This window comes from Biomphalaria glabrata, chromosome 1 (assembly GCF_947242115.1).
Source record: "Biomphalaria glabrata chromosome 1, xgBioGlab47.1, whole genome shotgun sequence".
NCBI classification, from domain to species: domain Eukaryota; kingdom Metazoa; phylum Mollusca; class Gastropoda; family Planorbidae; genus Biomphalaria; species Biomphalaria glabrata.
Genome location: NC_074711.1, coordinates 59954809 through 60089808, shown reverse-complemented (window position 1 = coordinate 60089808; position 135000 = coordinate 59954809). Strand labels below are relative to the sequence as shown.

At 37.4% G+C, this 135000-nt stretch overlaps 1 protein-coding gene and 1 long non-coding RNA gene across 3 annotated transcripts; both read left to right on the top strand.

Moving 5' to 3' along the window:
- Positions 1-39539: 39539 nt before the first annotated feature.
- On the top strand, positions 39540-45954 carry LOC129926919 (uncharacterized). Its single transcript, XR_008778625.1, has 3 exons — positions 39540-39692; positions 42027-42112; positions 43866-45954. It is a non-coding gene; the product is annotated as an uncharacterized LOC129926919 (long non-coding RNA).
- Positions 45955-62655: 16701 nt separating this feature from the next.
- On the top strand, positions 62656-107917 carry LOC106052199 (SKI family transcriptional corepressor 1 homolog-B-like). 2 transcript variants are annotated; one of them, XM_013207512.2, is made up of 10 exons: positions 62656-63408; positions 97235-97647; positions 98371-98487; positions 99544-99718; positions 101146-102479; positions 103186-103297; positions 103412-103465; positions 103878-103952; positions 104896-104961; positions 105542-107917. In XM_013207512.2, the coding sequence occupies exons 2-10, from the start codon at positions 97240-97242 to the stop codon at positions 105634-105636; spliced, it is 2436 nt and encodes an 811-aa protein (XP_013062966.2). In that variant the 5' UTR covers positions 62656-63408; positions 97235-97239; the 3' UTR covers positions 105637-107917. The 2 variants fall into 2 exon arrangements, with proteins under 2 accessions (XP_013062966.2, XP_013062965.2); XM_013207511.2 differs by having other exon boundaries at positions 62657-63408; positions 97235-97662; positions 105542-107916.
- Positions 107918-135000: the final 27083 nt, after the last annotated feature.

Sequence of the window (135000 nt, the reverse complement as noted above, 5' to 3'; positions counted from 1 at the left end):
TTTATAGCTAAAAGTGTGAATTCGAAGCACGAGAAAAAGCCTTTACATAACAATGTCGTTAATTAAAAGGCATATAATCAATCACTTGTATGACTTTACTTACTAGGACGTTGGACCTCATTACAAACACTGAGATCTATACGTTTGAACAAATTGTTATTTCCGCACATTTAATTTATCGGACATTTCCATTAGGGAACTAGCGCGGAGACTAGGAAATATATATAGTTCAACCATTACAATACGATAATGACCACTGTCGTTATCCAGGGCCAGAGATTTTGGAATTGGCACTGCAGCTGGAATATTACGAAATGGACGAACTATATATATATATTTTTTTTTTCCTCTGCCAAAGTTTGCTTTCTTGTCCTCGGCGATTTTAGCGCCAGTTTTCACAGCGAAGCGCCATGATGATCTATCGTCTCCCAAGTAGCAGGGTCCATATTGAAGGTTCTCAGGGACGCTTTGAGGTTGTCTCTGAAACGTTTTCTTTGTCCATCTGGATCAAACTTTCCTTCTGTGGCCATAAAAAATCCTCTAAGGGATGCTTGTCTATTGCAATCGAGACCGCATCAGGATTGTGTGGATCCTTTGCAGTTCCACTCTAAAATAGATTCTTCTTTATAATTGCCCTAAGATTTGAGTCTAAGACTCTTTGAGCTCTAGCCCTATGGAAGCCTCCATCTGCCAGTCGGAACAAACTTTTGTCTGGGGAAGATCCAAACAGATTCCAATTATTACATCTTTATAACCGATGGCTCGTATCCCAGGACACTCCGATTAGTAGCGAGGTCAAGTCCGCACACCGTTACTCAAGGGGCTTTTTTTAAAAAAGCTGGACACCTGTATTAGTTATTTAAATAACTAAGAGAGTATTGTCATTAATTTTAAAACTTTGTATGCTGAAAAGATAGACCTAGATCCAGTAGAAAATACCAACACATGAAAATTGGAGGAATAAGGTAACATCGAGGTCTGTATGGTTAGATTTGTTTGGTCTTTGATAGAGCGCTGAGCTACTACAAATATTTTAGAGATCTAACTTCTCATCAAAATACAGAAATTAGACCTCGCAAAATCTATCTATCTATCTATCTATCTATCTATCTATCTATCTATCTATCTATCTATCTATCTATCTATCTATCTATCTATCTATCTATCTATCTATCTATCTAATCTATCTATCTATCTATCTATCTATCTATCTATCTATCTATCTATCTATCTATCTATCTATCTATCTATCTATCTATTTATCTATATATCCCAAAGTGTGGCAATTTCTCGAAATGGACGTTTCATGTGGACAATGCCCGATGTACTTGAAATGTGTTTATCCTACTTTGGCCGGCCACTTCGCGAAGTGCCGGGAAATCCCCGGTCATTTTCCATGTGCTGATTCAAGACTGTCCGGTATGTAGCGCAGCTTTACATTCCTGTACATAGGCGGCATCGTTGTGACGATAACTTTCAGTTAGTCTGCTGCTTTTATTTTTTTTTTTTTTAGATACGTTCCTACCTTCGACCTGCCTCTGTGACCTCTTTTTATTATTTTGACATCGGTTTCTGTGTGAGTATTAATCATCGTGAGTTCGCTTTTAGCCTAAAATAAAAAAATTGCGATTTTTTATTTAAAAAATCTAAATACAAAATAGTTCCATATTTCTGGGATTTTGTATAAGGGTGATTGAAAAAAAGACGCCATAAATGCATAAACATTTTTGTATTAACTTTCTAAAAAGACGAATTTTTTTTGTTTTCATGTATTGTATTTTTTCCCCCCTGTATACAGATTTTAAAAAAAATTGAAGCTATACAAGCAAATATTTGTCATTTTCACATATAGATTTATTTTTTTCAGAGACAGTTAACTCATTGTCAATGTTCTTGAAATAGCCAAGCTGTTTTAGAGTTTGAATGAGTTTGAATCGGTTTGTTTCCGAGCATTAGAGTTTCTGAAAAGAGAGCTGAGAGTTTAAATAACCAGAATCCAAGAGGGACGCTTGCCTTTCCTTCCATCCTATCATCAAACACAGAGCCTGGCTACTTTATCGAGTCCCGGACGAAATCAAAGGGGCGGGCAACTCCCAAGGATGACGGTGAGTAAAGCAGGGGGATTACAGTTCTTAAAACATTGATTTCCGCCCAATTTCCTGCAAGTTTGCCTCCCCTTAATGTCACTCTTCATTTACTGAGCCCTGAGAAGAAATGTGTTCCGGATTACAGAGCAGCGTCCAGCGGAACACGCGTATTTGTTTAATCTGGGAGTTTTATCCTCCGCCTTCCTGCTGCCAGAGAGAAAGTCAGCCTTTCGCGAGTCAATTAATAATGAGAAACGAGATGATCGCCGAGGGTTCAGCTCCGACGACAAACCGCCACTTCCTGCAGACGACACAATAGGCATTGAAAACTACGTCTAGGGCTGAATCTGGATTGTTCTTTCTTCTAGCATTTTGTCTTGATTGTTGTGAATAATTTTAAACCGCCTAACTCCGATTTACATTTTTTTTTATAAAAGTAACAACACAAATCTTTGTAAACAAACATTAAATTATTAGAAAAAAAAAAGCTGTATGTAATTCAGAGAGATTGATTTTGATTAACTAATGGCGGAGAGAAACAAAACTTATTGACACACACACACAAAAAAAAAAACAAGGAAGAGGGGGAAAAGGGTGGGGGGGGGGATAGGACGGTTAGTGCGAATAAAGAGTAAAAAATATAAAGAAAGAGACAGAATAGGATGAGATACAGAAAAATACAACAGAAAGCTAGAAATGTTAGATTCTAACGTGAAGAGTGAGACAGACAGACGGATGGGCTGACGGAAAGACGGACGGACGGACGGACAGACAGACAGACAGATAGATAGATAGATAGATATTATATGTATATATAAAACATTATTTTGTCTAAAAAGGGAACACAAAAAATTAGGCATAAATTTTTAAAAAATTTGCAAGATAATCACTTCCCTCATAATATAACTTTTTTTTTTTTTTTTCATTATTGGCTAGTTCTAAAATGGTGTAATTTTATTTAAAAAAACAAAAAAAAAAAACAAACAGATTAAATAAAGTAAAACGGTTTACTTTCGAAAGATAAAAAGTAGCAGTTGCGACAAAAGTTTAAATACACTTTTCTAGTTTTTGAGATTTAAACGTGACAGACGGACGGACAAACTACACAAAACTAAAATCGGCTATTCCCCTTTCGAGGACGTTTAAAAAAAGACTGTTCACAAGTGAAACAAGCAAAAGAAAAAAAAACTTTTTAAAACAAAGCTTATCTAAAGGAAAGAACCGCTGATTACTGCCATTTATATGAAAATGGCAGGGTTAAGCTTTCGTTCTGCCATAAAAAACAAAATTAATTAATTAGTACTAATCGATAAACTGATTGGTTAATTTTTGGATTGATTCGTGTAATGTCATCGACTATGAATAATTACGCAAATTTTCAACTTGATCCGAGAATGGGAAGTGGGAGAAGAAAGTTTACAAAACGTAATAAGTGGATTAAATCCATATATACATCCACATCTCTCATTAAGTAACATTTATTCCCTATATTTCGATATCAAAGAAATTAATTGCCAATAATTAATTAACTAATTGGTTAAGTTTTTGATTGTGTCTTGTCTTGTCAGGTACAATGAAGAATTGTGAATAGTTTCAATTTGATTCGAGAATGAGAAATGGGTGAAAAACATGATCCAACTTTTTACCAGACAGACAGACAGAGTTGATATCAGCTTTGTTAAAAAAAATTGAAAAATTATTCCAAGTAAAGGAATTTGTTTGTAGGGCCTATACCGTATCTCGCTCTTTTTTCTCTCTCTCATTTTCTCTCTCTTTCTTTCTCTCTCTCTTTCTCTTAGTAATTTGAACTATGAAACATTTCTTTCTTTCTGACTTTATATTACAAACTCTTTCCTTCTCCCTGTAAATCTTTTTTCTTTGCTTCTCTTCCGTTTCGATTAATGGATTTTTAAAAATGTTCTACATTCTTGTTTTTTCTCTTTCTCTCTCTTTCTCTTTTTCTCTCTTTATTTATCTCTCTTTCTCTCTCTCTTTATCTCTCATTCTCTTTCTCTCTTTTTCTTTCTCTCCCCTCTTTTTCTCTTAAGACTTTCTTGAATAAATACTCGCAAAAGAAAACAGAATATTAAAGAGAGATAATCAGGATTATTTTTTTCGGAGCAGACGTTTGAATAGCCGGGGACTACGTGGAAAGACACATTTGAAGCTTTGGTAATGTAGCGGCTTTTTCAATAGTTTTAATTTGTCAGTAACAGAAAATGGTAATAGGCTTTCAAAAATTACATACAACGAAAAATAAAATAAAATGAAAAAAAAAATTTCATCGTCACATAGAATCATAATAAAATAAATTTCCTAAACATCTAGGAACAAAATCGTCCATTAACTAAATATATAAAAGACAACCGTAACTTCTCTATCTTCCTCTCTCTCTCTCTCTCTCAGTCATTTTAGAACCATCATAGACGGCATTTTGTTTTGGGTACAATCCTATATTATATGAACTCACCCACATCAATGAAAATGGAATCTTGTATAAGTTATCTCTCCCACCTCCCATTCTCTGGTGAAGTTGAAGCTTTGCACAAATATTCATTGTCGATGACAACACATGAATCCATGGAACAATACTAGCAATTAGTTCATTCAATAGATCGTATTTACTTCATTTTGTTTTATATCAAGACAGTGGAACAATCCGTACCAAGGAGAAATAAACCATGTGTAGAGAATAAGGTCATGTTCTAAAATTTTAAAACTAAAAATATACAATAAAACCTTCTACTTTTATAAGAACTTGGCTAGCTCAGTGGCCAACTCGTCGACCTTCCATCGTGGAGGCTTGAGTTCTAAGTCACACTTCAGTAACCTTTTTCTTTTAAAGCAGCACGGAAACCTTCTTCCAGATACGCCCTCTATCCCAACCAGTCCACAAAAGTGATCGGACTTAAACACACCGAGCAATGCTATAAACACGGAAGTTGTGTTAAATAAAAAAAAAAAATAAATAATAAAAATATTTCCAATCGCACAACTTTATTACTGTGAGTCAAGATCTACTAAAAATTATTACGTGATTGATCAGTGATTATTGATTAAATAATACAATTTTCACTCAATATATGTTTTATTTTACTTGGTTTTAATGCGCAGATGTCTTTGACAGATTGACCCCATCAGACATCATCTGTACCATTGCAACCGCAGTCTTTAGTATACATTCTACCATTTAAGATTTCCGAGATTGTCTATTGTTTTCAGGAGTAGATACTACCCGACAGCTCAATGATTCAAGTCCAAATATTGCAGATGTATTCAACTGAAGTGAGAAAGATGGTGACTAAGGTGCAAGTGGAATGGAAAGAAACCCTATCTTTCCAAGTCTCCTTTCTCTATATCGTCACAATCATTGGGCGTCGTCACACCATTGCAGCTAGTGGAGAACTTTTTGTCTAGGAGTATTCATTACCAAATGAGTGCCCAGCAATTACGGTCTGCGCCTATGAACGTATGTCTCAGAAATCTAGAACCGCTAAAGCAAATTATTTCCACAAAGAAGTTCATCAAGTCATGGGTGAAATGAATGTGACATTTTCTGGCGATTTGAATATCTCTTACAACCTCGAGAGCATATGACTCCGTTCCAAAAGTACATCTAATTATACTAAAAGGCTCTTTTTATACAAAACTGTAAAAAAAAAAATATCATTGTCTAAATTCTTAGCCATATTGTCAAGTAGAGTATTCAGCTCTTAATAAAAACAAGATTCTTCTGTATGCAACGCTTTGAAAGCATCATGGTCGGGTCCGCTCCACCCTCTCACATTAGACTCAGTCAACCGTAACTTTACATACAATGTTTGCAATATCTTAATGTCTTTTAATTGACACTTTTCCTAAATAAAATATTCTGAGAGTAACCCCCCCCCTCTCCAGTAAATTTTATTTTTGTTTCTACACCTCCCCCCCCCCCCCCCCACTCTTTTTTATTTCCAGAATCAGTGACTGCCTAAGTCTAGAGCAGATGGACAGCGACCTGCCGAGATAGCGAGCCTCACGTGACAGTGCGAGCCTGGCCACACGTTCAGCACACTTGTCGCTCGTGCGGGCCACGTCTGCAGACTAGAAGTGAGTAGCGATGTTTAACTCGATGTGCCATATGCGTCCCCCCTCCTGTGTATTTGTCCCCTCGCTCTGTGACACGCGCGAAAAGTGGCGCGGTGAACTGTGATTAGTGAAATATAAACTATCTAGCATTTAAATATTTTTTTCAGGATTCGGGGTCAAGTTGAGGAACAGGGGAGTTTAAAAAAGGGGGGGGGGATATCTGGAACTAATTTTTTTCCGTCCTCAAGTTTGTTTATTTATGGATAAGAGTTTTGTTGTTGTTTTTTTTACAAATGCATATCAAAAACATATACTCTCAGAATATTTTATTTAGGAAAAGTGTCAATTAAAATTTCTTGATTCTATATAGAGTTACTCTACTTGATAATAATAGGAACAGAGAAGGCGGTAAGTTGTTGTGGTTAACTCCTTGACGGCCCCAACTTCTTTTTTCGCTTAATCATTAAAATAATAAAAAAAAAGGGCTTTTGGAAGAACTAAATGGCTGTGACAGGTGGAATCACCTCCCTCAGGTAGACGGGGGATGGAAGCGGGCAGCGAACCCGGGACCATGGAGACTACTGACCGACAGTCCAGCGAGCATACAGCACGACCAGGAAGCCATCGGGTGGATGTGCCCATTAGACAAAGAACTTACTGTGTACTTAATGTGCACTTACTGTGTAGGTAATGTGTACTTAATGTGCACTTACTGTGTACGTAATGTGTACTTAATGTGCACTTACTGACAGGGCCGGTCCTACAGGTTGCGGGGCCCTATGTGAAACGGATTGCGCGGGGCCTAATTTGGCTTGTGATAAGGATAACAAGTGAAAATTAAGATTTTGTATTAGAAAATAAATTCGTCTTTGCATTTTATTCATACTTTACTAAGTACAAAATCACTGTCAAATTAACCTTACTAGCCATCTTCAGTAAATAGTAGTTTTCCAACAACAACAAAAAAAGCCGATAAACATTCAGATCTGCCTTTTAGATTTACTATCGACTAGCGAAATATCGCTTTTGTTGTTGTTTTTTTCTAAGAGGTGGAGATAGATTTAGATCTATATTTGTATGCCAGTGACTATTAACGTAAATTTAGTATTTGAACTTCTTGTTATGGTTAAAATTCGCCTTATTATTACATTTTTATTAAATGAAAGATGACAATGCCGTTTTTTTTTATCACGAGAAGGATTGGCGTTTTCCATATTGAATGACATCCCGAAATGACAATTTTGTATGTTATAAGTCAGTTTTCAGAAGTTTTTAAGTATTTCAGGAGATTTTCATGACTTTTTCGTATATTTTATAATTTCAGGAGAATTCAAGGAACCTTTAATAATAAGTTAAAATGGTTTAATTTAATAATTTACACCTAGAATTCGCATCGCGCTGGGCCTATGAAAGTGCGGGGCCCACTGCGGCCGCATAGGTTGCAGTGGCTTAAGACCGGCCCTGCTTACTTATTGTATACTTACTCTGTACTTACTATGTAATTAATGTGGGCTTGCTTTGCACTTAATGTGTACATATTGTGCACTTACTGTATATTTACTATGTACTTGATGTGTACCTATTGTGCATTTAATGTGCACTTAGCCACTTACTGTGTACTACTGTGTTCTTAATATGCACTTACTATGTACTTAATGTATACTTACTGTATGTATTACTCAATACTTACTATGTACTTAATGTGTACTTGCTATGTACTTATTATGCACCTACTGTGCAATGGCTGTGCACATACTATACACATGAACATTACACCATCTCGAACAAACCCCACCGCCAGGAGCACAGTGGCCAAAACAAAGAAAATCTAAATAATCTTCACCGGAAGCAAGGAAACAAAGGGGCACACTACTGGTGCAAGCAAACACCTATTAGGTAATTATCGCGCTGGGTAATCTCCCGTGGATGTTGATTAAACAAGGAAAGCGGTTGATTTATCTCGGTAATCGCGTTGATCAGCTCCACGGCATTTTGTGGGATTCGGTGTTTACTGTGACAGTTCATCATATTTACTGAAGTGAGACACTGGAACGCTTGACAAGTGCCAAAACCTTATTAATTCTTTTCTTTTCTTCTGAGAGCGATCGGGATTCGTTATTTTTTTTTTTAATGTAATTGAATTTGTGTAATAAAATATTTTATACAAAAGTCTAAACTATTCACAACGAACAACATTGTTAACATAAATTTGAAGCCAAAGACAACACCACTATATGGTCGTCAAGGACGACATTAAAATACAATATCCAGGGATGGACTTATTCTACACATCAGTCCAGTCTACTTAATGATTTCTGAATGTTGACCATTCATTCGTACTTATCCTAGTAAAGTTCCCACTTCAGACATTGTGATCTAAAGGGCAGATGATGTAAAGGTCATCCGCTTATGCGACGTACGGTTAACGAGGGTGTCAAGTGGCCAGAACAACGACCAACCGCTATTTCTTTTCCCCAACTTATCCCAGGTACCCATTAGAGCTTGGTAGACTCAGAGGCGCCCAAAAAATTGCCGAAATTAAAAATCGCAGTCTTCACTAGGATTTGAACCCGGGACCCCGGTTCAGAAGCCAAGCTTTACCTCTCAGCCACCGCGCCTCCCCCTAGTTACCAATGAAACGGCCATTTCTTTTAAAGGATGTCTGCTTTATATACGTCTGCCAACACAGAAACAGTATGACAGACAGTATGACAGTCAGTATGACAGACAATATGACAGACAGTATGACAGACAGTATGACAGATAGTAGGACAGACAGTATGACAGACAATATGACAGACAGTATGACAGACAGTATGACAGACAGTATGACATTCAGTATGACAGACAATATGACAGACAGTATGACAGACAGTATGACAGATAACAACAAAAACATCTACTTTGGATATCCTCGTTATTACTTTTCTCAAAATTTGACTTTTTTTCCTGCCTCCCAATGGGGATCACAGCAGATACTGACTCGTTGGAATGTCAGCTGGAAAGCATTACATGTGTTTTATCAACATTGCATTGAGGACACTTTTCCTTTGTATGTAGAGACGCACTTTAGGCGACTGCTAATGACTCACTGTTATGACGACATTAATCCAAAGCGAGACAATAGCTTAGATTCAGATTAACAGACAGTTGGGGCCAGGCTTTCATGGGAGTAGCAACTTCAACGTACTAGTGACTTCTGAATGAAACATTGGTATTTGATCTACGCCTTTTGACTTATTCTATTGAGTGTTACTTTAATCTTGTGTATTTCTTTATATGTACGTCTGTCAACAAGCACTCCTCTATAGTACTACACGCGCACAGAAACACTGAAGTAACGTTTTGATCAACACAAACTATACAGACCCAGAATAGACACACTACAATTTTTGACCACTATACTAGTATATGTGTTTATCACACACCCCCCCCCTTTTTCCATCTATTTTCTTCAATCGTTGTCATTGGTCTCTTGTTGATTGTGTTTAAATTAAGCATTATAAGATTCTAATTGAGATTTTTGAATGATTTGTGCGCGGAAAAATCCGAGATCATGTGGCGAACCGACCAATTATGTTAATCTATTGTTGTATGACTAATTTATCTTTATATATATAGGCCTATATCTTGCTTCTATTTAGAAAAATCTTTCAAAGACTCCGATACATATTACATCATTCTAACATCAAAAATAAAAAAATAAAAACTGACTAGTTCCATGGATTGATCATCATTAAGGCCCGATCCAGACCAGACAAGTATTGGGTACTTCTTTCTACTCCTCTCACTGCGCCCATTGGGCCCACCTGTGTCTCAGTGCTCATTAACTCTCCACTAACTAGGGAGCCATTGTGTCATTTCGTTAGCCGTGACGAAAACAGACTATCAATAAATCTTAGGATTGTTTTTTTTTTAAAAGGCTAATTGATCTTTGAACAGTAAACAAAGTTATGCAAATAACCTGAGCTCACAAGAAATTAAAATTAGAACCCTTCCCCACCCCCTCAAGTGCAAATGGGCGATTAATTAGAAGATACACTAAGTCTACACGTTGGTTCCTAGGAGCTCTCTACATCCAGAAGAGGAGGGGGCGGGTGGGTAACAGGGAGACGGGACGATGCAATGAAAGAAAAGTGTTTACCATCGTAGGACGTGCCTCACAGGTTGATAGAAGAATAACAGAGAGGGAGAAAGAGAGGACAAGGACTCACTCAAACATAAAAAAAAACCTTGAAGAGGTTCGTTTTCACTTTGAAAGAATTAATCGTCTCATAATGAGATAATTGAGCAGAGCGCCCGCCAGCGGTACCTGACAATATTTAAACTATGTCACGTATGTGTAATTAAATCCCTTGGCTGGGAGCAAATTTTGTTTTTTGGCCCTCCAATCATGGGCTCCTGTTGGAGAAGCATGTGGTCCATGTGGTCCATTGACCATTGAATCAACAGACTAGAAAGCAGGTACCGAAGACAGAGGGTAAAGGGCCGATAATGGAGAAGGGGGGGGGGAGGAGGTGCAGTGACGTAAACTATAAAAGACAATCGCCAGTGCTACACAGCGAAACAAAAAAGGGGCGGGGTCTTTAGTCAAGATAACAGATTGGGGCATCAGCAGGGCCAAACTTTGAGACGCGCCTTGATTAGGTTCGACAACAAAGACCATCCGCTGAAGTTTTTTGTTTTTTTGTATAGGTCGAAGATCGATCGTCGCGCTTTGATGTGAGTCTTGTAGAGAGGCACCGTATGCTGGGCTCCACTCAAGATGTGTGCGTACTTTTACTTGGAGTGATGTTCCATTCAATTGAAAGAAACACACAAATACAGGGGAAATGTTTATTTACAATGAAATCCTGGACAGTTTTTCTGTTGAAATGAAACATGAGTTGATTTCTTCTTTTGTATGTGTATACTGTTATATATATATATATAATTTTTTGAGCAGTTTCTTTTTCCAGTTTGTTTCTTACTCTGCAATGCTGTATCTATTTCTTACTGTCACTTTCACTCCATTTCTTTATCTCTTTTTTTCATAATCTCTTTCTTCCTTCTTTCTCTCCCCTACTCTTTCCTCCAATCTCTCCCTCTTTTTCTCTTAACAACTCTTTGCTATCGTTCCTGCTGCCTGTCTGTCTGCCTGTCTGTCTTTCTTTCTGGCTCTTGATTGTTTCCGCTAAAATTGCCTGGAATTAGTTCATTTTCTTTCTTTCTATACAAAGCTCTATATCAACTGACTTCTGTCTTGTAAAAAAGTTTGTACACTTTATTCTCTGACATACAATTTCGGATCAAGCTTAAATTTCGCACAATTATTTCTTGTACCTGATAACACAATAATCAATAAAAAAAAACAACATCAAATCAATTAGATAATTAACTATAGGTAATTAATTATTTTACTTGAACAAGAAAAAGAAATAGTACTTGAATGAAGTGGTTGTATAAGCTAAATTAGTCCCCTTTGTAACTCTAAAGTAAGTTTGAAACAAACATTAGATAACTATACAATATTCTTATTTCATAACCATCTCATTAGCAGAGTGGTTGATATGTCGGCTTTTAAAAAGCGATTACGTTAAAATTCACCCAGAAATCTCTTCTTCCCCCCTCCCTTCCCATAGTCCCAACTGGTCCAGATAGGATCATAGCGTAGTGAGAAAGCTAAAAGCATAAAATAGAGTTAAGCAAAAAAAAAAAGTAAACTATTGGTAAAAATATTTCTAATTGCATAGATTTATTGTTTTTGGTCTAAATCTGATACAGACTTAATTACATCCAAACTAATTGATACAATTGCACGTTGTACAAGCTTTTAAAAAAAAAAAGTATTTAAAAAAATGTTTTTCTTGTTTTAATTTGAAAGATCAGATCAAAACATTTTCAAAAGCAATGTTCCATCTGTGATCCGCACGTTTTCTGATTTTTAACTTCATTAGTATGAATCTTTCGGCTTCTTGAAATGTTTTTAGATCTAGTTTCTCATCATTTTAAAATCCGATTTCTTCCATGTAGTAAACGAGAAGCGATTCCTCAAGGTATTCATTAACTAAACGTCAAGCGATTCAGCCTAACCAAGGACCATTAGTGTGAACTATTGAATCGAAATAAAACATGCTATGATTAATGAACTCTAAGGCAAACAGGGGCGGGCTTGGGACATTCTGAATGACTGACTTCAAACTTCAAGACATCTTTTATTCTTGTGTCCCCCATGCCATCTATCTCCCCCCGTATGTAGCCTCCCTCTTTAATTAGTCTCTTGTTCATTTCAATTGTTATTACTTTTAGAAGTTAATTTACGCTTTAATCAAATTATAACGTCTCGGAAAATTCTCTCCCCTTATCTAAGACACAGGAGACACTCGAAAGGCAAAAAAAAAAAATGTCTCATTACAATTGCAAAGTTTTGTGTCTGCTTACTTCTTTCATTGTCGATCTCGATTAATAACTTTTTCATCTTCCCTTTTGAAGCCTAATACACGTATTTATACAAGAAGGTGGGGGGGGGGGGGAGTGGGCAAGGGTGTTACAATGAAGGGGAAATCGAAAGAGAGATGGGTAGGGGATGGGGACGAGAGAGAGAGAGAAAGAGAGAGAGAGAGTGCAGAGAGGGGCTGGGATCGGGGTGAATGAAATGAAGAGAGTAAACTGTTAAAGCTCTGGTGTGTTGATTTTCTGATTGAGTTTATCTATCAGCTTCGATATGTTCTTAGATTGCTGCTCCGTATCCCGACGTTCTCATTCAGAGCCTCGCTTTCACGAGAGATACGCCGGGCAAATAGTCTCCGATACTTAGCACAGCTGAGTCCTTCTATTGCCCCCCCCCCCTCCCCAAACACCAACAGTTTTTTTTCCCATCGTCACAAAACCGATACGGAATAATATATTGATTTATTTTCTTTTATCGCCCCTGCTACTCACCCCCCCCCCTGAAGGTTATAATAAACTGCTCAGCTCTTCCCCCACAATACTCAACAGTAAGGCACCCGCCCCCAATTATCCTCCAGGCCCCCCCTCCCCCTTTCCCTTATATTTTCCCTCCCTACCGTTTGCTTGCCTTGAGCAATATTAAGACAAGGAACGATAACAAACCTGGCGTCGCAGGGGAGGAGGGGGGGGGGGTAAGGGGTGGAATCATTCAAACGGTGCAGGGAGGAGCAGGGCGTATACAGCATTCAATTAATCACTTAACGACCGTTTTTATTGTGTCTATGTGTGTGTGAGAGATTCTTTAATCTGTTAACAGTTACATATTTTTTTTTTTCTAAAGTGAACTGCCACAGAATAAAATACCAAAACGAGTTAACAAGGGCGATAAGAGACAACAAAATTTGTTAATAAGAAACAAGCAAAATAGAAAAAAAAGTATTTTAGAGGAAAAAAAGCTTTTATAAGTGAAAGAACTGCACATTTTCAGCCATATATCACAATATAGTAAGATTTATTTAACTTTTCTATGTCAAAAAAAAAGTTAATTACCACTAATTAATTAATTCATTGTTAACTTTTTTTTTTTGGTTGATTCATGTTTTGTTTGGGACAATCCATGATAGTTCAAAGGCTACAAACTATGCGATCACGAAAGTGAGAGAAAGTGTCCAAACTTTGTACCAGACAGACAGAGTGAGCTAATACTAGCTTTGCAACAAAATGATGTAAGAAATGTTAAAAATGAGCTAAGACAGTAACTCACTACAAAGCTAAGAATGAACACAAAGCAATCAGGAGAGGGGAGGATACTAGCAATGGAATTGAGATGACTGCTAACTACTGCCAAAAATCACAACCTTAAACTTATCTTCTTATCTTATATAATACAGACGTTACTTAAAAAAAGAAGATGATTACGTCCTACGCGTCATGCATTTAGTCATGCATATTAACCAATGACTTAAATTCTGCCAAGTCAATGGTTTTCCTGGCTATCTCAGGCAACCCATTCCATGCTCTAATAGCACTAGGGAAGAAGGAGTATTTGTACAAATTTGTCCTAGCATGTGGGACGAGGAATGTGCCTTTATCTTTGTGTCTTTCAGAGTATTTTATTAAATTTTGTTTTTGTATTTGAAGATTCAGGTTCAGTGTTTTATGTATGATTGCTACTTTACTTTTGAGCCTATTGTCCTGAAGGCTTTCTAAATTTAGTGATTTTACTAAAGGTGTTACTCTAGTCAAATGTGAATATTCGTTTGTTATGAATCTCACTGCTCTATTTTGTGTCTGTTCCAGTTTCTTAATGTTTTCTTGAGTTGAGGGGTCCCAAACGGAGGATGCATATTCTATTATTGGCCTAACCAAGGTTAAATAACATTTTAGTTTTATGTTCTTATTTGATTTATATAAATTTCTTTTAATAAACCCTAATGCTTTGTTTGATTTTTTTGTAGTTTCATCAATATGTGGATTCCATGATAGTTTTTCATTTATTATAACACCTAGGTATTTTGCGTTTTTAGTCTGTGTTACTGGTTTGCATGAATAAGATAAGTGGAATTAATTTGTTTTAGTTTTTTTGTTACTCTTAACAACTGACATTTTTCTGGGTGGAAAGACATGCTCCAATTTGATTCCCATTTCTGTAATTCATCTAATTCTCTTTGTAAAATATCTGTGTCTTGTGTTGTTTTTATTGTTCTATAAATTATGTAATCGTCTGCAAATAATCTGACTTTTGTTCCTGAACTAATGCAATTTGGTAAATCATTTATGTAAATTAAAAATAGTTGTGGACCCAAGACTGTTCCTTGAGGTACACCTGAGTTTACTGTTATCGGTGTTGATTTAGAGCCATTTATTATTGCAGTTTGTTCTCTCCCTATCAGAAAATCTTTAATCCACTGATGCAATGGACCATTAATGCCGAAATATTTTAATTTTTTAAGCAAACTATGGTGGTGACCTTTGTCAAAAGCCTTGGAAAAATCTAGTAAGATAGCATCTATTTGTTAACTATTATCTAAACCTTTTGAAAAATCATCAATTAGTACTATTAGTTGTGTTTCACATGATCTATATTTCCTAAAGCCATGTTGGTATGGTGTCATCACGGTCATCACACTGTTTCAGAGCTCGTAAAGACCTTCCTTCACGGAACAGTACCAGGAAAAAGAAGAAGAGACAGGCAGAGAAAACGATGGGAAGACAACATAAGAGAATGGACAGGCCTGTCATTGAAAGAAATTCTATCCATGGCAAAAGACAGAGAGGAATGGAGAAAGACGGTAAATAGATCTTGTGTGATGCCCAAACGTTTCAACAGACTATAGGATAGGTGAATGTGAATCAAAAGACATCATTTCAAACTCATTAATTATACAAGAAAAATAGAAAAACTTTAAAAAATACTTTTAAATACAAACAACACAAGACCACTTTTAAATACAAATAACACAAGACTACTTTTAAATACAAACAACACAAGACCACTTTTAAATACAAAGAACACAAGACCACTTTTAAATACAACTTATACAACAACGTCTAGTAAATGTATACATTTACTTCCCTATAATAATGATAGGCCTTTAGATATAGACAACAGACAAACTCTTGAATGAATAAATGTATGCGGAAATTCCCAAAGACGTATACTCAGTTGGAGATACATATTTTCGAGTTCTTTAGCCAAATTAAAATCTGTTTCTTAATACTGTCCCAGAGATCACGTGAAATTCTCTGGTTTACATTTCCATGGTAACGTGCCCACCCATACCTCTACTCAACTCGTATCTTCGTGGCAACCGGAGCCTTATGGGTGGGTGGGAAAACCCGGACACTGATGTACACCTCAGACTCCACACCCTGTTTGATGTACACCTCAGACCCAACACCATGTTAGATGCACAGTTCCCTCACTTAAAACGGCATGCTACTGTTTAGCATAAAAGTAAGTAGTCTGCAAGAACAGTATGCTAGTTGTTCTTTGAATAGGCTTGCAACGTTTTCACCTTCCTCACAACTCCCTATAGTTCATCTACAATTATCACATAGTAGTTAGTGCTTCAGCATCCCTCCCCTCCCACATGTAAGTAAATTAACTATCAATTCACCAACGATCATTGCAGCACTAAACTTTGCATCACTTCTGGGATCCTATTCTGAGTACTTCCCAAGATTCACGTGACGGGGGTTGCTTGAATCAATTCAACGCCGCCAACACAAAGAAGGGGTTTTGTCTACGAATGTGTATTGACCTCCCCTGGATCTGGTAGCGTCCCCTGGTGTTGAATGTTTGTTCACTTATACTGCTGACTTACCACTTGATTGACTCGATATATAATTAGCAACAGGGAAGTGAGGATTGGTGAGTGAGGGGCATGTCACTGTTTAGTAAGCGGGAGGGAATCAAAACTGTGATCTATTCTGAAATGGGTAAAGCCGTTTTGTGTGTGTGTATGTGTGTGCGAAAGGGAGGCATGGTTTACCCCATCTGAAATGAAATCTCCCCCCCCCCAATGGAAATATTGTACACACTGATCTGTTTATCATCTAGTGGCTGGACTCCATTATTAAAGTAAATCCATGAGAATTCCAGCAAAAAGGCTAAAAGAAAAACAAGGTTACAAAGACAGTTTGTGTGGAAACACAAACTGAAAATCGGCCCCCGAAGTGGTCCACCCAGGCAGGTAAAAAGGCAGGTTTCAATATTTTCATAATTAAATTATATCAAAGACAAATGACTAAGAAGAATGGAGAAAAAAGGTTAACAGATCTTGTGTGGTGCCCCAGCGGTCCAGCAGACCAAAGGATAGGTGAAAGTTAATGTGAAGTTTGATGTCAACCTGGCGTAACTGATGACTTATAATGAATATCTAATTGATCTAATTGTTTTATAAAGAGTCAATCTCTTATTCCTCATGAAAAAAGAATCATTTCCGTAAAAAAATAAATAAAAAATTTTCCCTTTGGTTAAGTGGTCTTGTTTCTCTATTATAGCCATTACAGTTCACGCGATAATATGAAAAACTACTTATTAATTGTTGTTTTAAAGTATGTCCAAATTATATGCATACTAAATAGATTTTTTCTCTTGAAGAAAATACTAAACATTTTTGTGTGTGTAAATATAGTACTTAGTATAACAGAACTTACATAACTTGACAATAAAAATGTAAAAATAATATTTTTTGACAAAAATCTACAAGCGTTAGGATAAATGTGTTAAAATACGGTACATTGCTATCTTTCATAATAAAGAGCCTCCTTTGTTTGTTACTATTAATAGTGAATAGTTGTAAAAGAGTTGTATTTTTATTTAAAAAAAAACTGTTTGCATAAGTGATTTAAAAAATAGATTTTTCGCTTTCAGAAAAGAAAAAAGTAGCCGTTGCATCAGAACTTTGAATGATCTAAAATATTATGATGTCAGATTTCCACTATCTTTTCTAGTTTACGAGATGTAAACGGGACGGACGGACAGACGAACAGATAGACAGACGGACGGACAGACATTCCACACAAAACTGATAGCGTAGCGTCTTTTCCCCTTTCGGGGGTCGCTAAAAACTTAAAAAAAAAGCTTATACTAAATGTAATTGTGTCAATCAGTCACGTAATTAACAACAATAAATCTGGGCGATTAGAAATATTTTTACCCGTTGTTTTAATTAATCGCTATTTCAAGCTTTTAGCTATGATCCTATCACTTATCTGGACTAGTTGGGAAAAAGAGGGGGGGGGGAGGAAAAATAAAGGGGTATACGGGTGAATTTTTAACGTATTCGCTTTTTAAAAGCATTTATACAAAAAAAGGGGGGGGGGGGAGCGAATCGAATTCAAACTTGTGAATTAGCCTACCTCAACCCTACATCCTAACCACTCTGCTAGTGGGGCGCCTATGAAAATAGAAGATTGTATAGTTATCTATTGTTTGTATAAAGTTTCTTGGAGGCGGCAACCTATTCAGATTATACCACCACTTTAGTCAAGTATGATTTCTTTCTCTTGTTCGATGTGCCAAACAAATAAATAATTACCAATAGTTAAATAAGTAACTGATTTAAAAAAAAATTGATTCTTGTGTTATCAGGTGAAAGAAATAAGTGTGCAAAATTTCAGCTTGCAACGTTTACAAACTTTTTACCAGACAGACAGACAGACAGAGTGAGTTGATATAAGCTTTTTAATAAAAAAACAAACAAACAAACAAATAACCTAATGTAAACTATACTTAACAACATTATTAGGGGATATTTGAGACTCACGCCAAAATAAAAGACTTCAAAAAAAAAAAAAAGTTACCTAAGTCCATGAATGAAGCCAGGGAGTTTTGAGGATCACCAAAATAAAATAGTTCCCACATTGATCTGTTTTCCTACCACTCGCTGGATAGCAGATTTGATTTTTTTATCTGTACTAATTTTTTGATACTATGAGTTAGACAGCAAGTATCAAGTCACCGGTAAGTTTACAAACGATATGTTTGAATTTTATTTTTAACGATCCTTTATCAATTAACTTGATTGCATGCAATGATCATCAACGCAGTAATTAATTTTAGACATAATTATTCAAATAGAGGAAAACTAGAAGGACGTCGAATGCTAACACTTGCAAATATTGACCTAAGACATGTAGATCTTTCCCCACTGCGGTTTATATTAACAATATTAGATTGAAGTAATGGCCACTGCAATCACATTGAAACAGGGACGCATTACACGACATTTGAGCTCTAAAAAGAACCCAGAAAAACGTACAAACGCTAACTCTAACTCATCCCTCTTACGCACCGAATGAACAGGGCTGATTCTCAATGCAAGAAGAGGTAAAACAAAAAAAAAGGGTGGGGGGTGGTATAGGGAGTGGGAAATGTCTAGTTCATAGCGGCGCTAATAAGTCGACCTTTTTACCTCATCTTTTATTCATGCTTGTGAGGAGCTATCTTTTGTTGACCACCGGCTACTTGCTGTTGATTACAGGACAAAGTAAATGCTTTGGCCAGTCCAAACCAGCACGTCATAGAACCGAACACTTTCTTTCGCAGAATATTTCGCCTTGATTGACAAGTCAAACATTCTAATACTTTGTGTGTAGTACACATACATTGAACGATTTAGAACACCCATTCATCTGTTACAACCACGGTGGATCAATATAGATTTCTGAAGATCGAACAAACCGTGACACAGAGAATACAATGCATTAGAAAATTCTAAGAACAACAAGTTAGATAAACAAATTAAATCAATTTCTTTACTTAATAATAATAATAATAATAATAATAATAATAATAATAATAACATTGCATTAGAAGGTATCGAGGAATTGACCTCTTCCTCTCTTTATAAATATCTTGGAATAAACCAGAATGCCAAGATAAACCATACAAAATTAAAAGAGGATTTTTCTTAGTAAATATAAGCAAAGAGTAAATAAAATCCTCAACACCAAACTGTCTGGCAGTAACCTCATCACTGCAATAAACAGCTGTTCCTTTACACAATCGGTGTGATCAAATGGACTGACACCGACTTACATGACATTGACAGATTCATTAGAAAATTACTAACCAAATTTCGATGATTACACCCCAAGTCCTCAACCATAACGCTATACCTGCCCAGGAAGGATGGAGGTCGTGGATTGCAGAACATCTTCAAATTGTATAAGATGCAAGTTTAAAAAATACGATCAAAATTGCACGTTTCCAGCAATCAACTAGTTTCCTTCCTCTGCAAATATGACTCCGAGGCATCCCCTCTAAACTTACACAATAGCGATGTCAATATCGGTTTGGACGACGCAGGGCATGAGATTCGTCAATGGGAAGAAAAAACATTCCACTGAAAATTCCCGGCTTTATTAGATGGGGACAACATTGACAACATTCACATGGCTCAAAGCAGGTCATCTCTACCCTGAAACAGAAGGATTTGTTACAGCAATACAAGACAGAATAATTAGGACAAAAAATTACGAGACGCATATCCTAAAACTCAATATTGTTGACAAATGCCGAAAATATGGAAATATGGGTGAGTCGATTGAACACATTATGGCAGGATGTTCAACCCTATCAGAATCAGCCTACCTAGGTCGCCATAACCAAGTTGCAAAGTTAATACACCAACACTTGGCTTTGACACACAATTTGATCGGTAAAGATTCTCCTCCTTTTTATAAATACTCATCACAAGAGGTTCTCGAGTCTACTGAACATCTACTATACTGGGATAGGCCTGTTGTTAGTAAAATGTTTTACATGTTTCGGATGTTCCTTCAGAGTTGAAGATAATTACTTCCTAGTCCAAACCTCCTGCAGGACGACGGGGGATGGGAGCGGGCAGGGTTTGAACCCGGGACCATCGATAAATCTGAACGACAGTCCAGCGTGCAAACCGCACGACCAGGCAGCCTATTCTGACCGACAAAACGGTAGATTTCATTCAATCGCCCTGATCTTCTGTTCGTTGATAAAAAAAAAAGAAGAAAAAAACGCTACCATTATCGACATCGCCGTACCACTGTCTCATAGTTTAAGAAAAACTGAATAGAAAAAAAAAAATATGGGAATCTAGTCTTGGAGATTAAGCGTCTATGGAAATTATCCAAATAACAATATACCCCATTGTTATATCAACCGAGGGGATAATAACAACTAACCTTACAGATACCTTCAAGGCACTTAACATTCCTAGGAACATTCTCGTTGCCTGTCAGAGGGCGGTACTGCTGCAGACCTGCCACATCACCAGGAAATTCCTCAGTGGAAACTGATAAAGGGACTACGATGAATTTTGTTTTTCTTTACCGAAACTCGACCCTGTCACCCTGGCAGCGCCAGAGAATGAATACTCGTTCGTTTCTGACATAATAATAATGATGATAATGATAATAATAATCTTTATTATCCATAAGGAAATTTGTTTCACAATTTGTGCTTTTCAATAAACAAAACATTACGACTTTAGAAAACCAAAATATACATTCACACCAGATTCATTCAAAGTTACTTCATGAACATGAAGTTCGCCTTTTAGACAATATCAGAGGGTGACCTACTTCCGGTTTTTTTCCCCTAGAAAGTTCGACTCATAGAACTGATCCCATACTACGATCTTAAGGGTCATGTTGTCATATGTTCACTAATTGGATTCCTATTTGCTGTGTTATGTCAGCCATTGCTTCAAACTGGGAAGCAGTACGTGGTTTCTATTACATTTCCTTCTATAGGAGCATTTAGACACAACTGCTATATTCTTTAAATGGCCCAACAGAGAGAACATTCTATTTCTCACTAAAAAAAAAAAGAAAATTGTCGTCCTCCTCCAGGACCTGGTTGCTTTGCTTCCTACCACCACTTCATCCCCACCACACGCTGTACAGAGCCACGACAGATGGACGAACCGCCTTCGTCAACTCTCGTCAAATCTCACTTCACGCCGAGAATCTCTTGTTGAACTCTGACCACCGTCTCCTGTAAAGACAAGGGAATTTCTCATGTTGGTCACGTGGTCTAATTACCCTAAAACATGTCCCACTTCAAACACACATCTAGAACGGGAGGAAATGAGATATTTATTGAAATGATGCCGTTCTAGACCAAAAAAAAAGTTTTAATTGAGCGCTACATTCAATATTTTTGCTCTTTAATTATTCAATTCACCAGAACATTGCACCACAAGAGTTATATTCATTTGTAGCGTTATTTACATGGACTTTTAAACTCAGCCCAATGTTAAAATACAGTGAACTATTTCTTGGAGTGACCCGTTCTACGGAAAATTACTACAAAATTAGCTAACCGGTTAACAAATTAATTATGATAATTATTTCAATAACAAAAATATTTTTTTTAGCTTTAAATCCTACGATGAAATGTTTAACCCTATGTCTGAAACAAATTATTCTTTCAATTCGGTAAAAAAAATGTTTAAAAAATGTAAACATAGGCAATTTCCGAATTGATAAGATAATTAGTAGAAATGTAATCTAGGTTCTCAAAGACCTTAAAAAACAAACAATCACAACTTTGTTTTATTGTTATAACCCTCTAACAACCTGAAGAAAAAGAGTTTACCTTTCCATTTTTAATCATTGTGACAAAAGCACTTACCCAATAAAAAAAAAAAAGCAAGATTACAAAGGGTTTGTGTTATTACACAAGTTCAGAGGTAGCCCTAACCAGATAAAACCTACGAACAGGAATATTAATGAATCTATTAACTAAAGCAACACAATTTTCAAAGATCATTTAGCATTGTTTTTCACTTAACATAAGCTGAACATCACATCAGAAGATCGATTTTAAAGAATTTTTTGGCGTTGCTTTAACTTAAAAACAACTTATTAATGATAATGAGATTTATGATTTATTTTATATTTAATTTTTGGGCTAAAAGGAGAAATGAGCTTTTCAAAGGCTATCTAGTTTTTCGATTTAAATGTGACAGATGGACAGAGAGACAACACTAAACTACTAGCGGCTTTTCGCTGAAGAAAAAAACAATAACAAATTATTTGAAACTTATTGGTAAGCAACCAAGCCAATGGTGTGTACGGCGGCACGCCACTGCATGAACCACTAATGGTGTGTACGGTGGCACTGCATGAACCACTAATGGTGTGTACGGTGCCACTGCATGAACCACTAATGGTGTGTACGGTGGCACTGCATGAACCACTAATGGTGTGTACGGTGCCACTGCATGAACCACTAATGGTATGTACGGTGGCACTGCATGAACCACTAATGGTGTGTACGGTGGCACTGCATGAACCACTAATGGTGTGTACGGTGGCACTGCATGAACCACTAATGGTGTGTACGGTGGCACGCCACTGCATGAACCACTGTCTAATTCATTTTCGACTTTCAAAACGAATTACTTCCCTTTGACTAGATCTAGTCCCACAGAGAAATCTTTGGTTCATGCTTAGAGTAATGCTCCAATTCTTCTTCTTTTTTTTAAAGGACCAGTTTTGGAAGGTGGTATCTGGGAGAAGGATTTTCAGTAACTTTTCTAGTTTCTAAATGGGACGAATGGACGGACAGATAGACTACACAAAACTAATATCGGCTTTTCCCCTTTCGGGGCAGCGTAAATTAGATATCGTTTGGCGTACAGTGCAATAAAGAGAACGAGGCGCATGAAAATGATTTGAGTTTCAATCTATTTCTCCCTTCCCAGGGACATACGTCTCTCAAAGCAAGCCAAGCTGGACATCGTTTGTGACTGCTTGGGATGTGTTCACGCACCACGTGGCCTGCAAAGTAAATGAAATCCTACATACAGGACAATGCAACAGGACAATGCAACAGTACCGAAGATTCATAATACACTTAAAGCTCCAATTAGAACATTTAACACAGAACTATTAGTAGTAGTAGTAGTGCTAATAGTAGATGGCTGCCTGGTCGTGCGGTTTGCTCGCTGGACTGTCGTTCGGATTTATCGATGGTCGAGGGTTCAAATCCTGCCCGCTCCGATTCCCCCGTCGTCCTGCGGGAGGTTTGGACTAGGAAGTAAACTATCTTCAATTCTGAAGGAAATTCCGAAACATGTAAAACATTTTACAACAAACAAACAGTTAAAAGATTATTAATTACATCTGTTTTAAATTCATTTTTACACAATATAGCAGAACCGTTTTATAAAAAAAAAAAAAAATGTAAAATAAGCAAAATATAAAAACGAGCCGACTGGGTGGTTGGGCGATGTAGAGAATAATATTTATAGAGAAGATTACTTGTTCTTCCCCCCTCTTTTTTTTTTTTTTGACCCACGCTCTCTGTCGCCGCGAAAGTTGGTTGCAGAAACAAAAGAATTAAATTTCCATGACTTTTTCAGCGAGGGTTAGAGAGTCGGCGTGCCTGCTTCTTGTCTCGCATGGTTGGGCGACGTAGAGAATTATATATATAGATCATTTAAAAAATAAAAACAAAGCTTATCTAAAGGGAAAGAACTACGTCCTTCAAACTATATCTACCAATAATGTACAAATTATTTCTCTTATTCGATATCAACAAAATAATTAATTATCAATAATTAATTGACTAATAGCAATTGATTATTTTTGTTTATTGATTCGTGTTATGCTATTATCAAAGTATTAACTTAATCGTACAATGCGTGATGGAGAAATAATGTTAACACTTTATAAGGGAACTAAAACCAACAATGTTAGCCAGAACATTAAGTATTGAAATATTAGTCCCCCTTGTTGCTATTAAACAAAATAATGAATTACCAGTAATTAGTTGTTTAATTGCACTTCGGTTTCGAATATAAACATTTCATGAATGACCTGCACACTCATGTACCCGTGTATTCCAATGTGGTTTGAAGGAATGATGAAACAGTCCTGTTTGTTGGACCACTATTTAATCGAACCAGCTGCTTATTCGAACCGAATGCTTAAGTACCGAAACATATCCTATTATAAAAATTATCCGTGTAATATTTTTCTAATTCGTTCTTATTGATATATTGGAGGGGTTCGGACGAGTAGCCGGCAGTAGCCCTATATCTGCAATCATGGGCGTAGCCAGGTTTTTTTTTTCGGGGGGGGGGGGGGGGGGGGTTGGGGGGAATTTTGTTTCTCCCCCCCCCCCGACCCCCCCCCCCCCCCCGGGCGAAATTTTTTTTTTATTGTAATTATGTGGGTGTGTGTCTAAATAATCTTTATTGCATTCTGACCCTTCATTCTTTCGGAAGACGTTTATTGTGCCTGTGACAAGTCGGATTAAGATTTGGCCGTTTTGGGTGTCTAGGGGATTTTTATGGTTTGAGAATCCTTACTTGCACATATAAACTACAAGCACAGCGTTATAATGCAGGCAACAAATACTATATTTAGATGTAAACTTATGTACAGTTTATTATACAAAATAAGATAATGAAGGGTGAAATGCTGTACAGTTGTTAGTATGGGATCTAGCGTATTTACATATATAGGACTATCATCATCAGATATTAGAACCAAATGGTCTGAGTGTCATTAGGCTGGTTGCTTAGCTTTTGGTCCGGTGCTGCACTGGTGAGACTGGTGTGGCTGATACTGATGCTGTCTGCTGGTGGGCTGGCGTAGTGGATCCAGGCTCCGTGTGCAGTCCAACTTGTATGGTTGCAGAGCTGAGCTGCGTCTACCAATCAGTTAAGCCAGTGACGAGTCTGTGGCTAGCGTTGTTACTTGGACTCTTGAAGGATGAGTAGGTCTGATGTCTACAGATCTGGTGCCAGCAAATCTGCTATCAGCTTTAGGTTGCTAAGATTTCAGGCGGATGTAGCCTATAGATAAAAGCTGCAACGATATGATGTATGCGTCGGTTTAGCCATAATGATAACACTGGGAGGTAGATGCCTTTCCGTGAAGGACATCTTCAGACTGGTGTATAGAAACCATAAGCTAGTTTCATATTTATCAAAGGGACCTAACAAATGAATATAGTGTCCCCTCAAGGGAGATGACAATAATAATGGGGACTCCCATAAAGGGAAATAACAAACAGTAACAAGTGTTACATGATAAGTAATATAAGTGACGCTCACCAATCACGGTGAATAGCAAGTACATACATCACTAAGATAAATGAGATGAAAGGAGAAGGGGAGATCAACGTGTGATACTCGCCCGTGCTCTCACATAAGTAAACATAGAGCATAAGTAAATACATACTCAGTAATAAGACATGTTTACAGAAATGCTTTGATAACTCCCTGCCAAGGAATTAATCAATGACAATATATTAAAAGCTCGTGCCGAGCGCTAATATATCAGAGTTAAATTAATAATAGTTAAAGAGCTAAATACATCTGGTAAGAATTGTTAATAAACTCTAGTCCAGCTGGTTTGAACATTTAGCCACAAAGTCATGATATAAAATATAAGTATACAGTAATCTACTTACATTATCCATGATAAGAATGCACAAATAGGTACACAAATAATGTAGTAATAAATGCACAAATATATATATACATTACTAAGTAAAATGGTTCTCAAGCACTTTACTAAGTTACATACCACCAATCCAAAGTGAAATAAGGGAATCAAAATAGTCTAGAGCTCAAGCAAGAGTTAGATGTGCTCCCTGTGGGCTCTCCAGCGTGAATGAGATCGGACGATGAAGTTTGTCCATATACACGTGGATAGAAGGGGGGGGGGTGAGTGGCGGGAGATAGGTGCAAAGGTGGTCTAGACTATTTGACGTCTTTGACAAAGGGGGTCCACGCTTGACCGTGACGACAGTTTCCGGGAGATAGACATTGCGCGAAGGCGCGAGTTGAAAGTCCAGGAAATCAGCCCAGGTGGTCAGGTGGATTATGAAGGGGAGATTATCGGAGCTCGGCCAAAATCAAGGGAGATTATACCATGATAATGGCTAGTGCTAGACGAACAGCGTTGCCCGAGGCGTTAAGTTGAAAGGGTACTTTGAAGTGACCAGCCGCTCCCGGAAAAGGGGGGGGGGGTCAACGGATGTTTGCCACGATAGATGGAGGGAGTGTAATCTTGTCAAGAGTCTAGTGTGACACGTGTCAAAGTGGGGATAGTAAAATGTGACATCGATGCCAAAGGGGTGGGGTTGGATTGGAGGGGTGGTGGCTGTGCTTTTAGCGCTTGATTGGCTAAATTAATAAAATTGATGATTAATAGCGAGTAAATAAATTAATTAAATGCTTAGACCTGAGTGATATCTTGAGTGAGCTAAAACGGTTCGTCACAACCCTCCCTGCGTAAGATAGGTCTTTGTTAAAAGATCTATAAAGTGCTAACGTTGATATCACTCAAGTTTCGTCTACTGTCGGTCGTAGCATTTAAGAAAATTTTCCCAGTAGTTAAGAGGTTGCCAAGGTCAGGAGGGGTGTCCGTCCTAAGGGTCCGCTGTCGCCTATGTTCTGTCCGCAGACGGATTGCCACGTGGAAGGGGCAATTCTGGAAACCTGGGGAAATAGGCCGGGTGAATAGGACTGGGTACATCTCCTTCTTGGGGCAGACCAGTAAGTGGGATGGGTGTTATGGCGGAGTGCCCAATGCGCGTATGTTGGACGGGGCTTATCTCTGAAGCCATAGTAAGGCGTTTCTTCGTGAGTGCGATTAATCGGCTTACCTCTAGTTTTCCAGACACGGTCAATGTCAGGGAAGAGTGGCCTTATAGTGTGGGTGGAGCCGTGATGAGGCCCACTTTCACGAGAGTGAAAGTTCACTTTCCTCTGTGACTTCCTGGCAGGATCAGTGCCAAGGATGTGTGGTTTGATAGCTGAAGAGCGGGGTTTAAAAGAATCCTCACGAGTGTAGGTATTTCGCTTACCTCGTGACTTCCTAACAGTGCCAGTGCCAGGGTGGAAGGTTTTTATTGCTGAAGAGCAGGGGTTAAACGAACCCTCACGAGTGTAGTTATTACGCTTACCTCGTGACTTCCTGGCAGTGTCAGTGCCTGGGTGGAGCGGCTTGAGCTTGGCTGAGGAGCCAGTGAAGGGTTGGTTAGAGTGGCGACCAGGGCTTCCCACCGGCTGGTTGCTGCCACGTTTCTGCTTTGTCATTCTACCGACAGGTAGAGAGAAGTATGGTTTATTGACAACTCCTAGAGGTATGTACCTGGAGCCTAGAACAAAGTCATATACTGGCGAGTCCATGACTACTGCATCAATGGTGCCATGTACATACTTGCATTCTACGTGGACCCGAGCGATAGGATACACCTTCGGAGGAATGCCACGGTCTAGAGATTGGACCGTCACTGATCCACCAGTGAGATCCGATGGGTCGACCAGTGCTTTGCTGATGACAGAGCTCACCTCACATCCGGAATCGAATAGTGCCTGGACAGGAGATCCGTTAATCAGAATAGTCTCTACCCCAGGGGGTGATATGATGGGGTGAGGCGGTATCGGTTGGGTAAGGCCACAAGCAGTGGGTTCAGGGGCCACGGTCAGCGCTGATATGACGTAATAGTCCTCCTCTTCCTCATCAAGAGGCGATGGCTGATTATGCAAAGAGGGTTCAGGGAGCTCAGTCATGGCTGACACAGTACGTGGGGCCTGATGCTGTCGATTGGGCCTGTGATCACTCGTGCTGTTCCGGTCACGGTGATGGTTATTGGTCTGGCCATGTCGAGGCGGGTGGCTTCGTCTGTCGTAGCTAGTAGGCGTGGCTGGTCGTTGGATTGGTGCTTTTTGGTGATGAGGTTTAGTAAAAGGAGAGGGTTGGCTAGAAGGAGCGTGTTTGTTGGAAGAAGTGGGCTGGTCCTCTGGTTTGTCCGAGGCTGAGGTCTTGCTTTTGATGTCCTTAACGTCTTTGCGGGCAGTCGCGTACCGGTCTGCAGCTGAAGCTATGTCGGCTGGTGTAGCGGCTTGCTGCTCCCTTACAAAGATTTTGACATCGTTAGGCATGCACTCCAGCAACTGTTCTGCGAGTATGAGGCTCACTAGGCCGTCCAAAGTCTCTGGCAGTTCGCTAAGAGTGTGCCACCTCTTCAGGTATTTGTCCAACCTGTCGCAGAGATTACCGTAGGTCTCTCGGCGCTCTAGGCGGGATGTCCTGAATTTCTTTTGGTACGACTCGGCAGTCAGCTCGAATTGGACGAGTAGCGCCTGTTTGAGGGCTGCGTAGTCTTCTCGCTGGCCGGAGGGGAGTTTAGAGTATACTTCGTAGGCTTTGCCTCTGAGGCATTGGGATAGCCGGAAGCACCATTTCTCCTCTGGCAGACCGTAGTAGCTCGCAACTTCTTCGAAGCGGACAAGATAAACTTCGATGTTTTCTGTCTTGTCGTCGAAGTGCTCCATTGGCATGTGGGGTAGGCCGTTTGAGGAACTTTGCTGGGAGGCAGGGCTAGCCGGGCGAGATCCGGAGGAAGCTTGACTGGCGGTTCCGTTCTCTTTCTCCGCGGCTATCCTTTCTCTCTCAGTTATTTGTTTTTCTTTTTCCCTTTCTCGCTCCGTGATTTCCTTTTCTTTAGCTATAGCTATAGATACTTCAGCTTCCCTTTTCTCTCTTTCCATAGCTATTTCATGTTCCCTTTTCTTCTCCTTCTCCAATTCTGCCCTCACATATTCTTTCTGCTTTGCCTCATCGTCATATATGACGGCCGCGAGTTCTCTGAGTTCAGCTATTTTTTGTTTCATGTCAGAGTCCGCTTTAGAGCGTGTGCCACTTGCCATGGTGGTGAGGGGTGCTAGGATGGTGAGGGGTGGGTAATGAAGGGGAAAAGCGGAAGGTAGAGTAAGAGGTGGAGACGATGATGGAGATGCTGAAAGCAATTACTTAAGAGTTATAGGAAAGGTGGTATCAGCCTTTGTTTGGTGCTTAAGAACCTGTAAATGAAGTACAATCACAGCAATACAAAATTAGAAAAAATAAAATAGCTCTGAATGACACTCTATAGTCTTGTGCTCTAACAATGATGATAGTTAAAATACTGGGGAGTTGCCTGCTGTGCTTGCAGTATTAGTTGGGTAAATCCCGGACGAGGCTCGCCATTGTGACAAGTCGGATTAAGATTTGGCCGTTTTGGGTGTCTAGGGGATTTTTATGGTTTGAGAATCCTTACTTGCACATATAAACTACAAGCACAGCGTTATAATGCAGGCAACAAATACTATATTTAGATGTAAACTTATGTACAGTTTATTATACAAAATAAGATAATGAAGGGTGAAATGCTGTACAGTTGTTAGTATTGGATCTAGCGTATTTACATATATAGGACTATCATCATCAGATATTAGAACCAAATGGTCTGAGTGTCATTAGGCTGGTTGCTTAGCTTTTGGTCCGGTGCTGCACTGGTGAGACTGGTGTGGCTGATACTGATGCTGTCTGCTGGTGGGCTGGCGTAGTGGATCCAGGCTCCGTGTGCAGTCCAACTTGTATGGTTGCAGAGCTGAGCTGCGTCTACCAATCAGTTAAGCCAGTGACGAGTCTGTGGCTAGCGTTGTTACTTGGACTCTTGAAGGATGAGTAGGTCTGATGTCTACAGATCTGGTGCCAGCAAATCTGCTATCAGCTTTAGGTTGCTAAGATTTCAGGCGGATGTAGCCTATAGATAAAAGCTGCAACGATATGATGTATGCGTCGGTTTAGCCATAATGATAACACTGGGAGGTAGATGCCTTTCCGTGAAGGACATCTTCAGACTGGTGTATAGAAACCATAAGCTAGTTTCATATTTATCAAAGGGACCTAACAAATGAATATAGTGTCCCCTCAAGGGAGATGACAATAATAATGGGGACTCCCATAAAGGGAAATAACAAACAGTAACAAGTGTTACATGATAAGTAATATAAGTGACGCTCACCAATCACGGTGAATAGCAAGTACATACATCACTAAGATAAATGAGATGAAAGGAGAAGGGGAGATCAACGTGTGATACTCGCCCGTGCTCTCACATAAGTAAACATAGAGCATAAGTAAATACATACTCAGTAATAAGACATGTTTACAGAAATGCTTTGATAACTCCCTGCCAAGGAATTAATCAATGACAATATATTAAAAGCTCGTGCCGAGCGCTAATATATCAGAGTTAAATTAATAATAGTTAAAGAGCTAAATACATCTGGTAAGAATTGTTAATAAACTCTAGTCCAGCTGGTTTGAACATTTAGCCACAAAGTCATGATATAAAATATAAGTATACAGTAATCTACTTACATTATCCATGATAAGAATGCACAAATAGGTACACAAATAATGTAGTAATAAATGCACAAATATATATATACATTACTAAGTAAAATGGTTCTCAAGCACTTTACTAAGTTACATACCACCAATCCAAAGTGAAATAAGGGAATCAAAATAGTCTAGAGCTCAAGCAAGAGTTAGATGTGCTCCCTGTGGGCTCTCCAGCGTGAATGAGATCGGACGATGAAGTTTGTCCATATACACGTGGATAGAAGGGGGGGGGGTGAGTGGCGGGAGATAGGTGCAAAGGTGGTCTAGACTATTTGACGTCTTTGACAAAGGGGGTCCACGCTTGACCGTGACGACAGTTTCCGGGAGATAGACATTGCGCGAAGGCGCGAGTTGAAAGTCCAGGAAATCAGCCCAGGTGGTCAGGTGGATTATGAAGGGGAGATTATCGGAGCTCGGCCAAAATCAAGGGAGATTATACCATGATAATGGCTAGTGCTAGACGAACAGCGTTGCCCGAGGCGTTAAGTTGAAAGGGTACTTTGAAGTGACCAGCCGCTCCCGGAAAAGGGGGGGGGGGTCAACGGATGTTTGCCACGATAGATGGAGGGAGTGTAATCTTGTCAAGAGTCTAGTGTGACACGTGTCAAAGTGGGGATAGTAAAATGTGACATCGATGCCAAAGGGGTGGGGTTGGATTGGAGGGGTGGTGGCTGTGCTTTTAGCGCTTGATTGGCTAAATTAATAAAATTGATGATTAATAGCGAGTAAATAAATTAATTAAATGCTTAGACCTGAGTGATATCTTGAGTGAGCTAAAACGGTTCGTCACAGTGCCCTAGAATAGGTTTTTCCATGAGTTAGTGAAAAATTGTAGATTCCCCGCCAATACCAGCAAGGGGGTCTGGGGGTGCGCTAGGAGCTCCCCAGCGCGGGGCGAAGCCCCGCCGCCAAGCACTATTTCTGATATTGAAAGCCAGCATATTCTGAGGTATCTACAGTGCATTTTCCTGCTATTAAAAAGTTTTATTTCAAAAACCTAATGTGCTATTCTTACTGACTTAGACCCTACCGCGCCGTTTGGAGCATTTGACGTCAAGCTGTTTCCATAAAAATCTGTCACTGGTAATGTCTGAAGCCTCTTACCACCTGCCATGAGGACCTCAATGAATGAGTGGCGTCAAGTTGTACTAGGATATCATTGCAACTCTTCTTATGCGTAATTCATTTTGTCGGAGAATATGTCCCGCAAACCTCATGCATCGCTCTCTCACAATCTTACTAAAGGGTCGACTCCCAGTTCGGCATAGAATTTCCTTGATTTAAACCCGATCTCTATAACTGACTCCTAAAATCTGTCTTAGCCATCTTTGTTGAGCCACATTTAGTGTTTTTCAATTTCGGCAGATGACTATTCACTGCAGTTTATTAAGGGAGCCCTGCCACTGGTAAAAATGTGTAACCACTCTTGAATACGCTCTTGGAATTAAGTGACTGTAGTTTGCTTTAGATTTTATATCGAAAAGAGAAGTTTTATCGTCAAAATCATCTTTTGGGGGTTTTCCACCTCAAAATGCTCTGTAGGGGTATCTTAAACTCAAAACCATCTGGAGGTTGGATTGGCTACGCTCAAATAATTTTAGTGTGTATTTTGCTTTTTTTTTATATTGAAGAGGTATTTTTAGCATTAAACCCCTCTGAATGGGGGTTTAAACTCAAAACCCCTTTGGGCAACGCTCATAGCATTTTGAGTGCGTAATTTGCTTTTTTTCTTACACTGAAGATGTATTTTTTAGCCTCAAACCCCCCTGGCGGGGGGTTTAAACTCAAAACCCCTTTGGCTGCGTTCATATATTTTAGTGTGAGTAATTTGCTTTTATTTATATTGAAGAGGTACTTTTTAGCTTCAAACTCCACTGGAGGGGAGTTTAAACTCAAAACCCCTTTGACTACACTCAAAACATTTGAGTGTATAATTTGCTTTGTTTTTATTTTAAAGAGGTATTTTTTACCTTCAAACCCCGCTGAAGTGGGGTTTAAACTAAAAACTAAGTCAAAACCCATTTAGCTACGCTCATAACATTTTTAGTGCGTAATTAACTTTTTTTTATATTGAAGAGGGGGTTTATCGTAAATTTTGGAGGGGGTTTTAAAATCAAAATCTCCCTTTACTGTGCTCTTGGAATTAGGGGATTTTCGTTTGTTTTTTTGTTTTGTTTTGTTTTATAGAAGAGGGGGGGGGTTAACTGCAAAAACCCCAAGTAGGGGGTTTAAAACTCAAAACCCCTAGTAGGGGGTTTTAAACTCATAACCCCTGGTAGGGGTTTTTAAACTCGAACCCCCCTGGTAAGGGGTTTTAAACTCAAAACCCCCTGGTAAGGTGTTTTAAACTCAAAACCCCATTGGTTGTGCTGGGGCAATTGATGGTTTAGTATTAAAATCTCACCTAAAATAAACAAAATCAAAGTAAAAAATCACTCACTTAATTCCAATCCCCCCCCCACAAGGGGGGGATTTCATTTCGTTGGGTGGGGGGTGAACCCCCAACCCCCCCCCTGGCTACGCCCATGTCTGCAATGAACTGCGCAGTGGTTTCCAGATCTTGTAATTTTTGTTCTAAAGGGGCAGGGGGGTTGGGGCCTGTCGATGCAGCTATGAAGAACGTAAGAAGCGCTACTCCTAAAACGATTGCAGGCGAAAAGATTACTTATATCCGCCCTGCCTGGCAATGGCTTTGTCTTCATTAGATGTGACAAATAAATAGGTCACTGGTGTTGCAGCGTAGCGTCGTTAAATAAATACCGATTTTTTCCCTTAACTCTGGACCTGAAGAAGCCACACGGAAAGAGACTAATTAAACTTTCTATTGAGCTGCGTCTGGCAAAGTTTGTTGTCCCTATATGTCGCTTTTACAACTTGTTTTAATAGGAAAGCATCAACGAGTTAACAATTCAATGAAACAGAAAATTCTCCGGATGTTCAGCAGCTACCATTGTCTGTGAAACTTTGACTAATTGATGGGAGATAGCAAAGATAAACATGACATCCAGCATGAGTCCAAATACTCGTGAAACTATTAGCTTTTTTAAATTATCTTATTTGGGAAAGGAGAAGGCAATAAAAAGAGGACAATGGTATACGTGTGTGTGTTGGATTTATATATGTGTGTGTGTGTATCGTGTGTGTGGGGGGGGGGGAGTTAGGACAGAGTTATTTATTTTCACGTTGCCACGAAAGTTGATAAACGTGAACATGGGAGAGACAGGCGGTCGAATCCTTTTTTTTTTTGCTATTCTTTACACAACAGCTTTAAGGCAAGCAGAGGCGTATCTAATCCCCCTTCTCACCAGTTCAACCGTATTCACTCCATGCTCCACCAGACCCGCTCCCTTCCCCGGGTGTCGTCCTGGTATTAAATCACGCCTTAACGAATGACGTGCACTCCACGTCAGCCTAATTTCGGACGACACTTCATCAACTTAACATGGCTAGCAGCAGAGGTGAGCAGAGCACACAGGGCGCGGGATTTGAAAAGGCAAGTTGGGGTGGGGAGAGTCAAGGGGGGGGGGGCTCTATTATAAAGATATTGAAGGAGTGGGGGGGGGGTGAGGAAAAGCGCTGCCTTTTGATTTAGGAAGATAGAACTGGTAACAGTAATTTGTGGAAGATTGATGTGATATTTCTATATCACTTCTCACTCCCGTTTCTCAGACCATGCTTTGTCCTTTCAATTTGATTTAAATCGGCACAACATTTTGACTTCAGTCTTTCAATAGTTAGGTTTAAGACACAACGTTTTGACTTCAGTCTTTTCAATAGTTAGGTTTAAGACACAACGTTTTGACTTCAGTCTTTTCAATAGTTAGGTTTAAGACACAACGTTTTGACTTCAGTCTTTTCAATAGTTAGGTTTAAGACACAACGTTTGGGTTAAATCACAATGAAAGGGCTATTTTAATTGTTGTGATTATTTTTAAGCACTTGCCGTCACAATGGTCCCAAGTTCAAACCCTGCCCGCTTCCATCCCCAGACGAACTGAAAGAGGCTTGTTCTTGGACGTAGTAGTCATTATTCCTCAATGAAACTTTTGAAAAAAACATTTTCTCAACTACATATCCTAAAATGGATTTCTTTTAGCTTTTTTAAAAAAATAGACTATATAAATGTCATGTGCTAGTCATCAAAAAGATTTGAATTCGTTTTTGAAACCACTCGGACGATCCATTTAAGTTTAAATACATGGAACAAGGTATATTTTTACAGAGCTTATATCAACTCACTCTGTCTGGCTATCTGTCTGCCTGTCTGTCTGTCTGGTAAAATGTTTGAATTCGTTATTTCTCACTTACCCATTCTCGGATCAAAAACGTTATCTGGGCTATTTTCACAACACTTCTATTCAAGTCACAACTTCGTGGAGGTTCTCGGAACACGGTTCACAGAAACGGCTCTGACGATTTTACAAGAAATTTAAAAGTTGCTGTGTATCGCTGAGAAAGGAATTATTAGCTTTTTGGCCACAATGGGAACATTTAAGTTTGACGATTATGATTTTTCAAAAAAAAAAAAAAAAATTGGCTACGGATCTAGATCTAGATCTCGATCCAACATCGGTTATGAAAAAAAAACAACTATCGTATTCTTGAAAAAACTATCGCTTTCTTGAAAAACTATTGAGCTCAGAAGTTTTCGAATGCCTTCTAAGTCTAGATCTAAAGGTATATCATTAGAATATTGTAAAGTGTTGTAGATCTATAGGGCCTACATTCGCTAACCAGGATTCTTTCTAGGTGGGCGGGTTTAAAAAATCGTTCCCTTTGTATTTTAATTTAACATTCATTAGTTATTAATAGAAAAACAAGTTGTATAAAGAAGGTATTGTCTTTTTACACAGGACTATAAACGGAAGCACTGGCTGCCGTGCGGTATATGCACTAGACGGTCGTCTCGATAGTCCCGGGTTCATATCCTGCCCGCTGCCATTCCCCGTCGACCTGTGGGAGTTTTGGGCTAGGATGTGGGGGAATATCCAAAACGTAAAATATTTTACTTTTTTTTTCTCTCTTCTATCGCACTAGGAATTTTGTTTCTAAAATCCAGAACACTTCACAGGGCAATATGAGTTTCGTATCCGGAATTCTACTGACAACTCGAATCTTAAAGCCCAATGACCACATGTCCATCCATATACTCCGTGATGCAGAAAGGGACAACTCTTGTAAATAAGATGCTCACATTTTTATTGCCATTTGATTTATGGAACTTGGTTGAAAGGGGAGCTAATCCAACAATTGTGTAAACCAAAACTAATTAATAGTTCTTGTCAACTCTTCCTGCTATCCACATTACCTCCCTTCTTTTTTTCCCTTTCCAGTCCTAACTGATTAGCTCCCATCTCCCAGGTAGCGCCCCAACCAGACAAAGTGGCGAGCACCATAGAATTACCTGGCCAGTTCACACAATCATCAATCACATCCCAACTTGCTATCCCTTTTTATCCCGGGCCCCGGTGTGGAGTGTTTACACTTGATGTTACCATCCAGCGTCATCACTCAACCCTCTCCACCCCAAACTCACTGTATCTCGCCGAGTTATCTCATAACTCTTTTTGTAGCTGTTGTTTTCTTTTTAGAGTTAATATATTTGAGTTGAATGGAGCTGAAGCTGTATTGCTGCTAAAAGCCCAAAGGGGATCCCAGAGAAAAAAGTTCAACGAATGGAATTTTTTACAAAGCTTATATCAAGTATTGCTGCTAAAGGCCCAATTGGGGATTTTTTGGGGACACATTTTGAGGCGAATTGCAGAAAAGAAAGAAAGAGAGAGAGAGAAAGATAGAAAACGAAAGTCCATTCCCTTTTGTGGACATGTGGGGGTCGGGGGGAAGGGCGTCTAGGAGAAGGTTTCCGTGTTGTGCCTTTAGGAGCTCAGCAAACAGAACTCGGCTCGGGTTGGGGTTCGAACTCGCCCTCCCCTCCCCCGTAGGTAGCCAAGCAGTTTAAGCAGATCAACCAACACTGGGAAATACAATATGGTTGAACGTAGGTCTAGCCGCATAAAACCTTTGTAGAAACAGGCAAAGATCTATTCTAATGCTTACTAGACCTCTTGGCCCAAAGAAACATCAACTTGATAATAGACCTCTTGGCCCAAAGAAACATCAACTTGATAATAGACCTCTTGGCCCAAAGAAACATCAACTTGATATCATCTTCCCAGTGACGTAGCTAGGGATTTGGGGGCCCGGGAGGAGAGGACTTCACCTTTTTAGTTGCCCCTGCATTTAGACTTTCGACATCATGGCATGAGATAATGTACGTAATAAATATATGTCTCAATTCCCATTGGTACAGTATATAAGTAAAATTAACAAAAAAATAAAAATAATCATTAAGACTCTTTTAATGAATAATACCATTGTTTATTGGCGAGATAATGCACACGTGACAAATCTCAATCACTATTGCCTCACGTCGTGCTGTCTGTGCAACTAAGGCATCTATACCATCCTCTACAGTCTAGATTCTAGATCAATGTTGTCTTGTAGTTTTTACTTCGCCTGAATAGCCAAGACTTAATGATGAGGCGTAATATTTAATGTAAAAAGAAAAAAAAAAGGACATTCATTTGTTGTCGATTGGTTCTGAATGATGCAAGATAAGTGGCAATGTCGTTGTCGGTCTTAGGGCAGAACGTCAGACGGAAAGGTTGTGTTCTTGTAGTCAGGTCGGTCTTAGGGCAGAACGTCAGACGGAAAGGTTGTGTTCTTGTAGTCAGGTCGGTCTTAGGGCAGAACGTCAGACGGAAAGGTTGTGTTCTTGTAGTCAGGTCGGTCTTAGGGCAGAACGTCAGACGGAAAGGTTGTGTTCTTGTAGTCAGGTCGGTCTTAGGGCAGAACGTCAGACGGAAAGGTTGTGTTCTTGTAGTCAGGTCGGTCTTAGGGCAGAACGTCAGACGGAAAGGTTGTGTTCTTGTAGTCAGGTCGGTCTTAGGGCAGAACGTCAGACGGAAAGGTTGTGTTCTTGTAGTCAGGTCGGTCTTAGGGCAGAACGTCAGACGGAAAGGTTGTGTTCTTGTAGTCAGGTCGGTCTTAGGGCAGAACGTCAGACGGAAAGGTTGTGTTCTTGTAGTCAGATTTTCTTAAAAAATATTTTTGTTAAAGTCTAGTATTTTTATTTTATCTTATATCAACTTGAAAGTGTTTATATTATAATACAAATTATATTTAATATTTTTCACAAAGAAGTTATTCAAGTTATTTCAAGCTGAATTAGTTCAGATATATTACGCCTACAGCGGTTGAGTTGTCTACCAGCACTGGTCCAGCACCTTGGAGCTACAAGTCAACTACCGTCAATAACACACAAGACTCTGCCTTTGTAAACTACATTATTCTAAATTTGTTTTTAAGAATAAAATTGACCCTTTTTTAATTAATTATCTGACCAGCATCTAAATTTTACATATGTATTTGATGCACTGTTGATATAACACTTCATCGATACATTACTTAATGTCCGCCCATATCTCGGCAGAAGATTCTGTTCCACGTTACAGCCGAGGGCTAGCGTCTGTTCCACTATTACGTTTGAAGGTCACCCTCCTCCTGGCATTAACGCGGTTTGTATTTTCATCGTTAATCTTAAGAGACCAAAAGTCATAAGCCAAATTGACTGCGTGTCCAGCAGACATCTCATCGCAGGGGCACAGAACTCTTCTTTTTTTCTGTTTGGGATAAACGTATTAACAATTCTCATCAAAAATAGAGATTCATGGATACCCCTCCCATCTCCTCCCCGTGTTGTATACATGATTCTTGTAAAAGCCAGTCTATATTGAAAAGAAAAGAGAAAATAAAAAAAAAGGGGAGGGGAGGGAGGAATGACAATCTAGCGCCCCAACTACCCAGCCCCCCATCATCACTTTCACCCTCTACAGTAAACGGCGCGTGATTTCCCAACCGATGGTGGCGCCCCCTGAGCGCCTCACTGCGAAGCGCCCGGACGTGACGTCAAATACACGACAAGGACTGTCGGGGTAATTGATACAGAATCTCCAGGGGCGAACTCCTCGCCCGATGCCCATTCTGTTTAGACCGTCCTGTTGACTCGGGAAATGTAATTTCTGCTAATGTGATAGGGCCAGGTCCGTGGATAGTTTCAGTAGAGACGCAGGGGTCAGCACGAGTCAGATGTATATAAAACAGAGACGCCGGTGCTTGATGGGAGTGTTGACCATTAGCCGGCCTGATCAGTGGCTCTGAAACAATAGACACCATTGGCGGATATCAGAGACTTTGACTTAGAGGGCAATCTACTATAAATGAGCAATAAAATATTTTATGTCTTAGCTGACAACTAGGATAGACTATCGTATAGCTGTAGAGCCTAGATCTAGCTCCATTTCAATTCAACTATTAAATCATCAAAAGCCATAGGCAAAAGAGACCTTTTTAAGACACTCCAGACATTAATTCTCTAACTCAAAATAAAGATCGTCTTGAATTTTATTTATTTAAAAAAAAAAAAAAAAAGATCTGTATTTGAAATCCTCGACTATTGCTGCTTCCGATACTTTCCTATAGGTCTAGTGGCTAGTTCCATTGTAAAGCTCTCTTCCATAAAAAAAAAAAAGGGGGGGGGGAATTCTGCTTTAGGCGTCTGTTTTTAAACACTATGAGTGGCTGATTGGTAAAGCGTTTGTGTATTAATATGTTTTTATAAGTCATTTTTTGTTGTGGATGTTTTTGTGAAAAGTTATTGAAAGGATGTGACGTAATAAAATGATGGTTTTTAATGTCAACTTTTATCAACATGAATTCTTATGTTTAATTGTCTACAAACATTTATCTCTAGTAACAGGATTAGGTGTATGGGAGAGAGAGAGACAGACAGACAGACAGACAGTGACAGAGAAATTGAGCCAAATTCTGCGAATCAAGATCGTAGATTATAAGGTAATATTTCAAAGCTTTTTATGATTTTTGTTTCTTTTGTTTCAGACAATTGTACTTTCATTACATTCATGAATAAGCTCATAATTTTTTCCTTTGACTACATGAGTAGACTATATCTATATACACTCTGGTATGTCACCCTAGTGGATAAGTCTTACTAATGCAGAGCTATATCTATATACACTCTGGTATGTCACCCTAGTGGATAAGTCTTACTAATGCAGAGCTATATCTATATACACTCTGGTATGTCACCCTAGTGGATAAATCGTACTAATGCAGAGCTATATCTATGTACACTCTGGTATGTCACCCTAGTGGATAAGTCTTACTAATGCAGAGCTATATCTATATACACTCTGGTATGTCACCCTAGTGGCTACATTTAAAAAATGTTTTATAACTGGTTTATAAGTATCTTTCTGCATTCAATAAGCTATAAATTACACATTTTAAAACAAAACGTTACCTCTTCATAAAGGTACACATTGCATCTATTTCAAGCGCGATGATGGCGATACTACAATCAGACTTTTAATACCATTTTTAGTTTTCATTAATTAAACTGACAGACAGATATCCTAAAGACAGCTTTTTCCCCGTCTGTTAAAAACAGTGTAAAAATAAAATCCAGGACCTTATTACAAGATTAATTGGGCCGAAAATCACGTGACCTACAAAGCACTTAAATTTAAGACTTAATGAAACTTTCTCTTCTAATCACCGACAAAGTTAAATAATTATATGAACACAATCACACGCACACACACACACACATGCGCGCGCGCGAGGACGTCGCGTGCCGAAGCTCTAGCAAAAAAACTTTTTTGATTTCTCTGGAGGGTCCTGGAGAGGTTAAAGAAATACAGATCTTCACATATTTATAACACAATGTGCTCGCTCAAATCATAGCACAAAGAAATATTGAAAGTTGGGAAAGGGGGGAGGCCATGCTGAAAACAAAAGGAGGGAGGGGAGATAAAATTAATAACAATAATAATAATAATAATAATAATAATAATAATAATAGTAAAAAAAAAGAAATGGGGAAAACGAGTTTTAATTATTGATAACCGGTGACATTTCAATCCCTGGACTCCAGGGGCGTTTTCAAACAAAGGACTAAAGCTGGTGGACAGCCTGTTACGGGGCGCTGGTTGGGGCGGCTGTCGGGAACAGCGTCGTACAAGAAATGATTACCCTACTCATTAAGTATTGACAATGTGACCTTTACTAGGGTGTCGACGCCCCGTAATGCCCAAATAGTGCTGATCTTTTATTTCTACAGCACAACTCTTCCCAGGGTTAACTTTTATGCACCATTCATTAACAACAAACAAAAGGGGACAATTTTTTTTTTGTTTTTGTTTTCGGAGGGGTGGACAGGAGCGCCAACGCCCAGTAACTAGACGCGAGAGGGCTGTAAGAGGGTGTGGTCAGGTGATCTAAGGTCACTATCTCAAAATTGTGGTCGATCAAAAGCAACAAAAGGCGCTGTGATATTTTGGTTCATCTTTCGCTCTGGGGTTTAACTGGCTATAACAAAGAGGTTGCCATGGCATCAACAATGAATAAATAAATAACGTTTTGAAACATTTTTCTTGTTACCCTTAATCTCTAAACCTCACTCTTACACACACACACACAACGCACACACACACAACACACACACAGAGGTGCGCGCACATACTTCAAAAGCTTTGACTTAGTTTGAATTCGCTGTTAGCTGCTTGTTTAAAGAAACACGCCTGCTGCTAAACACGTCTGCTTCTATTTCACACATCGATCGCGCCAAAATTTAAATTTTGTTTTATTTCTTCTTGATTCTTGCCCTCACATCAAGTGTGAAACCTCCATTAACACGAGCGTTCAAACTCTTGTTGCTTTTCCTATGACAAACAGGTCGGAGTCAAATTGTCAGAATTTTCCAGCAACTTTTGCCAAGGAACCCGCTTAGACGCCTACTGCATAATTGCACCAATTGCGCATAAAAGTTTTTAAAAAATAACATGAACCCAAATTGTTCTTCATATTAAGATTAACATGCTTATCGCTTATTAGCAGCGTCTGGTTAATATATACTAGGAGCTAGCAAGGCTGCCTTGCAACTAAACGGGTATCGCTAAAATAGACTTTTAACAAGTTTGCACTGGGAGGCAGTCTATCCGAAACAAACAGGAATATTAAAAGAAGCCGAGGTTTTATTTTTTTGGGAAATAAATGGTTATTACAGTTCACTACATACTTGGCGTGTTCTCAAAGGTCAGAATTAATCACTAAAACACTTTAATAAAGACTCATTTAAAGCAACAAGTGATATTTGATCTTTTTAAGGTTAAGTATATTTACCAAGAAAGAAGAACTCTTCATGAGGTGAAGTTTTCTGATAAGGTAGAAAAGAGTTTTTTTTTCTGCTCCAGGTAAGACTATTTTACCTAATACTATTAAAAAAAAAGACTATTTCTGTTGTTATATTGTTGCAATATTTATTGTTGTTATTGCTATTGCTATAGTTTTCGTTAATGTTATTGTCATTGTTATTGTTATTGTCATTGTTATTGTTATTGCCATTACTATTGTTTTCGTTGTTATTATTATTATTATTGTTATTATTGTTTTTGCAATATTTGTTTCTATTGCTATTGTTTTTGCTATTGTTTTTGTTGTTGTTATTATTGTTGTTACAATTGTTATTGTTGTTGCTATTGCTATTGATGTTGTTGTTATTGTTTTGTTGTTAGTTTTTTTTCTTTGTTGTTGTTGTTTGTTTTTATTATTGTTTTTTTTTGGCTGGAGTCGTCTTGTTGTTTTTTTTCCTCATTTTGGTTAAGTCTCAAAACATGACTGGGTTAAGTAAAATATCAAAACAAAACTATGTCTGTACAAAAGAAGCTATCTTAATTATCTGTTTCCTGAAGACATCAAGAAATTCACATAGAAGTTACGACATCATAAAATGTATATACAATTTACGACATCAAGAAATGTACATACAATTTACGACATCAAGAAATGTACATACAAGGTACATCAAGAAATGTACATACAGGTTACGACATCAAGAAATGTACATACAGGTTACAACATCAAGAAATGTACATACAAGTTACGACATGACAGTTAGCTCGGTGTAGAAAACATTTGATTAAACTTGTTGCTCTTCATAACGCTAAGAAAAATACAAGGTTACTAAGACAGTTCGTGTGGAAACACAAACTTAAAATCGGCTCCCGAAATGGCCCACCCAGGCAAGCTTCAATATTTTCATCCGAATAAAATTATATCAAAGACAAATGAGAGATAAGAATTGAGAAAGAATGTTAACAGATCTTGTGTAGTGCCCCAACGGTCCCGCAGATCAAAGGATAGGTGAAAGTGAATGTAAAGTTAGATGTGAACCTGGCCTAACTAGTTCCCCTTTCAGACCTTGGGCAGATGATGTAAAGTTCATCTGTTTTTGTGGCCTACGGTTAACGAGGGTGTCATGTAGCCAGCACAACGAACAACCGCCTTTACTTTTCCCCAACTAATGTCAGGTACCCATTAGAGCTGAGTGGACTCAGAGGCGCCCAAAGATTCCAAAGTTGAAAATCCCAGTCTTCACCAGGATTCGAACCCGCTTTACCGCTCAGTCACCGCGCCTCCCCTGGCCTACCTGATGTCTTATAATTACTCTAATTGTTTTGAAAAGGCTTAATCTCTTATTCGAATCCTCAGAAGAAAAAAAATAAATTCCGCATTTAAAAAAAGTTCAGGAAAATGAACTTTACAAGATCACTATTCGTTTTAAATTAGGTTTAACTTATAATGCATACTAATTAGCTTTTTCTCTTTAAAAAAACTGTTTGCATAACTGATTTTAAAAATTAGATTTTTCGCTTTCAGAAAAAAAAAAAAAGTAGCCGTTGCATCAGAACTTTGAATGGTCTAAAATATTGTGATGTCTGATTTTCAATATCTTTTCTAGTTTACGAGATCTAAACGGGACGGACGGACGGACAGTCGGACAGACATTTCGCACAAAACTAATAGCGTCTTTCGGGGGCCGCTAAAAATGAGAAATGGATTCTCTAATATGATGATGACTGCATTTTTCTCAATGACGTATTCTTATTTTTTTTCGTGTTAGTATTGAACCAATTCACGTGTTACCTGTCTGTCCCTCCATTTCAGTAACAGCCGAGTCAACTCAAGAACAATCGTTATAGAAGGCCTGAACACCGACCTTCAACGTCACCACATGTGGGCTGCTTAGACCGATAGCTCGGTGCCACGTGACAGTGCCAATATTTTCAGGCTGATGTGATTAAATACCCCAGTGACCTATACCCTAATGTAAACAAAGTAGATATGTATATCTATTGACCAACAGTGTTCCAGAGCGTTAAAGGACTCATTAAGCATACGATGTTAATGGTAGTCCAAAAGGGAACGTGTTTGGATCGTGTTGGAATTGACCATTAAAGTACTTGGACTACTCACGGGTCAGCGAGCGTACATATTCTTTAAAAGTGAGAAATATAAACAAAGGGAGAGACAAAGAAACAGAAAGACAGAAACAAAGAGAGAACCAGAGAGTCAGTTACAGAGAAACAGAGGGATAGATCGTTGATGGAGCGGGCCAAAAACATATTCTTGATGTAGGTACTCTAAGAATTCATTGACTCCGAAAAAATTCAGGAGAAAATAGTCATGACTAACTCTGCAGATACAGAACATTATCTTATAATTAATTTCAATAGCGCAGTACAATTCCTATTGATAACTATGGAGCAGGCCTTTTTCTTGCTCATCTTTTGATTCCACTCTAGATGCTATTTATAGATTTTCGAGATAAACAGTGTGAAACTCCTTTTATCATACAGCAAGCCTTGCAACATTGAATCATACATTACGATGATTACTTGACAAACTCACTGTCAGAAAGTGTTTTATCACTTTTACCTATGAGCCATATGACTTGCAAGTGTAGCAGGGCAGGCCAAGCATTAGAAACTAAATTATGCAGGCCTAATAATTTTTTTTGTTGAGATTTTAAAAAGATTTTTATTACAGACTCGATCTGTCTGTGTGCTACACATTTTGAACACGTTATTTCTCCCACTTCCCATTCTCGGATCAAGTTGGAACTTTGCACAAAATATTCATTGTTCCTAACAAAACATGAATCAATCAAATGGTAAATTAAATAGTTGTTTATAATTAATTTTGTTTGATATTGAAAAAAGGGAAATACATCTTACAGTACTGAGAGATATGGTTTTAAATGTGCATTTTCATATTTTCTGTATTTTTTTCTTTCGTCGGCAGGTATAGAAGCATAAATAATGCCATCTTTTTAGTTAGAACTTAAATATCGGTTTCTACATTCTAGTCTTTATGAACGACCATGATTTTAGGGCAACTGAGACGCAGTTGTTTGTCGCTACAGTACTTCAAAGTTTCACCTCCTAGCAAAAAACGGATAGATAGATAGATAGATAGGACTATATCTTGTTTTATAATGATGTTTGTGTAATAATAAATTACTATAAAAAGTCACTTTTACTATAGGTAGAAACACTCATATTATATTTTTTAAAATTTTGTAACATTTCACATATCACAACAGTTCAGTGCCAAATATAAAAGGTGATTCTTTTCCTAGCATTTAAAATTGTGTTTTCCTTCGATTGCAAAATTAATTTAAAAAATGGGCCAGTATGGGATTAGGAATGCCCCGGTTATACTAGCCAACTTAGCTAAGCGGTCATATAACACACAGTGAAACATAAATATGTAGGTGGAGATCTAAATGAATTAAAAATAAAGCGGCTGATATATTTTTTTTTATTACTTCTTCTCACTTAACGTAAAAATTTAATTTTAATTAATTCAATTATTAAGGTAGTGATCTATCTGAAATTTTAGTCAAATGTCTTGTCACACCACTCGAATTTATGTGTGAAATTTCAGCTCAATAGGACAATGAAAAGTCACAATAAACGATTGAATTAGAAGTTTTTAGCAGCTCCCGAAAGGGAATAGCCGCTATTAGTTTTCAGTGGTCTTCCCGTTTAGATCTCATAAACTGTAAAGAAAAAAAAATGATAATCGGACATCAGGATATTTTAGACCTTTTAAAATTCTGATGCAATGGCTACTTTTAATTGAAAATGATTTTTTGAAATGTTATTATTGAAACGATGAAAACAAGCTTGAATATTCCTGTTCCATGGTTTAATTAAACGGAACCACCTCTGAGTTTGTATAATAACACAAACTCTCTTTGTAATATTTGTCGTTTTTTTTGTTTGACTACGGCACTAGCGTGAGCTAATATTTGGAATTGAAAAAAAGAGTCCGCTTACATTGGGCTAAGACTAGACGTCGCTTTTAATTTGAAAACTGATTTTCTATTACGCTATTAGCTTTTGAGATCAAAACGTCAACGCGGACTGAATAACAGTTATGTCATCGGTCCTGAGTAAATGATTCATGTCTATATATCGCCTGTATTTGCACAGAGCTGCATATCTATATGTAGCTACATGTCAGCCATGTCCCTTGATCCCCATTGGGAGAGCTGAAGGTCAGCGATTCACTTAAGGAAAGGTCATGGATGTTGTCTGCCTTAGTTCCATTAGCAGTTGAGAAACGTGACTGAAGTGATGTCACTGAGCACTTAAGTCACTTGACTGAATCTAACTGAGGAACTGTGAGACTTTACAAATAATCATCGAAGCCTTCCTAATCTTCTGTTTATGTCGCTTTTTAAGATAAAACTCTAAAAAAAGAGATAGCATTCAATGTTAAATTGTTTAAAATAAAAAAAGAAATAAGATAAGATAGGAAAACTTTTATTGATCCAATTCGGTTTGACTACAATTGACAACCTCAGCGTAACTACTGTACAATTACAATATAGATGCACAGTATACATGCACATACGAACGACTTTCACACATACTGTCTGGGCAGTTGTTTACAAACATGTCCCAATCTGTTTGCTCCAGACAACTTTGTAGCTGTAGAACAGCGTCGTCAGACCATGACTGGATGGACTGTACTTCGGGTTTTATTGTTCTTAAAACCGGTTTGTACGTGGGTGTAAGATGGATCATTGTGTGGTCGACTCTCCGAGGGGAAATAACGATCGAGATGTGTAGGCCATTTTTATGTTGCTATAACACATGTCCAAGGTTTTATTGTGCCGTGTGGGACAATTAACATATTGAGTATATGTTGGCAAGTGTTGAGATAACGAAAGATGATTGAAATCTCCCATAACTAGTCAGGTAGCATCAGAACTCTCTGCATGGAGTACACATTAAATGTCTAGTATATGTTCTGGCTGTATATACACAAGTATGACGTAAAATTATGTAAACTCTCTCGGCAGGTAGTATAGCCTGAGTCTCTGAAATATGGTTTGATGTTAGGTGGAATAATCTGCCCAGTGTGCAGCCGAACATTCCAGGCTCATATAGGTCTCACCAGCCACCAGCCACATGAGGAGGCACAAAACCCCAGTGCAAAGCCCTCAGCACCCTGGATGACAAAAGTTGTCATCATCGAGCCACTATGGACGAACCATATATACGTTTCAAAATGAACGTAATTACATCCAAACTCTATCTCCCTACAAAACATATAACACAGAAATAGTAAATATACCACACGACCAGACTGTCATCTTTAACATTTTCCCTCTTCAGACAAGAACATCTGTTGACAACATAAAACCCAAAGGCATGCACAGATCCTCCTGGAAAACTAGGAATAGCCATACAATAACTTGTTCGGAACGCCTTAGTTACACAGAGTTATATATGGATTTTGGTGCTTGTTAAACTCACACACACACACACACACACGCACACATACATACATACATACATACATACATACATAAAAACATACGTACATACATACATACATACATACATACATACATACATACATACATACATACATACATACGTACATACGTACATACATACATACATACATACATACATACATACATACATACATACATAAAAACATACTTACATACATACATACGTACATACATACATACATACATACATATATACAAAATACATACAAATATATATATCAATGAATAGTATTTTGATTAAGCTGCGTCCAATACATAAATTAAGCTTCATATAGAGCGCCTCCTACGTGATCGAAGATGAACACATTTCTCATTTCCTATGGACTCGAAGATGAACACATTTCTCATTTCCTATGGACTCGAAGATGAACACATTTCTCATTTCCTATGGACTCGAAGATGGCTGTAAAGTCCTATCCTCGCTTTAAACAGTCGGCCGCATACGTGGCATGGATTGATTTGGTCAGTTGCAGATAGACCTGCTTCATCTCTCAGCTTTTTGTTGGTTCGGTGCTCTTTCACCATGGCCACTCTTCTTGCTTCAAATCTCGAAACTCTGAGACTGACAGCTTCACGCCACGAGGAGCGATCGAGAGCTAGTGCTTCCCAGCCTCATATTATACAATGATTAACTGTCTAAAATATATATGTTATGACGATGCCTCCAATATTTTGATTAAGCTAGCCCATTGGACGTACGGTGGCAAGACTGCACTACAAAAAGCGATGTTTTTGCGAAAGATGGTATGGTCAGTAGTATAGAGGGACAAATACGCTGGGCAGGGCACAATCCCGTATGAGGGACGAATGTATGCAAAAAGTAGTCTTTTTTTTTGGTGAGCTGAAAGGTGGTCAACGTAACGGAAGAAACGCTTTGAAGACCATCGCCAACTTGCTTTAACTGACATAGAAGTGAGCACCTGGCTTCAGGCGGCTTCGGAACGAGACAGCTGGAGGTGACTTATAAAGGCCACGGATACACATTTGAGACCAAACGAAAATCCACTGCCGACGAAAAGTGTAGACGGCGAAATGAGAACCTAAATCGACCACCGTCGGAAAATGGTTATGTCTGCTCTGGATGTGGTAAAATATGTAGGACGCAGCTGGGGCTGCGTAGTCACGTGAAATACTACACTCCTCATTAATCTTTCTTATATAATGATGAAGCTGCATCCAGTATATCAGTTATGCCGCCTCCAGATATTAATTAGGCTCGTTTCAATTACATCAAATTAAATTCCTTCTAAATGATGATTAAGGGTTAGACAGTTCGTCCACTAACACTGCACCAGTGTCTCCTCATCGCCATTGCTAACCAACAAGATCTTGTACACTCGATTGCAATGTATTTTGCATATAAAAATTGCTGTGCCAACAGTAGTAGTTTTAATTCGGCCTCTTCTTTAATGAATGCACCTAAGGTCATTAAAAACAGATGAGACAATGACCCAGCACTAATGACTATGTTGTATAATGACACCCACTAGTATATTACTTCCTCGTACAAAAGATGGTCTGCAAATTGGTGCTAATTTTCAGTTGGCGCCGGAAACAAAGTGCTCAAAGGAGATCAGTATGCATGAGGACCTCTCGACGCCTTGGTACACTGCCCCCCTCTCGGACATCCAGTGCACATTGCTGGTAAATAATGAATAAGTAGTATCGATGGACATCCAGTGCACATTGCTGGTGAGTAGTATCGATGGTGCGGCTTAGACGAGTGCAATTATGTGCATAATTAGTGCCGGTTATAGTGAGCCTGGTACGAGGCGTAACTTAGTTTGTGACTTTAATAACACTATCCTCAAGCCAAGAGGTGGGCAAACAAAATGGTGACATTCTTTTCATTATTTTGAATATTAACGTAGTTTCTTTTTTTTTTTTAATGTTTAATGTGGTTTATTTAGATTATACTTTTACTTACACTAACACACAAGACAAACAGATAAACTCATCCACCAGACCATTTAATGCTGTTAGCAGTTAAAGTTATTGAGAAGTTGTATACAGTTCATGATCATTTACACTTTACACTGTTCATTGTAATAGACCCGCTGGAGTTCATCAATTTTAAATTCATAGTCGCAGATATAGGAGAATAAGTAAGTAGTCAAAACAACATCAGTTTTTTCAAATTCATATTGCTTGAAGTTAACAATATTGAAATGATATAGGTCATGATCCCCGATGGGACTAACTTATTCTTTTAATTATTTTTTTAATGATCGTTCAAAAAGTGGTTAACAAAAGCCTTAATATTGATGCCAGCATTTGAAATATTTTATGGGTTGTAATGTTTTAGAAAATTCTATTTCTGGGGGTTTAAGTTCTATTATACATTTTAGCGAAAGTACACATGAGCGTAATGGAAAAATGTTTATGTGATTTTGTTTTCCTCCCCAGAGATCGAACTATTGATTTCTGTGTCCATTTTCTATTAAAATCTTTGAGAAAAAGGTTGATAATTGTAAATAGAAATCCTAAATATTTCCAGAAAACAAAACAATTTTTTTAGTAACTAAACAGATACTTAGTATTTTTTTTTTTTTTTTTTTTTGTTTTCAATTGTGTGTCGTTAGTCTATAATTTGAGCATCACCGTTCCGGATTAAACAGAACTATTATGTAATAACAGTACTGCGGACAGTATAGTGTCCCTTTTTCCTGCTCCCAGAGGTAACTGTGAAATGACTGATGTCCAGCTATCCACTTAACGCTGTTAGTTAGCGAGCAGTCGCTGGCGGTCCCTCGAGGAGTCCAAACACTTATCTTCTATGTTTCCAGGGCGACTGTTCAATCGAGAGCATCAACAGTGCGCGTAAAATTAATTGGATGCAATTAGTACCCGAGGTATGGTCTGCTAGTCAAATGTGATCTTTCGGGTTGGTCAACACATCGGGTGGAAAAAGAAAAGACACCAAAGTCAAAAGTGCATTAAGAGCAGGGGAACGAAGCGCTGACCAATTGGCAACAAGAAGGAAAAAGAACAGCAGCAGCAGCAGCCTGGGAGCGGGAAAAGTCTTGCTGCCGGATACGTCTGCATAAATGTTTAGATCAATTTGTCTGAGAGTAGACACTCCGTTGATGAAGTGTTGAACCTGATGGCAGCATTAACTTTGGATAGTCAGAATGAAGAAGATACACAATCTTCTTCCCAATCGCTAACAAGTGGTCAGAGTAGTCAGATGGCTTTAAAAGAAGTGGTCAACGAATGGGCTAATAGGAATGGACAATATGAATGTTCTCTAGAACAGTCTGTGCACTTTTCGAGATCTAAGTTTCTGTATACTTCATCTCTTACTTCTCGCAATATCTCATCAGTAAGTTATATTTTAACGACGATCTCCAAAAGGATTATGGGTTAGGATTGGTCTAAAAGAGATTATGCTCAGTGCAAGTTGGACAAATGAGACACAGAAGAACTATTTGTGTTCAGAAATTGCATCTGCTTTCTCAGAAAAGGTTGTGTCAGACCCGAGATAGGGTGTCGGAGAAATAACGTGTACAAACTTTTGGCCAGAGACATAGACAGATACACAAACAGACAAACAGACAGACAGAGTGAGGTGGTATAAACTTTGTAAAGAATATTAGCGTCGAGAATATGAAGAATATATTGCAGTGTTTCTTTGATCTCTTGATAGGTATATAAAAGCTTAGAAGAAATTAGTAAAGGCAGTCAATTCAGTAATAAATTTGTTTCAATAAATACGCTTTTATTGCATTGAAACATGATAGAATCGCCTTGATTGCGTTACACATAGTATTCAAATTAACGAAAGTTACGATTTTATCGTTTATATCTCCCGTAATGTATTTCAAATATTCAACCCATTCAAACGATAAATAGACATAGACATTCCCACTTAATGCTGAATATCCTAATATGGTCCTACAAACCATGGCTCTATTCCATGTCCCACTTGATGCGCAATATCCTAATATGGTCCTACAAACCATGGCTCTATTCCATGTCCCACTTGATGCGCAATATCCTAATATGGTCCTACAAACCATGGCTCTGTTCCATGTCCCACTTGATGCTCAATATCCTAATATGGTCCTACAAACCATGTCTCTATTGAAACTCTATTCCATGTCCCACTTGATGCGCAATATCCTAATATGGTCCTACAAACCATGGCTCTATTCCATGTCCCACTTAATGCGCAATATCCTAATATGGTCCTACAAACCATGGCTCTATTCCATGACACGATTTATTTTGTAAGATCTAAACTATTGACAACTGTCCTGTAAGACAGCAATAAGCTGACAATGGCTCACTTGACGTGGACAATGGATCACTTGACGTGGACAACACTTCTGTAATAGATCCCAAACAAACGGATAAAAATGTATTCCATACACACATTTCCCGACACCCAATGATAATCTTAAGCATCAGATCTTTACATGACCCTTAACCCTTTAATTTTCATAAGCTTCAACAGCCACTCGTTCGTCTGTTCAACCTTTGGCTCTGAGCCTCTCTGCTCAACTCCCTTCTGGGATTGCGAGGGGAAAAAAATAATATAGAAGTGAAAAATGTACTGGACTGGGTGTGGGGAGTGGATGTGAAATTTGCCATTGGCTTCTCTAATATTACTTTTTTTTACCCCCCCCCCCCCCCCGCCCTCCTCTCATAGATCTATTGTTATATCACGAGTATAGAGAATGGCGAACTGGAATCATTTTGGCTACACGATTGACCAGGAATTATTGCTGGACGTGTACGCAACGTGAGACCGGGCCGAGGCTCGTCCAAAGGAGTCTGTTGGCCGAGAGATGTCTCTAAGGGCTTGTAGCTCATTCGATGAGTGCTGTCGTCAACAAGAGAGAATCGCCACCGGAATTGATTTCATGTGCACGAATAAAGGCAATTAAGCACAGCATTTTGCATTAGAAATTAATCTTCGTGATACACCGTTAAAGGCTGGCACCCTTCTAACCCTCCTCCCTTGCGCCCTCGGTACAGCAGCCCCCTTCCCCAAAGTTTTATCTCTTCTCTGAATCTCTCATGACTTGAATCATCCTCCATAATTCTTGTGAGCTCCCCCATATTTCTCTCATTTTTTCTTTGCAAAAAAAAAAAAAAAAAAAAAAAACCTAGAAGCTGGACACTGTGTTGAATATTTGGTCAAATAAGAGAAATGGAAATCGAGGAAGTGAATTTTTTTGTGTCTAGGAATATTTGTTGAAAAGTTGGATGGGCGCTAGGCTGACGGCCGTGGGGGTCTCTAAGGGCGCGATGAAATGGACCGTATTTTCATCCTCTTCGTCGTGTGTGTTTACAAAGTTCATTTCTCGGGGGCGCGAGATCACGTGTGCTCCAGATTACTCTCGAGTCCCCCGTGCGCCCTGGTGTCCTTCCCCGACGCCCTACCCGTGCCGCAATGTCCATACCGGTAGGCGGCTTCCAGTATTGTATGGTCGGTACAAAATTATCCTTCCCTTGAACTCGAGGCGCTTGCGAGTCTAGCATTTAGCAACCGGAATCAATTGATTACGACAAATGCCATTGTGATCGGAATTTATTAAGAACTCTCTGGTTTCAATGGTATGGAGCTAGGGGGGAGAGAACTCATCCACTCACAGGACGAAAAGGGGTGTGAGCAATTTTTTTCAATTTCCCCCAAGATTTGAACAATGTTGTTGTGTGAGTCTGTACCGGTACCAAGGCAATGATTCAATTCATCTGGCACTGGGTTAACGAGACTGTCCATAACGTGTCCGACTGACCACTAGGGGATTGGGCTCAGAGTAAACGGACTTGGCCCCTAACTGGCTCCTTGCTTGAATTAATACTTTTATAAAAAAAAATATTCTTTTTTTTTGTCTGAAAAAAAGTTCTTGAAATTAAAAGTAATAACGTTGTCAATGTTTAATGTCTAGATGTATAGAAATGTAGAGAAAGTATTTGTAGAATAAACTTATTGCAATGTGGGTGAAAGTTTATGCTAAAATTATTTTCTTATATCACCAAATTTTATAGAGAACATGAAATTTATTAACTATTTAAGATATTTTGTCTTGAATGTCAGTCGACTATCATCGTCTGAGAACATTGTCAATAGTTAATGTTCCGTAAATACTGCTCTTCTGTAGGGAAACAAAGGCATCACTATATATTAAGATAAGATAAGTTTTACTATTCCATTTCTCGTCGTTTTACGGAATTTTAGAGTTTTTAACAAGTGTTGGCAATGCTGGGTTTACCTATATGCAACATAAGCTATAGCGTAGAGCCTCAATTGGATGGGGTTGTGGGGAGGGCCTGAAAAATAGTTTCAGTCATTTAGTAGAAAGAGGAAAGGAAAACTTGTCTTATGTTGATTCAAGGGTCCCATATCTAAAAAGCTTAGGGCTTAAGTTGTTCCTATAATGATATTGCTAGTTTCCTGTTAATTTTCATCATTTCTTTGATTTCTCGGGTTTTTGAAGGCTGAACTTTCCTAAGGTGAGCACTTTAAATAATTAGTTAGAAGTTTCATCGTTCTAGCTATGTGCCATCATTATATTGAACAATTCAATGAGGTATAACCGCGGAGCTTCATTTGCCCAAAAATGATTTTTATACTCATTTATATAGAAACAAAATAGACAGGTTACATTATTTGGTTTTCTTTTTTTCAACGTAGCTTTCAACAACAACAATAACAATAACAACAATAACAAATCTGAACAACCCAGTAGCCAGGAATCTTAATTTAGAACTTCTGAGTCCAAAACATCACCGACTTGTTTTAGTCGATACTTCTTAGTATGCCTCAATCACCTTTTTGAGACTGATCATTGGTGGGCAGGGTGGGGGATAAAGGGCAGTGGACTTCCGCTAGGAGATTCTAGTTTGATGTGACATCAAATCGGTTAGCGTTAGGGTCACATTTTCTCGCCAAAAGGTCATTCTTTCCATATTTCTCTCCGGCTGTGACATTGTCACATGGAATAGATCTTCCCCCCCCCCCACACACTTTACTTGTCAATAAATTCCTCGCCAATCATTTCAATCTTTTCAAAATCATGGACACTTTCAAAATAATTGCACCATTTCCAGCACATCAAGTCGTAATATTTACAGAAAACAATTTGAAATATTTTAATGCTATTACTTTTTAAAAAATGTCTCCTTTAAGACCCTGTGGTCTATAGGGCAGGTGATGTAAAGGTCATCTGTTTCTGTGGCCTATGGATAAACAAGGGTGTCGTGTCGCCAGCACAAAGACCAACCGCCTTTACTTTTCCCCAACTAATGTCAGTTACCCATTAAAGATGGACGGGTGCAGAGGTGCCCAAGGATCCCGAAATTAAAATTCCTAGTCTTCACCAGGATTGGAAACAGGTATCCCTTTTGGGAAATTAAGTGCTTTACTGCTCAGCCACCGCTATTGCTTTAGCTCTCTTTCAGTTCCTTCAGACAACCCAAAGCTCTTTTAGTTCCATCAGACAACCCAAAGCTCTTTTAGTTCCATCAGACAACCCAAAGCTCTTGCAGTCCCATCAGACAACCCAAAGCTCTTTCAGTTCCTTCTGACAACTCAAAGCTCTTTCAGTTCTATCAGACAACCCAAAGCTCTTTTAGTTCCATCAGACAACCCAAAGCTCTTTCAGTTCCATCAGACAACCCAAAGCTCTTTCAGTTCCTTCTGACAACTCAAAGCTCTTTCAGTTCCATCAGACAACCCAAAGCTCTTTTACTTCCATCAGACAACCCAAAGCTCTTTCAGTTCCATCAGACAACCCAAAGCTCTTTCAGTTCCATCAGACAACCCAAAGCTCTTGCAGTTCCATCAGACAACAGAAAGCTCTTTCGGGACGGGCAGGGGATGGAAGAGGACTGAGTTCGAACTCGAAAGATTGCATTCTAAGTCCGAAGCGATATTCAGACAACTAGTCAGACCCCGTGTGGCAGACCCCGTGTGGCAGACCCCGTGTGGTTTTCACTGATCTTTAGTTTACACAGGTGGCTGAGAAAGTGAGAACGCTTCAACAAAATAGGGCTTCATGAATGGAAGTACGAGATAAGTCAATCATCATTTTACATCTGAAAGGAGCCGTCCATCTAAAAAATACACACAGAATATGCTTATTACGGCTCATAGATTTCGTATAACTAATTATGGGACCTAAACCTTAGGAAGATTATTAGAAGCTAGTTGCCGCTTTGACATTTTGTGACTTCGTAAAGGGGTTAAGGTGACTTTCCAAGGGAACGGAAGTAAGGTCGCCAAGCGGAAGTAACAGGGTTGAAAACCTGGGGACTGGAGTCAGCGCAATTCTCTTACACAAGCAACTCATTTTGTTTTGATCAACAAGAATTGTTTCCTTTATTACTCCCTCCTTCCTAATCACGCCCCCCTCTTTAAAAGAGAGTTTGATTTGTCTAGGCACACCAGAGTCCTGCACACATGTTATGGGCAACGTCACTGCGAAGATAAAAGAGATTTTTTTTTGGTTCCTTTCTCTTCAACATCAACGTCCCCGGATGTCACCGAAACCAACTAATCAGATTTGTTCTTTTTTTTTTCGTAATTTTTTTTTCTCGTAATTTTCGATCCGATATGTAAACCCATCCCCTAACAGACACACACACGCTGAACACTTGCTTCATCCTCCCTGCTGCCCACCTCTCGCCCTCCTCTGCCTCTTGTCTACGTCCTGCTCTTGTTGTTGAGGGAGATGCGAAAGAGCTTAATGAGACTCGTCGATGCGTGGGAGTTTAACACGGCCCGCGGTCTCGTTATGAAGTCGAGGCTTGTTGAGGCCCCTTCGCTAATCATATAACTAACCTTTCACTTCAAGTCTAGATATAGAGTCCATGACTGGTGGGCCTACTTATAATGCGTGTTTATGTTTGTGTGTGTGTGTTTGTAATTATCTAAGCCTAAACACTCCTTCACTGTTGTTGTTAACAGTCGTTGACTTGTAGCACCAAACTGCTGGTAGACAACTAGACAGCTGTAGGTGTATTATATCTTAACTTATCAAACTCGAAATGACTTGAATAACTTCTTTTGTGAGTAAAGCTAAATAGAACTTTAATTACAATATAAGCCAATTCAACATATGATAATTTGAAGTCAATATATTATACTTTAGTAATACTATAAAATGGTATTCTGGACAAAATCTCACGACAACAACACGTCTTTTCAGTCTGGAAATATGGAGTCTTCTCTCCTATCTAAGACCACTGATGACAATGCAGTTCATCTTGCATAATGACAACCCACATTCTACCCACACATTTCATTCTATCAAACCCCACACATTTACCAGCATTCTCTCACACACTCCCCGACATTCTTAACACCTTTTTCCAACGCACCAAAACTCACTTCTACCCAATTCTACATTCTTTTCAGACAACACCATACTCTCTCACAAACCCCCAAACTCTCTTCCACTTCCAATACCCTAGTCCCACATTTCCACACACTTCCCCCCCACACACACACATTCTAACAACATAATGATATTCTCAATCACTTTCTAGCTACACACTGTACCACTTGTCTAAAAACAAATAATACAAATATTTTTTATTACAATTATTAAGATATCGCCAAATCGCTAAATAGCCTAAGTATGTTGCACAATTAAAGTTACCTGCCACAAACACATACCTTATAGAGATCCAGGGCTGGTCCTAGCAATTGCGGGGCCCTATGCGAAACGGATTGCGCGGGGCCTATTCTGGGTAGGGATAAGGATAATAAGTGAAAATAAAGATTTTGTATTAAAAAATAAATTCGTCTTTGCATTTTATACATTCTTAAGTAAGTACAAAATCACGATCAAATTAACTTTACTTTACGAGCCTCGTGTGTAGCGAAGCCATACAGTAGATCATCAAAATTCTGTTTCCTACATAGATCACGCTTAAAAGCAAGAATTGCCATATTGTTCAATCTCTCTTCGTGAATTGTTGACCTTAAGTAATTCTTGATTAGTTTAAGACGCGAGAAACTTCTTTCACAAGATGCCACAGTTACAGTTCAAATCTCAGCTGCAAGGAGTAAATTGCAGTGTTCACAATTCTGTTGAAGCATTTTATCCTGTAGCCATCTTCAGCTTTTCGATGTGTGAAGTTTTCCACAGATTTATCATACTGCCTTTTCCTTTGACTTTTGGCTGGAAAGATTGCAACAACATCCATGTTTCCAGGCAACTTCTTTTCGCTGTCACAAGAAGAAACAACAGGAAGAAACTTAAAACGTTCATACACAACCACAAGCTCTTTCACATTAACCTTTATCTGAGAGATACGGATAACATCTGCTCGTTGTGACTTATGTCTGGAGTACAATCCCAACATCACTGCATTCTTGATGTCTCGAAGGATAGAATTCACAACAGCATCAGCTACCACAGTAATAAGTTCGTTTTGAATCTTCTTTCACAGGTAATGATCATGAATTTCTGCATTGGTAACACGTCGAAGTTGTTCCCCCATTACTGGATCAAACTTTGCGAGTAATTCTACTAGACCAGGAAATTCCCATTACTTGTCTCTTTAAGTCTTTCAATGGTCCCTCTGAAAGCTAAATTGCGCTTCGCTAGTCCAACTAGTCCAACGTTTAGTTTCAGACTAAAACATCTCCTGGTGAACTTTGTCTATGCCTGTTTTTTTTTTTACTTAGTCTTGCTCCAGCTTCACAGCAACCGGTCATGGCGTCTTTGCGAGTTTTCATGCTCTGCTTAGCCTTGTGGTACAGCTTTGCCACTGGTCAAATCCTCATTTAAAAAGGAACTTTTTTGTTTTTCCAGTAGACGACAGTAGAAACAATAGATCTTGTCTGCTGACACAGAATATATCGGCCAAGGACGCAAAACACTTTCACCATTACTCAGGTTTGGTTTGCAATGCACATAAGAGAAATGTCTATCATCCTTATTTTTCGGAACTCCAAAGTAATCTGAGGTGGACCTTTTTGTAATAAATAGTCAATACAATATCTTTCCATTTTTCTAGACACATGGCAGGATAATCCAGATTTCTCAATGAATAGAACACATTTAGCTCATTATCTATAACTACATGTTGATCAGTTATTACATTATTGCCTTCATTTCTTACAGCATGTTGATCAGTTGTTAGTGTTACATCATTTTCTTCTTCTCTTACGACATTCACCACTGCAGTTTTTGCATTCTTCATAGAATCTGTTTCAGCTGTCTCACTAGAAATGATTATGTTCTCATTTTCGGGTTTTGATCGTTTTAAAAAAGTATTTTAGTTCTATTGGAACTTTCGTTTCGGTTAAAACACGCACTATTATTATATTTTTATTTAAACATGAAAGCTGACAATGCTTTTTTTATTCGCGTAAGATTTGTGTTTTCCATATAACAATTTTGTCTAATTTTCAGGACATTTTAAAAATAATTTCCACGACTTTTTCGTATATTGTGCATCATTATGCAATTACAAATATACTTAGCGCGGGGCCTATGAAAGCGCGGGGCCCACTGCGGCCGCATAGGTTGCAGTGGCTTAAGACCGGCCCTGTAGAGATCTATATAAGGTTGAACATGTTTTAGTGATTAAAGTGTTAACAAAGAGGCCCAGTAATTTAGCAACCAACTTATGTCAGGCAACAGTTACAGCTGAGAAATACGTTTTAGAGCACTGATGCCCAATCTACGGCCTGAGGTTCATATCCAACTCCAGAGCTCCAGAGGATCGACTCCATTGCGGCTTGTAGCTCATGGATGGGAAAGTGAAATGGTCTTCAAGTCGACCAAAGGTTCGGAAACACTGTCCATAAAATACCCCCCCCCCCCAAAAAAAAAAAAAACAAAAAAAAACGGTCACCGGGAATTGAGCTTCAGACCACCCGTTTTGATAAGTATACACGTGAAAATATATTTATTCAGTATGTTTTGTAGCTTAAAAAACAATCCTACTATAAGCTAATAGTCGTGAGCACTAATGCGCTGGCAGTGGGTCTAAAGACAAAAAAATTAATTCATTTATTTCAAGCTAAACTTTGTGCACATAGTAGGATGTCTATATAGCGCTGAAATAATAATTTCGTGTAATCGATCCACATACTGACCAATATTTGTGTACAAAGCAACAAACTCAGTTTGAACACTTTTTTCTCTCACACCCATTCTCGGATCAAGTTGAAACTTTCCTCAATTATTTATTGTACCTAAAAAAAACATGAATCAATTAAACACAAGTAACCGAAATAGTCAACTAAATGTTTTTTTATGATATCGAAAAAGGGAAATTAATAGTTCAATAGTGAGATATGATAGTTTTAAATGTGGAGTTCTTCCTTTTAGTTAAGCTTTTTTTTTTTTAATGTAGCTTTTACATTTTGCTAGTTTTTTTAAAAATAATTTTAAAGGACAACTAAAATATGAATGTTTATTTTACTTTAATAGTTGAGCACAAAGTAAGCATCTATCACAGACAAATTACCCAACGTATTTAAATGGAATACCTTTAAAAAACCATCAGGCCCAATGCTTTATTAGAGCTGAATGGACCTACAAGGACCTACAAAGAAGGTCCCATACGCTCCATGTCTTCACCCTAAAACACAAATCAGTTACCATCCATACCATATGTTCAACGTCACCAGTTTTGAAGCGGAAGTGAGCCCGGGAGGATGACGGGAAATTACAGTGACCAGAAGCCAGATCCATTTAATGATCTCATGTGTTAAGAGTCGTGGGCGCCTTGCTCGGATCACCTTGATTGTGACAACCTTTTCAGACGTTAAACCGTACACGGCGGCCCTTGCGTTTCTCACCTTTCTTGCTCCTTTTGCGTGGGAGGGGCCCGACTACGGCCATTGCAGGTCCCGGGGATCACAATCATTATCTTCTGGAACATGACAGACCGTTTTAATGAGGACGTCAACGAAGCCTAATGAATACATCACAAACTGGAGCTCATTGGAAACTCATCGGCAGGGCAATTAATGGACAAAAGGCAAGGCGGGGGCTCTTTGTTGGCCGGCATGTTTCCATGGGGCACACAGCATTCAATGTTGCCAATAGTATTTGACTTTATAATGTGGCTGACTGATTTAGGATGACAAGCGAGCAGCCAGAGTTGGAAGCAGACAGAGAGGCTTTATGAAGAACAACCTCGAGATTAACCAGACAAATTCGTTCACAGTAGATAGATAGATAGATAGATAGATAGATAGATAGATAGATAGATAGATAGATAGATAGATAGATAGATAGATAGATAGATCTTCTGTAACTTACTGGATACAATCAGATATATGGATTTGTTTGTTGGCTATTTTTAAAGTCGCTTTGAGATCTAAATTAAAAGACGATTGTTATAGAGTGTGTATGTGTGTGTGTTTCTATGGTGACGGTGGGAAGAGATTAGCGATTGGTTGTGAATGGTGCAGTATGAGCGGCATTGTCGTCAGCTGTCTTGTGTAGGACAGACGACTCCGGAACGTGAGACTGAAAAGTGTTATTGTAGTGAGATAGATTTTGTTTAAAATACTATTTATATCATTACTCAAGTCTATTATTATATTAATTTTCATTTCATATTAAGTTGATTTTGTCAATAGTAAAATAATAGTTAGGTTCACTAAGAAGTTATTCAAACTGTACAAGTTAAGATATAATACGCCTGCAGTGGTGGAGTTGTCTACCCACAGTTTGGTGCTACAATGCAACGGCCGTCCACAACAACGAGGCGGAAAAAAAATAAAAATATATTTTTAAAATCTTGAATCAATAAAGCCTTACACTCGGAAATTCCCGAAAGCTATAGTCCTTTTAAGAACGCGATAGCACTTTCAACTTTCAAGAACGCGATAGTCCTTTCAAAACCAATGTTGGATCTAGAATTCTAGATCTAGACCTAGTTCTGTAGCCAAATGTAAATTTCTTTCTTTTTTTTTTACTTTGAAAAATTATTGTGACCAACGAGCTAGTAATTATTTTCTCAGAAATGTACATCAACTGTTAAAATGTATTGGAAAATCGTAAGAGCCGTTTTCGAGATTCGTGTCCATGTTCCATCCCCCACCTTCTATGAAGTTGTGACATGAATAGAGGTATTGCAATAACGAAGGATGAAAATGAAGTAAAAACCCCCCACTATATATTCATCTTAATCTTGACTAAATGTGGGTAAAAAAAAAACGCACTCTAGTCCTATGTCCGAGTCCTATGTATGTACTAGAAGACAAATGCAGAGATAAGAGAACATTTAAAAGAGTGATAGAAATTAGAGGAACGGAGAGAAGGAGAAAGAGAGAGAAAGAGATAGAAATAGATTAGATAGAGGGAGAGTGAGAGAGAAAGAGATAGAAATAGATAGATAGAGGGAAAGTGAGAGAGAAAGAGCGTGTAGAGATTTATATACTTAGAAATCGAAACAATCAATAAAAGAGAAACGAGAGAGAGAGAGAGAGAGAGAGAGACACGGAGAGTGAGAGAAAGAGAGAGAGAGTTAAAGACATTGTTGACTAGATCTAGTTTCTCTGGAACTGATTCAAAGAGATCACTGGCTCCAGAATTACCCCTCCCCCCCCCCCCCACACACCCCGACATCCAGCCTAACTGTACCAGCACAAATGTCATGTTCCAGAGTTGGTCTTCGTTTCTTCTCCCTCTCCCCCCCCCCTCCTCTCTCTCTTTCCTGTCATCTTGCCTCATCGACAGGCGCTACGACCGCCTAGAGTACTAGATGCTATGACAGTTCATCGCCCCCCTCTTTTCACGACTAGATCCTTCTGTAACATTCTAGCGCTAGATCAATACGCAAACCCTGTCCCTCACAGTGGGCTGGGCCTGACTCCCCCGCCAGGCGGAGCGTCACAAACGTGATGGCCGAACTTCCGGCAAGCCACGCCCACTTCCTCTGTGCTGTGACCGACAAGGACACTGTCAACCATTCCCTTGAAATAGTCTTCCCCCCCCCCCCATCACCTTTTTTTCTACGTCGTGTGATTCTGGCTTGAACCCCCCCCCCCCCCATCCCCCATCTGATTGTAACAGTAATCTTAGTCAACTGGTGTAAACACCATAAGGATAGAGTATGACTCCCCCTCCCCCCTCCCGCGTTCGATCCCGTGAAAGTGTACTGAGCGTCCACCAATCGGCATCCCTTAGCTTCCAGACGTTGTTTTGTTTTTTAAACTCTTGCGCTCCACGGGTCGGCAGTTAGTAGTGCCAGTCTCCAGTTAACAGGATCTGATCACTTCTGCAGTTTGGGGACATCGGCTTTTAAAGTGCCTTCCCATTTCCACAGTGACCCTTCCGGTGTTTTCTAGTAACAACTTTTCCAGATTATTCTAGGCGCTTCTTTATTTCACCCCCTTAAAGTTATCCATTTTAGTCGATTGTAAAAACTAGAAAAAAAAAATATAAAAAAAAAATAACTTAATAACAAGAAAGATACAGATGGATTTTAAATAGCTCAGGAAAAATTTTGAGAAAAAGAATTTCACTTGAGAACTTGTTGGATTTAAATTGATTTTGCATATCAACTGTTATTCTTAACAAACTGTTTCATGTCCTATGAGTCCATGCGTTGTTCTGAGTCAAAATTTGAATGAAACAGTTGATTTCATTTCAATGATGGAGACATTTCTTTTGGATTATTTTCTTAAAAGTTGGCAAGTGGTTTGTTGACAATTTTGTTCTTTTAAGTTGGTTGCTAAGATAGCGCAAACATATTTTTAAAACATTAACATTTTAAAAAGTGAAAAAAAGAAAAAGACAAAATAGACTAATGACCACTAGCGGTAAACAGGAAGTCATTCCGTTGCCATAGAAGCTAATCATTTGACAAAAGGAGGCTCAAGTCATTCTACTGCAAGGAAATCAACAGGTGAGTCTATCTATTTGTCTATCTGTCTATCTATCTATCTATCTATCTATCTATCTATCTATCTATCTATCTATCTATCTATCTATCTATCTATCTATCTATCTATCTATCTATCTATCTATCTATCTATCTATCTGTCTGTCTGTCTATCTATCTATCTATCTATCTATCTATCTATCTATCTATCTATCTATCTATCTATCTGTCTGCCTGTCTGTCTGTCTGTCTGTCGATCTATCTATCTATCTATCTATCTATCTATCTATCTATCTATCTATCTATCTATCTATCTATCTATCTATCTATCTATCTATCTATCTATCTATCTATCTATCTATCTATCTATCTGTCTGTCTGTCTATCTATCTATCTATCTATCTATCTATCTATCTATCTATCTATCTATCTATCTATCTATCCAGTTATCTTGTGATCTCATTATGTAGATATCAGTTCGATCTCCTACCTGTCATCGAATCTATCTCTCCTCCACTCTCTGGTATTTGAACAGAATTCATGTATCTCTCTTATCCTTACCTTTGTATTTGGTTTATTGCTTTGTTCTTTGACATGCAGACGCAAACAACGCATCATTATTAATAACAGGAAGTGTATCTCCAAACTACTAAATATAATCCCTCCCGTAGTAGGGCCTGTACGCTAGACTCATCCACCTGTTAACTATAATCCCAGATAAGCGAAATAAAGTTTTTCTCTAACTGCTATCTATATTGGAAAAAAAATACCGACCTAAAGATATGAATACAATATTAGGCTATTTGTGGAATACGCCTGGAGTAGACATGACAACATTTTTCAATATGGCGCAAATGAAACAAATAGGTTTTTTTTATTTTTGTTGATAGTCCATCTTTTCAGCACAAACATAAAGTCTTACTAAATATATATATATATAAATCGTATAATCTTAAAAAATTATTCCATATTGCAGATAATTTAGTTATTAGCTAGTTATGATTAATTGTCTTTAATGAGTGTATAATTACTAATATCTAGTTCTTATAAGAAATGCTACACATGGCGACGATGATATTTTTAGACTGTTCTAAACAAAGAGATGAAAACGACTCATTTGTTAAAAATGTAATTAATGTTTAGTAGTGTATATTGTCAATACTCTATCCATAAAAATCATTTATATTTTTAAAAATATTGTGGTTTAGTGTATATTAAAAATATTTCCGATCCTAGGGCGTCTAGAACTATGTTACAAACCAATTGTTGTTTATCAACAATCCAGAATCTATATATATATGTGATAATGAACCAAGATACAGAAATACTTTGATTATGTTTCAAAACTATAGTTTTCTTTCATGGTTTCAAGGTACAATGTAAGAAGTTAGTAGATACAGATCCATTTATTGGTTAAAATTAGTTACCGGTAAGTCGTTAACTGGAAGACATTAGCTCGAATGGAACCCCAAAAGTATTTTGTGGGCACCTGTATTTACATCTGAACAAAATGATCTAAACTTTATGAACAATTTAATCCCCTTTCAACTTGAATAAAATATGATTCTAGAACTCAAAGACAGACATTGTTTATTTCTAATAAGAAATTTGTGTATAAATCAAACACAGAGTTCCACGATAATCAATACATTGATCAAATTTAGTCATGAAATGAGCGCGTTTGCCATTACTGTTAGCACTTGATTTGTAGATACATTAAATCAAGATGAAGCTTCTAAAAGCTCTACAGAATTTTAGATCTACCGCGAAATGACTAAATTGTGAACTTTGAACTTCTTTAGTTGGAAAAAAAAAGAATAAATAGAATGAAAATTGCAATGCACGCATAGATACGACAACTTCGGAGGTCACGATAGATGGAGAAATGATAGTATTCAAGCTACGTATTTCATTTTAAAATAATCGATGCTATTGGTGCTTGATAGGGACGTGAACAGAGTACAAGAACAGAACGAGGTGAGTGGCAAGAGCAAAACTGTGAACAATTTTTTTTTAACCTGAGTATGTGTGACAGGAGACATTTACTACCAACTACCCACTAGCCAAGGGCCATATCCTGCCCTTGACTCTATCCGGCCCTTTGAAACTTCTTCCCTAAATGCATATTAAAACCTCACTGCTACCTCTTGACATGCTTTCCCGTTGATTCGGTTCATGACGCGCGTACTGTCAATGTCCGTCTGACTGAAAACAAAAGGTTGTTATTTATTCCAGACCTCACCTTCAGCTACATCAGTTGTAGCCAATAAGTCTTAAATGGACATTGGACAACTCTTGTTTATATAAGAGTTCCGGACGGAAAGACTTTTGAATCCTTCAGTGAAATATTAACTATTAAAAAATTATTTTTGCTATTATTATTACAAAAAAAAAAAAAAAAAAAAAAACTTAAATATATAAGAAACTCAACTTGCAATAAAAAAAAATAAACGTTTGATATTAAAGTGTCATATTAAAGTGTCATATTGGCCAGCCAAAAGATTTTTAATTCAATCGCCTAAGAATTATATAGAAGATAATGACAGAAATCAACAGGACTTGGAGACACAACTTTTGTTCCTAGGGAAATATGAAAAAAAAAAAAAATTTAGTAAATAAAAAAAATTAATGTTACTGGCAATAAAATATTATTTATCGAAGAGGACAAAACATTCAGAACTGTTAGAGAGAGAGAGAGAGAGAGAGACAGAGAGAAAGGGAGAGAGATAGAGAGAGAGAGAGAGTCGCCGGTCAAAAATGTAAAGTTATTTAGGAACAAGCAAAGAAAAGTATTTTTAGATAGTGGTAAATAAAACCAGACCTTTTGATTGTCTCTAGATAGATACATATAGAGTTGTTCCCCATTTCCAACACATCTCATTGGCTCCTAAAGTACAAAGATAAAGATTTACACGTTTAACTCATTTCCATTTACATCTAGGAGGTCCTATAAGAACACTTTTTTTTCTCAACAATTTAGCCCCCCAGGACAAAGGCGACAAAACAACAACAATGACGTTACGCGCTCTGAGAAAACTGTTTAGAGTAAAGGACATCCTTTGATTGGTATTGCAAAAAAACAAACAAAAAACAAAAAAGCTGTGGTTGCACTCTCTTCTCAAGCGTGGTTGTATCGTGTTTAAATCCCATTCGCTTTCTCTCTTTATTTCCATGTACTCCTATGGGATGCTAGGAAGGTCATTAAATTGCCCCAGCTAACACGTTGTCAGTTTCTAGACTCGAATTTGAACCACCTACCGTTATATTGCTATAAACAGTTAGTCGGATTCCGATGAAGACATTCTCTTAAATAGCTGAAGTCATTTAAATCATGTATGCTGTATGAATTCATTTCACATTCAAGTCACAGGAAAACTCTTTAAAGTAGCGAATTTCCCGCAGTTTTTTTTTTTTTTACATATTTTTATTTACTTAGTCCGTTTGTCTGTCCGGGTGCCAAAAGTGGATTCTTTTACACTTTTCCCCTCCCACTTCCCGTTGTCGGATCAAGTAGAAGTTTCTCACAATTGTTTATTGTCAATGACAATGTCGATGCCGTGTAACCAATAAAAAAATTAACCAACTAGTAAACCAATTAGTGGTCATTAATTAATTTTGTTTCAAATAAAATAAAATTCAAATAAAAAGAGGAGATAAAACTTGCAATATTGAGAGATATGAAAGCGAGTGATCGGTGCTCTCCCTTTACTAAATATAGTCTTTGTCTTAAAAAAAATATATGTTAAAAATATTTGTGGCTTGTTTTGTTCTTTTCAACCTCTCCCTCGTTTCTCCCGTCTCTTGATCTCTTCCATTTTGTTTTGACCTTCATCTCTAACACATCCCCACGACCCGAGTAACACAGTCACGTGGTGCGTCATCCCTGTTACAGAAGTAGCACTTTTCACGTGCACGCGTTGTCCCTGTTACTTTTGCTCACGTCTCGCAATTAGAACTACGCCAAGGTGAGACCTGTTGGTTGACAACTCACTCTAGCTGCCCAATACTGAGACGAAAGTCTTTAGCTAGTTACAAAGCTTATTTCAACTCATTAATGAATCATCATTATGAATCCATTTAAAAATGAAGGAATCAGTCAATTAATTATTTTTTTGATATTTGAAAAAGGGAAAATACTTTATTGTGATATGTAGTTGTAAGTGAGGAGTTCTTCCCCTTAGATAAGCCTAATGATTTTTTAAAATACTGCGACCAAAGTTTTTATCTGTCTTATACTGAGACCAAAATCTTTAATAATCTTTTACTGAAACCAAAATCTTTATCTGTCTTATTCTGAGACCAAAATCTTTAACAATCTTATACTGAAACCGAAGTCTTTATCTGCCTTATACTGAAACCAAAGTCTTAAGCTGTCCTTTACTGAAACCAAAGTCACTGAAGTGTAGTATTAACTAATAGTAATTCCAATAATACTAATACTAATATTTCAGTCGATGTTAACAAAGTTTACACTCGCCATCTGGCCAGTAAACTTTTCTAAGAGAAGTTTATGTTGATATCTCAATGTTTGCAATGATGCTTGTCCTCTGTGGTCATTCTAATGTGATTTGGTATGATGCTTGTCCTCTGTGGTCATTCTTATGTGATTTGGTATGATGCTTGTCCTCTGTGGTCATTCTAATGTGATTTGGTATGATGCTTGTCCTCTGTGGTCATTCTAATGTGATTTGGTATGATGCTTGTCCTCTGTGGTCATTCTTATGTGATTTGGTATTTTACCCAACAGTTTGTTAAGGCGCTTTAGAAATGGTAAACATGCACAACATAATTATACATCGAAAATTGTGTCCCTAAACCACTGGAAAATTCATTATGGAATTACCGATATAATCAATAGGAGTAACACATTTCGTTGGTTACAAACTGAATCAAACTTAAATACTCTAATTAGTACAAACTCTGCTGATAATATTCTGAACGTTAATACTAAGTCCTACACATAATTGTAACATAAAGTCTTATTAATATCCTAAATCTAATTGTAACCCTAAACCTTATAGTAACCCTGAACCTAATTGTAGGCTACTGCTTCCTCAAATGCACACAGAAATTCATATATTTCTAGAATATTTTATAATTTAATTCACTAGAACTTATATAGCAAGATATTTTTTTTTCAAAAATTATACTATATTGCTCCCAAAACTAATTGGATTTATTGCCCTTTTTAAAGTTTTGTACTCTTGCTAGTGATAGAACATTAATTAATGTATAAACGAAAATCATGTATTGATATCTCCGAGGAATCCAGAGTGAAAGACGAGCCATATGCCCAGCAGTCTACCATTGGAAGGCCGTGTGCTTGTCTTGTGCCTTCCGAGTCTCATAATTCCTTCATCTCAATGATTAATATGCACTCTAAAGGTCACGTTACGCTGACCTTGACGTGGTACACTAGAGGGAACATTCATTGGTCCGAAACAGCAAGAAAAAAAAAAGGAGGGGGTAGGGGGGGAGTTACTTCCCTTACAGACCAACCTGAGCATTAAATAAACAAGACGCAGCGGCGTGAACTCTATTGTTCCTAGATTTGCACTTGACCTTACTCGACCTAAAGTCACATTGAATTCTCCCCCCCCCCTCCCCGTTGCCACTTCTTTCTCTTATATTTAGAATTATCTTTCCATAAGATTTGATTGATAGGAGATGGGTGGGGTAAAGGATAAAGGCCTTACAGGACATGTTCGATCGGTAAAATATGGCGACGATTTGAGGGCAGAAAAAGAGGGCTGGGAGTGGAGGATGGGCGTGAATGAGTGGGTATTGCGAGAGAAGGGCGCTGAAGGCAATATTTTCTGTCTACTTAGCACCCCAGCTTCCTCCGTCTCTCGCCCCCTTCCCCCAGTCCCCTTGTTCATCTTTCGATGGAACGGCGCTTTGATTAAAACTCTAGCAGGCCGTGCCGCTCACGAGAGCTCACGTGCCCTCAACCTGCTCACCCTGTGCTGGACAAGTCGAGCACGTCCCGGCACACATGTGACCCTCCCCACTGCCATATGGCACTAGCTTCCTCTCCGTGTGGATGTGTGTGTGGTAGGAGGTGGAAAGAGTTTGAATAGGAGGAGAGGGGCGGGCTTTTTGTTCGCCTCATTACATGAGTACTTTACAGCGGACATAAGGTTCTCTCAAGGACTGTCTTCTCCCGGACCATCTCGCCCCTGCTCTTAGACCCTTTTCAGTTCCTCTCCCTTCAGCGATTTGCCTCCCCTCACCCCCATTTCTTTTTAAGCATTTCACTTCGGCCCTCGAGCGATCCTCGCCTTGATTAGATCGTAGATGTTGGGTGAGTTGACTTGGGTAGTGGTGGGGGGGGGGGACATTGGAGGTCGTCTAGTCTAATTGTAGCTGTTGAGGTCAGCGCTTCTTGTTCGGGGCCTGGCTAGGGTCCTAGTAGAAATAATTAAATCAGTCAATTGTCTTAAATAAGCGAGGAGAGGTGAAAGAAGGTCATGACGATGTCAAGCAGGTGAGTACAACATGTCACGGTGCTCAAGTCAATCCTCGAGAATGTTCCTGGTAAAAATGAGCGTCACGGAGACAAAGGCAACAGTCTCTTGTTACCACGTTACAACAACACTATTGAGTGCCTAAGAAAGACTGTAAGATAATAATAATAATACTTTATGTTTAATTAATGCGAGTGTTTATTAGATAATGACCTCGTCCGTGCACTGGCGGATCCAGGGGGGGGGGGCGGTAGGGGCGATCGCCCCCCCCCACTCGGCCGACCCCCCCCCCGAACTTTAGTATAGGATTCACACAATTTGTATACGAATTTATTACTTATGTTAAAAATAATATCAGGTGACCGAGCATCGCTCGGATGAATAATTTGTTAAGGAAGGATATTTACCCGAAGTTATTTTGGGAATATTGTTGTAATTACGAAAATGAACTATCGGGTAAACACTATCAATCCGAAGAGTTGCTTTTTAGTTCTTTCAGTTCTCAATGTAATTGTACATGGCGATAAGAATAGTAAGTCCCTATAGAAAACCACAGCTCACGTCTTAACGTTTTACATTGCTTCTTTCATGTAGAACTATTGGACTATTATAGGCTTGTAAGAAAGTCTTTGCAGTATAACTTCTAAAATGGTTACTTCATGACACTTAATACTGCAATTAGTATATTCATTATGGCTCTGAGACATGGACACTTTACAGAAAAAACTAAGACTTCTTGAGTGCTTTCATTAAAGATGCTTGCGCTCCATCATGGACATACGGTGGCAGGACCCGCACTACAAACAGCGATGTCCTTGCCAACGCCGGTATGGACAGTATAGAGGGACTTCTTATGGTCCGACAGTTGCACTGGGTAGGGCACGTATCCCGTATGGGAGACGAACGAATGCCAAAGGCAGTCTTTTTTTGTGAGCTAAAATGTGGTCGACGTGACAGAAGCGCTCCACGGAAATTCTTCAAAGACCAGCTTAGTCGTCAACTTTTCTTGGCTGACATAGAAGAGAGCACCTGGTTGTATGTGGCCTCCGAACGAGACAGCTGGAGGTCTCTCACGAAGGCCGCGGGATACACATTTGAGACAAAAAGAAAATCTGCTCCCGAGAACAAACGCAGACGGCGAAAAGGAAAATCTAAATCGGCCACCTGCGGACAATGGTTATGCTTGCCCTGGATGTGGCAAAATATGTAGGTCAAAGTTGGGGCTGCACAGCAAAGGGAAATACTGCATTCCTCACTTATCTTCAGACTCGAATTTCATACCATTTTGCAAGAATATCGCTGTTTGTATTGTGGTCTTTGGTGAAGTCGTTCAAGAAGTCTTAGTTGCTTTCTATAAAGTACTCATGTCTCAGATCCACATAGATGAGTTGAGAGAATACTGGTTGACACTTATTTTCGTAGACAGGCGAGCGATTTATTTCGCCACACTCTCGCTTGGAGGCGTCCAAAAGTACGACTATCCATGATCACATTTCAAACTCTCTTTAAAGCAATGCGTCAATTGATTCAATGCTTCCCAGATAATGTGAAGTTATCTACCACTTTAAGGGATGTCTATGGCAGTGATCTTTGGGCTGAGTAGGTTTTATTGGGTGACTATTGGAACATGACTTCTGTTTTACCGAGGTTTATAGGTTAACAAATAAAAAAAAAGGCAGCAGCGTGATGAAAATTCGTTGACCGCGAGCTGGATATCATCAGGGCCAGCCCTAGGCCTATGCTGTCACAGTGGTGGACCCCGAAGGTTCAAAAGCCCCGCGCTAATTCTAGGTGTAAATTATTAAATTAAACCATTATAATTTATAATAGGGTTCCCGTGGTCTCCTTGTTTTCAAGGAGCTCCTGGAAATCTCCTGAAACTCATAAAAATGTCCTTAAAAAGACAAAATTGTCACTTTGGGGTGTCAATCAATATGGTAAACGCCAGTCCTACGCGTAATATAAAAAAACGGCATCGTCAGCTTTCATTTAATAAAAATGTAATGCAAATACGAATTTATTTTCTAATACAAAATCTTTATGTTCACTTATTATCCTTATCAATACCCTTACTGGTCCACGCGCAATCCTCATTTTTTTCACATAGGGCCACGCAAATGTTAGGGCCGGCCCTGATTGTGCAAGTAAGGCATAGATAAGCTGTGTTATGACCATTTCCTACGTTTTGGTATTGGACAGCAGACTTCGAAGCTTAAACACATTGCAATAATTCACCAGCAAAATAATAACAAAGTAAAAGCTACCTACGGGTGTACGCAATTCAAGTGTAAACAATTTATAAAGCCTTTAAAACACAATAACTAATCATACATAAAGATATTTCATTATTTTTCTTACATAGTTTCATAATGGATCAATGTAAATTAAGATGGTGCGCAAATGTTTAATTACGCCAATTGAATCATTAAAACTTTTTCTTGTTTGCGAAGAAATGTCTTAGTGTACTGCTGTGAGCCTAGTGACGTAAGCGGTGTCAAGTTTTTTTTTCCCATTGACGTCATATAGAAAATTTCATTCATAAAACATTCTAGCCAAAATAAATTTTTCGATAATGAGCCATTTTCAAACCGATATAACGATCGACCTTGAGTTTTCCCGATGTGGCCAATGAGTTGAGAATTTTTTTCTCACTATTATGCACATACCGTGAACTTTTAAAGAAAATCGTTAGAGCCGTTTTCGAAATAAAATTTATATATATATATAAATATAAATATATATACATACATACATACAAGAATTGCTCGCTTAAGAGTATAGGATATACTAATTATTTATATTTCAACCTATTTTTAGATTATTTCGCCCCCCCCTCTAGTATGTTGGCCGATTTGGTAGGGTCGGGAGGGGGCGATGGCATCAATTCGCCCCCCCCCCCCCACCATAAACTTTCGAGTGGTAGAAATTGGTAGAAATCACAGCCTGCTAACAAATCAATCAAATATATATATCCTTGTAACTTGTTATTGATATTTTAACCGATCTTTATATTATGTCGTTCCTTGTTTGCCGATTGGTGGGGGGGGGGGACGAATACCTCTTCTGCCCTTCCCACCTAAACCCTTTGAGTGGGGGGGGGGGGCGGTCCGTTTTTATGGAGAAATCATAGTTTGTGAACAAAATTAGTTGAACTAATATATAAATTTTATATTATGTCGCTCCCTTTCTGGTGGGGTGAGGGGGGGCGATTGCATGTACTGCCCTCCCCACTCTAGCCCTCTGAGTGCTGGGGGGGGGGCGGTCCTATTTTTGTGGAGAATCATAGTTTTTGAATAAAATAAGTTGAATATCTATATAATATAAACTACGTATTGATAAGTGACCCATTGTAAATATGTCGTACCACACTCTAATCTCAAATTGTATCATTAGTAAATTTAAATGAAAAAGGGTTGTACCAGGTGGGAGGGGCGATACATGCAATCGCATTTCCCCCATCGGACAAATCAATACTTTTTCTTTTTGTATTATAGTTAAGAAATTACAAAATTAAAAAAATCTGTCACTAATATAATTTATATATACTATAAATTAAATTCTTATATCGAGTCGCCCCATACCTATTCTTTAATGCCAAATGCAATCTTTAGCAGAAATTAGTAAAGGAACGAGGATTAATCGTTTTCACTCTACCGCCATTCCCATTTCCAGACAGAGTTTTTGTAATTTCACATGAAGTTATCATAAGTATTTTAAGAAAGACTTTGCATTGGAAAAGGTAGAATTCAAACGAAATTTTTCAGTATAAGAGTCATGATTGAGATGAGTTCTAAACTCAAATGACATTTTCATAGTCACCTTTTCCCAACCTTTACTCAATCTGATATTTTTCTAGCTAAAAAAATTTGGGACTATAACTCACAATTTATACTATAGTTTTCATGAATACTATTTATCGAATAAGTTTTTTTTCGGCGGCGATACTCAAAGCAAAAATCTAAATACGTGGGGTATCCTATCTTTTCAAGGAACAAATCGGTTTTATTTGCAATGTATTATGGGCCTATAAATTCAAATTAGAATATTTTTCAAGTCCAACATTATTCGAAAGGTCGTTTTTTAATAGTATGAATAATGAGCTTCAGGTCAGGAGAATGCGTTTCTGCAATGAATAATGCAAGAAAACGCTTTTGGCGTCGGGGCTTCGCCCCGAACTTCATTTATGGGTAATGAGTTGTAGATGTCAGGAGAATGCGTTTCTGCAGAGAAGAATGCAAGAAAACGCTTTTGGCGTCGGGGCTTCGCCCCGAACTTCATTTATGGGTAATGAGTTGTAGATGTCAGGAGAATGCGTTTCTGCAGTGAAAAAAGCAAGAAAACGCTTTTGGCGTCGGGGCTTCGCTCCGAACTACATTGTGAAGAATGAGCTGTACTTGTCAGGAGAATGCGTATCTGCAGTCAAAAAAGCAAGAAAACGCTTATGGGGTCGGGGCTTCGCCCCGAACTCCATTGATGAATAATGAGCTGTACTTGTCAGGAGAATGCGTATCTGCAGTCAAAAAAGCAAGAAAACGCTTATGGGGTCGGGGCTTCGCCCCGAACTCCATTGATGAATAATGAGCTGTATTTGTCAGGAGAATGCGTATCTGCAGTCAAAAAAGCAAGAAAACGCTTATGGGGTCGGGGCTTCGCCCCGAAATCCATTGATGAATAATGAGCTGTACTTGTCAGGAGAATGCGTTTCTGCAGTGAAAATAGCAAGAAAACGCTTATGGCGTCGGGGCTTCGCCCCGAACTTCACCAGAGAACCTTATAGCGCTGCCCCAGTTGTTTTGTTTTTCGCCGAAGGTTGAGAAATGCTGCTTTTTTTATTCTCATATTTATATATATATACATATATATGTGTGTGTGTGTGTGTGCGTGTGTGTGTGTGTGTGCGCGCGTGTGTGTGTGTGTGTGTGTGCGCGCGCGCTCTGTATGCACGTTTATGCGTAGGGTTAGGGTTTACTGGGCGTTAGGGTTAGGGTTTGGAAAAAAATCGCCCCCCCCACTCCAAAGTTCTGGATCCGCTAGTGCGTCCGTGTGACTAGTGAAAACAAAAAAGTAGACCGCATGTCCCATCATGCAACAAGGAAACAAGCTACAGCCTTGGGCAGCATTTAGTCATTCTCATACTTGATAGCGAGGGAATAAATTTACTTTGAAGCAAAATACCTGCGTTAAAGTCATACAGAAATATAGAATAATTACATTAACTCATGTTATACATGTTTAAGTATATCAAAATCACACCTAACTTATCTTCATATATATATACGTACGACATATGTAAGCAAGTACAACAGACAAACAAAATTAAAAACGTAAGAAAATTTCTGTCGTAAAAGAACAAAAAACAGCTGGCTAATACAACAACAAAGAAACATAAAAGACAACAACAACAACAACAACAAAAAAGCAAACATTTCTTGTTGTAAGCGATAACAAAGGAGGAGTCAAAAGTCAAGAGCTAGTACAAAAGGTCTGCTAGTCAGCACCCAGCAACAGATCAGACAGACATCGTGACTGCTGTACTTGCACTGTCATGTTTTACTTGGCATCATTAAAAGCATGACTCTGACAGAAGGAACAATTGATTTTTTGTTTTCACTTTATTTCAAATTTGTTTAAAGAAAGATACAAGATAGAAACAAATCTCTCTCCTTAAGTGTGATACTAACTCATAGGCGGCCCCCATGGGTCCTTTGCTTGGTAAGCAACGCAGGTCAAAGTAAATGCTGTTGCTGTAGCTGTTTGTAGCTCGATGAACAAAAAGGTTGAAATTAGATTAAATCTTTCTCTCCGTAATTATTTTCAACGTTCCGATGAAATCATTCATTTTGCTCATTTGTGTTTCAGTAGTTCAACTTCAATAACTTTTTTATATGTAATTAGGAAATGCTAAATTAGGTCTATAATTATAGAGGAATGCATCCACTTTTTATAGAACACAAATTAAAGTTTATAAAACCAAAAATTAATTTAATGTAATAGGGTGAAATCAACGTTGGCATCGTCAGTTACAAGTGAAAGAGTTAAATTAGTGATTTAATTTTTCTGACAGGGAATATATAAACAGTGTCCTATTTGGATTGTGAAAAGTGTTAATATAAAGAACTTAGCGACACATTCATGTTATTTAAAAGCGTCATTGCATGTGATTATACCAGAAACTATGAAATACATACTATAAATAAAAACAATCCTATCTTTATTCATGAGTACCAGCGTCCATTGAATATGAGGTCCTTGTACATAGAATCATTTTATAGCATCTCGACTCCATGGTTATGATCCTGCTCTTTAGATCTACAGTTAGCGTCCAAGTTTCGCAAGCATACAAGTATATGGCCAAGACTAAGTAGCACATCAAAGTGACCTTTATGAGGAAATTTGAAACAGGATCTTAATTGAAAGTTGTCTCCAAGAGGACCTTCCTCTAAACTCTATCCGAAAACGCAAACTTAAATGTATGGCCCTATCACGAGGTTCTTAGAGCTGCAAGGAACAGAACCAGGAGAAAGAAGAAGAGGCAGATAGAGAAAGCCATCGTCAGACAAGATCAAAGAATGGACAGGCATGTCATTGAAAGATATTCTAGTCAAGACGAAACACAGGAAGGCACTGCGATAGATGATAGACAGATCATTAGTGGTACCACAATGGACTAAGTGATAGGGGAAGGTGATCTGCGTTCACCATCTTGCTTGTTGTCTGCTTGAACACGGACACATTACATTGGTGTCTCGGTAGACAAACTGGTAACTACATTTGTAGGTACTCTAGTTCTGTACTTTCAGGATAATGTGAAGCTACGAAAATGAAAAAAAAAAGAATACGTTCATAGTAAAGTTTGTTTGCATAATCTAGATATTGTGTTACACCGGCCACTCTTTATAAAGGGCCTCACCACTGAGCTGCGACATCGCCACCCTGTGGGCTGTGGAGACCAATACCTCGTTGCGACACCGTACAGGCCTGTGACGTGACAACACGTTATTGGTCTAAACTGCCCATAGGTTTTGACGTTGCAAGTCAGTGTTTGGGCCTACTAAAAATAAACGATCTCGGCTACACTGTGTATTCTTAGTTATTGTTCTTTTCCGTTCCCACTACTTCCGTCTTAGTAAAACAAACAAACAAACAAACAAACAAACAACAACAAAAAAATATTTGAATAGTATATTTTGACCACTAACTTATCCATCCAAAACTTCACACATAAAGTCGTGCTGCGTCATGATGTATGTTACAATTCTAGTAAAGTTTTCTAATTTATTGTCATATTTATAGTTTTCTTTTTACAGTTATATCCCATTGTGCTACCTCTAGAACTCAGGGGAACTAACCATTATATTGTGTTTTTTTTATTACTGAATATTGGTGATGCCCCTTTCGCATTGCGCCTCCATGCAATTCATATATATATATATCTAACAAAGTTATATGTTGCTGGTAAACCAAGAGTACACTGAACACATGGAAACAACATTATTAGTATTATATAGGAAATGCTTTGTCTCAATCTGTCATTCTAAATATATATATTTTAAAAAAAGTAAAGTTTCCCTTTAAGACCTTGCGATCTATAGGAGAGATGATGTAAAGGTCATGGCCAACGGTTAACGAGGGTGTCATGCGGCCAGCACAACGACCAACCGCCTTTACTTTTCCCAACTAATGTCAAGTACCCCTTTAGAGCTGGGTGGACTCAGAGACGCCCAAAGATCCCGAAATTAAAAATAAATTAAGTCTTCACCAGGATTCGAATCCAGGACCCCGTTTCGGAAGCCAATCGCTTTACCGCTCGGCCATTGGTAATCCCCTGTTAGTAATGAGACGTACAAACTAATTAATTTTTTAAATTACTGCTTTAAAAATGGTGCTTTTATTTTCAAAAAATAATTTGCATATTTAATTTTAAATCCAAAGGGTTCTCTTTTAGTAGAAACCAAGTCGCCATTGGACATAAACTTTTAGTAGAAACCAAGTCGCCATTGGACATAAACTTTTAGTAGAAACCAAGTCGCCATTGGACATAAACTTTTAGTAGAAACCAAGTCGCCATTGGACATAAACTTTTAGTAGAAACCAAGTCGCCATTGGACATAAACTTTTAGTAGAAACCAAGTCGCCATTGGACATAAACTTTTAGTAGAAATCAAGTCGCCATTGCACATAAACTTTTAGTAGAAACCAAGTCGCCATTGCACATAAACTTTTAGTAGAAACCAAGTCGCCATTGCACATAAACTTTTAGTAGAAACCAAGTCGCCATTGCACATAAACTTTTAGTAGAAACCAAGTCGCCATTGCACATAAACTTTTAGTAGAAACCAAGTCGCCATTGCACATAAACTTTTAGTAGAAACCAAGTCGCCATTGGACATAAACTTTTAGTAGAAACCAAGTCGCCATTGGACATAAACTTTTAGTAGAAACCAAGTCGCCATTGGACATAAACTTTTAGTAGAAACCAAGTCGCCATTGGACATAAACTTTTAGTAGAAACCAAGTCGCCATTGGACATAAACTTTTAGTAGAAACCAAGTCGCCATTGCACATAAACTTTTAGTAGAAACCAAGTCGCCATTGGACATAAACTTTTAGTAGAAACCAAGTCGCCATTGGACATAAACTTTTAGTAGAAACCAAGTCGCCATTGGACATAAACTTTTAGTAGAAACCAAGTCGCCATTGGACATAAACTTTTAGTAGAAACCAAGTCGCCATTGCACATAAACTTTTAGTAGAAACCAAGTCGCCATTGCACATAAACTTTTAGTAGAAACCAAGTCGCCATTGGACATAAACTTTTAGTAGAAACCAAGTCGCCATTGCACATAAACTTTTAGTAGAAACCAAGTCGCCATTGGACATAAACTTTTAGTAGAAACCAAGTCGCCATTGGACATAAACTTTTAGTAGAAACCAAGTCGCCATTGGACATAAACTTTTAGTAGAAACCAAGTCGCCATTGGACATAAACTTTTAGTAGAAACCAAGTCGCCATTGGACATAAACTTTTAGTAGAAACCAAGTCGCCATTGGACATAAACTTTTAGTAGAAACCAAGTCGCCATTGGACATAAACTTTTAGTAGAAACCAAGTCGCCATTGGACATAAACTTTTAGTAGAAACCAAGTCGCCATTGGACATAAACTTTTAGTAGAAACCAAGTCGCCATTGGACATAAACTTTTAGTAGAAACCAAGTCGCCATTGGACATAAACTTTTAGTAGAAACCAAGTCGCCATTGGACATAAACTTTTAGTAGAAACCAAGTCGCCATTGGACATAAACTTTTAGTAGAAACCAAGCCGCCATTGGACATAAACTTTTAGTAGAAACCAAGTCGCCATTGGACATAAACTTTTAGTAGAAACCAAGTCGCCATTGCACATAAACTTTTAGTAGAAACCAAGTCGCCATTGGACATAAACTTTTAGTAGAAACCAAGTCGCCATTGGACATAAACTTTTAGTAGAAACCAAGTCGCCATTGGACATAAACTTTTAGTAGAAACCAAGTCGCCATTGGACATAAACTTTTAGTAGAAACCAAGTCGCCATTGGACATAAACTTTTAGTAGAAACCAAGTCGCCATTGGACATAAACTTTTAGTAGAAACCAAGTCGCCATTGGACATAAACTTTTAGTAGAAACCAAGTCGCCATTGGACATAAACTTTTAGTAGAAACCAAGTCGCCATTGCACATAAACTTTTAGTAGAAACCAAGTCGCCATTGCACATAAACTTTTAGTAGAAACCAAGTCGCCATTGGACATAAACTTTTAGTAGAAACAAAGTTGCCATTGCACATAAACTTTTAGTAGAAACCAAGTCGCCATTGGACATAAACTTTTAGTAGAAACCAAGTCGCCATTGCACATAAACTTTTAGTAGAAACCAAGTCGCCATTGCACATAAACTTTTAGTAGAAACCAAGTCGCCATTGGACATAAACTTTTAGTAGAAACAAAGTTGCCATTGCACATAAACTTTTAGTAGAAACCAAGTCGCCATTGGACATAAACTTTTAGTAGAAACCAAGTCGCCATTGGACATAAACTTTTAGTAGAAACCAAGTCGCCATTGCACATAAACTTTTAGTAGAAACCAAGTCGCCATTGCACATAAACTTTTAGTAGAAACCAAGTCGCCATTGGACATAAACTTTTAGTAGAAACAAAGTTGCCATTGCACATAAACTTTTAGTAGAAACCAAGTCGCCATTGGACATAAACTTTTAGTAGAAACCAAGTCGCCATTGGACATAAACTTTTAGTAGAAACCAAGTCGCCATTGCACATAAACTTTTAGTAGAAACCAAGTCGCCATTGCACATAAACTTTTAGTAGAAACCAAGTCGCCATTGGACATAAACTTTTAGTAGAAACCAAGTCGCCATTGCACATAAACTTTTAGTAGAAACCAAGTCGCCATTGGACATAAACTTTTAGTAGAAACCAAGTCGCCATTGCACATAAACTTTTAGTAGAAACCAAGTCGCCATTGGACATAAACTTTTAGTAGAAACCAAGTCGCCATTGCACATAAACTTTTAGTAGAAACCAAGTCGCCATTGGACATAAACTTTTAGTAGAAACCAAGTCGCCATTGGACATAAACTTTTAGTAGAAACCAAGTCGCCATTGGACATAAACTTTTAGTAGAAACCAAGTCGCCATTGCACATAAACTTTTAGTAGAAACCAAGTCGCCATTGGACATAAACTTTTAGTAGAAACCAAGTCGCCATTGCACATAAACTTTTAGTAGAAACCAAGTCGCCATTGGACATAAACTTTTAGTAGAAACCAAGTCGCCATTGCACATAAACTTTTAGTAGAAACCAAGTCGCCATTGGACATAAACTTTTAGTAGAAACCAAGTCGCCATTGGACATAAACTTTTAGTAGAAACCAAGTCGCCATTGCACATAAACTTTTAGTAGAAACCAAGTCGCCATTGGACATAAACTTTTAGTAGAAACCAAGTCGCCATTGCACATAAACTTTTAGTAGAAACCAAGTCGCCATTGCACATAAACTTTTAGTAGAAACCAAGTCGCCATTGCACATAAACTTTTAGTAGAAACCAAGTTGCCATTGGACATAAACTTTTAGTAGAAACCAAGTCGCCATTGGACATAAACTTTTAGTAGAAACCAAGTCGCCATTGGACATAAACTTTTAGTAGAAACCAAGTCGCCATTGCACATAAACTTTTAGTAGAAACCAAGTTGCCATTGGACATAAACTTTTAGTAGAAACCAAGTCGCCATTGGACATAAACTTTTAGTAGAAACCAAGTCGCCATTGGACATAAACTTTTAGTAGAAACCAAGTCGCCATTGGACATAAACTTTTAGTAGAAACCAAGTCGCCATTGCACATAAACTTTTAGTAGAAACCAAGTCGCCATTGGACATAAACTTTTAGTAGAAACCAAGTCGCCATTGCACATAAACTTTTAGTAGAAACCAAGTCGCCATTGCACATAAACTTTTAGTAGAAACCAAGTCGCCATTGCACATAAACTTTTAGTAGAAACCAAGTTGCCATTGGACATAAACTTTTAGTAGAAACCAAGTCGCCATTGGACATAAACTTTTAGTAGAAACCAAGTCGCCATTGGACATAAACTTTTAGTAGAAACCAAGTCGCCATTGCACATAAACTTTTAGTAGAAACCAAGTTGCCATTGGACATAAACTTTTAGTAGAAACCAAGTCGCCATTGGACATAAACTTTTAGTAGAAACCAAGTCGCCATTGGACATAAACTTTTAGTAGAAACCAAGTCGCCATTGCACATAAACTTTTAGTAGAAACCAAGTCGCCATTGCACATAAACTTTTAGTAGAAACCAAGTCGCCATTGCACATAAACTTTTAGTAGAAACCAAGTCGCCATTGCACATAAACTTTTAGTAGAAACCAAGTCGCCATTGCACATAAACTTTTAGTAGAAACCAAGTCGCCATTGGACATAAACTTTTAGTAGAAACCAAGTCGCCATTGCACATAAACTTTTAGTAGAAACCAAGTCGCCATTGCACATAAACTTTTAGTAGAAACCAAGTTGCCATTGGACATAAACTTTTAGTAGAAACCAAGTCGCCATTGGACATAAACTTTTAGTAGAAACCAAGTCGCCATTGGACATAAACTTTTAGTAGAAACCAAGTCGCCATTGCACATAAACTTTTAGTAGAAACCAAGTCGCCATTGGACATAAACTTTTAGTAGAAACCAAGTCGCCATTGCACATAAACTTTTAGTAGAAACCAAGTCGCCATTGGACATAAACTTTTAGTAGAAACCAAGTCGCCATTGCACATAAACTTTTAGTAGAAACCAAGTCGCCATTGGACATAAACTTTTAGTAGAAACCAAGTCGCCATTGGACATAAACTTTTAGTAGAAACCAAGTCGCCATTGCACATAAACTTTTAGTAGAAACCAAGTCGCCATTGCACATAAACTTTGTTCGCTACAAACAAAAAATAATAAAAAAATAGTGAAGTCGATTTTTAAAGAACATTTTTAGTGTCTGAAAATGAAATGAAACTGCACAAAACTAAACCGGCGATCATGGGCGTAGCCAGGATTTTTTTTCGGGGGGGGGGGGGGGTTTGGGGGGGATTCCCTCCCCGACCCCCCCCCCCCCCCGCGGAAAAAAATTATATATATATATATATGTGTGTGTACATAATTAATCTTTATTACATTCTGACCCTTTCGGAAGACGTTTATTGTTTATTGTAGACTCCCCGCCCTTGCTAGCAAGGGGGTCTGGGGGAGTTAGCAGCCCTCCCCCCCAGCCGTGACCTCCGTGACCCTATGTCGAAGGCGCCGCCCCAGCGCGGTTCGCCCCGCCGCCGAGCACTATTTCTGGTATTGAAAGCCAACAAAATACATATTCTGAGGTATCTACAGTGCATTATCTTGCTGTTAAAAAGTTTTATTTCAAAAACCTAATGTGCTATTCTTACTGACTTAGACCCTCTCGCGCCGTTCGGTGCATTTTCCGGCAAGCTGTTTCCGCAACTCTTATTTTGCGTAATTCATTTTGTCGGAGAACATGTCCCTCAAAACCTCATGCGACTCTCTGTCACAACCTTACTAAGGATTCGACTCCCAGTTCGGCATATGATTTCTTTGATTTAGACCCGATCTCTATGACTGACTCCTAAAATCTGTCTTAGCCATCTTTGTTGAGCCACATTTAATGTTTTTCAATTTTGGCAGAAGACTATTCACACTTTATTAATGGAGCCCAAGCCACTGGTAGAAATTTGTAACCTTTCTTGACTACGCTCTTGGAATTACATGCCTGTATTTCGCTTTAGATTTGATATCGAAAAGGAAAGTTTTTTCGTCAAATCATCTGTTGAGGGGTTTTAAACTAAAAAATCTTTGGAGTTTTTTTTGTTTTTTTTTTTTAATTCAAAACCCCATTTAGCTACGGTCATAGAATTTGGTGACGGTAGTTTGCTTTAAAATAATATTGAAGAGAGAGGTTTTCAACTCTAAACGCTCTGTAGGGGAATTTTAAACTCAAAACCATCTGGAGGGGGTTTTAAGCTTTAAAGAAAAAGCCATCTGGAGGAGGAGGACTTAAACTCAAAACCCCTTTGGCTACGCTCATAGATTTTATAGTGTGTAATTTGCTTTTTTTTTATATTGAAGAAGTACTTTTTAGCTTCAAACCCCAACTGAAAAGGGAGGGGGGGGGGGGGTTAAACTCAAAACCCCTTTGGCTACGCTCATAGAATTTTGAGTGTGTAATTTGCTTTTTTTATATTGAAGAGGGGGTTTATCGTAAATTTTGGAGGGGGTTTTAAAATCAAAATCTTCCTTAACTGTGCTGTTGGAATTTGGGGATTGTTGTTTGCATTTTGTTTTTGTTTTTTTATAGAAGAGGGGGATTTAACTGCAAAAACCTCTGGTAAGGGGGGTAAAATTCAAAACCCCCTGTAGAGGGTTTTAAACTCAAATCCCCGCTGTAACCTAGATATTTTGTTACAATGTCTCCTTATGTCCTGCTGGAGATGGGAGGACACTAATGTTGTATTTACGTATTATACATTTGGTTTACTTTGTTAGAGAATCAATGAGCGACTGGATTTGAGTGAGTTTTAATTTTTCTTTCTAACGAGCATTATGGGAAGTCAGTCGCTACCTAACGTTTCCATTAGACAAGTCAAATATAAAACAAATAAGCTGGTCTTTAATTCAAACTCTTCGAACTGATTTGGTGTTGTAAAACCAAGGTGTTCAGAATAGTCTCAAAACCTAGGTATTCAGCATAGTGTCAGAACCAAGGTGTTCAGCATAGTGTCAGAACCAAGGTGTTCAGCATAGTGTCAGAACCAAGGTATTCAGCATAGTGTCAGAACCAAGGTATTCAGCATAGTCTCAAAACCTAGGTATTCAGAATAGTCTCAAAACCAAGCTATTCAAAATAGTCTTAAAAGCTAGATTTTCAGCATTATCTCAAAAACCAAGGTATTCATCATAGTCTCAAAACCTAGGTATTCAGAATAGTCTCAAAACCAAGGTGTTCAGCATAGTCTCAAAACCAAGGTATTCAGAATAGTCTCAAAACCAAGGTATTCAGAATAGTCTCAAAACCAAGGTATTCAGAATAGTTTCAAAACCAAGGTATTCAGAATAGTCTCAAAACCAAGGTATTCAGAATAGTCTCAAAACCTAGGTATTCAGAATAGTCTCAAAACCAAGGTGTTCAGCATAGTCTCAAAATCAAGGTGTTCTAGCATTGTCTGGAAACCACGATGTTCTGGAAAAGCCTTTTTTCTTGACTATGCTGAAATAAAATCAAATTTAAGTGAGCTCAATTAGTGACTGACTATATACAAGTATTTTTGATGATCTGTTGTATTTCTATGCAGACGTAAAAGTGTGATATGCACTACATAGTTTTCAAACCTACAAATATAAACTGATATATCAGGCATGACAGTTAGGTGACTTGGCTGAGAAAAAGGAAATGAAGACAGAACAAGAAAGAAAGAAAAAAGAGAACTAAGAACGTCAGACAGAGAGAGAGGGAGAAAGGAGGAAAGAGACAGAGGGAGAGAGATGGAGAGAGAGATGGAGAGAGAAAGAGAGACAAAAGAGAGATGGAGAGAAAGATGGAGGGAGAAAAAGATGGAGAGAGAGAAAGAGGGGGGGGAGAGATGGAGTGAGGGATGGAGAGACAAAAGGGAAATGGAGAGAAAGAGAGGGAGGGATAGACAAAGAGAGAGAGAGTGAGATGGAGAAAGGGAGAGAGAGATGGAGGGAAAGAGAGAGAGAAAGAGAGAGAGATGGAGCGAGAGAGAGTAACGAAAAATTAATATAGAAACCTAGCAAGAGTGATGAAATGGACGAGGAAAAAGGAATACAAAGAGAAAGATACACAATGAAACACATATACACTATTTAGTTCTCTAGTTCCATAGAAATAATAAAAAAAGACCAGAGGAATCGCACTGACACAAAAACACACACACACAACTACTCTCATTTAAAAGAAAGTGTGTCAACCTAAGTGTTTATGACGTCATTTCACCAAATCCTCAAGAAATCAAAACCACAGCAAAAGAAAAAAAACTGAATCGTTCCAGTTTGAAGTAATCAAATAGTAAATAGAACAAAGAGGCAGTGTGGCACATTCCATAACATTCCAGAAGCTTGTAGAATGTTGGAGTCACCACGGGTCTAGAGTCACGAGGGCAATATCGATGACATTTTCCTGCCAGTAGCACCCACTTCTGCTTATGCCGCAGACATGGCGTACTCGATTACCCACGCGTGCAGTAGCCGATTTCTTTTCAGTCTTCAAGTGATTTCCGTCTAGAAGTCTCTCTCGGCTATTTTTAATTTCAATCGTGGTACCGCTAGCAGAAGAGACAAGAGAATCTATTGTTAGGGGGGAAATTGGGGGAGGGGGGGGGGTGAGAGATTGTCATATGATTGTAATTTGTTTTTAAGATTTGTGTGTACGTTCGAACACGGTACAGTCAGCAAGAGACATTTTTTGGTCAATTAGCGAGACAATTAACAATAAGTGAATATTGTCGAGTAGTAAGAATAACTTAAGACTCGAGTGTAGTCACGATACCAGGAGATGAACGTGCTGTATTGTTTACATGTAGGGACACTGGATCGAACTACCTTTTGTACCACAGCATAGAACCTCAATACAGAGTCAGCAGTTAAACACCATTCTTGATCTACTATCTAAGAACAATAGTTTGATTGTGGAATGTTCTGAAGTCATCTGGGGATGTTTCAATCTCTTTTTTTTTTTATTTTTATTTATGGACGAGCTTTAACCTTTACACGTTGTTGTTTTGTCTGGATTTTTTTTTTGGACTATTTCGAAATTGCCTGATATACAATTGTAACACTATTGATGACAGACATACAGTAGTGTATACAAAGTGACCTATAGAGTGGACATTCATGACAGAATGACCGGTTGGACTAACAGAGTTGTTGATAGCATACTTTGTTAATATGTCTGGTGATTAATTAGTTGGATGTAGGATACGTGGTCGAGAGGCTAAGTACGCTTGAACTTGGTTTGGCTACCTATGAAGGCCCTCGAAGTTTGACATCCGATTCGAGCAGAGTTGTGTTTACTGAGCGCCTAAGGGCAGCACGGAAAAACCTTCTCCCCCCACATACGATATTGGACCATGGCACCCTGAGCATGCTATAAGCGCTAAAGTAGTGCTATATAAAAGCTCTAATTTATTCATTATATATATGAATGCGTAATGTGCTAGGAACATACAGACCTAGGATCTATATAAGGGCTTGTAGTTTATTTATAAATTTAGTTGCTGTCGCTGTAACAATGAGTTGAGAGTTTTATTCACAGAGTCGCTGTTTGAAAACAAGACATTAAGAACACATTGCTCTTTCAACAACCACTTTCAAAACGGAGGACGTTAGTTTGACAATTTTTGTAGAAAGTAAATTGAATGCTATTATCAATACGGCATCTGCGATAGCCTGGAAAAACAAACAAACAAACAAACAAAAAAAAGCATTAAAAACCCCCCCCCCAAAAACAAACAAACCACACACACAAAAACCAGTTAGTTGTATTATTGTATTAATGATACGTAACTTTCGCCACTCAGTGCTCAGCCTAATTAGGGCTGTTTTTATATAAACTTTAGGACTCAATATGTAAACAAAAATACTTACTGACAAAATAAAGTTTTTCTAGTGCAACAGCTGCGACTGCTACAGAAGTCTATATAGATATTCAGGTTTCTGTTGGCTGAAAGGTTCAGTGTCAGTGATTATCATTAAAGTAAATAACAGAATGCATTTTGTCTCTAGCAAAGCGCAGTGATACACTTTTTTAGGAAGAAAAAGCTCATTAAAAATTTTTGAAAATAAACCTACCACATTAAAAAAAAGTCCTATTTCAAACTAAATTACTGTCTCAATTCAAATTTTGATATATTTCTAATCATTATATTCATTTGGACCGGTAGAAAACGTATATTTGTTTGTCTAGATGTGACATATTACCATGTCTATATCTTACCATCTGACATGTAAGTAAAGCTTAACCTCGGTATTACATACAGGGAATATATAATTGCTACCAATACCAAACACCTACACGTTATCTTGGGAGGGTCGAAGGTTACGTTCACTCTATCAATTACAGACCCATTTGGCGTTGGTATCGCGCTTTGAAAATACTGCCACACGTATCGCAGGGCGGCGGTAATTAAGAAATATTAAGCAAAACAAAATTTGGATGATATCGATACTGCCATTTTGCAGCTTCAACTCTGATTCCACCTCAGCAGCGAAGCCAAAGCTAGATATTTTAGTTCAGATCTTGTTTGTTTTTTATTAGTGGGAAATTTTATTCAAAATGCCGCCCCCCTCCCAAAGAAATGTGTGTTTTCGTATCTATCTATCTATCTATCTATCTATCTATCTATCTATCTATCTATCTATCCTTATATCCTGTGTATTTTTCTACAACAAGAGTGACAGGTACTGCACCAGAGTACTGTTACTTGATACCAATCACGTGACACACACACCGATACACCATTGATAAAAGACAAACACAAACAACGAATAGGTGTATACGTCGTGGGAGACGGGAACGCGAGGGTAGCGTTGTTGATGCTTATTCTTCCGGGCAATTTAAGTTCAAGAAAAAAATGGGGGGTGGGTAGGGCGTGGGGAATTGTTCTGGAAGGAGAAGAGGGTGAGGCGTTGTGTGTGTGTGTGTGTTAGCATGACAGACGTATCGATAATCCAGGAATAGTGCCGGGATGTTCTAGTCCTTTCTATAAGATAGTGTGGTGAAAGAGAGAGAGAGAGAGAGAGAAAGAGAGAGAGAGAGAGAGAGAAAGTGAGAGGAAAAAAAGAGAGGAAATATAGCTAAATAGATAGATAGATAGATTTTTGTTATTTTAAAATTAAATATATATCATTCAAACAGTTTATTTCTTTTAAGACACTATTGACCTTTTTATATAATTCTATGAGCCCATAGTCCTTCTATTCATTTCTAAGTTGTGCTTGCCCAATTTATCTTAATAAAAATATTCAATGCCCTCTTCATCTTTCAAAACATTTCATAATGTATTCATAATGGGGTCTTATTTTTGGAATTCATCCTTTTGAGTACCATGAGGTCAATATGTCATCGGCTTTACATATATCATATACAAATCAAATCAAAGTCATTCTGGTTTCTAGAACATTGCATAATAATGATAGTTGTAGAACTATAGGAATTAAGTAGGAAAAACAAACAAACAAGAAATTCTTTTTTTTTTAATAATGAATTGAAAACAGTTATATACTAGGTCTAGATGCTTTCTATCTCAAACACATTGTACAAACGTAACAGAAATGCAGGTTCAAACAAAGTGTCTCCAAGACCTGTCTCCAAGATGTCTCCAAGACCTGGTCTACTTCCATTCAAGTTTATTTACCTGTATCCACGATTATGATTTCTCAAACTGAAAGTAAGAAACTGCGTCGCCTGCAGCTGCAGAGTGGCGGGATTGTGGCGCAGACGATCACCGCGAGAGAGGTGACGTCAGGCCCACCCCGACATTTACAGCAAGGGAAAAACTGTTTTTTAAAGGTCTTGATTAATTTTTCGAATCTTCCAGAATCTGGGAAGTTTTTTTTTTTAAAAGGGATCAATATCCGTGCGGTGTAGTGTGGTGTTGCCGTCTGCCGAGCGCTTACTTAACGTTAAACATCGCCTGGGATAGGTAAACTTTATTTTCTCTGGCGGGATAGAACTTCTATGAAAGTTAAATAAATAGATACATTCTAATAAATAAATAAATGCATAAAAAATTTGTGATTTTTAAAGCTGAAACAGATTTTTATTAAGTTTATTAAAAAAAAGAATAAAAAGTCAGAATGTAATTTTTTAAAAGTTTTAAAACAATAATAATAGACAAACTGACAGACAGACAGTATATTTTTTTCCGGTTAAGTTCAGATAAACAATGAAAGTGATTTCTGAGAAGTGAATAAAATTGTGAAATTCATTAAAAGTCAAGTTTGTCACAAGGTTTTTAATGAGGTCAGTTCTGTGTGGATACAATACCAAAATGTTAAAAGGCTGAAAAAGTTTGAAATTATTTGCGAACTAATATTCTTGGACTTTAAAGATTACATTTCAAATACAAATGTCTAACAAAATCAACAGAGGAGATTCAAAAAGCTTGTAGATTGAAGCTTTATTTTATTTGTAGTATTCTTTTAAACTCTAGAAGCATGATTGAAAAAAAAAACATGTAAGGTATTTGTGGTTCAATGTACACAAACAATAAATTATGCGCGTTTCTTTCTAGTTCTTTATAATTGTGAACTGAATAATTAGCGTACATTTTTCTCTGTAAGTGAGAGCAAATTAAAGGATGAAAATATGAAAGTATAAAGCGTGATAGATCAATCACGAGAAATCAATAGCACACAGAAGAACTCAAAAGTTTTGATCTAGAACCCTCCATGCACATTTGTAATGTGTACTTGATATTCAAATATGACTGTAACTAAGAACTCAGAAAAAGATTTTGCGTTTCTATAGATGGTTATGGGTGAAAAAAAAGCAACTATTATTATTCTATATATTTACAAAAGTGTAGTTTTTGGTTTTAATGATGGTACCAACATTTAGCTAGCAGTGTAGCAGACGGGGACATTTGGCAAATTTGTTTATCAAATTCTTGAAGAATATTTTCAATGAAATAAACACAAAATTTAGAAAGCTTGGATTTAAATTAGAAAATTATTTTTCTTAAGTAAATATAAAATAAAAATATCTACCGTAATAGAAACAGATACAAGAAATAAAAAGCAACATTATTAGCAACAATAACAACAACAATATCAACAGCAATAGCAATAATACTAACAACAACAAGAATAACAACAAATAAAAACAACTACAATACGACAAGAACATAAAAAAAATTAACAAAAACAACAACCAAAAAAAGAAAAATGTTTAAAAAAAAAAAAAAAAAAAAAAAAAAAAAAAAGCTTATATTAAGTGTTATTGTATGAATTATTTTAGTTAATTGATTAATTAATTATTTAATTCTTTCTTTGTCTGGTACAAGTAATTATTGTGCTACATTTCAAGTTGATCTGAATCAGGTCTGGGAGGGATACAATGTACAAACATTTTATCAGACAGACAGACTGACAGACAGAGTGAGATGATATTTTAGAACCCCCCCCCCCAAAATAAAACAACAACAACAACACCCCCCCCCCAAACAAAAATAAAAAAATTGCTGGACGCCATTAAGATGTGGATATTCTTTATTATTTATCAGTACCTTTATTATTTTGTATTGTGGTCGAATGTCTTGGGATTAGGATAAGTTTGGAAAAGGATTTCCTGCTATCTTTAGACACTCACCACTAACACTGTGGCTCTCCCAAAAAAATCTGGAATAAAAAATGTCACGTCTATACGGAAGATCGTACTCCATTCAGTTCGGTATCCAGGCGATTTGTGCTACTAGGACCTCACGCACAAGATAAGGACCTAGTGATCTTTATTCTTAACAAGCGAAATAAAAAAAAATCCTAATTTTTGTTTAAATAATATAGAAACCTAAACATTTAAAGTTTACGAGAAAGAGACAAGCCAGTAGAGAGATGTGATTAGCAAGACGCGCTAGCCACTTCGCTGATCAGCTATATTAATATGTGTGAATTTAAGCTTGAAATAAATGAATCCATTTTTCCTGACACCTAGATCTAAAGTGACCTAGACCTAAATACTTTCTAGTGTCTACAGACTTTATTTGGACATGAATGAAATATATCATTGATACATTTTAATCAATCCTTAAGCGACACCTTGCCCTTAGTCTGTCGGACCGTTGGGGTACCACACAGGATTTGTAGACCGTCTTTCTCCATTCATCTCTGTCTTTTGCCTTGCATAGAATCTATTTTAATGGCAGGCCCGTCCATTCTTTTAATGAATATATCATTTTTTTATTCCCTAATTTTTGGTTATCTTTTAACTCCTTTAAACTATTTCAATAAAACAACAAAACATGCATTTCTATATGGAAACACAATTTTTCTGGCTATTTCTCCTCTAACATTACAGACATTTAAACTTCCATGAAAAAAGTGCAAGCTAATACTAGAAATGTTTTTTTCTTGAAAAATTTCTGCGTTGAAATAGTTTTAAATCCGTTTCCCAGGAATGACGTCATTCTCGGTGGTCTAATGAGATCAATACAATTTGAGTTTGGATAGTGATCAACATTTACTGACGCGGACATTTTTTTAAAAATAGTATAAAAAGTAACAAGCCGTCAATATGACTGTGTCATTGTGGAAATCCTTTGGCCTATTTTTTATTATGACTTTTGAATTAAGCAACCAAGTTTTTGTTTTCAAATTTGTATTATTGAATTTGATTTATCCATTGATTGTGCAGTATATGAATGTCTTATAGTTATCTACAAACATTAAGCAATAAAAAGCTAAAAATATTACAGCATTGCCAATAGAATGCTAATAACCTCCCTTCCATTGAACAAAATAGGATGTTTAAAAAATAAAACACGTTATGAGAGGCCAGCAAATAAATCGTAAAGTAGGTTACATCTTAAAGTAGATTACCTCGTAAAGTAGGTTACACCTTAAAGTAGGTTACATCGTAAAGTAGGTTACATCTTAAAGTAGATTACCTCGTAAAGTAGATTACCTCGTAAAGTAGGTTAAACCTTAAAGTAGGTTACATCTTTAAGTAGATTACCTCGTAAAGTAGATTACCTCGTAAAGTAGGTTACACCTTAAAGTAGGTTACATCTTTAAGTAGATTACCTCGTAAAGTAGATTACCTCGTAAAGTAGGTTACATCGTAAAGTGGGTTACATCTTTAAGTAGATTACCTCGTAAAGTAGGTTACATCGTAAAGTAGGTTACATCGTAAAGTAGATTACATATTAAAGTAGGTTACATTCTAAAGTAGGCTCCATCTTAAAGTAGGCTCCATCTTAAAGTAGGTTACCTGTTTACATCTTAAAGTAGGTCATATCTTAAAGTAGATTACATTGTAGACATCTTAAATTAGGTTACATCATAAAAGTAGGTCATATCTAAAGTAGATTGGCATCGTAAAGTACATTACCTCATAAAGTAGGTTACATCTTAAAGTAGGCTACATTTACATTTGGTTACATCTTAAAATAGGTTCCATATATCTTGATAAGTTTACATCTTAACTATATTTAACCATGAATTCTCATAGAGTTAGCGCTATGATTACCAATTGTTAATAATATTATAACTAGATATTTCAAGTAACGAGACTTGCTTATTGAATGGTAACAGGTAGAGAGACACCATTGGCTGTTAGAAACTTGGATATTTAGATTTAAAATAATAAAAAGAATATAAAAAGATAATGCTTCAAACAAGGTCTTCAGAACTCTAAGGAATGGAAGCTGATTTTAGGTGTTATAGATGACCCAGTTTTTACACACACACATACACGCACACACACACAAACTCATCGTTGGTTTAGAAAAAATGTCTAAGAATGAACCTTTCCAACCAAGGTAGAATTAAGCATCAAGATACACTGTGTCTTTTGTTTAAAGTTGTTCATACCTGCATAAAAGTGTTGCATAGTGTACTGTTTAATTCTAACACTAATCCTAATGTTGAAACAAGAACCTCACACAATGTTCCCCTCACACATAGTCTACGCTGATATATTGTTTAACAAAAATTTGTATTGTAAGTGTTAAAAACAAATCCAACAAACATTGAAGATCACTAGAAATGATTTGATCATATTTTATCTTCAGGTAATCATTTATGATCCATATGATTTTTTTAAATTGCTATTTATAAAAAAGTCAAGCTTTTATGTTCAGTTACTTGCCCTTGTCTGTCTAACTTTATGTTTTGACCAGTTCCTGCGAGTCTCATATTTTTTTCTTCCGAGTTCTTTCAAGTGCTAGGTTCGTCTAGGGTTGACATTGAAGAACCTGGTATTGTCTTCTGTGAAACCTGAGATTCTCTTCTGTAAATCCTGACATTATTTTCTGTAAATCTTGACATTATTTTCTTTAAAACCTGACAATCGTGGGAAGTGGCAATAGTAGAAGTTAAATTTCTCAGCAGTCAGGACTTTGTTCATTAGGGTCGAACGTCTGATATCTTGATAGTTCACACTGTAGTTCTTAATATCTGATTCGATATAAGTGGCTAGTCACGTAGAGAGGACGTTGAATAAAAAAATAAACCACCGGAAGTGACCCAAGTCATGTGAGTGTGCGTGTAGGAGCAATCCAAATATGTAGTGGGATAATGTACAGAAATAGGACAAAAAATAACTACAAATAGTATACAGATTTTTGAATATCAATAAAATAAAGGGTATCTTTGGAAAATAATGTTATCCAATATAAAAACTGCTTCCCCCAAAGTGGTCCGGAACGAGACTCAGCCATCAAAATCTTTTCCTGCATTCCCAGCACATTATTTTTGTATCTCTTTACTGGCTCTGTCATTCTCAAGATATATCGTACGTTTGAAACCGAACATGTTCTGTCTTAGCAGCGTGCTAGTGTAGAGAAAGTGTTCCACTGTTTCCGTTCCTTCTTGGTATTGTCAACATGTGGGATCGAGATTTGTTCGATTCCTAACGAAGTAGGCTCCTATCGAACAGTGCCCCGTGCGAATGCGTGCCAGAATTGCTTGATCCTTTCTGTCTAGCCTTCAACTTTCGTTTGACCTGTTGGGTCGCTTTAGTTACTTCCAGACTGCCCGTCAAAGGCTGCAAATCCTACTCCCACTTACTATTTATAACAAGTATTCTGGTGGGTTGCAGTGAGATGGAGTCTAAGGAAGACAATCGTTTTAAATACTTATATTTAATAAAAGTTGCAATTAGATCTGGAGGGTCTCCGCTGTGTCCCTCAGTTGTAGATCTTGTTTCTTTTTACATGCATCTAGTGAAGTGGGGTGCATGCCTCGATGTACTTCGGGCAGGCCGGCCTTAGCTAACTGGAGGCCCAAGGCGAAGCGAATTGGGTGGCCCCAAAATGAAGTAGAAAATAAAACAAAATTAAGATAGAAAAAAACGCAATGAATTGAAAAACCTTCCTGTATCTATTTCTAAATCAACAAATAAATACATATATCGCAATTTCTGTAGCGTTAAATAAGCGGTCTTTAAGCTTAGAGCTAGGCTAGTAGACATAGAGTCATGGAGTTCTGCTATGGTTAAGTTATGATACATGTTTCGCAATTTTTTTTTCTCAAAACTCCTGTGCCAACACCTCAGGTCGTTCTACTTCGTGATTAGGAACACAAGGATGCCAGAGTTTTGGAGATTTAGAGCCCTGTATGTTGTTACTATGCAGTGCGTGTAAATGGTTTTATTTACAGAGGTGATTTTATCTACATAACTACTCAATCATCAAATCTGTATTTAAGACTGTAGAACTATACGACATTTAGTGTTGTATTTACATATTTGTCTGTATCAGTGAACTTCAAACCATTTAAACATTAGAATTATACATTGTACATTTTACTCATCATTTCACTTCTGCATCTAGGAAGATAAATGTAAAAGATGCTTTTTAATAAGTTCATTTCATTTTAGAAATTTTCTCTTTTCTCTCTCCCAACCTCCACCGCAAGCAAAAAACAAAAAAAACAAAAACGAGTTAGATGTCAGTTAGACTATTTAAAAGTATAAGACTAAGACTAAGATTGTTTTATTCATCAAGATTTATTCTAATTCCAATTGTTCAGTTCACACTCTTTTTTCCCTTCAATTCTTTAATTAAAAAATAAATGCTTTTATGGGATTCCTTTTTTCTTATTAAATAATAATATAAAAAAAAAACATATCTACAAGGCAGATGAAGCAAAGTTCATCAGTTTCTATGTCCCACAGTTAACGAGGGTGTCATGGGACCAGCACAACGACCAGTATTTAGCTTAAAAGTATTATGACTCGCATGTCAACAACAGACTCACAGATTCACGGATACGACAGGGACTAACAAATAAAATAAGCCTTTTTTGTAGTTTTGTTTAAATAGAATTATATGAAATCATATTCATTTGCAATAATGATTTGAAATCAACAAAAGATATGATCTTACACAGTACTTTTCAATTTACTTGTTCTTACCTGGATATAAGCTCATCCTCCCATAGGTCTAACTACATATGTCATGTACTAGCCGGTATTATTCACACGTTTATTTAAATGGTGGTGGATTGTGTGTATGTGTGAGTGCCTGTATGTGTGTGTGCGCGCGTGCGTGTGGAAAGGAGAGGGAAATAATCTTTTTGTTTCATTGATCTTCATTTATTTTGTTAAATTTAAAATCTCTGTTATGTGTAATCTAAATCTACTATCCTGTCTTACACAGACTCCTAAATCCTTCTTAACAAGCGTTCTGAAGGACTCGTAGATTAACTTTATTGTTGCAACAAGAAGAATTACAAAGGTCTAAACTAATTTTGGTTTCCTAATGACTTCATCAAATAAAGAGCCTGAAGACCTGAAGAAGCTACGCTTTCTCCAATAATTTATTTGTTTTCTTATACTTCTGTGTTTAGGGCATTAATAATGTCGGCCTAATGTCTAACTACTGTTTGGTTAATGTCTTTCTGTCATCTTTTAGGAAAAACAAAAACACCACAACCCTTTCTTTATTTACTAGTTTCTCTCTCTTAATGTTATTTCTAGACCACGGATGATTTTTGATATATAGAAATACTTGACTTGAAATAAAGCTAAATTAGCAAGACAGGATGTTTCACTTTAACGCTGGAATTGTGGGAGACAGGAGAATTAAAAATGAAAAGAAAACAATGAACAACGAAACAATTCAAACGTTGAAGTTTTACCATTTATTGCTCAGACGTCACTGTACTGCTTCAACTATTATTCAAAGTAATATCTTCTCATGTCATTTACAAAACCGTAGTGGCAGCTTCTCATGTCATTTACAAAACCGTAGTGGCAGCTTCTCATGTCATTTACAGAACCGTAGTGGCAATCAAATGACAATTATTTTTTGCGACATTATATCTTTGAAAAAATTTTTAATTTGCTCTGGTACAGAGCAGCAGTTAAATGTCTGGTACATTTCTGATGACGAAATTGGTGAAGCCACTAACTGAACTATTTGATATTAAGAAAAGCTTATTTCTATGATTTATTTATCCATTAGACACATGATGAAGGTTGGTAAAGCTGATTAAGAGATTGATACCAAACCTCATAAAGAAAACGACCTTCTATTTTGTTTTAAAATTGTGATTGATAACAGATTATAAATGTCTAAGCTAGTGGAGCTTTTCATCAATGGAGGTAACGTTAACAGCCAACACAAAAACCATCCGCCTTTACTTTTCCCCAACTGAAGTCAGGGCTCCCAGTCGTCAAGGAAATTTGAAAATTTCTAATTAGTTTAATCGTCATTTTATTGACTTATTTAATTTGAATTTTTTTTTTTACGATTGTTGAACGTTGATTGAAAAACATTGTCTCCGTTAGTTCTCATCCATCATTGACTTTAACTCTGCTAGGTCGTTGGTTTTCTCAGCTGACTCAGGCAACCTTCTAACGGCACTAGGGAAGAATAGTCTTAGCCTATGGAATTCAAAATGTGCATTAACCATCATCATTATCATAACAACACACAAGAAAAAAAATTATTTTGAAAGTTGGACTTTTAGACCCAATTCGGTCTTAAAGTGCAACCGCAATAGACTTCTCTTTTATTTCTCTGCTAATGTGTTTGATGTTCTGACTAAACACATCCTTTCTTTACTGTTATTGCAGGATTAATGGAGGCATCGGCCATTGACAGCTGTCTGGCCGGAGGAATGGGCGTGGCATGTCGATCGCCTCTCGGCCAGTGGCCATCACCGCCCGCCGCCCACACGCACCACAGCAGCAGCGCCGCCAGCAGCATCCTCAGCGGCGGAAACCTGGTCAGCGGCGGAGTCGGAGGGGTTGGGGGCGGCAGTTACCTGAGCTACAACTCGCCCCTGTCGGACAATGAAAACAGTGACAGCATGATGAGCGACTGCTCACCTCTGAATCCTGGCTCCGCTGCCTCTAGCCCAACGGGCCCCACGGCTTGCGGTAGCGGCAATGGCAACGGAAAAAACGGCATCGGAAGCCGTCAGAACCAGGTGGGCACGATTATGCTGCACGGTGTGGCCATTGTTTCACTGGTTATAGACAATAAGGTTAGTGAGGATAGGGTGAGTTCAACATTTGATCTTTTTTTAAAAACTTTAAGTGTACATTGTGTGGTTATCGGGTTTAAGCGATGTGGTTGTCTTTCTTTTCTACTTAATTTACAATTCGTGGTTGTCAGTTTACAATCGGTGGCTGTCAGTTTAAGATATGCGGTTGTCTCTCCTTTTGTACCTTATTTACAATATGTGGTTGTCAGTTTAAGATTATGGTTGTTTCTCTGTTCTACTTTATTTTTTGTATTTGTAGTTGTCAGTTTACAATATGTGATTGTCAGTTAACATTAAGTGGTTGAGATCTTTTATTAAGTGGTTGTTTTAATTTTAAATTATTTAAAATGTGTGGTATATATTATTTGTGTGTCAGTTTAATTGTGTGCTTGTCAGTTTAAATTTTGTGGTTGTCAGTTTACACTACGTGGTTGTCAGTTTACATTTATGTTGTTGTTCGTTTACATTATGTGGTTGTCAGTTTACATTATGTGGTTGTCTTTTATCTTATTTACATTGAGAAGGCTTGAGCCTGGATTTTTTTTGTTATAAATTCTTTTTATTGTTTGTCTAGAATCTAGATCTATTACAAATTTTATTACGACTGATTCAGATTAATTGGTACAACTTTGAGTAATATAAGCTTTGTTTTTTTTTAAAAAGTAATTGTAAATATTTTCTTGCTTTAAAGATGTGTTTTTGTTTTGTTTTCTAAATCCCCAGGAACGTTTGTGTCTGGCCCAGATTTCAAACACTTTACTTAAAGACTACAGTTACAATGAGATACATAACAGAAGAGTTGCACTAGGCATCACATGCGTTCAGTGTACACCTGTGCAGGTAAGGATACGATCTTGAGGTATTATGCTTTACCTTCACTCAAGATTATCCAAGAGATTAGAGCAGCAGCATGTTCTTCTTTTAATCCATTTCATAATAAAACGGTAGTGTTCCAACAATCAGCCCTGTTTGGCCAGGCAGCTCTCTACCACCAAGTCATCTGTTCGCTTGTTTCCTGCTTTCCTCAGCGTCCTCACCTTCACCTGTTCATTAGTCTGTCGAACCATTGGGGTACCAACCATGATCTGTTGACAGCACTTTAACTATTCCTGTCTTTTGCCTTGGATAGAATTTCATTCAATGACAGGACTGTTCATTCTATTATGCTTTCTTTGTCTGCTTCTTCTTAATTTTCCTGGTACTGTTCCCTGAAAGAAGGTCTTTGTGAAGCATGATGATCATGTGATGTGGCCATAGAGTTTACTTTTTGTAGTTTTTTTTTTGACAGTGGTTCGCAGGTCAGCGTGGGGTACAATAGCTGTATTTATCCTGTTTCTAGCCTGTCCATTTGTGATGCGGTCTTAGTTAATGAAACATCTCTTCCGCTCTCATTACGTTTTCCTAATACTCTTCTATTGTCTGTCTTGTTTTTTTTTCTGGTGTTAATACATTCAGAAAGCTTGCTGCAAAACTTTATACTCTAGGGGTGTTACAGAGTTTGTGTGTTTGTGTTTGTATAATGATCTGGTTATCCTCATGACATTCTATTGATTATAAACTCCTGCCAAAACCTTGTTCTAAGTTTTAAAACATTTTTTGGGCCTATTGATGCGTTATTGCACGAAGCGTGTCAAACCCATTGGCATAATTCATTTGTTGATCTACATTAAAAAAAAACAACTTTTATTAGCATTATGTTTTGACTACACATCCACAACTTTGAAGCGAACCAAAAAAGAAAACTTTAAACAATATTTTAGCTTAAGAAGGACGTAGGACGTAATCATTATCTTTTTCTAAGTAACGTGTGTATGTTATAATATAAGATTTTTAAGAACTCCATGTCGGTCGACCTGCTTTTAAATTGTTTAACGGTTTGCCATTTCTCTCTGCCAGTTGGAAATTCTGCGTCGTGCTGGAGCCATGCCAGTGTCCTCAAGACGTTGTGGTATGATCACGAAGCGTGAGGCCGAGAGGCTGGTGAAGAGCTTCCTGGAGGAGAACACGCCACCCAAACTCCCCGAGGACTTCGCTTTTGATGTACACCACGAGTGTGGCTGGGGCTGTAGAGGTCAGCCACGCGAGATTTTGCTTTGAATCGTATTTATTACTACATTGTTCAATAGGCGATTCGCTTTAAATGTTTCGTCCCTGAAGTCAAGCCTTTCTTAGAGCCTGGTGTATAGAATTTTCGCAAGAGAACTATAAATGAAAGCCATAAAATAAATCTGAAATAAAACAACAAATTAAACAAAGTACAAAGAATCGAAATTGATGGTTAAAGTTAGATCATCGCGATGTGCCCGGCACTAAACCTACCCTCATCAGCTACGCTAAGAAAGAGAGAACATAGGAATACGGAGAGAGAAAAGAGAGAAAAGAGAGAAAAGAGAGACACCTTGATTCTATTTTCCTAACTTTTCCCCAGACTGGATGTAGTTTAACTTCTATCAAAAGATGGCTCGAAATGATGAACATTTTAAAGTCTCTGTAATATCTGAAAGCCCACTAGCTCTGTAGCAAATACATTGGTAAAACAGACACTGAATATTATTCAACTTTTTGCATATATCTAGCAGTGGTTATTCTATTTGAGATATGGGGCGGGGGCTTTTATAAGTAATTATTTTAAATATATATGTCAGTGAGTCAGTGCTAAATATTTATTAGGCTGACCCTAAACTATAGCTTTTATCGGCTATAGTTGAATTCGGCCCTGATACCTAGATCTAATTCTAGTAACAGTGTTTGCCCTTTAAACCAACGCGATTGTTGAAAACTCTGTCTTGAATCTATAATTGTTATAATTGTTGGTTGTACTGAGCTACTAATACTATTGACACAGTTAAAGAGTTGTGTCATGTCTTTCTTAAAATGGAACTAGATGATGTCAGTCTTGGAACAGTTTAAAAAAGAAATACTTTCCTCTAAACGACTCAAACAAATGATTACAGCTATAGAATGACCTCGTGATCTCGTGGTTCAGCTTCTGTAATATCGAACGATACGTGTAGAAAGAATTTCCAGTTTTATTCTGAACACAATTTCTGTGCTGTTTTTTTTTTGGAAACAGGTTGATGACATGAGTATTAATACTAATACCTTATACCTAAGGCTGTGACATTACGCGGGGTCAAATGTCGTACCAGATCATTATTAAAACCTACATCATTAAAACAGCAAAGCTTTTAGATTTATGCATGATAAAAATCCTGACCCATTTCTAAAATAAAATCTTTTTTAATACTCTGTAAATTGATGTGATTATGAGAGAGATCAGTTTCATAACTCTACTAATCTTTCTATCTAAATATTATATGCATGTTTCGTTTGATATTAGTCAATAGGTTTCCTTAATATAATAGGTCTCGAAGGGCTTGTTATAGTTTGTTTGATAATATACGTTTTGTTTGATAGTGTAGGCTGGTTTGATATTATAGGTTTTATTAGATACTATATGCCCTGTTTAATATTATAGGTTTTTCTTTGATCTTGTAGGTTTCTTTGAACCTTCACGCTACAACAGCTCGAGGGCCAAGTGCATCAAATGCACCTACTGCAATATGTACTTCTCTCCAAACAAATTTATCTTTCACTTCCACCGCACGCCGGAGTCCAAGTACAACCACCCGGACGCGGCCAACTTTAACTCGTGGCGCAGACACCTCAAGCTGTACACGGGCCACGACAACGAAGAGATCGCCTACAAGTGGGAGGATGTTAAGGCCATGTTCAACGGAGGAACCAGAAAGAGGGTGTTCACATCTGGATCGTCGCCCTCCTCCACGGCGTCTTCTATGAGCTCCTCTTCCACGCCTTCCTCTAATCACACTTCCGGAAGTTATTCGATCAGATCTCAGTCACGTGACACAGAAAGCGGAAGTACTTCTAAGAAAGCCAAGACGCCGTCGACGATGGACACGAGCCAGTACATTCCTAAGCCACCGCCCTTCCCTAACCCGTTCAACCCTTACAATTGGCTGACCACTTCCGCCGGAAAGACACCATACCCTTTCATGGCCATGAACCCTTCGCAACCCATGTGCTTCGGTTTTCCTGCGACGTCTGCAGCTGCCAACAAAGAGGTCCTGTCGGAAAGAATGAAGCCCTCGCCTCTTCAGCCCCCATCTTGGATGGGGCGAACTGCTGCAACTGGTCCTCATTTCCCGCTTTCTTCCATGGATCTCTTCTGGGACAAAGCGTTTGGGTTTCCACAGGCTGCGCTCGGGTTTAGAAACGGTTACCCCCCAGGCGCCCTACCCACTGCACCGGTACACTCTTCAGGTGCGCCCTCCATGATGAACACCCCTGAGCTTCATTCTCCGCACGGAGATCTTTCCACTCGTAGAAACTCTCCGCACTCGCATCCGCAAAGCCACATGAAGGCCAATTACGACAGGAGAGAGAAAGTCCGTGACAGAATGTCCGCTTTCAAACGGGTCGTTCCATCCTCGCCCTCCTCTTCTTCAGCTTCCCCTCGCCTAACCCCCAACGAGGAAAACGAGGAGACTGTCCACAATGACTACAGGCGAGATAACGACGAAGACGATGAAGACGGCAGCAGCATCTGCGCCCAAGACCTGAGCACCCACAAAGACGTCGACGACTGCGAAGAGATTGACGTCGAGGAAGAAGGAGACGAACGGAAACGAAGATCTAGCGACGACATGCCGGAAGAGGCAGCCGTGAAGTCTATGCAGGAACCTCTTCTATCATCGGCGTCTTCCAGGCTGGAAGCATCTAAAGAAACTGACAATGTTGATCTTTACAGAAGTTGTCATGAAGGAAGTCATCACTGTGATAACACTGAAGACAAAGGAGAGCATCAAAGGGTAAGATTCTAATTCAAGCAATTTACATTTTTGTACAAATGGCTTTTGAAGAGCACATTAATTTATGTTTAATAGCAAGCTCAGAGCACAATGGTTAAATCTCTTTTCAAGACCCTTGGGTACCTTGGAGAAAGTTCTTCCGAGCTCAGTAACAACTCTGTTCGAGTCGGGACTCGAACTCGAGCTCCCTAGCCAAGCGGTTTAAGCCTGGCCAGAGTCTTTTTCTCCCAATTTCTTTTCTCTGATCAAGTTGAGATCTCGCACAATTATTTATAGTCGAAGCTACACGAATCGATCAAAAAATTATTCAATTAGCTAATCAATTAGTAGCAATTTATTAATTTTTTTGAGATGTGACAGTGGTGCTACGGCGTTTTCCTTTATATCAGTTTTTTTTATAACTATTGTTTAGAGTTTGCTTGTTTGTTTCCATGAGAAAGTTGTGTATTTTAACATTTGTTTTTGAAAGCGAATCTATTCTCTTTGTAAATTGTCTTAACTCAATAGCGTATATGAATGTTATTTTGTATCAGATTATTATAATTTACATGAGAGCTAAAATATAGTAAAGCACCTTAGTGGCATTGCAATAACACTGCCCTCTATTCAACAGTGTAACACTGCCCTTTATCAAAATGTGTAATACTGCCCTACATTCAACTGTTCAACAGTACCCTCTATTCTTTTAAAACTCTCTGCTTACCAGGATGAACCATTAAGTTTCAAAAGACCACAGTCCGCTGCAAGCGAAGAGAGCAGCACGAAACGGAAAAGCCCCGAGGTGAAAGAACATGGCGCTCAAGACTCTGGACTTTCTGGTACACATATTTTTAAACCTTTGTTGTAATCATTCAAGCAAACAATTCAGATACTATTGTTAGGAGCTACAATAAACTTCAAGTAATTGGATTGCTTCTTGTTTCTTTGTTCAGATGAGTCCGACGCTGAAGCAGACAACGTGAAATCTTACGTGGAGGTGACCAAAGGTAGGTAATGCTGTCATTCCAAATCAAATAATTCATTAAAATTGTGTCCCTGCTGAGTGTTAGATCGCTAGGTAGTCGAGTCTTTCAGAGTTTTAAGAAGGTTGATATGTGAAGTTCTCTTAACTTGAATGATGTTCCCATGTTATTTTTTTGTCTTAAGACACTGGCCGAGTTATTGTGCAGACCAAAGCATTGACCACTGGTCAGCCTCATCTGTTCTAATTTTTTAAGAATATTATATTGTCTTTTCCGCTCACTTCCAACGCTGTTCTATATGTCAACAAAGTCTTCGAATTGAAATGTAGTTTTCCTGTTGTTATAAAGGGAGATAAGTAACTGTTCTGTATAGTATGTAACAAAGCTAAATCTAAAACAAAACATTGACCTCTCCTTTTTTTCTTATAACTCTCAGATACTTTCCGAGAAGACGTGAGCCGTGAGAAATCGTTCCGTGAGCACATGGCGATTCAACTGGAGAAATTAAGAGGTGAGTACAGTCTTAGACTAAATAGAGAGATCTGTTAAGGCCTACTAAAAATATGTAAGAATGTTAAGAAAATTAGATTAGATCATTCGAGAGGAGTTAGTGTTACTCATGAGCTCTTGGGCACCTCCCGTAGGTTTATCACACTTATAGGAGGTGATGGTGTGAGCACTATGTTATAATAGTTAATTATAACTTGAATTTATCAATAGAACGTGTTTGAAACATGTTTTTATGTTAAGGCATACGAAATGTTAGATTTGTTTTAATTAACACCACGTCGAAAGACAAAAAGTGGCCTTTCCATCAATCCCATGAGACTTGCGTATTGAACATTTTTTTATTAAAATATTATAAGAGATCGTATCTTATCTTATAAATTCCTAAGACGTTCCTTATAATGATAAAACACTATGTTTTCCTATTTATGTGTTTATCAGCCATTTATGTTAATTAAAAGTAGAGTTGCCCTTTCAGTTCTATAGGGTAATAGTAATAGGGCAGATGACGTAAAGATCATCTGTTTCTGTGACCCACGGTTAATGAGGGTGCCAACTGACTTTACATTTCTCCAACTATTGTCAGGTACCAATAGACTCTGGGGCGCCTTAAAAATCTCAGTCTTGACTAGGATTCGAACACAGTACCCCTTGGTTTGGAAGCGAATCGCTTTATCACTCAGCCGCCACGCCCCTTTATGTTAATTAGAAAGGTTGTATATCTAAGGAGAAAACGATTTAAAAAAAAAGAATAATTTCGCTTTCAATGACAAGTGGCCATTACACACGTTTTAAGAAAGGTTTAGACGACGATCAACTCGGATTTGCAATAGTTCTTTTGAGTTTCTGAGATTTACAAGTAAAAGACAAACAGACATTACAAAATGAAAAGTGGCTCTTCTATGAGTTTTTTTGTTATGTTTGATAAAATTATGTTTTATTTTCAGAAACATTAACTAACGAACTAGAGCAAGAAAGAAAAATTCGATTTTCACTGCAACAAAAGTTAAAAGGTGAGTTTGTATTTTGTTTTAGTGAGTAGTGACTGTAGTGACATCTAGTACATTGGTAATGCAGTTTGGACATTTTGTAAAGTTTAATAAAATAATTCTTAAATATGCAACGTAAGGTGACCTGTTTTCTAATATTAAAATTTATTTTGAAATAGGTACAAAAATTATAAAATAGCAGGTAACACCGTCCATACTTAACCACTAAATATTTTAATCTTTGCCATATTAACATGTTATAGTAAGTAAAGTAAATTTCCCCTTTGAGACCTTGTGGTCTATAGGGCATATGATGTAAAGATCACCTGTTTCTTTGGCCTACGGTTAACGAGGGTATCATGTGGCCAGCACAACGACCGACCGCCTTTACTTTTCCCAACTATTGTCAGGTTCCATTAGAGCTGGGTGGACTCAGAGGCGCCCAAGGATCCCAGTCTTAACCAGGATTCGAACCCGGGACCCCCCGGTACGGAAGCCAAGCGCTTTACCGCTCAGCCACCGCGCCTCCATTAACATGTTATAGATATTTATAATTGCCACATGTCATCCCTTATATTTCAGTAACACACGTTTCTCTCTCCAGAGGCTCACGATGCTCTACAGAATTTTTCTTGTGGGTTGATATCAGAGCGAAGGGACTTGTACTCTCTCAAAGACACTGCTGCGATTCCCAGGTGAAAGATCCTCGTTGTTGAATCCTGACAATTCATTGCCCAAGTAGATAAAGAGAATCGATTCTAATGATGAAATCCTGATGTTTTTGGACGCCAGAAAGTACGATGATTCTTTGATGTCAAGTCTTTTAAAAAACAAATGCTTTTCAAAGACGTTGTTGTAGACAACCCTTCAGTGTGAAATCACAGTAACGAACATACGTATGGACACTGTTACAATCAAGATTTCTAACTCAGTTTAAATTTAAACACAATGTTTTTCCAAGAACTTTCCAAAAGTACTTTGTGAAGTTCATATTGTCATCTTTGACTCCGTGAGAAATTACATGACTATCTGGCCGTGTGGTATTCGCTTTGAACTGTCGTCACGGTGGGTCAGAGCTCGAGCCTCGACCACTGCCCATCCAGGAGTTTTGGGCTAGAGAGTGAACAAAAAATGTTTATTTCTGAAGAGCCCGAAAAAGAAAAAAAAATCAAACATTATTTAAATTGTTGATGAATAAATAGAATTCATTTTGTGCAACGTGGTCCAATCTATAAAGAGAGAAACTAATTTCTGGAAGAATTTGATAGCATGCTCTAGTATGGGATGGAATTCATGTTCCCTTAATTCATTGTGTATTATATGTACGAACTAGACGCCACGATTATCTTTAAGGCGTATCCACTATTACTGACTGACATTGCTATTTGAATTCCAACTGTATTAAATTATTACTATAACAAAATACACTCTATATGTATTAACCAAATTATTAATGTGTAATGATTGGTTGGCACACTGACTTCGTACGTTTATATGTGCTTAGTTTAAAAAAAAGAGATATTTAAATACAGCTTTAACCACAGTCAGAGGCACGAGGAGCGTATCAATACTTGGAAGTGAAATTATTGTCCATGACCAAAGTAGTGTCCATGGAGTGGTCACTGCTCCAGAAACGTGTGTTAGCAGCCCAGGAGATAGATCTTGTTGTCTAGTTGTCTAGCCATGAGTGAAGTATCCTCTCGTGTGAATTTACTAAAAGTTTTGCTTTTGGAATATATTGTTGATTTGAATATAGTGTGATGATTTTGTTTCAAATACATTTTAATGTTATGTACAAACACGGGATGTATAGCACGTATGTGTCTGTGTCAAACTTTGTTGTGTATGTATTTTGTTTGCGCGTCTGCGGCGCTCAACTGGTTTCTCTGTTCTGCCCACTAGGTCTGCGCGTGCCATGTTTTTGTGTAATGGGCAGTCTGATATTCACGACACGGGACAAGCCCAATATTCGATCTATAATAAACATGAGGCATCTCATACAAATCAGAATTCATTATTCTTAGGGCCGGATACCGCAATAAAAAAATTAATTACAATTTATAAAATGAAATAGAATTTGAAATCAGCTACGTCATCATGGCAGCTGGAGAACAAAAAGCTTACAGGCTCCATCCTTACAAATGAAATAAATTCGTTTGTTGTGTTTGCGGTATTCAGTATTTCTCGACATTAGTCTTAAGATTCTTAAAAAAAAATTTAATAACCCTTTATATTAGTTCTGAGTACTAGAAATGTAAAAAAGCTAAGGGAATCAACCGCTTTGGTTTATTGTGATTTATATTTTATTTGCCTATAAGTCTGTTTAATTATGAAATAATTGGTTGAGAACTAAAACATCAACAACAAATTTGTCAATAAATTAACGAATTAAATATTTGTGTCTCAGAGTACGAAGGAAAATTTCATAATCATACCTTTATTTTGAATTTTAATCCAAATTGAAATGTCTGTACATATGTCATCACTTTCTATTCACACAACATGACGCAAGTGGATAATGTGTACATATGTCATCACTTTCTATTAACACAACATGACGCAAGTGGATAATGTGTACATATGTACATCATGCTATTGAATTGTAACAAATTTTGGGGGGTCTATTTTGTAAACACAATGTTTATATGAAAAGAATTCTGTTGATGATAATCATCCTTTTAAAGCTGCAGAAGAATGATTGCTAAACAAAAGATACATTGTCAGAAATAGTTATGATTTTTTTATCTTTTAAAAGTTCAAGGAATTTTTTTTTCTATTGAGATTAAAGTCCTTGATATCTGCAGTTTTATCTTTGAAGAATAAGAAAGTTGTATGTATGAAAAAAACAACAACTGAATGTGTTGGTGTGTGTGTGTGTGGGATGAGAAATAGAAAGAGACAGAGATGATTATGTTGATGATGTATTTTGTATCTAATAAAGATGTAGACATTATCAATGAGGAGTTCGTTATATATGAATTGGTGTCGGATTTGAAAGTATTTTCCCTGTTTTAGGAAGTTAAAATGTGTATTAAAATAATAAGTTATAAAATTATGAGGCTACCTTGATTGAAGCTTATTCCCAAGTTTTTCAAAGGAGTTGCTTATATTAGTCTCGTATGTAAAAAAGATTACATCAGCTTTTTGTGTAGAAAAGATTACATCAGGCTTAAATGTGGAAAGATTGTAATAGCCTTTTATCTTGAATATAGTACATTATACTTCTACGTACAAAATATAAAACCAATCTTATATGTAGAAAAAAATTACATCAGCCTTTTATATTTAAAATATATCATTATCCTTCTATGTTGAAAAAAAATACATCAGCCTTATATGTAGAAAATATTACATCAGTCTTCCATGTAGAAAAAATTACATCCGCCTTTTATACTAAAAAGATTACACCAGCCTTCTGTGTAGAAAAGATTTCGTCAGCCTCCTATGTAGAAAAAATTACATTAGCTTTTTATGTAGAAAAGATAACATCAACCTTCTATGTAGAGAAGATTACACCAGCCTTCTTTGTAAAAAAGATTATACCAGCCTTGTAGCAAAGTATACATCTACCTATTATATTTAAAAAAGATTACACCAGCCTTCTATGTAGAAAAAAATACATCAGCCTTCTGTGTAGAAAAGATTACATTAGCCTTCTATGTAGAAAAGATTACACCAGTCTTCAATGTAGAAAAAATTACATCAGCCTTCTATGTAGAAAAGATTACATCAGCCTTCTATGTAGAAAAGATTACATCAGCCTTCTATGTAGTAAAGATTACATCTGCCTATTATATTGAGAAGATTAGATCATCCTTAATTTGATTATATTGCATTCTGTGTAGAATAGATTCATAAAAAATCTAAAAACAGCAGAAACACTGATGGCTGTTATTAAAAGGACCACATCAGAGCTCGGACAATCAAACACCTGCTTCTGGCAAAATACGGGAGATGTACACAAACACATTGACAACAAAACATTCCCAAAGACTTCCTAGTCACGTCCTAGTGGTCACTTTAAAAAAAAAACCTTTCCCACTTTTTATCTGTAACCTTTTGAGTAATTTGGGCATAGCCAGGTTTGAATAGTCAGATGAAGGGTCATCCAAGGGGGGGGGGCAATCTAACTGAACAATGAAAAACAAAAGGATAGCCTTTAGGTTGGTATTCAACTTAGTTATGGGAAAGTTGGTGCGGTCTGTTGCGAAACTCGTTAACAGAAAAGCAATACTAAAACACTATTACCAAAAGCACACCATAAAACAAAATGTGACAAGAGACCTCGGTTTAGACACAAACTCGAAGGCGAGCCCTAAGGTGCAGTTTCCCTGACATATTACATTTCACTCAAAATTACAGCCAAATCGCATTTATTCCAGAATAGATCAAATCGTAATAACTGTTATATCGTTACTATGTTTCGACTTATTTTGTTTAGCCATTCTGTAGTTGGAGTTATATAATAGAAAACCTATGCAGTAGATGAATATTACAAACGATTTTTTTAGCCTCCGCAGAAAGGGGAATAGCCGCTATTGGTACTTTGTGGTTTGTCTGTCAGTCAGTCAGTCAGTTCATCCCATTTAGATCTCATAAACTAGAACAGGGGTGGGCAACCTTTTTGCATCGAGGGCAGCATTAAAAAAAATTTGGGAATGGGGGCCACATATATATATATATATATACGTTTGCTACCTGTGTATATGTCTGTTAATTCATATTTATACTGTGTTATACATTCTTTTTTTTTTCACACTCCCTAATTGAAGAATGACAACAAGAGTTATCGATTTCTGAAACAAATTTTACGATTTTTAAAAAATAATTTGATATTGTCTTTTTACATCACAACCTTTAACCCCAAATGTACAGTTGTACTTAATGTAAAGTATTTAACTGTTTACAATCGTTCGTAATGTTCCAGAACTATGGAACTAGTTTACTAGTTGCTATCCTTGTTACTGCTGACAAATTATAGTCAGTCAACATCAACCTTTGATTACACCTTATTTCTGGAGATGTCCGCGGGCCGCATAAAACAATCCGGCGGGCCGCATGTGGCCCGCGGGCCGTAATTTGCCCACCCCTGATCTAGAAGATAGATATAAAGAAAATCCAATATCATGATATTTTAGATTTTTAAAGTTCAGATGCAACAGCTTTAGTTAATATTAATTTTTAAAATCAACTATGCAAACAGTTTTTTTTTTATAAAAAAAAATAAAAATTACTCCATTTTTACGACTATTCACTATTAATAATTGGAAACACGGGAGACTATGTAGAAAGTGATTCTCATGGATAGCATATTTTGTACACACTTATGCAAACAGTTTTAATTTTTTTTATGACTAAATTAAATACTTTCTGTCATACTAGTTACTTCCATTTTAACCGAGGTGAATCTTTTTATAAAAATAATTTTTTTTTTTCAGAGGACCTTTAAGAAAAAATAAGAGTAGAACTCTCGGCTTACTATTATCTCCCACAAAAATGTAGAAGTTATCTCCCTTAGTCAATATAAACAAAATTATTAGTTACATACAATTAATTGACTAACTGGTTAATTTTAAATTGATTCGTGTTTTTCAGGAACGATAAACAATTGTTTAAGGTTTCGACTTAATTGAAGAATGGGTGTGGAGAAAAAAGTGTTCAATTATGTAAGAGGACCAAACCATACATATTAAGCCTGATCTATAAATACTAAAAGATTAATTTCTTTTATTTCTATAACTGATATATCATGACCAGTAATACATTGGCTAATTAGTTTAATTTTATGATTGTCTATGCCTGTGACGGGCAAACTTTAAAAAAAAAGTGAAAAATAAAATCAAAAGAAAAAGTTTTGACGGGATAAAAAAATATATAAATTTAGGTGACCCGACAAAATAGCGCCAACAAAATAGCGCCGACAAAATAGCGCCGACAAAATAGCGCCGACAAAATAGCGCGAACAAAATAGCGCGAAATTTCCCGACAAATAAATTAGCGCAAGACAAAATAGCACAGAAGGAAAACCTTTATAGAAAATTTAAAGAAACTAAGGCAAAAAGAGTTTATAAAAAGTATATAAAAATTAAACATCTAACCCAAAAATTAAAGCAGACAGCTGCAGAATGAATACAAAAACAATGTAATATCTAAAGATAACAACAAAAAACTATGGTCATACATTAAGTCTTAGAAAATTGAAACAATAGGCATAGCGCCATTAAAAAGAAAAGATAACTTAACACATAATGATAATGAAACTAAGGCTAATATCCTAAATGAATACTTTTCATCAGCATTCTCAGCCCCAGGAGACAAAGACATATTACTTAATTTGAACCAAGTAGACAACATAGGAGATATAGAAGTACAAGAAAAGGGAATCCAAAAACTATTAGCCAACATCAAATCGTATAAAGCATCTGGATCTGATGGTATTCCAGCTAGATTACTCAAAGAACTAAGCAATGAGCTAGAACCAGTGTTCAAGATACTTTTTCAGGCATCTCTTAAACAGGGCAGAGTACCATAGGAATGGAAAGAAGGTAATGTCACAGCCCTATTTAAAAAAAAAGAAGAAAAATCTGACCCAGGAAACTACAGACCAATATCACTTACCAGCATCACATTTAAAACCCTATAACACATAATATGTAGCAACATCATAAACCACTTAGACAAACATAATGTCCTTACTCTATACCAACATGGCTTTAGAAAATATAGATCATGTGAAACACAACTAATATGACTAATTGAACATACTAGCTTACTAGATTTTTCCAAGGCTTTTGACAAAGTTCGCCACCATAGTTTGCTTAAAAAATTAAAATATTTTGACATTGATGGTCCTATGCATCAGTGGATTAAAGATTTTCTGATAGGGAGAGAACAAACTGTAATAATAAATGGCTCTAAATCAACAATAATAACAGTAAACTCAGGTGTACCTCAAGGAACAGTCTTTGGTCCACTACTATTTTTAATTTACATAAATGATTTACCAAATTGTATTAATTCAAGAACAAAAGTCAGATTATATTCAGACGAATGCATAATATATAGAACAATAAAAACAACACAAGATACAGAAATTTTACAAAGAGAATTAGATGAATTACATAAATGGGAATCAAATTGGAGCATGTCTTTCCACCCAGAAAAATGTCAATTATTAAGGGAAACAAAAACTAAAACAAATTAATTCCACTTATCTTATTCATGGCGAACCAGTAACACAGACTAAAAACGCAAAATATCTAGGTGTTATAATAATAAAAAAAACTGTCATGGAATCCACATATTGATGAAACTATCAAAAAATCAAAGCATTAGGGTTTATTAAAAGAAATTTCCAAAAATCAAATAAGGACATAAAACTAATGTTAATTAAAACTAGGTTCACAGTCAGCAATAAACAAACAACAACCATTAGTGTCATGGCGGAGAATAATACTTTATTATATTGAAAGCGTGCACCTTTGCGCACCATATCAACATCCCCTTTTCTTTAAAAAAAAAATAAATAAATAAAACATTTCGGGGAGTATCATAGAAAAAAAAATAAAACAAAACCACATGATAAAAAAATTAAACATAACATACATATATACGCTTCAATGAATATGAAACATATTACATTTAAAAATCAACATTCAATTGTTCATTAAGACACATAGTCATTGAATCTTGTCGGTTTCTTCAACTGATCCCTTGGTCGCAGGGAATGTTGAGTTGATGAGTGGCGAACGTGTTGATCATGAGTTCTATTGTCCTGTATATTGTCATCAGTATCGGGGAATATATCTTCTTCTGTTTCTCTGTTCGGGTTGATATGCACTCTGTTTCTTTGGTACACTGCACCATTGTCACCTCGAATAATGTAAGCTCTCTGATTGACTTGAGACTGGATTCTTCCACGTCTCCATGTAGGGTCATTAGGAGATTGGAAATAGACCATATGTCCAGTTCTCAGCTGACTTAAATTTCTTGACTTCTTATCATAAGATGTTTTTACACTCATCTGACGTTTTTCTTTCCTTCTCACAATGTTCTCTTGACATGTAGAAATCTTAATGTTACTCCTTTTGTTTGGTATCAGTGTTCGAGTCATCCGACCAAAAAACATCTGAACTGGGCTTAGATTTGTGTCTTGCCTTGGAGTATTTCTATATTCAAGAAGAGCTTCATAAGCATCTGACTTTGATTCTCTAGATTTCTTCATTATGTTCTTCAAAATTTTAACTGCTGACTCAGCCTTTCCATTGGATTGTTGGTGTCCTGTAGAAGATTTCAAATGAGTCACTCCCCATTCCATCATAAATTTGGAAAAATATTCCGATGTGAACTGAGGTCCGCTATCAGATATACAGACTTTGGGCACCCCATATCTTGCAAATAAAACTTTCAGTTTCTTTATAATTGCGTGTGTTGTTGTCAACTGCATGTTTTCTACCTCTATGAAATTTGAATAATAGTCCACTATAACTAGATATTGTTGGTCACACATTTGGAATAAATCAATTCCAATCTTGTCCCACGGATTAGAACCTATTTCGTGCTGTATTAATTCTTCTCTCTGATTTGCTGGTTTGTTTTTCTGACAAATGTAGCATGAGTTGGCTATTTCCTTTATTCGAGCTGATAATCCAGGCCAGAAAACTGTTTCTTTTGCTCTTCTTTTCATTGAATCTACTCCCAGATGTGCTGCATGGAGTTTTTCTTCTATTTCCTTGCGAAGTGATATCGGTATGATTATTTGTTCTCCTTTCAACAAGAGTCCGTCTTCGTATGTTAACATGTCTCTTAGTGAAAAATATTGTTTGAGTTCAGGTAAACTATTATGTTTGTCTGGCCATCCGTTTAGGATATACTGAATAAGTGTTTGCATTGTTCTATCTTTCTCTGTCTCGATTCTGACTTTCTCCAGCACTGCATCTGGTATTGCCAGTCCGACTGTATTGACACAAACATCAGGGATATTACTCTTTTCCTCTGATGGGTCTCTACTCAAAGTATCAGCTATGAACACATTTTTGCCTTCGACATATTGAAACTGGATATCGTAACGATAAAGACGCATCATTAGACTTTGTAGCCTTCTCGGAGCAGAACTGAGTGGTTTTTGAAGGATGTTTTCCAGTGGTTTATGGTCATTCTGAACTATAACTGTCCTGCCATACGTATACTGGTCAAAACGTTCCAAACCAACAACCACTGCTAACAATTCTTTTTCAATCTGTGCCCATCTTTTCTGCGTATCAGTTAATGATCTAGAAGCATATGCTATTGGACTGCCATCTTGTAATAACGCTGCTCCCAACCCATTTTGGCTACTGTCTGCTTGTAATGTAAGCTCTTTGTTAGGGTTAAAATATCTCAATGTGCCATGAGTCGATATTTTCTGTTTTATCTTGATGAAAGCTCGTGTGCATTGATCAGACCAAACAAATGGTTTGTTCTTTCTGATCAACTCTGTTATGGGCTGTAAATCTGTCGACTAATCTGGAACTAATCTTGCAAGATATTGAACCATGCCAAAGAATCTTCGGACTGATAAAATATCTTTTGGAGCATTCAAACTCAAAATCGCATATACTTTGTTCGGGTCTGGTTTTATTCCTGCTTCTGTAATAATATGACCCAAAAAATTAATCTCAGCTGTTCTAAAAACAGACCTTTCGTGGTTCAGTTTAATCTTCTTTTCTTGACATCTCTTCATCAGTTCTCTTAGGGTTAAAATCATGATTTCTGAGTGCCTCTTCTTTCGTTCTTCCTCTTCCTACCACTATAATATCATCAACGTAATTGAAACAGCCTTTCAGTCCTTCTAGTGCTAGATTTAATCTTCTCTGAAAAATTTCTGAACTCACTTTCAGACCAAAAGGTAATCGTTTCCATTTGTATCTACCAAAAGGGGTTATCATTGCTGTCAAATTAGATGACGCTGTGTCTAGTCTGACATGCCAGAAAGCTTCTTGCACATCCAATTTGCTGAATATTTTGGCATCGTTCAAATCTGCCAATATGTCATCTAAAGTAGCAAGATTATAGAATTCCCTTAGTAAAACTTTATTCAGGGCTTGTGGATCTATGCAGATTCTAATTTTTCCATTAGCTTTTTCCACAATTGCCATCTGACTCACCCACTCTGTAGGCTCTATCACTGGTTCTATGATTCCTCTCTGCAATAGGGTCTTTAACTCCTCCTTAACTCTGTCTTGTAAAGCAATAGGGATCTTTCTACACGACAGAACCTTGGGCTTAATGCTGCTATCAATCTTTAAAGATACTTCTCCTAAGTCACCCAAATCACCAGTAAACTAAACTTTGGACTACAGTCTTCTTCTTGGTTATTCACTACTGATGCTATGAACATATCTTTATTGACTTTGATTAACTTCATTCTTGTTAAAGTTTCATGACCTAGAAGGCATGCTAGATTATTTGGTACAACTATATATTCCACCTCAAATGTTTCGTTAGTTTTCTCATTTCTCGTCGTTAGAGTGGCTTTCCCTATGGGTCTCATTTCAGTCTTATTCCACATTAGTAATCTTTGCGTTGCCTTTCTATCTGATCCTTATTTACGTATTTTTTCCTGGATGGTGTTTACATCAGCTCCACTATCCATTTGAAACCTTACACGGTGACCATTCACTGTCATAACTGCTGTCATCCTTTTCGTTTTGTGGTTCTCCAAAGACATCACCCATTCATTTTTTACCATCATGACATCATCTCTTGTGTCCGACTGCAGCTGTCTTTCATCGTTAGACATATCATCTGACACCTGCTGAATTTTCTTTTTGCACATCACAGCAAAATGATGTCTCCCCTTGCACGCTAGGCACATTTTACCCCATGCAGGGCACTTTTCTTTAATGTATTCGTGAATCCTTCCACAATACCTGCATTTACCTTTCTGAATGTTTGTTCTTGAGGGTGTTGATACTTTCTCAATGATTGGAGGGTCGGCTTGCATTTGTCTCAACTGTTTGTTGGCGGTCTCGTATGCTCTGCAAATATCTCTGCACCTTTCCAACGTGAGACTACTATCTTGTAACAATTTCATTTTGAGGCATTGATGTCTAATACCAAGAACTACTCTGTTCATAATTAAGCTATCTTCCAGGCGTTCAAAACTACACGTTTTTGCTAGTCTTCTCAGATTTGTTATGTACTTTTCAATGTCCTCGCCGTCTTGCTGTTCACGCGTATTGAACACATAGCGCTCATAAGTTTCATTCGTTTTTCCAATGCAAAAACTTTCAAATTTGTTTACTATTTCTTCCATCTTTCTTTCTTTTCCCTTCTCAATTTCAAGACCTTCATATATGTCCATCGCTTTTGTTCCTATAATTGTTAGAAAGGTGGCCACTCTGACCTCCTCTGATTCTTCCGACAATTTAGTGGCTAACTCATAGTTTCGCCAGCTCCGTTGAAACTTTTGCCAATTAGCGGCCATGTTTCCTTCTACCTCGAGCGGCTCGGGTACAGGAAGGAAATTTCTAGCTGCCATTGCACGGCGTAGCCTTGAATTGTTGCCTATTTATTATTGCAAACAATAAACTTTTATATACTGATTAATGATTACCTTTGATCACTAATACACCGCTGCCACCATGTTAATTATGATCTAGGTTCACAGTCAGCAATAAACAAACAACAACCATTAGTGTCATGGCGGAGAATAATACTTTATTATATTGAACACATGCACCTTTGCGCACCATATCAACAACTAAAATGTTATTTAACCTTGGTTAGGCCAATAATAGAATATGCATTCTCTGTTTAGGACCCATCAACTCAAGAAAACATTAAGAAACTGGAACAGACACAAAATAGAGCAGTGAAATTCATAATAAACGAATATTCACATTTGACTAGAGTAACACGTTTTGTAAAATCACTAAATTTAGAAGCCTTCAGAATAGAAGACTCAAAAGTAAAGTAGCAATTATACATAAAACACTGAACCATAATCTTCAAATACAAAAACAAAATTTAATAAAACACTCAGAAAGACACAAAGATAAAGGCACATTCCTCGTTCCATATGCTATGACTAATCTGTACAAATGCACTTTCTTCCCTAGCGCTATTAGAGCATGGAATGGGTTGCCTGAGCTAGCCAGGAAAACCAGTGACTTGGCAGAATTTAGGTCATTGGTTAATATGCATGACTAAATGCATTACGCGTAGGACGTAATCGTCTTCTTTTTTGAAGTAACGTCTGTATCATATAAGATAAGTAGATAAGACTTATATATGACTTATATATGATGTGTATAAAAGTACCGGAGTATTAGTAATTTAATGTCCTGGGTAGCATTTTTGTTGATGTCTCTTCTTTTTCAATATTAATAGACCTTAAAGTATGCCGTATTTGCAGAGAACTTTAAATTTTATATCATTCCCATTTTTCAGCAATGTTTAAAATACATAACTTGCTAAAAATAGGATTTTGAAATGTGGCGACCTCGTTCAAGCAGTAATAGAATTTGTACGTGACATTTCCTACAATGTTACTTTGTGAAAGTATCTTTGCCTGTTTTCAAAGGACACTTTTGGAACGTAAATAAATGATATATTTTCAAATGTTTACATTTTAGCTTATACTGTTTGCTTACTATTTTCATATTTATGTTTTAAGATATCTACAGTGTTTACTGCAAAAATGACTAACAAAATAGCAACATTAAAACAAAACAAACATTTTCTCTATTCATATTTTACAATATCTAAAGTATTTCTTTCAAAATGACTAAAATATTTTTTTCTGCGCAATTTTGTCGGCGCAGTTTTGTCGGCGCTATTTTGTTCGCGCTATTTTGTCTGCGCTATTTAGTCCGCGCTATTTTGTCGGGGTACCATAAATTTAGTATTTGATTTAAGGGTATCAAAATTAACTAATGGGATTACTGTAGATGCAATTGTTTGCAATTTCTAATGTGGCTCTGAGCATGACACATTCACGTTCTTGTGAAACCAAGGATCTCAAGATCTGTTAACCGTATTTCTCTATTCCTTTCTGTCATTTCACTTAGATCTAATTTCTTACCATCGCAGGGTCATCCAACCTTCCCATCGCGTTCTTTGTCTGTTTATTCTTTTTCATGAGAATGTTCCCTAAAAGAAGGTATTTGCGAGCCAGGAGGACATTTGTGATATGGCCATAGAGTTTTAATTGCATTTTTTTGACAGTAGTTAGCGGGTCATCGTTGGATCCAATCGCGGTACTAATGCTGCCTCTAATTTCTTTGTTTCTGATGCTGTCTTTGTATGTGATATCTTAAATCATTATGTCGCATCTGAATTCCATTACTAGTATTCTCCTCTCTAGTTCTGCAGTCAGACATAAACACGAATATGAAACTATTTTTAGCTGAATAGACGCTATTAGTTTTGTTAGGTCTGTCTGTCCGTCCGTCCGCCCCGTTTAGATCTCGTAAACCAGAAAAGATATTGAAAATTTGACATCATGATATTTTAGGCTATTCAATGTTCTGTTGCAACGGCCGTTGTTTTCTTTTCTGAAAGCGAAAAATGTAATTTTCAAAATCAACTACGCAAACAGTTTTTTTTCATAAAATTTTTGTTACAACTATTTGAGAGGCTATTTTGTAAGGGAGATTGCTATTTACCATATTTTTAACAGATTATTGCAATTACAAAAATAAGTGGAACATGAACTATAGCATTGCCACACAACCTTAAAACACTTAAATGAAGAAAGTTTTTTTTTTTACGGAATATAAAACTAAATTTTTTTTTTATTTTTAATTTTTAAATAAGAGATTAACCCTTTACAAAACAATTAGATCAATTAGATAATCATTATATGACATCACTTAGGCCAGGTTCATATCTGACTTTACCTTAATTTTCACCTATCCCTGGGTCTGCAGGACCGTTGGGGCACCACACAATCTGTCAACCTTCTTTCTCCATTCTTCTCTGTCATTTGCCTTTGATAGAATTTCTTTCTGATATTCTTTCTAAAAATATTGAAACCTGCCTTTTTACCTGCCTGGGTGGACTACTTGGGGAGCCGATTTTTAGTTTGAGTTTCAAAACAAAATGTCTTTGTAGCCTTGTTTTATATAAAAATGTCTTATACAGATTGTTATGACAATTATATTCTGTATCGGTTGTCGTTCTTATGTTTACATGTGCTTGTAACTCGTCCGTAAGAATGTGTTCACTAAGTGTGTGTTGTGTAGTCATTCAGTGTGTTAAAGCCAGACTATACAGACATGGTTTTCGACTGTGTTATCTTTATGTTCAAACTGTCTTTGTAACTTTGTTTTATATAATAATGTCTTTTACAGATATCCTTAAATGAAAAATAAAATCAAGTTCTTTGTCTGAACGGGACTTAACGCAATGGGGAGCGAGCTCCAAACCGTAGATTTGATACACGTAAAAAGCTGACAAACAGTATTTTATGAAAAAGAAGCGTGGCTCAACTAATGGCTCTAGAACCACGGAGCGTAGGACTTTCTGAGGGACCGCTCTAGTAATTAATTTACTTAGGGAGACGAACATTTCTTTGTTGTACGTAGAATGCTAAACCTGCTATTATATATCAGGAACGAAAGTATATAAGTTTTGAAATTTCGCAAGTCAAATTTCACTTATATGTTTCAGATGATCTTTCAGAGTTGAAGATAATTTACTTCTTTGTCCTAACCTCCGAAGGACAACAGGAGATGGGAGTTTGCATTGCATAGATTTTTAAAAAAGGGATTTAAATAAGATTAGCAAGCATTTAATTAAGTAAAGCATCTTGACTTGATGGTATTCTAGCTAGGTTACTCAAAGAACTAAACAATGAGTTAGCACTTGTTTTCAAAACAGTTTTGTAGGCATCCCTGAATCAGGACAGAATACAGAGGGAAAAGGAAAACGGGTATTACTGACCAGTATTAAATGTAAAATACTTGAACACATAATATGTAGCAAAATCATACATCACATAGACAAACATAATGTCCAAACTCTATACTAACATGGCTTTCGTGTAAAACTCAAACTAATATATCAAACTGATTATTTTTTAAATGGCTCAGATAATAATGAGCAAATAGATGCCATTATATTAGTTTTTTCTAACGTATTTGACAAAGCTCATTAATAAAGCTTGTTTATAAATTTGAAATATTTTGGCATGCTATTTATCTTATTTATGGTAAACCAGTTATACAGACCAATATATTCAAAATATCAAGGTGCTTTAATAAATTAAAAAACAAAGTAGCAATGAATCGCCATAAAAATGAAATTATTAATTTTTAAATCAAACAAATCATTATGTCTATTAAAAGAAATCTAAAATATTATTTAACCTTAGTTAGGCCAATATTTAAATATGAACCTTAAACGTAAGAAACGAGAACAGATGGAGAAAAAAGATATGAGATGGACAACAAAGGAATATTCAATATTCACATTTGATTAGAGTAACACTGTCGATATAGTCACTAAATGTAGACAATTAGAAGACTAAAGACTAAAAAATGTTTGTCTTGCTAATGTTGTGTAGTCTTTTAGGGTAAATTTAAGTTTCGATGTCTATCAGTTAATTTTCACTAGAGTGCCCCCAATCCTCAACCAGCCTATTGCCTCCTAAACAAAGACAAGACTTTATTGTCAAAGTCTGCCAAGAACCTGAGCGTCGATCAGGCCCCAAACCGGCCCCGATTCTAATCCCCTCCCAATGCTATTACAGCGGCACAGTTATCCCCCGTGTTATTATTATTAAGCCTGTCGCCCTTAATTGCTTTCTCGTATGTCGTGGTCTTTGATTGAAGTATGGAGCCAACCTCTCCCCCCTCCCCTCCCCAGCTTCAAAACTTGCTTCTAACGGAGCTAGAGGGGAAGCTGACGGAATCATTGGCCAAGAAATCCTTCTCAGCAACATCGACAATCCGCTTTGGTAAAATGGAAAGAGACAAATGAATAACTAAAAGAAGAGTGGAGAGAAGAAAAAAACAAAGAATAACTTTCAGATTTCTTTGATGAAGTGCCTCAGATAATACCATTGGTAACTAGACACAACGCCTTCTTCTTTGAAAACACTTGTGTTATTAATGTAAAAAATATATATCTTACTAGCATTAAACAATGGCTTCGCCCGTTGCTTCGTTCCTAGGCTATATATTGTTTATGTTACCCCCTTCCATGTTTTCTGTCAAAAAGTATATTTTTAAGTATTTTATTTCCTTACTTATAACAATATAATGATAAAAATATAATAAAATGATATAAATATAATAAAATGATATAAATATAATAAAATGATATAAATATAATAGAATGATATAAAGTTAAACACTGCCCAATACATTTCTCTGGCCTGCTAATTTTAGGATCTATTACGTTGAATTGGACCAGATTATGGTTCATTGCTTAGCAAATAATTGCTGCTTTGTATAGCCATCAGCTATTCTAAAGGCTTTCTAAATTTAGTGTTACTCTAATCAAGTGTGAATATTCGTTTGTTATGAATCTCACTGCACTATTTTGCATTGTTTCTAGTTTCGTGATATTTTCTTGAGCTGAGGGGTCTCTAATAGAGGAAGCATATTCTATAATTGGGCTAACCAAGGTCAAATAACATTTTAGTTTTATGTTTTTATTTGATTTGTAAAAATTTCTTTTAATAAATTCAAATGCTTTGTTTTGTTTTAAGATAATTTCATCAATATTGGATGCCATGATAATTTTTCATTTATTATAACACTTATGTATTTTAGTCTTGTCCCGGGCGCAATCGGCCCTTTCGCGCCATGGATTCTACGCAACAGATGAAATCATTTGTGTTTGTTTTTTATTCATCATAATTTTCAAGCCTCATCATTTCTCGAAACTTTTTTGTACACAAAAGCATTTGAATGTCTTGTCACAGAGTTAGACAAAGACGCTGGACAACAAATCATCGAGTCTCAAGTTGTAAATCTGACAATCCGAGAGACCACAATCAAAACCTTTTATTTATTATTTTTTAGAATCTATTCTCGGGCGTTCTTAGCTACACCAAAATGGGAAAGTTTGTTTCCTGCCGCTAATCCAGTTCATCAATCAGGCCGCAGAGAGATGGCTGCTTAACGTCACTCATACTTAAACGCGTGGACACCACACACAGATGGCACCGAGCCAGGAGATGATTGCCGGACGCCGTCGCCGCATCCAACCGCCATCAGCTTTGGAAGTTGTTTGCTGTCTTTAAGACTGAAGAGTCAAAACGGATTAGTTTGCCGTCAAATGGAGGCTTGGGAGAGAGAGAAAGAGAGAGTAAAGAGAGAAGAAGAAAGTAATTTGTTGGGCTGGCTTGTGTTGGAGAAATCCTCCAGGATTGGAAGATGGTGTAAACACTTCCTGGGTGCTGAGGACATTTATTTTCATCCAAGTTGAGCACATTGTTTGGAACTGAAAATCTTCTCTCAATCACTAACCCATATACATTTGTCCTTTCGTTCCTTAGCAACAATACAAAGAATAAAAACAAACAACATGTACGCCATTATACAAAACATAAGTAATTACAAAAAGAACTACTACGAAGGTGTTCCATCTGCACTTTGTGACAGGCGAGTTGGGCTAAAAAAATAAAAGCATTAAATATTGTTTCTAATGAACCAAAATTATTTCTTTCATTATTACCAACATTTCTGTGACTATCTAGATAGAACACGGGCCTACAAATAAACTAGCAACATGTGTTAATGTTTTACTGTCACAAAGACCTTCTCATAGAAAGAACTGAATGTAAAATACATTTTTGTTTGACCAGTTTATTAAATCTAATTATTCCTATAAAAACATATTTTATGACTATTTTGTGGATGACCATATCACATTTATATAAAATAGTTTATGTATTTAATTATGAAAAAGAATAGTGTCTCCCTTTAGTAGACTATAAATACGCTACATAATAATAGCTTTCAGATTAAAAATGACAGACAGAAGGACAGACTACACAAAACCAATTTCCCTTTAGAAGACTATAAGTACGCCGTTTAAAATTTTTTCTTAAATAACGGATTTCCCTTTAGAAGACTATAAGTATTCTACATAATAATAGTTTTTCAGATTGAAAATGACGGACAGATGGACAGACAGACTACACAAAACCAATTTCGGGTAGGAAAACCGCAAAAGCAAACAAACAAACAAACAAAAAAAAAAAAAAAAAAAAAAAAAAAGAACACTAAATTGAAAACCCAACTTAATGATCAAAACATAGCAATCTAAATACAGCATGGGGAATACCAATTAGGTGTTTAGTATGCGCAGGAATTAGACGCTCACGTCCTTGTCAAAATGATATTTGGATAATCATGGGCAGTAACTCGACAAAGTCGAACTTCTCCAGAATATTCTCTTCCCATTACTTAACCAGCGTAAATTTCATTTACCAACCAACCACACCAGAACTTGACCAGAGGGGATATTTTCGGGGACACACTTAAGCCTGTAGGGGGGCACTTTGATGCGGGGACTTCAGCCAGCCCTTATTTGACTATTCCACTCGCGCACCAGCATGTCTGCTTACCGCAGGCCTCTCCGTCAATTGATTACTCATAGAGCACCGCTGACGACCAGCGGGTTTTCCCGCAAATCACTTTCCCCGGAAAGGCTTGGGTCATTCTAAACCAGGCGGTATCGATACATTTGAATTTAATTCGAATTGAAGAAAACAAACACAAAGACGATACTAACAAACACACACTCACACAAACATTATTAAATATTATAAAATGCTGTTTATTTAATTTTTTTCACTCAAATATAATTTCTAAATCTTGAATTTTATTTATGTAATGGAAAAATATTTTAGTTGTATTGGGCATTTGAGTGACACATTTTCAACCCATTAAGACCCTCTTTGTTTGATTGTGATAGCCAGTCTACATTCTTTAAGGACATAGAAAAAGAAGAGAAAGCGATATGTTGAGGTGATTTATGGGAACCTATAGAAACAAAACAAAAATAATGAGAGAATTTGGAAAGAACTGAGAAAGTTCACAATGTCAATTATGCCATAGTGATAGATTCATCTGGTCTAAATCGACCACCGGCTGAAAATGGTTATGCCTGCGCTGGATGTGGAAACCTTTGTAGGTCGTAGCTAGGTTCATTAATCTACGAACTGGAAGACAAGCCTTATTATTATTATTATTATTATTTTGTCAACCAAGTAAAAACAAAATGTGTTTGAACTACTAGAGAACGATTTACTGTACCAAAAAGGGAGAACATCATTGTGAAGAACTTGTCCAATAGATTATCAACAACTCCTAGCAAATAAGAGTTATCCTCCATTAATCCATATATCGGACTCCCTAGTTTTTGTTATTACCTGTTAGCCAGGCCAAAGGATAAAAATATATAAAAAAAATAGCATAAGATACCGAATTTAACATATCTTGAAATATCATCAACATTACTGGCTGTTAAATCAAAAGGATTATGTCTTTAAGTGTGTCAGTATGTGTCTGTGGGTGATGGCGAGTGTGTATGTGTGAGCCTGACTGTGTGTGTGTATTGTATATGCAGCAGCTCCAACACTACTTGAGTAAAACTAACAGATTCAGATGCGGTCTGTCCCGTACCGACATTTGATGAAGTTGCAGCCCTCAATCTGTAATTGGAACAGTGATGCGACTGAAATTGAGTGAGTAAAATAGAATTAACAACGTCGCAGGGAGATCTCCAGTATTAGCTGAAATCTGGGAGGGCGACCAAGCAGCGGAATCCCATCTAGCCCGGCAGACTTTCCCGAGTCTCTGATCCAGTTTTGATTAAGGGGACTCGTACGTTGTCTTCCACGCAGTGGTAGCGCCCACCCCAAGCACCCCATCCATCGGTCTTCCCCTCCCCCCTTTCCATTTTGTGCCCCCCCCCCCCCATGTGACACAATTGTGCCTCACGGGTATTTGGGTGGAAGCGATAAAGCAGATAGAAACGAAAGTATTTGCAAACAGGGCACATAGTGGTTAAAGGGGGGACAGCACTCTCTAATGTCAGAGTGAAAGAGAGAGCAAGAGAGAGAGAGAAGGGGGGGGGGGGGAGAACAAAATAAAAAAAAAAAGCTGGGGGAAGGAAGAGATAACGAGTGGAGAGCAGTTTCCTGGGTACACATTCGTCCTAACATTGTTTTAAACCCAAAAGGTGCCAAACCGCAGACCTCCCTTCTCCCCAATTTTCCCTCTACCACTATGGTGCCGCCTCTGCCATCGCAGCCGCTCATTATTCAAGTGATAAAGACAGAGTTCTGTTAATTTGTGAATTTCGTAGTCAAGTCTCGCGTCCAGATGAACAAGTTGACCACAATAAAATGAAGCCCGCCAGAGGGTGCTTAGTTTGATTGGCGCCCTTCCCCAGACTCGCAACATTTATCATGTTTGTACGCCTGCTGTGAAAATCCTCTGGCCAAGTAGAAATCATCGGTCTACATTTCTGGTCAACAAATACAATGTCCTTCAACTTTGACCTTTTGTTTGTCCCCATTGTCTCTTCTTTTCCCATCTCCAGATGTGTTCTACTCTGTGTAGGGGCTGAAATGTAAAACAGAAGTTTTGACTAGAGTAAAAGTCAATGTCTTGACAGGGTGCAACTAGGCCTATATCAATTAACACGGAGTTAGTGACGGCGCGGTGGCTGAGTGGTAAAGCGATTGGGTTTCAAACCGGGGGGTCAGAGGTATGACGTAGGAGATATAAATGGCAGCATGGATCTCGATGGCTTTATATTTGGAGGTAGCTTTGATTATAAACTCATGATTGTAATTTAAAAACTAACCAAACTCTGAGACTCGTCTTGATGTTTAGAGCTGTATCAAATATGTTTAAAACTGAACAGTATACCTTCGATCTAATATCTAATACTTGTAACACTATTACACTCAATGATGAACAACAGTATACCTTCGATCTAATACTTGTAACACTATTACACTCAATGATGAACAACAGTATACCTTCGATCTAATACTTGTAACACTATTACACTCAATGATGAACAATAGTATACCTTCGATCTAATACTTGTAACACTATTACACTCAATGATGAACAATAGTATACCTTCGATCTAATACTTGTAACACTATTACACTCAATGATGAACACTGCCCAACAATGAAAGTAACCTAAAATATAAAAAACGATTTACGTAAAAAGATAAACTCAAGCCACGCTCATAAATTATGCAGAGCTGTAAAGAGCTAAATTATACTCGTCTATTTATAAGCCAAACATTGCTAAATGTTTATTAGTCTGGGAGCGTTTAACCCATATAACAAACTAAAAAAAACCTACAACTAATGCTAATAATAAAGCACACGAGCCCGAACAATTCGGAATTTGTTCATTCACACTTTCGTCATGGTAGGTATTACAACATATGATAATTACAACATATGTTAATTACAAATGATAAAACTAAATAATCGTTCATATTAATCAATATCTAAATTCGACGACAGTAAATTATCACTTGCCATCAAAAATGTACAAATCGGGAAATAAAAATCTTTGACTGACGAAGAACAAGAATGTCTCAGAAGTCAATGCATAAATCTCATGAGAGCTCAAACATTTGTCAAATGTAAACAATACTTTAAAAAGAAATAGGATTGAAAAGCCGATTGTACTCATGTGGTTTAAAAAAGTAAAAGCTAAAGTGTTTATTATTTATTATTATTTTAATTACATCCTAGTGTAGTTCGACAGTCGACGTTATTAATTTCTGTATTCAAATGTCCTGCAGTTTACTTCTACTAAGAGGACAGGAATAAGTTTCTAGAATGCCAGTGGTGTTGCCTTGTCAATCTAGACTTTATCGCTTTCGAGGCACGAGGCCATCTTTTCCTTTTCTTGAGCACTTCGACTCAACCTTCGGTGGGTTTAATGTGTCAAGGGAGGTAATGCAGATAAAGAATATGCAGTCAAAATTACCTAGTTATTTCCCTGTGCAAGATTTTAAAAAAAAAACAAAAAAACCTAATAACAATTAGGGTGAAAAAAACAACAACAACAAAACAGCAACACCCAAAACAACAAGCACCATGTAAAACATAGCAATTATCGGAAGAAGACAGACTGCTTTTAATTAATTATCTTGAACGACTTGGACGAGACCCTGTCAAAAAGAAGTCACTAAACTAGAGTACTCTAATAATGAACAAATTATTTATTAATTTCCACAATGCCACACCCACAAAAGTACAATTGTTTCTTTCCCACTTCGGACACTAGCGACTGCATTGATAATATCTTTACTCAAGAGAGTTATCAATTTTATTTTGGAAGCATTGAATTATAAAAATGCATTGTGGGTGTGTCCCCTCCACACTATATGAAATGCGTTTATCACAACAACATACATTTAAGACCTAAAGGAATGTACTGACAAAAAAAAAAAAAAAACAGAACTTGAAGGAAACTTTGACCGACCACTTGAACCACCCTTTAGCAGAATACAGGGTTTTTACAAACCTTTTATCAACTCACTCTGTCTGTCTGGTAAAATGCTTGTACACGTTATTTCTCCCACATCCAATCCCGGATCATGTTCAAATTTTGCACAATTATTTCTTTTACCTGAAAACACTAGAATCAATAATAAAAAATAGTATAAGTTAATTAGCTATTGATAATTATTTATTTTATTAAGTATCTCGAACAAGGGAAAGAAATTGTACTTGAATGGTAAATAAATGTGAAATCGTATTTGCTCATTATAACACAGTTTTGAAATCTCAACCTTACAAAAAGACGGACGGACAGACAAACAGATAAACAAAACAATGTAAATAACTTTAAATCCATATGGATAACTATGTTATACAATACTAAAGGGGAGGCCAACGAAAAGAGCACATAACTCTCAAGCTTAAAAGAAAACTTCTAACCGTCAGGTAATCTAAAATTCAATAATGGTGGTGTCATTTTCCGACACAATCTGCCTCCCACATCCTCAGTGTAGGTGGCAGGTAGCAATCCCGCACGTCTAGTGTGGTGCTAGCAATCTGTCTAGTGTGGTGCTAGCAGCTCTAGCCTTGGTCTCATCTCGTCATCTTGCTTATCGCATCCTGCGTTGAACGCATAAACACAGAGCATATAAAGACAGGCGTTCTACCCTGACGCCATATCATCCATACCTGGTGTTGTGGGCCTTTATCTGATGAAGGTGTCTAAGTTAAATCCCCCGACAGGTATGTCGGTGAACAGTGAAGCATTCAAGAACTGTGGCATCAACAACAAAATATTGACATAAAATGAGGCAGCAGCGACCTGTTTAATATAATAGTGCATGCATTTACAGGGGCGAGTCTTGGCAGGCTTTGAGCCTTGTATTGACAAGGAGAGTAAAGTAAAGGTAACCCTTTCATATATTGTAATTACCAGGAGGGTAAGGTAAAGTTAACCCTTTCAGACCATGTATTCACAAGGAGGGTAAGGTAAAGTTAACCATTTCAGACCTTGTATTCACCAGGAGGGTAAGATAAAGTTAACCATTTCAGACCTTGTATTCACCAGGAGGGTAAGATAAAGTTAACCATTTCAGACCTTGTATTCACAAGGAGGGTAAGGTAAAGTTAACCATTTCAGACCTTGTATTCACAAGGAGGGTAAGGTAAAGTTAACCATTTCAGACCTTGTATTCACCAGGAGGGTAAGGTAAAGGTAACCATTTCAGTCCTTGTATTCACCAGGAGGGTACGGTAAAGCTAACCATTTCAGACCTTGTATTCACCAGGAGGGTACGGTAAAGTTAACCATTTCAGACCTTGTATTCACCAGGATGGTAAGATAAAGTTAACCATTTCAGACCTTGTATTCACCAGGAGGGTAAGATAAAGTTAACCATTTCAGACCTTGTATTCACCAGGAGGGTAAGATAAAGTTAACCATTTCAGACCTTGTATTCACCAGGAGGGTAAGGTAAAGGTAACCCTTTCAGCCCTTGTATTCACCAGGAGGGTAAGGTAAAGTTAACCATTTCAGACCTTGTATTCACTAGGAGGGTACGGTAAAGTTAACCATTTCAGACCTTGTATTCACCAGGAGGGTAAGGTAAAGGTAACCATTTCAGTCCTTGTATTCACCAGGAGGGTACGGTAAAGTTAACCATTTCAGACCTTGTATTCACCAGGAGGGTAAGGTAAAGGTAACCCTTTCAGCCCTTGCGGACGGGAAGATTATATAAAATCTAATCCGACGAGTCTTGGCCGACTTTGAGCCGTGTATAGTTAAAAACAAAGTTCTCTTTTCAGACCTCACGATCCATAGGGCAGATAATGTATATGATCATCTGTTTCTGTGGCCCACGGTTAACTAGGGTGTCATGTGGCCAGCACAACGACCAACGGCCTTCACTTTTCTCCAATTTATGACAGGAACTGTGTGGACTGAAAGAAGCGCCCAAAGATCACGAAATTAAAAATCCTAGTCTTCACCAGGATTCGAGCCCAAACCCCAGGTTCCGAAGCCAAGCCCTTTGCCGCTCAGCCACCTACATCCGTTTCTGTGACCGACGGTAAACGAGGGTGTCATGTGGTCAACAACAAACTACCGCTGTTTCCTTAACGTCAGGCTTGAGTTGGGTGGACTCAGGGGAGTCGTAAAATTGTCGAATTTCAAAAGCCCAGTCTTCAGAGGGATTTGAACTTTAGACTCTTTGGTTCGGAAGCCAAGTGCTTTCCCCATCAGCCACCACGACCAAAGGAAAATCGATAAAGAGGGTTGTTGTTATAGTGTCACAACGTATAGCTTATTGAAAGAGAGTACTTGTAGTTCACTTGACGTGTTCAACTGTTGCACAGAACTAGGAACTTTTTGAAAACAAAAACAACACCAAAAGTTAAAAGTATAGGTATAGCATAAATCAGAATGATATCAATTATTAATTAAATTTGTAAATAAAGTGAAAAGAAAAAAAGTACAAACGAACTAGAACTAAATACTTGTGTGTTGGACTCTCTTCTGCGTCGTTGCTTCCTATTTTTTTTTTTTTTAAAGGAAGCCTCAGAATTTGCGCTATTCAGTTTTAGCTTTATCATCATAGGAATCCTTGGGCCTCTTTTCTTTGCCTCTTTTTTGGGCTTTATGTGCCTCTTTTATGGGCCATCTTGCCTCTTTTGTGGGCTTTTTTTTTTTTTTTTTTTTAATATGTTTTTATTTGTAAGTTATCATAATTTACAAGTATTAAATCATAAACAATTGAAAAGTGATTAACCTAAAAATATAATAACAGTCATAGAAATATTATTTAATATAAAAGACATACTACCTAACCAATGAACCCCCTAAAGACAGAAAAATGATACAAGTATACTCTACTCCAGGACAATCAACACAATATCAGATATCCCTGACGCCCAACACCCTATTTCTACCTCTTTCATTTGTAATTTTGTCATTTTCAAAAAAGGGACACATATTACGAGCTTTGAGGTAGAACTGATTCGTTTTAAAACTGGTGACATTACAAATGTTTTTTTTTTTTTTCAAATCAGTTCCTCCGCTATACAGCTGACCAACCTTTATAAAAGCGATTATTTTGCTCTTAATAGATAATGAATAATAGATTTTAAAAAAATGTAACAGATTTTACAAAGCCCCGTTCTCTCTCCCCCCCCCCCCACTTTTCAAAAGCCTGCTTAATATATCAATCTACTCACCGAGTTTATACAATTGTTATGGTATGCCGATAGAACCAGGCTTAATAGATGATGTGCATAATGTCCCTGAATGTCTATCTATTTAGCTCTTGCATAAAGACAGCGGGATTATATACAATGTCTGTTAAAGATACAAATTGAGTAGACCAAATTTAATTTTAGAAGTTTCCCCAGTGTGGCCTATTAACTAGTTATTTTTTACCCTAAGATGTACATCTACTGTCAACTTTCTAGGAAAAACGTTAAAGCCGTTTTCAAGATCCGTGTCCTGTTTTTTTTCCCAATTAGCAAGCTGAAAAGAGGAAATGTAAAAAAAGTTATATTAATATAACCAGATGACGTAAACCTGTGTACAGTCCCCTTTGCCTCTCTCTAAAACTTTTTAGGTTCTCGGATATTTATGCTTGGAGTAAAATGATTTCCTCTGATAGGGATGTCAAAGCTTCACTTCCCTTCTTGTATCTGCGAATGCCTGGAACAAGCAAGAAATAGCTCAGCCAACTTCGTAACATTATTACATACTTGAAGTTTTACCTGAGATAAGGACTGCCCAATCGAGATAACAAACAGAGGCGGTGGCCCTTCAAGAGAAGGTGGGGGGGGGATACCATTACTGAAACTCATTAGTTTACATGGACAGATGTGCTAGATCTTTTTTGGAACAACAAGAACACATTTCGAGTTAATTCTCTTAATTAGTGTCCAAACTACACTCTGATAATTGTAATAGCTTCTTTAACCAAATTGCTTGTATTTTTGTAAAAATTGCAATTAGCCTTTTTTTTTTCAAAGACTCACAAACAAAGAAAATTAATTCAAAGAACACAGAGTAGCATCGAGTGTTGGTTGAAGACTTTAAAACAAAGTTTGTGCCTACTTGAAATGGCGTGATAAGGCAGAGACATTGAAAGAACGACGTGAATTACTTTTGTCAAATAAGTCAATTTAATATTCATGCGCAAAATAGAATGCTGTCACAGGACTGTTATTAATCTTTTTTTTCTACGCTGCATTAACAATAATCTTAGAATACTTTTAAACAATAGTAAGGAGTCAGTTGATTATTATTAATATTATCCAATCGGATTAAGCTGGTTTGTAGCAAATGAAAGATATCTTGAAAAGAGATAACGCGCTAATGTAACGACAAAGTCTAAGACAAGCCAGGTAGACACGATTAGGAGCCGAGTTTACTAACTAAGCCATTCCCTGTTTATACCTTTGTTCTGGAGGGTCCTCGAACCACATTTTGAGAACCACTGAGGTAAATGGCTTCAATAAAAAGAAAATAAATTAAGATAGAATGAACACCAACATTTTGTCAAATGAAAAACAACAACAACAAAAAAAAAATAAAAAAATAAATAAGATAACTTATGAAGAAAGTATCTGGTATTGGATTGAACATTCCGAATAAATCTGTTAATGGCTATTCAGGTTACTCTTGGGAAAGGGACGATAGTTGGTCGTTGTGCTGGCCGCACGACACCCCTGATAACCGTTTGCCACCCAAACCTCTGACTTAATCTTCTGACACACTTTGACCTCCAACTTGACTACCTCTACGACAACGTGCTCATTGAAAATCTCCCGAAAGCAAAACTCTGAAACATCGAGAAATCTATTTGTTTTTGTTTCTTTTTAAAGAGAATATTTGGCGTCTCGTTGAACCCTTCGGGATACTGCAAAAACAAAAACAAAAAAATGATAACAAATCACAAAGACATCCCATCAACACATGTTCATTATTTCTATTCTCTTTCATCGCCAACAATGCCAAGATTCGATTGAATTCCTTTAAAAAACCTGCACAACTCCCTTCTCCTCCCTGTCTAAACACCCCCCCCCCATTACAATCAGTTCAAGCGGAGAGCAAATACAAAACAGAACAAAGGTATAAACAGGGAATGGCTTAGTTAGTAAACTCGGCTCCTAATGGCTGACATCGTGTCTACCTGGCTTGTCTTAGACTTTGTCGTTACATTAGCGCGTTATCTCCCTTCAAGATCTCTTTCATTTGCCAGCTTTCATTTCAAGACTAGTACCAGAGTTGTTAGGATTTTGACTTATACACATACAACTCATTACCCCCTTACCCCACCGAAAAAGAAGTTTTTGTTTTAAATGTTTAGTTGCATTAATTTATCCTATTTGTTAGACCTAACGTTCTGTCGCTAGTCTTGAGGCTTGATAAATTTCACCTTAATCCACCATCACCAAATTTACATTTTTTGGAAGGGAGGGGTTGTTGAAGAATTTTCTGAGTCTTTCCATTTCATCTCAGATAACAAAGGGCGACACCTAAACAAAGGGCGACACCTAAACAAAGGGCGACACCTTTGGGCTGTTGTAATTTTGTTAGGAGGGTTCGAAATCCGACTCGAGCTGAATTGTGTTTTCTGAGCGCCTAAAGGCTGCACGGAAACCTTCTCTCAGAGACCTCACTGGTCCACCCTAACGCAGTGAGAATGCTATAGCGTGTAAGATGCGCAATATAACTTTAAAAATAAATAACAATTTGGATTTTTATAAAGCACTTTTAGTCTTCGAGATTTCAATGTTGCAAACACAAAACTATAGCGGCTCGAGAAAAGGGACACAATTCTAAGTTAAACAAACTATTGTATGAGTTCAGAATATGATTTCTCTTCTCTAAACATCATGTTTCATTGAAACCATCATACAAAGACACTGACCCATATAGCAGTAATAATCTGAACATCGTTAAAGCCAATGAAACATTTTGTCTTCCGTTTCAAACAAAGGTAAAGGTAGGGCTGGGGTTGGGGGAACTTGGTCAATGATTTCCTTTTGGTCAGCTCGAGCCAAATCTCACATTTTAAAATGGCTAAGCTATGTATGGATTCAAACTCATGCCCGCTCACGCAGCCAAATATTTGTTGCCACTCCACCACAAATCAAATTTAAATGATTAAATAAAAGAAAAACAAAACAAAAAACAAACAAAAAACCCCAGAAAGTTGCAGCAGGAGTGGTCGAAACAAGACGCAGTTGAGTTTTCATGTCTGTTGGGCGGGGTGGGGGGCTAAGTAGAGGGACCCCGGGGGGGGGGGGGTAATTGTTTAAATTGTCTGTGTGTTACGTCTACTTTCACAAGGGGAGTGGGGGGGGGGGAACAAGAATTTGTTTGACTTCTACGTCTACTGAAGACTCTCTCTCTCTCTCTCTATCTCTGTGTGTGTGTGTGTGTGTGCGCGCGCTTCTTCTGTTTGATCTGTGACATGACCTGGAAGTTCAGCTTTAAATCTGTCGGTGTAGTAAGGAGCAGCAGTGAAATAATGATGAAATATATCTTTTATATTAATCATTTAAAATGGTAATATTGGACAGATAAGAATAAGGTGATAACAAACTTCTTTTCTCCCTCTCTCTCTCTCTCTCTCTCTCTCTTACTCTTTTTGTTTTGTCTCTATTTCATTCTCTTTCTCTCTCTTTTGTCTAACATCCTTTTCTCTCATACTTTCTTTCTTTCCTTCTGTATTTCTGTCCTCTCACTATATATATATATATATATTTTCTTCTTTCTCTCTCACACTCTCTGTTTATAACCGTCTTTTTCTCTCACTCTAACACACTCTGTCTCTCACTGTGTCACTCTCTGACCCACTCTAAAATTAGAAAAGTTAACACCTATGTTTAGATAACATTTTCCCCCAGTCTGAGCATTGTAATCCAAGCTCCTAGCTCATTATAGAAGTATTTGGTAATTTCAGCTCATTTTAGCAGTATGTGGTAAATTCAACTCATTTTAACAGTATGTGGTAATTTCAGCTTATTGTAATAGTATGGTAAACATACTACTTATGTTTTAAGGTATTTTTTTGTTTCACCTTTTGCTGTTTTAATTAAAGCTTACGACAAAATAAAATCCTCTGCCAGTGTTTTTGATTAATAAAAAATTTTCTTTACCAGTGTAAATGATTTAAAATGTTTTAAAAATAAAATCCTCTGCCAGTGTTTTTGATTAATAAAAAATTTTCTTTACCAGTGTAAATGATTTTAAAATGTTTTAAAAATAAAATCCTCTGCCAGTGTTTTTGATAAAAAAAAAGTTATTTCCTTGTTGTTTCTACTCTCGCAATATTGCAGTACACAGAGGCGCCGTTTATTCATCTTCATTGCAAAACGTTTTGATCATTGAGGGGGCTTTTAACGGTCGTTTCTACTTTGGCAGGGTTATTTACACAAATACGTGCTAGCATATCCATGTAATGACCTTGTCGCTCATGTGACTAGGTTAATTTAATTCGTCTATGTCACTTTTGTTCCTGGCTAAGACAAGAAAAACCTTGTATGCGAGAATGCATACTTACATACATGCACATCTTTACATACATACATCT

Excerpts from the sequence above, each read along its gene's own strand:
- LOC106052199 (XM_013207511.2), top strand. The coding sequence starts at position 97,240 with ATGGAGGCATCGGCCATTGACAGCTGTCTGGCCGGAGGAATGGGCGTG. Across the intron at positions 98,488-99,543 it reads TTCAGTGTACACCTGTGCAG|TTGGAAATTCTGCGTCGTGC; the intron begins GTAAGGATACGA and ends TCTCTCTGCCAG. Across the intron at positions 103,298-103,411 it reads TCAAGACTCTGGACTTTCTG|ATGAGTCCGACGCTGAAGCA; the intron begins GTACACATATTT and ends TTCTTTGTTCAG.